This window comes from Schistocerca gregaria, chromosome X (assembly GCF_023897955.1).
Source record: "Schistocerca gregaria isolate iqSchGreg1 chromosome X, iqSchGreg1.2, whole genome shotgun sequence".
NCBI classification, from domain to species: domain Eukaryota; kingdom Metazoa; phylum Arthropoda; class Insecta; order Orthoptera; family Acrididae; genus Schistocerca; species Schistocerca gregaria.
In genome coordinates this window covers 699,301,527-699,445,705 of record NC_064931.1, presented here as the reverse complement: position 1 = coordinate 699,445,705, position 144,179 = coordinate 699,301,527, and the positions used below count along the sequence as shown (strand labels likewise).

The 144,179-nt window shown below is 40.7% G+C and overlaps 1 long non-coding RNA gene across 3 annotated transcripts; it reads right to left on the bottom strand.

Moving 5' to 3' along the window:
• Positions 1-78,208: 78,208 nt before the first annotated feature.
• Positions 78,209-143,900, bottom strand: LOC126299033 (uncharacterized). 3 transcript variants are annotated; one of them, XR_007552710.1, is made up of 4 exons: positions 143,834-143,900; positions 113,931-114,198; positions 104,161-104,384; positions 78,209-79,489 (listed from the first exon to the last, which is right to left on the bottom strand). It is a non-coding gene; the product is annotated as an uncharacterized LOC126299033 (long non-coding RNA). The 3 variants fall into 3 exon arrangements; XR_007552712.1 differs by lacking the exon at positions 143,834-143,900 and adding an exon at positions 143,720-143,797; XR_007552711.1 differs by lacking the exon at positions 143,834-143,900 and adding an exon at positions 143,290-143,697.
• Positions 143,901-144,179: the final 279 nt, after the last annotated feature.

The window sequence follows — 144,179 nt, the reverse complement described above, 5'->3', positions numbered from 1 at the left end:
GCTTCTACTGTTCGTAAATACTTGCATACTTCATAAATGGTTCTGAGGTCATCAGTCCACTAGAACTTAGAACTACTTAAACCTAACTAACCTAATGACATCAGACACATCCATGCCCGAGACAGGATTCGAACCTGCGACCGTAGCGGTCGCGCGGTTCCAGACTGTAGCGCCTAGAATACTTGTATACTGACCATTCGTTATTTGACTAAATATGAACTACAATATGATTCGCATATATATGACATGGGTTAGCGGCGGTACAAAGCAATGACTAAGGGTTGGATGGCGTTGAGGTCCCGTTACACTGATGGCAAGACAAATGTTCGCCAATCACCTCTATTCCCTCAAGAAACAATTGTATCTTAAATATCGAAGGACCGACGTCCACACTGTCACAGCGCGTTGAAATACAGCTAAGGCTGCAGATGAATATTTGTGACCGACTGGGCTTCGAACCTGGACCTCCTGCTTACTAGACAGACATGCTGATCACTGCACTATAATTTTTTTTTAAAGTTTGAGAAGACTTTCAGCACCAGGTAGGCGGAGGCAAAGAGGGCAGGGGTCGAAGATCCGAGGCCTGGCTTCAATGCCTCCCCATACCTGTCACTGAGCAGCTGCATTATTCCCATGTATTTCATGTTTGCACCTATATATACCTTTAAATTGTGGAAAAAAATTGAAGTACACACTGCTTAATCTAACTTAAACTAACTTACGCTATGGACAACACACACACTCATGCCGGACGGAGGGCTCGAACCTCCGACGGTGGGCACTGTCGGGACGCAGCAGCCAACCTCTTTTCAGCACATTCTACACACGCTCCTCGTCAGACACGAATTTCCATCTTTGCCGCATACCACTTGCACGGCTCTTTCGGGAATGTCCGAAAGGAAAGACACTACGAATCCGAGTTCGAACCTGATCAGGCACAAATTTTCATCTGACGCCGTTGTTCTATTTTAATGCGCTAGACAGCCTGGACATCTGTCCTTCAATCTTTAATTGATTAACAAGGCTGTCTATTTCGATTCGTAGTGTCTGTTCTTTCGGAACATACACACACACACACATTTTTATCTTAAGTGCTATTCGGAAAATGTTTGGCAACTCAGTGAGAGTGCAGGACTGGAGCTGCATCAACCTACTCATTTCACTAGACAGTGTCTCTCATCGTTTACTTTGTTGGAAACCCGCTTCTCTCTGCCTTAGCCTATACTATAGCAATGAGTGATTGCCCACGTTCTTGATACCTCACTGGACGTGCTACTGCTACTGTAGCCGAAGTTTCAAATCCCGCTGGAAACGTATGTTTCAAGTCAGATGGTTTTGCTCCTCCCGTACTGTCATTGAAAAATATTACAGCGAAACTAAGTATAGGTGTCCTATGAAACCCTTGAGTTCATAATGTGGTGCTGTGAAGATGAAAAAAGTAGTTTTTCACAATTATCAGATGACAGATGGAATTTGTCAGATTCCACTAATTATGACTGCATTATTAACTGTTGATTCACAGGCGCTTTTCTGCCGCTTATTGTAACTGTTATTTTAATGTTAGAGCTGGAAGAATAGAAACATCAAATTTTCGCCATATGGAATGTTCGAATTCACCCTAAGTCTTCACGTTTCGAACAAATGCGGAATATCCGTCAGGAAAGCTAACAACAATAAGCCAGGGCATGCCTGTCTTCTGGTGGATGTGCCAATGATAGTGATCTCAATAACAATATTGTACAACAAATATACATTGCTAACTCAACCACTGGAGAAGTTCCAAAACTGTGAATCGCGTCTGGTGAATACGCTTTCAAGGTTTCTGTCCGATGAAGTCAGTAAAACACAAATAATTGCCGCAGTTGTTAATTTATGACATTTAGTTTGCATTCAGTGCATCGATGTATTGCAAGTAATTGCACTCTAGCCCCTAAAGCTAGTTACAGAAATGCGAATAAGACTCATTGACATATAATGAGGATTTTGCAGCCCTTGCCAACCCCAACTTTGAAACGAAGCTATTGTCACTTCCGAGGTGTCTCACAGAACACATCAGCTGGTATCCTTCCTGGCGATATAACTGAAACTTGGCAACAGCGCAGAATATGTTTGGCAACTCTGTGACCGACGAGTTACTTCCTTGATGGCACAGAACTATCCTGCTAAATTCACTTGATACTATCGTGTCATTTCAATTTAATACTGAGTGATTTTCGCTTGAGACGTGACGTAAGGATATCAGTTAATCCTTTTGAGGCCACGATAGTCGTTCCACATGGGAAATACAACTACTGTCGCCTGCCATAGCGCTTACTGGGTCAGTAGGTAAGTGGAAGACACCGCGCCTATTCGCTAGCTCGTAGATAACGTGCTTGCCTGTCAGGTGCATGCTGCCTTTCGAGCCTCGCCGAAGGGTAGATTTTTAATTGTTTTGTAACAGAGCTACAAGCAGGCAGATACAAATTCAATGAGGGAATCGTAAGAGAACGCTCTAAAAAAATTCGTCTTGCTTCTTTTAGTAACCCTTAGTGTCAAAGCGAAAACTTTGAAGTACTGCTAAATTCATACTGTCACGTTTTTGTTTTGTGCCGACATGTTTTTTGTTGTTGTGAATACATAATTTTATCTATGAACTGCCACATTTTCATAATACTTGCGAAGCAAACCATGTGAAGTAACACTTCACCAACTTGTTGGGAAGGTGGAAAAAGCACTACCCTTTCTGTATGCTCTCTGTCTCTTCCTGGATGTCGAGTAATACGACCTTCGAGTAAGTGGTTAGAGATGAAGTACCTAGTGGCGAATGAACTCATAGATGAGCTGAATGCGAGGGACTACTCTTGAAAACAGAAAATTTGCTAGTACTGCTAAACCTATGTGCACTGAACATTGTGAAAAAGTATTTAAAGACGAGCCCCACGAAAATTGGTGTAGTATTATTTATGGGGAAGCAAGTCCAGCACACATCCTGAAAAATTATGTTTCTCGATGAAACTTTAGAGAGGGTTGTAGTGTATCTAGAGGTAGCCCTGGATGGAAAACTATTATGAACACCTCACATAAAGAATATTTTTCACTGCGAAAGATAATCTTACAAACACTAGAAGCTTCTGTAGGGTAAACTGGGGTCTAAACCCAGTACGTACTGGATATACATCCCTGCAAAAAGACCAATTATAATTTATTGGCCTATAATATGAACAAAGTCGAACAGAAGATGGCTGCTAGGGAGTCTGGCAAAGTACAGAGACTGGCCTGCTTTCACAAACAGATGGAATTAGCAGGATATCCACTCTTGCAATGGATATTATGCTAGACATGCCCGCCTTACACGTGTGGCTTAAAATCGAGGCAGCGGCAGGGACATAAAGGATAAAAATTGGAAATAACTGGATACAGTTAGAATTTACGGAATACCAAATCAGTAAGGCGATGGCTGGGGAAATGTCGACTAACTACACAATAACTTCTAGCTGTTTCAATAAACTTTGCCGTGTAACAGCTGGAAGCAGGGAGCAGTGGAAAAACGAACCACAACACCGTACAGGAGACATAATACAGTGGTTTACTGACAGGTCGAAAACAGATGAAAGTACCAGGTCTGGTGTACTGCCTAGAATCTCTTTAAGGAAGGTGGCCACAGCATTACACTTTTTTTCTGTCAGCATGTGCACGGAGGAAAATTAGAGTAGACCCTACAAAAATCGTAGCATCTACTTTTATTCAGACAGCCAAGCACCTCTGAAATCTGTATCAGCCCCTGCAATTAGATCGAAGGTCGTTGCAGAATGCCATGAAGCATTTTCTTTCGGACATGTCCGAAAGAACAGACACCACACATATATCCATACACAGGGTGTTTCAGGAGGAATAGTACATATTTTCGCAGGTGGTAGTATAGATGAAAAAAAATTCCATACAATTGCGTCCACTTTTTATTAAGCACAGAGATGCAGCTGTTAGTACGTAACGCTAACAAACTCAAAGCAAAGGCAAATGAGGACATTCAAAGTTGATTTTCAAAAATTCACCAACCACCTTCAATGCACATTTGACTTCTCTTGATAACACCACGTGTAGCCTTACTGAGGTCGTCTTTGCGTTCTTTTATGAGGGCTGCGCTATTCATAACCCGAACGATCAAATCGGCTCTTGGGTTTACTTTTTATTTGTTGACTTCGCCTTTAACCATCCCCGCAGGCAAAAATTCAAAGAGATAAGGTCCGAGGGCCTTGAAGGCCAAGAAAAGTGCCCATATCTAATGGTCCACCTTCCGGGAAATGTTAGGTTTGGATAATGTGTCACCTGACGACTAGAATGTGCAGGAGCCCCGTCATGCTGGAGGGACATACGCATTCTCGTAGCCAAATGAACCTGCATCTCGGTTCTTACAATAGTGCAACAGGTGCGCCCTGGTTAGATGTAACTGAAGACAGACTCCAACTCGGCTTGAGGTTAAGAGCGAATCCCAAGCGCATGGCCACGAACAATTGGGAGCGGAAACTTAATGTCATCGGAACCTTGTTGAAGGACCATGACATGCGATTGTTAGACCCACTGCAGAAAGTTCACTTTATAAATACATACATACTTAGCAAAATATATTATGTCGCAGCAGTCTTACCGATACTGCAGGTCACTGCACGTGAAATATTAGCTGTAGCCTCTTGGTATGTGGGGAAACAAAATATCTTCAAAGTATCCCTCCATACGGCGACTTTGCAAAGGCAAAATAGAGGACTTGGAATAAAAGACGTGCTTTTAAACTAATACATGCCACTAAGACAAGCATCACGAAATTCTGTCCCTCTCGTTGGATCCTGGGGATAGGAACGCTCCTGTTAATGTAGCATGCCAGCCTAGATTACGTCCGAAAGCACTATGGCGATTGGAGCTGTATAAGACTTCCACCAGCACAAACCAACAATAAAACCGTCTATGATTATATTACCACACATAGTCTTCACAAACCAATTCCGGTAAATTAATCTACAAAAAGCTGGAGGAACGTCTGGAAAAATATCAACAATAAAATTCTAGCAAATAGTCAGTGCCGTATGGTGCGACGTTGTAAACGAAACCGTACCCTCAGCGGAACGATTATGGAAAATCAAATTGAAACCGTCTCCATACTACGACAAATGCCGGCTTGTAGAAACTGTAGAGCACATCGTCTTATGTATAAATAGAATCAGAATTTGGAACTGGACTAGGAAGAAATTAGCACTATCAACTGAACCGCAGAATGTCATACACCGATAACTGAAGCTTTACAACGCGACTGGAAATGTAACCCGTCCGCAAAGAATAACAGTTATTCGTGGCTTCTGAGACAGTTTGTGTTTTACGTCGTAAGAAACAGAACTTAGAAGAGTACATGTTTTATATTGCAGAAGAACATTTTACGCTGAAGAAGAATGACAAATATAAGGAATGGTTTCAAATTTTTTATCTACTGCTTCATGTGGGCTACGAAGAGGTGGACAGTTTTTTTTTATTGGAAGCAGAATATTATCCCTTCACTTTTTTTCATTCCTGGAATGTTCTTTTACGTTGGTACTAAAATCAGAACTATTCTAATTTCGCAAAACCCCTCTGGCTCCGAAATTTTTTTCATTTGTGGAAAAATATAAGGCTTCCTTACAGACCTCATATGCATCCAGTGCAAAATAGCTTAAATTGTGAATATATTTCTGAATGAATATTTGTTATGTATTTTTCCGTGACCATTTTCACTGTTATAAGTTATGTTCTACAAGGAACGCACGCCACTGGTGGCGGCAATCTGTAATTTATTTTATCTTAATTACTACTTCAATTTTTTTCCACAATCCATAATCATGTTTGAAAAACATATATAGTTGACATGCAGTACCATTCTTGAGACTAACTATGTGCTGTTTGATGTAGGATGTTGCAATTATGTATCGATGAATTGTAGGGGATGTCCTACTGTGAAACACTATCACCACCTAAATACGTAAAAGCAATGTACTTGAGAGATGTAGTATTGCCAAGCATGTTAAACTGTGTGAAAAATATAAAGCTGTTACTATTATGGTCACTGAAACCTTTTGCGGATACAGTAGAACTCTTATTAGATTTCGTTACGTTTAGGAGAACTGGATGGAAGATGTATTTGTTGGAATGAGTCGCCGAAAATGCCATGTCCTGTAAAGGAAAATGGCACAGAAGATGTTACTGCAATCAATTCTAGAGGATTGTTTGGAGTGTGTGACAACAGATACTGAACGAAAACATAGACGTTGCCTGGATTATAAATGTTATGTATAGCTCAGGCAAAAGTGTAATACTATAGACCAGGTATAATGTGAAATTCACCTCTTTAGGCGCATATTTTATTCCAAATTTTACCAGGATTGTGCCCACTATAAACGTCACCTAACTGCCCTTCTTGAGGGAAGCACATTCAAATTCATGTGAAATTATTTAGAAATCCTGTGGCAGCATATGCTGTTTATACTGATACCAGCATTCGGCAAAAATATGTGTGGAACCCTAAGTTTCCTAGTTGTTGTGGTTTTATGTCTGTAGCGGAAATGAGAACATCTTAATGTGATACTTCAATGGATAGTACTGCCAGTTAAGAAACCATTTGCTAGCCGCAATGTGGTATTTTCAACGCAAAATTCAGTGTAGCCAGTACAATATTCATTGTAAAAAGCATAACAGTAAACCTTGAGAGAGACTTTACACCTCTATGATATGTATTCATCGTACTGTGTGCATATCCCACATTGCTAGCAAATAGATATATCACTCAACACCGATCAGCTGCGATCACAGAAAACTTGGACAAAATGTCTGACCGCGGTATCCTTCTGGCTACCAGCAGTTGCTGGCTACCTGGCTGATTTGCATTCTTGTCCTCAGCATCTGTTTATGTGTGGGCGCTACTGTGAACTGCAGGTATGTTCCAGACCACTGTATTCAACAGCTGCTCACTATACAGCTATGCACTCTGTTGCTGGTGAAAGAGGATTTTCGCTGTGAAATGCTAGACATGACTAATTTATGCACCAAAACTCTCGTAAAAATAACATTCTTTCCCATCACATGTATTTAATGGCTTTTTGATTGTTACAATTCACCTTGTCACTTCACATAAACGTGTTTAGCTCCAAAATATTTTTGATTTATATCTAGTGTATATATATCTATGCAACAGCTCTGTGGAAGCTGGCTAGGTTATAGCCTGTGCAATAGCTGTCATGCATTCTAGGCATGACTTTTTTGTGGCAAATACTACAAGTAGAGTACCTAAAATCTTTCTTCTGTCCGAGACACTTCACCAGGAGGACATAAGTGCACCCCCTGATTTTTCAATCACTGTGCGTAACATATTTGTGGGTTAAAGGTTATTTTCAACTTAGATGAATTGCCTGTCATTTTTCAATATAGGTTAAAATAAAAGTGTGCTTCCTGCGTTTTTCATGTTTCCTATAATTTTAACGTGGATTGCATGAATTGTGATGTTAGAGAGCTAGCACCATCGTCACAAGAGTAGACTAGTGATGGAGAATGGGAATCAGAACTTCTATCCTCCACTTCAGGTGTGGCATCTCTTTGTGTTTAGCTGTCACCAACTGATGGTAATGTGGCTCCAAACTACTTGGCTGGTATAGTGCAAGATTTGTATCGGTGGCTGTCTACCCTCAGTCTCTGGAGGTGGCACATGTGGACTTCATGACTACCTCCAGGCTCTTCGACCCAGCATAGCTGATGGTGAACTTCGCGACCGCAGAGGCCCATGATTCGCGGCAGCACAGAGTGCTGTTCCCCAATGAAGTGTTAAAGAAGTAATCCTTTCTAACATGGCAAAAGTGGAGAGATTCAAACTTAGGGAGTAATTATCTAGTGAAAGTTCTACATGCAAATAACTGTTAGTCAGTTTACGTAAAGAGGCAGTTCGACTAGTTATGTTCAAGGTCACACCCCACTCCCCTATACCCCAATGGAAACCCCATATACCTTAGGCAATTGGTCAAGTTATATTCCAGGTCACTCAGGGGAACCCCCACCCTACCCATACACCTGCAGCAATTGCACTAGGTATATTCAAAGTCATGATGTAACTAATACTGGCTATGAGGTCAGCAGGAACTTGTGTAAGTAAAAATTGGCAGGAAACACATATATCTGTTGATAATATTCTTCTCGGGTATGCAGCCGGATCATAACGTCTTCATGACACATTATTTCCGCGGTCCAACTGGCCGCCATCTTCAGGTGAGAGTGCTGGTGCACGATCTCGCCGGAACTGACTTCCCAGCGCAAGCGGCGGCCCATATATAGGCCGCAGAAGACCCACAACGCGTGCGCGAGAAGGTGCCGTAACCGCCCTCTAGCGCAGCAGACATACCCCGCCGCCAGTGATGGAAACAGGCGAAATCGAGATATCGCTGTCAAAAATTAAAAAATAAAAATAAATAAAAAAAATTTATTCCGACTATAGAACCACAGACCGTTGTTTTTTAATGTCAGATAACACTGGGTCCCAAGTCTTACTTAAAAGAAAACCCTTGTCTCTATTAATAAGATTGTGAGATAACCGAATCTCTATGGATTCTTTTAAAATACAGTCCCAATAGCGAGATGCAGGGGCAATCATTTGTGTCTCGTCATATAGTATTCTGTGTCCCTCGGTGAGACAGTGTTCCGCCACTGCAGACTTCTCAGGTTGAAGCAGCCTTGTGTGCCGCTGATGCTCAACACATCGCTCCCGAATGGTCCGGATTGTCTGACCAATATAATCCTTTCCACAGTGGCAAGGGATCTTGTAAACACCGGGCTTCCTCAAACCCAAGTCATCCTTAACAGAGCCAAGGAGCGCTCTAATCTTCGCTGGCGGACGAAAAATACTTTTGATGTGATATCTTTTCAGAATCCTTCCTATCTTCGAGGAAATGCTCCCAGCAAAAGGCAGAAAAGCTACCGATTTGCAGGTATCTTCTGGTGGTTCAGGCGAAGGTCCAAACTGGAAAGCACGACGGATCTGTTTATCTGTATACCCATTCTGCTTGAACACAATCTTAAGATGGTCCAATTCTTGTGTCAAGCTTTCTCCATCTGAAATGGCATAAGCTCTTCTCGCCAACGTCCGCAGGACCCCCGTACGCTGGAACGATGGATGACAGCTAGAAGCATGTAAATAACGATCCGTGTGCGTAGGCTTTCGATAAACGCTGTGTCCCAGTGTCCCATCATCCTTTCTGTACAGCAGAACATCCAGAAACGGAAGTTTTCCATCACTTTCCACCTCCATGGTAAATTTGATGCTAGGATGCAGGGAATTGAAATGATCTAGGAGGCGGTCCAGAGCTTCTCTCCCATGAGGCCACACCATAAACGTATCGTCAACGTACCTCCAAAAACAGGTTGGTTTTAAGGACGCCGTCTTCAGCGCCATGTCCTCAAAATCTTCCATAAAAAGATTGGCGACTATTGGGGACAAAGGGCTCCCCATAGCCACTCCGTCAGTCTGTTCAAAATATTTGTCATTGAATAAAATGTACGTCGACGTTAACACGTGGCGACAAAGCCTGGTTGTTTCCTCATCCAGTTTCTCACCAATTAATTGCAAGGATTCTTCCAGAGGAACCCGGGTAAAAAGCGACACGACATCAAAGCTCACAAGCAAATCCCAGGGACTAAGAGACAAGGACTTCAATCTCTGAATAAACACCATACAATTGGAAATGTGATGTTCGCATTTACCGACGTGATGGCCAAGAACAGATGCTAAATACTTGGCTAGATTGTAGGTAGGACCACCCAAATTATTCACGATCAGACGGAGCGGGACCCCTTTCTTATGAATCTTGGGTAGACCGTATGTATGTGAGACCTCTTGCCTAATCTCTTCAGGTTGATCCTGCAAAAACCTGGACACTGCTTGTTCGACTGCGCAGATGAATTCGGTGATAGGCACATTCCTCGGTGTAGGGGCAAAATTCAAGCCTCTCACATACATTGAGGCGGGCGCCGCCTCCACGGAGTAACATCTCCTCTCTCGAAAGGGCAGCCGTCCGGTCCATTAGAGAAGACGAAGATCTGATAATTCTACAAGCGGACAAAGGCAACGCAACTGTTCTTCTGTCACGTGATGACTATCTGGGAAAGATGGATCTCTTACTTGAAGACTCAGCATACAGAACATTGCAGGACGACCCAACTGAACGGATAAAACGGAAGACGCTTTCACTGTTGAAGAAGAGTTCTTTACCTGACGACGTTCTCAAAAAACTTCGTCCTGGTGCTGCCGTGCCACCGAGATTAAACGGTCTACCCAAGATTCATAAGAAAGGGGTCCCGCTCCGTCCGATCGTGAGTAATTTGGGTGCTCCTACCTACAATCTAGCCAAGTATTTAGCATCTGTTCTGGGCCCTCACGTCGGTAAATGCGAACATCACATTTCCAATTGTATGGTGTTTATTCAGAGATTGAAGTCCTTGTCTCTTAGTCCCTGGGATTTGCTTGTGAGCTTTGATGTCGTGTCGCTTTTTACCCGGGTTCCTCTGGAAGAATCCTTGCAATTAATTGGTAAGAAACTGGATGAGGAAACAACCAGGCTTTGTCGCCACGTGTTAACGTCGACGTACTTTTTATTCAATGACAAATATTTTGAACAGACTGACGGAGTGGCTATGGGGAGCCCTTTGTCCCCAATAGTCGCCAATCTTTTTATGGAAGATTTTGAGGACATGGCGCTGAAGACGGCGTCCTTAAAACCAACCTGTTTTTGGAGGTACGTTGACGATACGTTTATGGTGTGGCCTCATGGGAGAGAAGCTCTGGACCGCCTCCTAGATCATTTCAATTCCCTGCATCCTAGCATCAAATTTACCATGGAGGTGGAAAGTGATGGAAAACTTCCGTTTCTGGATGTTCTGCTGTACAGAAAGGATGATGGGACACTGGGACACAGCGTTTATCGAAAGCCTACGCACATGGACCGTTACTTACATGCTTCTAGCTGTCATCCATCGTTCCAGCGTACGGGGGTCCTGCGGACGTTGGCGAGAAGAGCTTATGCCATTTCAGATGGAGAAAGCTTGACACAAGAATTGGACCATCTTAAGATTGCGTTCAAGCAGAATGGGTATACAGATAAACAGATCCGTCGTGCTTTCCAGTTTGGACCTTCGCCTGAACCACGAGAAGATACCTGCAAATCGGTAGCTTTTCTGCCTTTAGAGCGCTCCTTGGCTCTGTTAAGGATGACTTGGGTTTGAGGAAGCCCGGTGTTTATAAGATCCCTTGCCACTGTGGAAAGGATTATATTGGTCAGACAATCCGGACCATTCAGGAGCGATGTGTTGAGCATCAGCGGCATACAAGGCTGCTTCAACCTGAGAAGTCTGCAGTGGCGGAACACTGTCTCACCGAGGGACACAGAATACTATATGACGAGGCACAAATGGTTGCCCCTGCATCTCGCTATTGGGACTGTATTTTAAAAGAATCCATAGAGATTCGGTTATCTGACAATCTTATTAATAGAGACAAGGGTTTTCTTTTAAGTAAGACTTGGGACCCAGTGTTATCTGACATTAAAAAACAACGGTCTGTGGTTCTATAGTCGGAATAATTTTTTTTATTTTTTTTTATTTTTTAATTTTTGACAGCGATATCTCGATTTCGCCTGTTTCCATCACTGGCGGCGGGGTATGTCTGCTGCGCTAGAGGGCGGTTACGGCACCTTCTCGCGCACGCGTTGTGGGTCTACTGCGGCCTATATAGGGGCCGCCGCTTGCGCTAGACTTCCTTGGAAAGGTTCTAGAAAAGCTCATTCAAACGGAACTGAAGAAATTCCTCAAGGATAACAACGTAATCATCCCAGAACAATTCGGATTTCGAGAAGAACACAGCACCATCCACCACGTGACCAGACTCGTCGAGCACATATGTCAGGCCAGAAACATTAGACACAGTACTGGAGCAGTCCTGCTTGACATTGAAAAAGCATTCGATAAGGTATGGCATCAAGGCCTTATCTACAAGCTCCACCAGTACAACTGCCCCAACCACATCATCCACATTATTGCTTCTTTTCTCCGCAACAGAGCGTTCTATGTCCATGTACCAGGAGCGGCAAGTAACACTAGATCCATAGAGGCTGGAGTCCCGCAAGGCTCAGTGCTGGGGCCCATTCTCTACTCGATTTACACAAATGATATCCCCAAACAGCTGGGAGGACACTTGTCACTATTTGCAGACGACACTGCAGTCTACCGCAGCAGTTCAAACCTGCAATATATAGTCACAAAAATAGAGCAACACCTACAATCCATCCAGAAATGGGCTAACCAATGGAAAATAACAATCAACGCGGAGAAAACCCAAGCCATACTATTCACATTCAAAAGAATACCTCCTAACCTACATATACGCTTCAGCAACAACAATCTTCCATGGTCAGACACAATAAAGTATCTAGGCATCAAGCTAGACAAGAGGTTGACATTTAGAGACCATGTTACACACATTTGTAACAAGGCTGCAGGAGCAATATTCAGACTGTACCCAATCATCAAAGGAAACAGAATAAATATGCGCGCCAAAAAGAAAATCTTCAAAACCATCATAGAACCAGTCATCACTTACGGTTCCGAAATCTGGTCAATGGCCGCAGACACGAACATAACGAAAGTACAAAGGGTACAGAACAAATACTTCAGAATTGCTGCTGATGCTAGCCGGTACCAGACAAACCGATACATATACACAAATCATAACATACACAAAATCCCGGAAATCATCCAAAGAAAATCCATAAAGTTTTTCCACCAAACCACGGATTCGAACCACCCACTCATCAGAAATCTGGGACAAAATCCACCCGACCCAAGAACGAGATTTCCCATCACGACAAACACCAGAAACTACAACATACCATGATAAACAGTATACAAAAAATAAAAACACCATAACACTCACTTAAACAACAAACATCTACACACACTCAAGACCCTATCATCCCATCATTTTGTTACCCAACATAATCAGACAGAAGGCAGGGATCAAGACAGATCCGGTCCTTCGAGCACAGGGGTTAAATACCCATCAGACCACCTCTCTCTCTAGGAAGTCAGTTCCGGCGAGATCGTGCACCAGCACTCTCACCTGAAGGTGGCGGCCAGTTGGACCGCGGCAATATTGTGTCATGAAGACGTTATGATCCGGCTGCATACCCGAGAAGAATATTGTCAATTATTACGCCGGGAAAGCCTTCGTAGTCACACATATATCTGTTAGCCAATGGGAAAACATTAAAATGGCAAGAAACACCTCAACCTTCCCCCCTTCCCCACCCCCTGTGCCAGAAGACCCAAGCTCCCACATCCCCTTCTCAGTTTTTATAATTAGTTCAACTGTGTAGCTCTCCTCATTTGAGGTTTGTGCACCATGGGGAAAAGTACAGATTTGTTCAGTATCAGGATCCTGGGTATTTCTTATAGCTAAATAATAACTGAGACGTGACTGAACCCTGAGATAGGAAGTTCTGAAATATTTAGTGAGGGTTGGAACGTGTATCGGAAAGACAGGTTAGACACCGTAGGATGTAGTGTCGTCATTGCAGTTGACAAAAATATTGTGTCTACTGTGGTTGAAGTAGAGTGTGATTGTGAACTTATCTGGAGACGTTTAACAGAGCTAGGGGAAATAAAGTTAATTGTTGGGTGTTATTACCGGCCACCAGGTTCCACCGTGACAGTTTTAGAATCATTCAAAGGGAGTCTACATTCTGTATCGCAGAAGTACCCAGATCATGCTATATTAGTCGGAGGCGACTTCAACCTACCTATTATAGACTAGGATGTGTATGGATTCATTACAGGTGGTACAGACAAGCCGTCATGTGAATTACTTTTGAACACATTATCCGAAAACTGTCATGAACAGGTAAATCGAAAGCCAACGCGTAATGGAAATATTTTAGATCTGGAAGCCACGAACAGACCAGACCTCATCAACTGTGTCAGTGTTGAGACAGGGATTAGTGATCATGATGTTGCCATTACGACTATGGTTACGAAAGTTAAAAAGTCGGTCGGAAAGGCTAGGAGAGTATTCTTACTAGAAAGAGCAGATAAGCAGTTGTTAGCATCCCACTTAGTAAATGAATCGACTTCATTTACTTCCGGTACCATGGACGTGGAAGAATTATGGGCAAATTTTAAACACATTGTAAATCAAGCATTGGACAAGAATGTACCGAAAAAGTGGGTTACGGACGGAAAAGACACACCGTGGTTTAACAGCGCAATTCGGAGAATGCTCAGGAAGTAAAGGCAGTTGCACTCGCTGTACAAGAAAGATCGGGAGAATGTGGACAGACAAAAGTTAGTAGAGATTCTTGCTGCTGTAAAAAGAGCGATGCGCGAAGCATTCAGCCACTACCACCGTCATACCTTAGCAAAAGATCTTGCTGAAAACCCAAGGAAATTCTGGTCTTACGTAAAATCGGTAAGCGGGTCGAAGGCTTCCATCCAGTCACTCACTGATTAGTCTGGCCTGGCAACGGAAGACAGCAAAAAGAAAGCTGAAATTTTAAATTTAGCATTTGAGAAATCTTTCACGCAGGAGGATCGTACAAACATACCGCCGTTTGAGTCTCGTACAGATTCCCGTATGGAGGAAATAGTGATAGACATCCCTGGGGTTGTGAAGCAGCTGAATGGGTTGAAAATAAATACATCGCCAGGTCGTGATGGGATTACAATTCGGTTTTACAGAGAGTACTCTACCGCATTGGTTCCTTACTTAGACTGCATTTATCGCGAATCTCTAGCCCAACGTAAAGTCCCGAGCGACGGGAAAGAAGCGCACGTGACGCCTGTATATAAGAAGGGTAGAAGGACGGATCCTCAAAATTACAGACCAATATCCTTAACATTGGTTTGTTGCAGGATTCTCGAACATATTCTCAGTTCTAAAATAGTGAATTTCCTTGAGACGGAGAAGTTACAGTCCATGCATCAGCACGGCTTTAGAAAGCATCGCTCCTGCGAAACGCAACTCGCCCTTTTTTCACGTGATATCTTGCGAACCATGGATGAAGGGTATCAGATGGATGCCATATTCCTTGACTTCCGTAAAGTGTTTGACTCGGTTCCCCACTGCAGACTCCTAACAAAGGTACGATCATATGGGATTGGTTCCCAAGTATGTGAGTGGCTCGAAGACTTCTTAAGTTAATAGAAACCAGTACGTTGTCCTCGATGGTGAGTGTTCATCGGAGGTGGGGGTATCACCTGGAGTGCCCCAGGGAAGTGTGGTAGGACCGCTGTTGTTTTCTATCTACGTAAATGATCTTTTGTATAGGGCGAATAGCAATGTGCGGCTGTTTGCTCATGATGCTGTGGTGTACGGGAAGGTGTCGTCGTTGAGTGACTGTAGGAGGATACAAGATGACTTGGACAGGATTTGTGATTGGTGTAAAGAATGACAGCTAACTCTAAATATAGATAAATGTAAATTAATGCAGATGAATAGGAAAAAGAATCCTGTAATGTTTGAATACTCCATTAGTAGTGTAGCGCTTGACATAGTCATGTCGATTAAATATTTGGGCGTAACATTGCAGAGCGATATGAGGTGGGACAAGCATGTAATGGCAGTTGTCGGGAAGGCGGATAGTCGTCTTCGGTTCATTGGTAGAATTTTGGGAAGATATGGTTCATCTGTAAAGGAGACCCCTTATAAAACACTAATACGACCTATTCTTGAGTACTGCTCGAGCGTTTGGGATCCCTATCGGGTCGGATTGAGGGAGGACATAGAAGCAATTCAGAGGCGAGCTGCTAGATTTGTTACTGATAGGTTTGACCATCACGCGAGTGTTACGGAAATGCTTCAAGAATTCAGGTGGGAGTCTCTAGAGGAAAGGAGGCGTTCTTTTCGTGAATCGCTACTGAGGGAATTTAGAGAACCAGCATTTGAGGCTGACTGCAGTACAATTTTGCTGCCGCCAACTTACATTTCGCGGAAAGACCACAAAGATAAGATAAGAGAGATTAGGGCTCGTACAGAGGCATAGAGGCAGTCATTTTTCCCTCTTCCTGTTTGGGAGTGGAACAGAGAGAGAAGATGCTAATTGTGGTACGAGGTACCCTCCGCCGTATGGTGGATTGCGGAGTATGTGTGTAGATGTAGATTTATTAAGTTAACAATATTATTACTCGTTTGTCATTTTAATTCTGAGCTCCATAGGGAGAGGACCAGGGTGTGGTTATTTGTTATAAACAATAAAAATTATTACTTACTGTTATTCTCATTATGCAAATTTCAGTATTCAAACTATGTGCTCTGTAGGGAGAAGACCAGGGTTTGCATATATGTTATAAATAATTAATTTTATTATTACTCCTATCATGCTAATTTCGTCATTCAAGGCGTCAGCAGAGGCCAGCCATCACCCACCCCACTCCCTCAGTGTAATATGATGACATGCAAGTAATCTCATAATTAATTGCTATTTTGATTTTATTTTTTGTAATTTTAACGATTTTTTTCCAAATACTAACATCTATGTCCTAAATGTGATGTTAGCAAATTGCAGCAGCTCGTTATTTAACGGTAAATACTGTCTTGTAAACACCTTAAATGTTAAAAGAAATACCACAGTGAAATTTAAACTGTTCAGTCACATCTGTTAAAAGCCTGACTAACCACCTTTTGCCACGTGGAGTGTTGTGACACATGCAGAAAGGGAGTCAGTGAAGATGTAGAACGTACCAGTGGAGATGTGGAGCCATCCCAACTCCAGTGCCATGCTTTCGCAGCTGAGGATCCATGGCACAACCAGCCTGATATAGGTTGTCCCACAGATTCTCAATTGGGTTTAAATCTGGAGAGTCTGATGTCCAGGAGAGTATGGTAAACACATCCTGGTGTTCTTCAAAATGGTTCAAATGGCTCTAAGCATTATGGGACATAACTTCTGAGGTCATCAGTCCACTAGACTTAGAACTACTTAAACCTAACCAACATAAGGACACACACCCATCCATGACCGAGGCAGGATTCGAACCTGCGACCGTAGCAGCCGCGTGGTTCCGGACTGAAGCGCCTAGAACCACTCGGCCACAGCGGCTGGTTGGTGTTCTTCAAACCACACACATACACTGCAAGCTGTGGGAGAAGTTGCATTGTCCTGCTGGTAGATGATATTTTGCTGAGGAGAAACAAACTGCATTTAGAGGTAAACATGGTCCCCAAGGATAGACGCATACGTTTGTTGATCCATTGTGCCTCTCAGAATGACGAGATCATCCAGGGAATGCCATGAAAACATTCCCCAGACCACAATGATGACAAGCAGATAGAAGAAGTGGACAGCGTTAAATTCTTGGGATTACAGCTTGATAATAAATTCATCTGGGAGGAGCACACCACAGAACTGCTGAAGCGTCTTAACAAATCTCTCTTTGCATTGCGAATTGTGTCAGACATAGGGGATATAAAAAGGAAAAAGCTGGCATACCATGCTTACTTTCATTCCATAATGTCATATGGGATTATTTTTTAGGGGTAATTCATCAAGTCAAGCTAAATTTTTCCGGGCACAATAACGTGCAGTAAGTGTTATATGTGGTGTGAACTCAAGAACATCCTGCAGAAGCCTGTTTAGGGAACTAGGGATACTAACTACTGCTTCCCAATATATTTATTCCTTAATGAAATTTGTCATGAAAAATATATCACTTTTTCAAACCAACAGCTCAATTCATGGGATCAACACTAGAAATAAGAATAATCTTCACAAGGATTTAAAGTCACTTAGTCTTGTACAGAGAGGTGTGCATTATTCAGGATCACACATTCTCAATAACTTGCCAGCAGCCACAAAAACCTTAACAACCAATGAATTAGAGGTTTTTTCTAAGGACCCTCGCATTTTGAGTGTGGTTTTGTGGTTACAAATTTGTTCTGTTTCTTTCTAAGGACTCTCGCATTTTGAGTATGGTTTTGTGGTTAAAAATTTGTTCTGCACATGACCTGTTCGGTCTGAATGCTGACTGATATTCTGCTGAGGTTCAAATTGGTTTTGTGTTCTATTCAAGAGACAAGCTGATAAGATTTTGTTAGTGGCCAGTAAGAAGGAGATCCCTCTTGGTTGCTTACATCTAATTTGTTGCCTTTTTTATGTAGTGCATAGATTAGAGCAATTTTTCAGTCGTTCTGGATTTCTTAAGTTTTCCAAGTGTTTCGGATTGTTTGTTTAATTTCTTTGAGTGAATTTCGGCCTACATTTTCAAGAGTGCAGCTACAATTCCGTCCTCCTCTGATACTTAGTTGTTTTCAAATTTCTTGATTGTGAATAAATTTCTTCTTGTGTTGGTGGTGACACATTTCTGTTGTAATTTCTGGATGTTTTTTGGGCATCTCTCTTCCAGTTCCGAACAAAAACAGCTGTGAAAAATATGTAGCTAGTTCGTGGCAACTTTATTTGCCAAGGCTACATTACCATCTCGTTTTCGAAAGCAGAGGTTCTGTCGTGAGCAACCTTTGATATGGTTCTCAATGGTCTCATAAAAATCGTGTGTGTTGTAATTTTTGAAGTTGACATATGTTCGTTTGTCTTAAAATTTTCGATGTTTCCTTCTGATTTGTTGCAATTGTAATTTTGATATGCCCAGTTCCTTTCTTATGTTGCATTCTCACATTCTTGATTCCTCCAAGAGTGTTTTGGTTTTTTGTGACTAGGAATCTCGTCTCTACCTGTTTTGATGATTTTAGTTTGAAAGTTCTCCCAGTCTCCTGCAGTTTGTTTCTTCCCATTTTTGTGTTATTTTAGCGTCTTTGATATTGCATAGTTCAAATTTTGGGATCACATATGTTTTACGGCCGGATTAAGTGGCCGAGAGGTTCTAGGCGCTACAGTCTGGAGCCGCGCGACCGCTACGGTCGCAGGTTCGAATCCTGCCTCGGGCATGGATGTGTGTGATGTCCTTAGGTTAGTTAGGTTTAAGTAGTTCTACATTCTAGGGGACTGATGACCACTGCAGTTAAGTCCCATAGCGCTCAGAGCTATTTGAACCCATGTTTTCATATTGTATTTTCTTTTGGTGTGAATTTAACTTTTGCTCTGGTTAAATAATGATCCGAGTCGGTGTTTGTACCTCTGTGTTCTTGTGCATCATCACACAATATTGTCACATAATCAATATGAAGTTCTCCTAAATGATGATTGGGTGACCGCCAGCTTTTTTTTTTGAGCTTTTTTCATAGTGAAATTGACATAATTTTTAGGTTGTTTTGTTGGCACAATTCAATAAGTCATGTGGCATTCTTCTTGGTGAACTAGCATGCAGACCAGTCCGTCCTATCCTCTTGTATTCGCGTTCCCTGCCAATTTGGGCATTAAAATGACCAAGTAGAAATTTCCCCATCATCTTTTGAAAATTTGGCCAAGTTCTTCCCAGAATCTTTCCGTTTTTGGCGCACTTTTTTTTATTGTCGACGTTTGTTGATGCATGTACGTTAATGAAGGTGTCGGTTTTGTTTGTGTGTTTGATTGTTAAGGTCATAAGCCGTCGTCGACAGGTTTCACTTCTTTTACTGAAGCCAAAACTTATTTGTCTGAAGTTAAGGCCATGCAAAATAGTGTTCCACCTGTGCCACTTTTCTTGTTTCTTCCACTCCTGAAGACAATGTATTTAGTGTGGTATATCGGTTTCACTTTTCTTGTAGGGCGAGAATTTGTATTTTCTGATTCGTGGGTTCTATTGTGAGACTGTGTAGTTTTCCTGCTTGAATGAATGTCTGAATGTTGAAAATGCCAATGTGTGAACGTGCTTTTCATGCAACTTTATGAGAGTACTCAGACTTCCTCTCTCATGTAAGTGTAAGCCCCCTAGAATCCAAATGCTTGGTTGCCACTTTGGTGTGGGTGCATTGTCCACCTGGGATAATTCTGTCTTTACTTGTATGAGTCACCGGCCTGTGTGGCCAAGCAGTTCTAGGTGCTTCAGTCTGGAACCGCGCGACTGCTATAGTCGCAGGTTCAAATCCTGCCTCGGGCATGGATGTGTGCGCTGTCCTTAGCTTAGTTAGGTTTAAGTAGTTCCAAGTCTAGGGGACTGATGACTTCAGCCATTTGAACCATTTGTATAAGTCACGATTGCTTTTTATCAATGTTCTAGCCTTGCTAACGATGTAGAAGCAAGGATTGAGAGTTTCTGGAGCATATTTACAACCACGCCTTCTAGTGAATAGATGCTGATTGTACTAACACTCGCTCCAATTAAGACATAGCGTGTATGTTGGTTTTCATTTTGGTCTGCAAGCGGTATTTTATTTCCTATTAGGCCTACATATCTGCCGGGCATTCCCCTATCCACGCTCTGGAAATGTGCCAGATGGGATTGACAAACCTTCATCGTTGTTGCTGCTGCTGTTATGGTTATTATTATGAGTGACATCATTGTGTGTGTTAAAAAATCGAGAACTGATATAATTTATGATGTGTCAACATTTTCTCAACACCCAACCAACGTCCCAAAACATGTACAAACTGCTTTAATGTTTAATAAATTATGTAATGCAATATTTAACAACAACAAATAGCCACTTGCCAAGCACCGAGACTACATTACTCCTGCACAATTAATATATGGTGTCACAAGACTAAACAATGGCATAAAAAAATGTATAGACACCCATGGCTATTTATATTATTTTGGTCGACTACATGGTGTTTTCTGTAACTGGATGACAAAAGTCAGTTACACTCTGAGCTGCCTTAAATTAAAAATATGTTAATGGATCTCATCGATTACACCAATGTGTTTAAAAGATATCACAGTTAACACAATAATGTGCCAACTATATTGTTTCAGAGTTGCCAACTTAATTTTAGCAATCACAAAAACAAAATGACTGCTAATTCACACAATCTAACCCCATAACATCGTAAAGAGAGCTGCTGTTGTCTGTCTAAAAAATGTATACACAGACAAGTCTCTTCCCACCATATTAGGTGATGTGAAGTCACGCAAATGAATTGTAAATATGCAATTCACAATAGAAATAAGCTTACTGGTGACAAGCAATATTAAATTTACAATATAAAAGAGATTGTCACTTGCAAATTAAATCTGTTTGAATCTATACAAAAGTGATAGTAATGATATTTGAGACATCTATTCCATCTACAAATTGTTCTTCCATCATAGCAAAATAAAATAAATGTAATTTATAAGAAATTTAAAATGACATTAAAATGTTGTGTTAAGTGCCTCGCAATAAATAATTTGTTGTGCTTGTTACAGAAACAAAATATTGAGATTAATATGCCTAAATATTTAGTTTATAAAGGATTAATTCACCTGATGTGTTGGTAGTACAGTTGTAGGTGTAAAACATTATCTTTTGTCCACGTGAAGGATAGAGGCAGAGAGAAAATTTCAAATACATCTTTCTAGTATTGCCATATTCTTTTACCATTAATTAAATAAGGTATTAAACAAAATACATCACATCTGTTGCTGTGATACCATAAAAAGAAAGTGTCATTTGTTACCTGCATTTGGGGCTGTCTTGACCTACTCTATAATTTCTTCATGAAAAAGTGGTAGTATAATGTTGGGACAAAGTATACTCAATGTCTCTAGAGTGCACATTCAGGAGCATGAGAAACAAAGAAAATACTGGTTTTTGGAGACAAGAACAGGAAATATTGAACTTTATTTAGAAAGTGACACACTAAATATACAAGGGTCTTGTATGTCATCAACTGCCTAATTAATTTTCATGTTACGTGTTACACTATGGTAACTGTAAGCAAAGATAATAAAGAATATGCTAAGAATACTGTCAAGTATGGATGAGCCATATTACACAAATTACTGAAGCTCTTGTACTTGAAAATAGCTATGCTTTGTTAGTCATGCTGGTTCGATAAGCCTTATCCAATCCTCCCTACTACAAAATAGTTTAAATTTTTGTCCTAGCCATTTACAGTAGGACTTGGTCTTTCCCGTATGGTACACTTCAGCAACCTCATTACTCACCTCATTATGAATTCAGGAATATACTTCATCATAATTACCCAATTGTCAATTTATTGTTCAACATTTTATGTTGCTTGGCATCGTCTTGGACATCAGATAAACTTCCAAAATCACCATCAGATTCTAGCATGACTTCATCCTCACTTTGGGGTTATCTTGGCCTGGACTAAAGCAACACTATATTTTGCAAAAGTGTGCACCTTTTTACGCAAGTGTTAAATGTATTATCTAAATTTAAAGTCACCCAAATGACAGTTTATCACCTTAATACCTAATACTGAGAGAATGCAAAATTACACTCACTGTATTTTTAGCTAACTAATGTGAACAATCCAGGCAGAAACTACTGAGTTGTAATAGCTGTTAAAATGTTTATGACCAACATTGAGTCCAGTGATGTGAACACAATATTGGTTCATGGACCTCACAAACCTCTGGTTTGTTATTCATACATTGTAAATGCGAACTGCCATGTTTACTACATGTTAAGGATGTAATTTTAATGAGAAAAAAATTTTAAACTTTTTCTTACCATTGGGTCAAAGTAACCCCTGCACATGTTAATTGGATTCTGATATTGCTCTGTGGAATCCTTTATCAATACATGACAGTTATATAATGCATCAGCAGACAGTCATCAATGTTGTGCTAATGTTAGAAACATGTCTTGTGTATACCAAAAATAGAATTTATGTGATATCAAGTGATGTTATAACCAAAGAATCTGCTGCAAGGTGTTGCAATCAGCTTTGCTTCCATAATCAGTAATCAATTCCTTAAATTTTATCTGAATAAACCTCAGAATTTTATACAAAGTGAAAAACTTCAGTGAAAACTTTGTTCGGCACATATAATTTCTTTTAACCAATTATATATTTCTTTATGCAGTTAGCTTCAGTAACTACAAAAGGCCATGGTATAAAACATTTTATAGATAAAACAAAAACAGTTGTATGTACAAAGAACATAAGTGCCGTTTAAATTGTTATGACATGCCTAAGATCACTTCTGCCTTTGTTTAACAGAATCTAGTTCAACGTTTTGTAGATTGATGACATGACTATAAAAACATCATTACAAACAAATGAACAAAATATCTATAATACACAGTAGCATGAAATAAAACGATGAAAAAAATTACACCTTCTTAGATGTTTCCAATTCACTCAAAATTTATTTTTGCAACAATGCATATGAAGTATATGAAATGATTACAGTTACAGATCAATAGCACAAGCAGTTCTGAGGTGTCAGGTATCGAGCTATGTTGAAACACCCATATTAGTACTGGGTGATCAAAAAGTCAGTATAAATTTGAAAACTGAATAAATCACGGAATAATGTAGATAGAGATGTACAAATTAACACACATGTTTGGAATGACATGAGGTTTTATTAGAACCAAAAAAATACAAAAGTTCCAAAAATGTCTGACAGATGGCACTTCATCTGATCAGAATAGCAATAATTAGCATAACAAAGTAAGACAAAGCAAAGATAATGTTCTTTACAGGAAATGCTCAATATGTCCACCATCATTCCACAACAATAGCTGTAGTCGAGCAATAATGTTGTGAACAGCACTGTGAAGCATTTCCGGAGTTATGGTGAGGCAATGGCATCGGATGTTGTCTTTCAGCGTCCCTAGAGATGTTGGTAGATCACAATACACTTGTGACGTCAGGTAACCCCAAAGCCAATAATCGCACGGACTGAGATCTGGGGACCTGGGACGCCAAGCATGACAAAAGTGGCGGCTGAGCACATGATCATCACCAAACGATGCGCACAAGAGATCTTTCACGTGTCTAGCAATACTTTGTGTGTTTTTTTTTTTTTCCTGATAAAACCCCATGTCACTCCAAGCATGTGTGTAAATTTTTACCTGACTATCTACATTATTTCGTGGTTTATTAAGTTTTCCAACTTATACCGACTTTTTGATCACCTGGTACATGGTGTAGCCTCCATGGACGGCAATAAAGGTGGTGACTCTGGCATCCAGAAAATCGTGCAGATGGCGAATATTGTTCTGAGATACATTATGCCACACCTACTTGACCTTTTCACGTAGTTCAATAACAGGTTTTGGTTGACAAGCCACATGAGTCACTTCCCATCTCATCTTATCCCACACATGCTCAATTGAAGACAAGTCCGGAGATCGTGCTGACCATGGAGGTTGCTGCATCTCTTGCAGAGCATGTTGAGTTTCACGGACAGTTTGTGGGCAAGCTTTACCTGTTGGAAGAACCCATCATCTTCCTGTTGCAATAAGGACAAAAGAATGGATCTAACAACATTCTGTATGTACCGAGCGTTGGTTAGTGTCACCTCCATAAATACCAAAGATAAACAAGGGCTGTAGCTTATTGCACCCCACAGCTGGTGTGAGGCCAGTGTGCCTTTGACACACATTCTACAAGATGGCATTTACCAAGTCTACGTCATATGCATGAAAGACCATCACTTGCATGCAGACACAGTCTGCTTTCATCATTGAGGACCATGGTGCACCACACCATCTTCCAAATGATTTTCTAAAAGCACTGGTCAAGCGGCATACATTGATGCTGTGATATGAGTAGGAAACAGGCTAGAGGTGTGTGTTCCTATAGTTCCACCACTAATAACTAGTTTGCAACCCACACTGAGTCTTCTGGCCATGAGTATTCCCTATGAAAGAGTAGACACAGATGGCACTCTTGTAGCTTTGCCACTATGCTGCAGGTGGACAATGTTGAAACCACTATCAGTACATCTACTATCCCCCAGTTGGCATGTCATCATTGGATCAAAATCACCATCGTCTTTTCAGGTGTAGTAATTTTTTATCTCCCAGCTGTGTAATTAAGTATATATCATAAAAATTCTAGAATATATTCACTTTTGTTCTTGTTCAACAGAAATCAGACTGTTCTTTTGTAAGTGGGTAACAAAACTAAAAACTTTATGATTAATACACAAACCAGGTAATATCTGCAATAAAGTCCTTAATTTTTTATGAATGTTTTACACACTTAATTTCTGGTGATTATTATGCAACTAGGATATGGCGTTGTTTTGACTTTTAAAAGCTCATTTTGCACACCTTTCCTCAAAATTTTACTGTGTGCTAGTGTTGTGCCATCTTGTCTTGTGGGCTAATTGTAATGCACATACCACTCCTTACTTGGACTACATTCAAGGCTGGTTTCCCCTACAAAACAAATGTAAATATTGCTACCACATCAGTGGTGGCATCAACATAGAGGTCAGCACGTAAGCCTTTGATTTAAGAGCACTACAGAGTGGCTGAAGCATGTACAGTTTTCAGTCTCTCTGATAGCTTCATATTTTAGCAGAATTTAGTGACTGTACTGCAGAGTTCATCTGCCATAAATGATGAACATAATTATAAGTAACATATAAATTCAAACATGTAACCCCATGTGTATCTGAGGTGGACTTAAAGTGTAGTTAAGAGTAAAACTGTAGTCAGTAGACAATTGAATTACTTATTGATGTAGTGTGCTGATTTTTCATTGAAAATAACTGCATTACATTATTCACACAGATGAAATCATCTACATTACGATTTTTTTTCCTTACTTGATCCATAATAATTCCAGCTGTAGACTGCAGAGAGAAGAATTATTATTCATGTCCACTCCAAATATCAGACATGTACAGCATGAAATATTATTCTTATTTGTATGCAAACAACACTGGAGCTTTGTCTGATTTTATCATCAGCAGATAAATAATTCTATCAGGTAAAATAATTTAAACATGTCAATCAAACTGTGTGAGGGAGTAAACCGAACATATTTAGATAATACAGGACAGAGTTTGAAATATCATCCTGCTTATATAATTTTAATTCTGTAATATTTTTAAGTCCAAAACGTTTCTTAGATTTTGGATATTCCTGTCTTAGGCATGAGGCTTTTCTATGATCACAAAAGGATCCACGTGCATGTCAAAGAATATTGAGTTCAGTCATCATTGGCATCACTTTTCTTGAGCTCTTACCAATACATTACCTCTGACTTTAAAATGAATAGCTCCAATTTTTGCATTATGTCTCCTTATCCTAATATCAGCTTCTTCATTGTCTGCTTGACCACTACTTTACTTTCATCAGCTAACATCGGAGTGCATGGAGGGAATTCTATCAGTTCTGAAATCAAATTTCTGGGCTATTTGTTGAACATTATTACAAACTGAGAGAAACAGGTGGAGGTGTGTTGTAAACTATCTCCTGAAAACTGGATATGTGAACTATCCACATGGCATACTTTTGTGAACCTTAGGTTCAGCATAAATGTTCACTTTCTTTCAAGTACCTCACTGCCGGGTTATTTGCAGGCTGGAACACAACGGTCAAAATATGTTTGATACTGAAACTTCCTGGCAGATTAAAACTGTGTGCCCGACCGAGACTCGAACTCAGGACCTTTGCCTTTCGCAGGCAAGTGCTCTACCAACTGAGCTACCGAAGCACGACTCACGCCCGGTACTCACAGCTCTACTTCTGCCAGTATCCGTCTCCTACCTTCCAAACTTTACAGAAGCTCTTCTGCGAAACATGCAGAACTAGCACTCCTGAAAGAAAGGATACTGTGGAGACATGGCTTAGCCACAGCCTGGGGGATGTTTCCAGAATGAGATTTTCACTCTGCAGCGGAGTGTGCGCTGATATGAAACTTCCTGGCAGATTAAAACTCTCAATGAAAGATTTGCAAGTTTTTGATACAAAATGAGATCCATTATCTAACATCACCACATCTGGTTTTCCTATTTGGATATTCGTATTTACAGTACATTTATTTAATGGTCAATGTGAGTCCATGCACCACTTATCAATCAGCAGCAGGCCTTCCTGCATTTTGCTATAGTTTTCCGGCATTCCAACCTTCCTATAGACAACAGAATTGTCCATGAACAGCTCAAAATTACATGAAAGTACAACTGATCCTCTGAACAATTTGTGATATTTATTTAATTTCACATGACCTTTTGCATGCATTATCTCTTTCACATGAATTCCAATTAGAATCTTCATTCTAATGTCTCTGGAATTTCTTATATAAGCCTGTTATGAATTTTTCATCCTTTACACTTCGTGTGAACATTAAATTAAATGCCCTATTATCATCCTCATACTGAGTTGCTTTATCTAAAGCCCTAGACAGGGCTTCAGCCACTAAATTTTCTGTTGTTGTTGTTGTTGTTGTGGTCTTCAGTCCTGAGACTGGTTTGATGCAGCTCTCAATGCTATTCTATCCTGAGCAAGCTTCATCATCTCCCAGTACCCACTGCAGCCTACATCCTTCTGAATCTGCTCAGTGTATTCATCTCTTGGTCTCCCTTTTCAATTTTTACCCTCCCCGCTGCCCTTCAATACTAAATTGGTCATCCCTCGATGTCTCAGAACATGTCCTACCAACCGATTCATTCTTCTAGTCACGTTGTGCCACAAGCCCCTCTTCTCCCCAAATCTATTCAATACTTCCTCATTCTTTATGTGATCTACCCATCTAATCTTCAGCATTCTTCTGTAGCACCACATTTCAAAAGCTTCTATTCTCTTCTTGTCTTAATTATTTATCGTCCATGTTTCACTTCCATAGATGGCTACACTCCATACAGATACTTTCAGAAACAACTTCCTGACATTTAAATCTATACTCGACATTAACAAATTTCTCTTCTTCAGAAACGCTTTCCTTGCCTTTGCCAGTCTACATTTTATATCCTCTCTACTTCGACCGTCATCAGTTATTTTGTTCCCCAAATAGCAAAACTCCTTTACTACTTTAACTGTCTCATTTCCTAATCTAATTACCTCAGCATCACCCAACTTAATTTGACTACATTCCATTATCTTCATTTTGCTTTTGTTGATGTTCATCTTATACCCTCCTTTCATACATAGTCCATGCCTTTCAACTGCTCTTCCAGGTCCTTTGCTGTCTCTGACAGAATTACAATGTCATCGGCGAAACTCAAAGTTTTTATTTCTTCTCCGTGGATTTTAATACCTACTCCGAATTTTTCTTTTGTTTCCTTTACTGCTTGCTCAATGTACAGATTGAATAACATTGGGGATAGGCCACAACCCTGTCTCACTCCTTTCCCAACCACTGCTTCCCTTTCATACCCCTCGACTCTTACTGCTGCCATCTGCTTTCTGTACAAATTGTAAATAGCCTTTCGCTCCCTGTATTTTACCCCTGCCACCTTCAGAACTTGGAAGAGTGTATTCCAATCAACATTGTCAAAAGCTTCCTCTAAGTCTACAAATACTAGAAATGTAGGTTTCCCTTTCCTTAATATTTCTTCTAAGGTAAGTCGTAGGGTCAGTATTGCCTCACGTGTTCCAACATTTCTACAGAATCCAAACTGATCTTCCCTGAGGTCGGCTTCTACCAGTTTTTCCATCCGCCTGTAAAGAATTCACGTTAGTATTTTGCAGCTGTGACTTATTAAACTGATAGTTCGGTAATTTTCACATCTGTCAACACCTCCTTTCTTTGGGATTGGAATTATTAAATTTTTCTTGAAGTCTGAGGGTATTTCGCCTGTCTCATACATCTTGCTCACCAAATGGTAGAGCTTTGTCCGGATTGGCTCTCCCAAGGCTGTCAGTAGTTCTAATGGAATGTTGTCTAGTCCAGGGGCATTGTTTCGACTCAGGTCCTTCAGTGCTCTGTCAAACTCTTCACGCAGTATCGTATCTCCCATTTCACCTTCATCTACATCCTCCTCCATTTCCATAATATTGTCTTCAAGTACATTGCCCTTGTATAGACCCTCTATATACTCCTTCCACCTTTCTGCTTTCCCTTCTTTGCTTAGAACTGGGTTTCCATCTGAGCTCCTGATATTCATACAAGTGGCTCTCTTTTCTCCAAAAGTCTCTTTAATTTTCCTGTAGCCAGTATCTATCTTTGCCCTAGTGAGATAAGCCTCTACATCCTTACATTTGTCCTCTAGCCATCCCTGCTTAGCCATTTTGCACTTCCTGTCGATCTCATTTTTGAGACATTTGTATTCCTTTTTGCCTGCTTCATTTACCGCATTTTTATATTTTCTCCTTTCATCAATTAAATTCAATATTTCTTCTGTTAGCCAATTATTTCTACTATTCCTCGTCCTTTTACCTACTTGATCCTCTGCTGCCTTCACTACTTCATCCCTCAGAGCTACTCATTCTTCTTCTACTGTATTTCTTTCCCCTATTCCTGTCAATTGTTCCCTTATGCTCTCTCTGAAACTCTGTACAACCTCTGGTTCTTTCAGTTTATCCAGGTCCCATCTCCTTAAATTCCCACCTTTTTGCAGTTTCTTCAGTTTTAATCTACAGTTCATAACCAATAGATTGTGGTCAGAGTCCACATCTGCCCCTGGAAATGTCTTACTATTTAAAACCTGATTCATAAATCTCTATCTTACCATTATATAAGCTATCTGATATCTTCTAGTATCTCCAGGGTTCTTCCATGTATACAACCTTCTTTTATGATTCTTGAACCAAGTGTTAGCTATGATTAAGTTATGCTCTGTGCAAAATTCTACCAGGCGGCTTACTCTTTCATTTCTTAGCCCCAATCCATATTCACCTACTATGTTTCCTTCTCTCCCTTTTCCTACTCTCGAATTCCAGTCACCCATGACTATTAAATTTTTGTCCCCATTCACTACCTGAATAATTTATTTTATCTCATCATAAATTTCATCAATTTCTTCATCATCAGCAGAGCTAGGTGGCATATAAACTTGTACTACAGTAGTAGGTGTGGGCTTTGTGTCTATCTTGACCACAATAATGCGTTCACTATGCTGTTTGTAGTAGCCTACCTGTACTCCTATTTTTTTTATTCATTATTAAACCTACTCTTACATTACCCCTATTTGATTTTGTATTTATAACCCTGTATTCACCTGACCAAAAGTCTTGCTCCTCCTGCCACCGAACTTCACTAATTCCCACTATATCTAACTATCTAAATTTTCTGTACCCTTAATATACTTCACTTCAAAGCCAAATTATTGCATACAAGAGCCCATCTAGCCTACTGGCTATGATGGAGTTGACATTCTTGCAGGTAACTTACGAGGAGATCATCACAGGTGCCTTCACATGATTTCCCAGAAACTTTGCTCAGTAGAAGAGGGGCCAAAATAAGCAAACACATGTCTCACGTTATCCATAGCTAATCAACCATTCCTGAGAAACTGACAACGTTTCCTCCATAATTTATAAGCTCTTTAGCAGGTGATAAGTTCAACTGCAGTGGTGGCACAGTGGCTAGCATTGCAGCTAGACCGTTTTGCACCCTGTGCTCAAAACCTGATAATTGTTTCCATTTCATTTTATTTTTTCCTTTGTCTACCCCTGTCCATAGAAGATTACTACATGAACTTTTTCCAGTGTATGCTGAAACAACTCTGCCCTTATTCATTTGCTAATTGTTTGTCAGGTGAATGAATTTAAAGATGTAACAAATGAATTGGAAAATTATTTGAAATTGTTGTCTGTGAAATTCCTGTGGTATATTTTGATTCAAATCCAGTTCCAAGTGTCAATTTTCAGAAAAATGATTCATTGTGCATGGTTTGCAATTTAGTTATTGCCAGTGCCTGGAATCCTCAGTGATGTTAAGGATGTTTCTTTTCCAGAGTGAGATTCATGTAAACAAATGTCACTGTGGCAAATGTACCTTCATGCGATGCTCATGGTTTTCGGAATTTGTATGTTTCCCATGTTTCTACTATTGGTATCCAAGGAAATGCACCAAATCTTCCTGAAGAATAAAATATACAAATTAATAGAACTGATATAAGATGATCTATATTAAGCAATCAGGCATTATCCAGCTGGGAACCAATAACATATGATGTCCCCTGTGGTTCCCACTTAGGGCCCTTACTTCTTGTGTATATCAATGATCTTTCATCAGTAACATTACCAGATGCCCAAGTTTGTTTTGTTTGAAAAACATTGCAATAAATAGTAAATGAAATATACCCTTAGAAAGGTCAGCCAATGAAATTTTTGTGTATGTTGATAAATGGTTCGTAGCCAGTTCTCTGTCACTAAACTTTGAAAGAACATACTATACGCAGTTCAGAACTTGCAGATTTCCTGCGCCAGTATATGCTTACAACATGACGAAAAGCAGCTAAAAGAAGCTAACAATGTTAAATTCTTAGGATTACAGCTTGATAAATTTAACTGGTAGAAGCATACCACAGATCTGCTGAGATGCTTAAACAAGTCTCTGCTTGCTATGCAAATGTTGTCACACATAGGTGATATAAAAATAAAAAAATCTAGCATACTATGCTTACTTTCTTTCCATAATGTCATACGGAAATATTTTCTAGGGTAGCTCATCAAGCAATGCTTAAGTTTTCCAAGTCAAAAAATGGGGAATATGAATTATTTATAGTGTGGACTCAAGAACATCCTGCGGAGGGCTATTTAAGCAACTGGGGATACTAACTACTACTTCCCAATACAATTATTCCTTACTGAAATTTGGCGTAAAATACATATTTTTTCCAAATCAACTTCTCAGGTCATGGAATCAATACTATAAATAAGAATAACTTTCACAAAGATTTAAAGTCATTTTGGTTCATGAAGGTGTACATTATTTAGCAATACACATTTTCAGTAACATGCCTGCAGCCATAAAGAAAGTAACTAATAATAAAATCTTAGAAGAGTCTAAGGGGTTTTCCTGGTGACCAACTCCTCCTGCTTCATTGATGAGTTTCTTAGCAGAACCAATTGCTGTGTGTATGATGATATTAATACTGCATAATGTGAATACCGCATACAATCTGACTTCTGTCCAAATTTTGTGCAGTTATGCAATCACTGTATATAATACTGTAAAATGTTTTTATATTAGCTTTTATTTGATGATGCATGGCTACAGTGGCCTAAGAATTATCATATACACCCAAGTATATGGAAGATTTAATATTACATGAAAAGTTCTGTATTGTTTTAAATGTGAATATGCTCAAGATTTTTTTTTACTGATTCCACATACACAAGGGCACTTTCATTTGGCTTCTGTGGAAGCAGATTAGCATATCTGTTCTTATTTTGTAAAAATTTATTGTGTATAAAGTTACTTGAATGCACATGCGCATACGAATACGAGAAAGTTTATACACGGGTCGGAGCTAAATAGCCCATATATTCCCAATCGTGGATTAAAGTATATCAAAAAATGAAATGGATAGAACAAGAGATGAGCTAAATAGGAGATGAAACCTAAAAATAACCGCATATGGTTGCTTATGCTGGTAAACAAACTTATATGAAGCTACCTATCACAACAAGAGCAACTCTTAAAAACTATACATAAAGCCAATAGTTAGCCTGGAGGGAGGGGAGGGGGGGGGGGGGGGTGATGGGTCGTAATCTGAAGACATCGTGTTAATTAAAGATATAGGGATAAAATGTGAGGCACCCTAGGGCATGTGTTAGATGACAAACAGGTGGCAACGATATCTATTCCTTACATAAGCAATATAATTTGCAAATTGGGGTGTTTACTCAGAGCTCATAATTTCATAGTCGCCTATTCTACTAATAATAGTTTACATAGGAATTTACTTCACTCCTTGCAGAGTAAGAGCGATAAACTTTCCCAATCAGGAGTATATAAAATTACTTGCGGGGATTGTCCAAAATTTTACATGGGGCAAACGGGGTGAGCTCTGGGTCTCAGGTAGAAAGAGCATATTCCTACTAGAAGTGGTGATGGTACTAAGGGCTCTACTTATGTGGAACACCTTGTGCAAAAGGCTCATGCGCCGAGCCCTCCAGATAATATCGAGTTACTTCATGCCAAGGTTAAGGGCTTAAAACTGATGTTTTGGAAAAAATGCAGATCTGCAACATGTTAAAGACAATATCCTCAATTACCAACTCCTACTAAGGAATAGAAAATTTTTTCAATGTTTTGCAGATCTACTTTGTTCTTCATACTTGTAAACCTGATGATCTGGGGATTATCACATGTGTGCGCTGATTGGCGGCGCGGTTGGTCAAGCTGTTCATCTTCTTTCTTTTTATCCTCATTTTCCTTTTACGATGACACACACACACACACACACACACACACACACACACACACACACACACACACACACACACACACACACACACCCCTTCCCTCCAGACTAACTATTGGCTTTAGGTATCGTTTTTAAGAGTTCCCCTTGTTGTCATAGGTAGCTTCATGTAAGTTTCTTTACTATCATAAGAAACCATGTGTGGTTATTTTTAGGTTTCATCTCTTATTTGGCTCGTCTCTTGCTCTATCCATTTCATTTTTTGATATACGTTAATCCACAGTTGGGAATATATGGGCTATTTAGCCCCAAGCCCATGTATAAACTTTCTCATATTCGCATGCGCATGCGCATTCAAGTAACTTCCTTTGTCTTGTGCCTGTGCATAGGTAGTTGGTCAGGCCTGTAAGTTAGCGACTGTTTGTACCTGCAGTTTATGGCGGGTCATGGCCCATCGAACATAGGCCGGTGTGAGGTGGAGCGTACACCATTAAGTTAGGTAGTGGTTTTCACTTTGTAAATATGTACTGTTTGTGTTTTCCTTTTCTTTTTCGTTTATAAATTTATAGCTATGGTGTTCTTTTAATCATTGACAAAGGTCTTCTTAGGCACTTGTGGGTTTTATTGTTGTTCTGAAGAAGTTGTAGTTATCTACTCCGTAACCTGCGTTAACACTTAACACTAGGTGCTTTTTTTGCAATCGAGGTGGTTTTTAGTTTTTTAATATACTTTCTAAATGCTAAATGGCTGCAAGGCTTGTTTATTTACTGGTTTTCTGCTATTCCCTGTGTCTCCCATAATTCCAACACCTATGGAAATTCTACATAATCCTTAAGATGTTTTACCACTTCAGATTTCAGACAGACTAGCAGACCAGACACCAAACTTCCAGTATCTAATAAGCACCTTATTTCAAAAATACCTGTTTTTACATTTATAAAAAAATCTTCCTGGTCCGTCTACTACCATAGCTTCTATCTGATCAGGTGAAAGATCATCGTCTGTGGCTTAAACTCTAGATTTGTTTTACTATTCCAAACATTCCTGTTGCTGCTCAGCGATTACTCTTCTTTTCATTTGGTTTGACATTACAGGGTGTTCATCCAGCTTTCATGAACAGCACCACTTTCTAAGCAGTTTACTCCATTTTTCCACTTAACTTTTCTAAAAGGTTGTCCCACCAAGTTTGGTAATTTCATTTGCTAAGTCCTCTTAACCTCTCCCAGTCTTCAACTGATTAAGCTGATCTATCATTACTTATCTGTATTTTAGAAAGTAACTTCACTGCCACTGTTGCCTGTAGTACAGCTGTCTGTTGTAAAAACTGTATGTCATCCAATACGTAATTACTTTCTTTAAATTTATTAATATTGCGGTTACATTTCATACTGTTACTACTACTCAGTATTGTCAAGGACTCCTTAACATTATTAGCATGTGCCGTTGCAAATGTATGATCATGAACCCCAAACAATTGTGAACATTCTTCTGTCACGTAATGAAAATAACTACATTTTCCATTTACCATGCACTCCTCTGCAGCACAGGTAGCACCATTTAAGGACATGTGACAACACTATAAACATTACCCATACAACAACTTGATTCAACCCGCTCAAGTTTATCAACACACCATAACAGCCGACAAATACCTAGATCATCATTTGTGGTCGATTCATTAGTTTCTACCTTGCCCTCTACACCACTACTATCAGTGCATATAAAAAATTCAGCTAGTGTAACTTCATCCAAAACATCGTTTTCACTAGACTTCTGAATATTCTGGTTCACAAAGCTATCTTCATAAACGTTTTCCCATTTTTTTTTTTTATTTACTGGAAGTTTGGAAAGTAGGAGACAAGGTACTGACAGAATTGAAGCTGTGAGGATGGGTCGTGAGTCGTGCTTGGTTAGCTCAGATGGTAGAGCACTTGCCCACCAAAGGCAAAGGTCCCCAAGTTCGAGTCTAGATCAGGCACACAGTTTTAATCTGCCAGGAAGTTTCATAAGTGCACACACTGCTGCAGAGTGAAAATCTCATTCCGAGGAGGCGTATGTGTTTGCATACACTAAATTGCAAAAATCTGCCTAAACATCAGAGAAAATGCACCTGATGACTGTTACGAGGGATATCCTGTATGTTGTTGTGTTATCTTCAGTCGGAAGACTAGCCTGATGCATCATGTCCATGGAATAAGTAATGGCTGTTGTTTCACCTCGTTTGCAGTACCAGCAGAGCAGTGCCATGCTGAATGATGATGTGAAGTCAGATCAGTTCATCATCCAGACTGTTGCCCCTGTATCTACTGGAAAGACTGCTGCCACCCCTCATCATCATCATCATCATCATCATCATCATCATCATCATACGTAATTCATGGTGAGAACACAGCATACATATATATCAAGTAACAATGCACAAATAAACTGCTCCCATTACTGAAACTACCTCAAGGTGATTTCTCGAAGTTTTTTCTTTTTGTTTTGTTTAAGTGTGTCCCAACAAGCACTGGTAGTGGATGGGCAGCTCCTTAACAGGTGCACAGTTTTTGTCTTCCGGCAGAATGTCTATAGTAAACTTGCATTCACTGCAACCTGCTTTATTTTTGTTACAGTCTTCACACCATATGAATGCAGTTCTAGGTCAAAAATTACTCGGAAGGTATGCTAATCAAAGGTTGATGAAGGGCACTAGAAAATGTTAAGGAACAGCATGGATGCATATGGCTAAGAACAAAACAACACAAAGGTAAGTCCGAACTGAGGACATACTGTAGTTTTCAATCCACAACAATCATTTTTTATGACTAGTGAATGCCACCTAACACAAATGCATTTGGTAACACATGACAAATGCACTGAATAGGGAGGATCAAGTCGTGTATACACAGTACATAAATAGTAACATTTAAGTACCTTAGGAAGGGGACTGTTGTTGTTACTAGTGAAACACTAAAAATTAGTCTTCTTCTCACACTAATAATGAAATTATTAGATACAGGACCCGTGGATGGAGAAGATAAAGACTGGGAATCTGAAAAACACAGTTCTTAAATGTGACATCTCATTTTTCTCAAAAATTTAAGGAGCCATTGAAAAAAACTAAATCTCTATGCTGGGACAGGAATTTGATCCATGCTACTCTTGTAATGCTCATCTAGTGCCTCCTCACTACTCCAACTCAGTTGGTTTTGCTAGAAGAGACTGGAAATTAAAGAAATAGTGACAAAGCTGTTGGAGGAAACACTGGCTCAACTTTCTTCATTTCAACATGTCATCATAGCATAAATCTTCAGTGAAATTGATTTTCAGTGCAAGATGCTTTTCACGAGAATTGTTTGCAAAAATTTTGCAGTAGGAAACAGGTCTACATAAATTTTTTATTGAATACCAATTGATGGCTACTGGTAAAATACCAGTGGTCACAGGTGTCAGAGGGATGCCTTTTTTAGGATAGGGAAGGGGGATAGAAAACAAGTTTTAAGAGAGACTGGCAGACACACTCAGTTTGAGAAAATAGATGAACAGGAGTCAGATTTTAGCATACAGCCTCCATTTAAACAATGTTTAACAGAAAGTAATCAGAAACTGCCAGTTCATCTTCACCAAAGCAGTTATAATCACATTACTATGCAGTATCAGTTATCTTTATTACACCAGAACATTCCAGGACTCAGAAACAAAGTTGATGAACTACTCATTTGTATCGATGAAATGAATTCATCTAACCAAATTGACATAATCTGCCTCTCTGAACATCAAGTGACCACTGGTATAGATATGTTAGACATTTCAGGATTTAAGCTAGCTTCCTACTTCTGCAGAGTAGATATGGAGGGACGAGGAGTTGCCACATTTATTAAAAACTGCCATAAATTCAAGAACATTGACATTAATAAATTCTGTTTAGAGCAGCATCTAGAAGCATGTGCAACAGAAGTAGAGTTCCATAACAGATCCTATATAATAGTAACTATTTACCGAGCACCTGCAGGAAATTATAATCTATTCATAAATCATCTAGAAGCTCTTTTGGGTTATTTAACAGTAAGAAACAAAGAAATTTTGATTGCTGGTGACTTTAATACAGATTTTCTAATTCACTCTTCCAGTAAACATTTACTGCAGTTAGTAATGTTGTCTTTCAATCTAACTCACACTGTAAACTCTCCAACTAGGATCACTAATTCCTCAAGGACAGCCATTGATAACATTTTTATAGACAAATTAAAGGAACAAAATCATATCATAAAACCTGTAATAAATGGACTATCAGATCATGACATGCAGCTCCTTGTTTTAGTTGTAAATTCTAAGCAGATTATCAAGACTGCTAAATCTGAGTACAGGAGAGTATTAAATCAACCAAAAATTGAGTGTTTTAGAAAACTGCTCAAAGATATGAACTGGAAAGATGTTTATAGTGCTCATGACATGAATGAAAAATATAACACATTCATGAACAATGTCAGTACCATGTTTGAAAACTGTTTTCCTCTAAAAGTTACTCAAATTAAATAGAAGCCTATAATAAAACCATGGATCACACAAGGAATAAAGATTTCCTGTAAGACAAAAAGGAAAATGTATCTGCCGACCAATAATAGCTCCAATGCTGATGATTTAGCTAAATACAAGGAATACTGTAAAATATTAAAAAAAGGAATTCAGACATCTAAACAAATACACTACGAGAAGAAGACAGCAATGTCAGGGAACAAAATAAAAACAATATGGTATATAGTGGAAGAGGAGACTGGTAGAACCAGAAAGGAACAGGAGCAAATAGCACTAAGGGTAGATGACACATTAGCAACCGATGGGCATAGTGTGGCAAATCTATTTAACAAGTACTTTATATCAGTTACTGATAGAATGGGATTGTCAGGAACAGTAAATAATGACCTTGAATATCTGAAACTAGCCTTTACAAATAGCTTCAGGTACATGAATATGTCACTCACTTCACCAAAAGAAATAACTTCCATAATAAAATCTTTAAAAACAAAGCATTCTAGTGGTTACGATGAAATATCAACAAAGTTAATTAAGGCACGTTCTTGTGAGTTTAGTACAATTCTAAGTTACTTGTGTAACCAGTCAATTATAACTGGGACATTTCCTGACTGGCTGAAATATGCAGATGTTAAGCATCTATTCAAGAAAGTGGATAAAGAGATGCCATCAAACTACAGACCAATTTCACTTTTGCCAGCATTCTCAAAAATTTTAGAAAAAGTAATGTACAGGCAGCTTCTCAACCATCTGACCACAAATAACATATTATCAAGAACACAGTTTGGATTTCTGAAACAAGTTACAAGCAGCAGGTATTTTCTGTGATTTGTCAAAGGCATTTGATTGTGTAAACCACAACATCCTTTTAAATAAATTAGAATTCTATGGTGTCACGGTCAGTGCTGCAAAATGGTTCAAGTCACACCTTGCTAACAGGAAACAAAGGGTGTCAGTGCAAGGGACTAGTGAATTAAGTCATCAGTCATCATCAGAATGGGAAGAAATTAGATGTGGTGTCCCATAAGGATCCATCTTAGGGCCATTGCTTTTTCTTGTGTACATTAATGATCTCTCATCAGTTACATTGCCAGAAGCAGAGTTCATTTTGTTTGCCGATGACACAAGTATTGCAATAAATAGTATGTCGAGTGTAGTTCTAGAAAGATCTGCTAATGATATTTTCATGGATATTAATAAATGGTTTAAATCCAATTCACTGACATTAAACTTCGAAAAGACTCACTATATGCAATTCAGAACCTGTAAGAGGTTTCCACCCAGCATATGCATAAAGTACGAAGAAGAGTAGATAGAAGAGACTGACAGTCTTAAATTCCTGGGATTAAAACTTGATAATAAATTCAGTTGGGAGGAGCACACCACAGAACTGCAGAAACGCCTTAACAAAGCTGTATTTGCAATTTGAGTGTTAGCAGACATAGGCGACATAAAAGTGAAAAAGCTTGCGTACTTTGCCTACTTTCATCCCATAATGTCATATGGTATAATATTTTGGGGTAACTCTTCAAGTCAAACAAAAGTTTTCAGAGTCCAAAAGCATGTAATATGTATTATTTGTGGAGTAAACTCACGGACATCTTGTAGAAACCTCTTCAAAGAACTGGGTATACTAACTACTGCCTCTCAGTATATTTACTCCTTAATGAAATAATATATCTCTTTTTCCAACAAACAGCTCAGTTCATACATACAATACCAGGAACAAAAATGATCTGCACAAGGACTTAAAAGCACTTACTTTAGTTCAAAAAGGGGTCCACTACTCAGGAACACTCATCTTCAATAATTTGCCAGCAGACATAAAAAATTTAGTTACAAATAAAGATCAGTTTAAAAGGAGCCTGAAAGGCTTACTAGTGGCCAACTCCTTCTACTCCATTGATGAATTTTTTAATAGAAACAAATGATGTGTTGTATATTTTCATACTATTAGTATTGTTATTTCAGCTTAAAAAAAAAAAAGTGACATGTTCCACATCCACGAGGATCCCCTCAACACGGTTCTATGGAATGAAAAACTAATCTAATCATCTAATCTAAGGATGAGATTAGGGTTCTTTATGTTCCAAAAAATAACCATTGTTGCAGCAACCTTAAATTTATTCATCATTTCAAATAAAATTAATAGTAATATACACTGAAGTGCCAAATAAATTGGTATAGCCATGCATACTCAAATACAGAGCTATGTAAACAAGCAGAACATGGCACTGTGGTCGGCAATGCCTACATAGAAGACAACAGGTGTCTGGTGCTGTTCTTATGTCAGTTACTGCTGCTACAATGACAGGTCATCAATATGTGAGCAAGATGAATGTGGTGTTATAGTCGGCACATGAGCAATGGGACACAATATACCTGAGGTAGCAATGAAGAGGGGATTTTCCCGTACAACCATTTCATGTGTGTACTGTGAATATCAAGAACCTGATAAAACATCAAATCTCTGACATCACTGCAACCAACAATGACTGACGAGAATCATTCAACAGGACAGACGTGCAATCCTTTCACATATGCTGCAAGTTTCAATGCTGGGCCATCAAAAAGTGTCAGCAAGTGAACCATCCAATGAAACACAATCGATATGGGCTATCGAAGCCAAAGGCCCACTCATGTACCCTTGATGACTCCACAAGACAAAGCTTTGTGCCTTGCCTGGACCCGTCAATACTGACACCAAACTGTTGACTGGAAACATGTTGCCTGGTCAGACAAGTCTCGTTTTAAAATTGATCAAGCAGATGGATGTGTACTGGTATTCAGACAATCTGACAAATCCATGGACCCTGCATATCAGCAAGGCACTGTTCAAGCTTGTGGAGGCTCTGTAATGGTGTGGGGCATGTGCAGTTGAGTGATATGGGGCCCCTGGTGTGTCTAGATACAACTGACAGGTGATACATTAGCAAGCAACCCCTCTAATCACCTGCATCCATGTATGTCCATTCTGAACTCCGCCGGACTTGGGCAATTCCCCCATGTCCAGAGTTGCTACAGAGCGACTCCCATAACACACTTCTGAGTTTAAATACTTCTGCTGGCCACCAAACTCCCCAGACATGAACATTATTGGGCATATCTGGGATGCCTTGCAACACCTGTTCAGATGAGATCTCCACCCCCACATACTTTTTGGACAGCCCTGCAGGATTCATGGTGTCAATTTCCTCCAACACTACTTCAGATAGCCTAGTCCATGCCACGTCATGTTGCGGCACTTCTGCATGCTCACGGGGGGCCTACACGATATTATGCAGGTGTACCAGTTTCTTTGGCTCTTCAGTCTAGATATCTTAATTCTCAACTGTTGATAGTATAGCTATAGGCTGTGGCAGCGATGTATTATTCTACTGTGTCCAGAATCAAAAGTTGTTCTTTAAGTTTTCACCTACCTCTAATTATTTGGTACTTAAACCAATATCGTGAACAATTATTCAGGCAGAGAACATCAGCAACTCCTATCTGTAGATTACAATCTCTGAGAGACACTAAGACGTATTGCTTCTATGGGTATTAGAGGAGCTATACGTAAGTAATTAACTGTTGTTACTTGGTAAAATATAAATTTACTCCCTAAATTACAATACACTGCCGTTAAGTCCATACTGTATGTTACATTTATTCCTTAGAGGACTAAATACAGTTCAAAATAAATTGATTTATTTTAAAAAGAATATCTGTTCATTCACAAAATGCACTCATACCAGCAATAATTACGTGTCTGTTGTTTCAAATCAACAAACAATATTTTATTCAACATAATCTCCACTGCTATTTATACATTTTTTCCACCTCTCCGGCAGGCTATGAATGCCATGCCAAAAACTGTCGTTTTCTTTAAAGTGAACCAATCAGCGAGCCATTTACGTACATTTTCATATGCATTGAAGCATTGTTCAGTGGCAGCATGTCCCAATCATGCAAACAGATGATAACTGGAGTGAGCTGAATTTGGAGAAGAAGCTGCATGCCTAGTATTTCCCAGCTGAACATCTCAATTGTTTCCCTGACCCATTTTGCTGTGTGTGATGGGGCATTATAGAGCAATGTGACTGTTGCCTTTTCTCATATTCCAGTCATTTTTCCACATAATGCTAGATTTAAATCTATCATTTGTTCTTGGTAGTGATCAGATTTTAGCAGCTCATACTAGATGACACCCTTCTGATCCCACCAAACACAGAGCATTGTCTTCTTTCCACAGCAATTTGGTGTTGCAGTAGATATCAATGGTTTGCCTGGATTCACTCACGATTTATGACACTTATGATTCTCAAAATAGATCTATTTTTTATCACCTGTCACTATTCGATGGAGAAACAACACTCTTTTGTCTCTGACGAGCAGCATTCGGCAAGTGGTCTTTCGATTTGCTTGCTGTCTTTCATTTATTTTATGCAGAACCCATTTTCCCCACTTTCTGCACCTTTCACGTATCTTTCATCCAAAGAGAAACAGTTTTCTGCGTAACACTCAAACTCTACAGCAACTCATGGAACAACTGAATATCATCATCATCCAATAAGCCCTGCAATTCATCATCTTTGAACTTCTTCAGTGGTTTCCAGCACTCATTTCTCACATAAAAGTCACCACTTTTGAGTGTTTTGAAGAACCTGAAACACTGTTTTCCCCAAGAGCATGTTCACCAAAAGCTCTGATGAGCATTCAATTCAATTCTGCAGCAGTTTTCTTCAAATCATAACAGAATACCAATTCTGTCTGCAAATCTTAGTTTGTAGGCACAAAACTCGACATGCTTATGGGTCTGAAATAGACACAGGACAGGACACAGATGGCACTGCAGATGTGTTCTCACTGGCCCTACACCAATGGCTAGCGCCATCTATAAGGAAATTCCTGTTTCATACTTCTACACCTTGTATACTGATTAATCAAAGTCCCTAACAAAGGTAAAGAAATATGATTTCATGCTCTAAAAAGTTCACGCAATGTTCAGTAATTTAAATTTGCCACGTTAACTGCTACATAAAAGAGAGAGAGAGAGAGAGAGAGAGAGAGAGAGAGAGAGAGAGAGAGAGATGCAAATTCTGAGACCAATAATACACTACTCCATGGACCAAAATCACTTCTGCTGTCCCTAAAATACAAGATTCTTTGACTACTTAACTACTGTGCTGTAAATCATAGCTTAGCTACCACTCACTGAGCTCTCTGACTAAATACATCTTTGTGGCACTACAGAGCACAGAATAATTCTCTATTCCAGTGGTCATCCAAATGCAGGCCATGGGTGCATGCAGTCCGAAGTTCTCAGTCTTATTTTATAATATGGCTAGCAACTATTGGCATAATCCAGAAACATCAGCTAACATTAAGAGCTTCTTGACAATGTATTCTTGCTCAGCAATAAACAAAAATACTTAGGGAGGCAGTAATATTTTAGTGTGCTTAATTTCAATTGACTTTCTTGTGGGGGGGGGGGCAAAAACAACTGAGATGGAATGCATGTCATTCACTAAAACGGCTGATAATTCAGGTGGAAAACATACACTATTACATAAATGGTTAAAAAGAAGGGCATTCGGTCAGGAAACGGTGAACCATCAAAAGCTGATGACAATGAGCAGAAAGTGGTGGGGGCTCAGCACTTAAATGGCAATGGCTAAAAAGAAAGTGCCCAGTACATAACCTAGCTAAAATAATGATCAAGGCGATGGGGATGAGAAGAGGTGGCCAAGCTGCTGGGAGAGGTTTAATTCCCCAGAGCTTGTTGCCATCAAAACAACACCCGAGGTGATACCAAAGTGACACCATCTGCCATCAGACAGCAACACGGACATTATCTGAAGGAATGGAGGAGCTACTAGGCTGAAAAAGGAAGACTGCAGCCCTGGCAGCAGCATCAGCAGCCACATTCCCCATCAAACCAACATGACCAGGAACCCACTTGAACATTACAGTGGCTTCCTCAACAGCAAGCAGAAGCTTTCTTGGACCTGTTGCACTAAGGGATGGACTGTGAACAGCACTCAGTTTCTGAAGGGCGCAGAAAATCTGAGTGTATGATAATTAAAAAGGCTGTGTCACCAGATGTACAGGGTGGCCTGATAGTGAGTGATGGGCTCTGCTGAAGAAAAAAAAAAAAGCTGTGTTCTGGAAGTCAATACTCAAAATGGATGGTGCCAATGAAGAAGGCACACCCGACACCACATCAGTCTTAGAGCCATCAGTGTATACAAAGGTGCTATCATGAAGTTGGGGCGTGAAAGTCGAGACACTTACAGTGATAGATCGAATGATGAGTAGTGTCCTTACAAAGGGAATGAAGTCCAAGATTAACATGGACTGCCACACAAAGCCAAGGCAGTGGTTCACATCCATCAGAAACATGGCAGCTAGCATTAAGTTAAGCTGCTGGAGCTGTTGCTGAAAGCTAACTCTGGGAGGTAACAGAAGGATGCGACCCATACTAGCAGTAGTCAGGGGTCTCACTGAAAAAGAGGGCCTAGTATGGGTGGACAGGCATGGCTGACAAACAGCATGGGTATCCACTGAGGAGGACATCATGCTGGTATGACAGTTTTAGTTTGGCAGCTTCTGCATAGTCTCTCCAATGGGCTAGTGTATAAGGCGCCAGTTGCCAAACATATTCCACAATGATGGACTTTGTTAAAACCGCGTAAGATGGATGGATGTGCAGAAGAATAAAAAAAACCACAATGATTTTGAACGGACAAGGGATCAATATAAATGGGGGAAGATGGTCTAATCGGTCAATTGATGGTTGTGAATTCAGCCACGAGCCAAGTAAAGTTTGGCACTTACATCAGGGGAATAGCAGTCCGTAAGAATGGCATTGCAGGATTAATGGAAGAGAGAGGTGGAATATTTTGCCTTCCAATGCTGACAACTCTTGATCATATCCAACTAGAAGGTAGCTACTTAATTAAAATTATATTATTTAAAAATGTCTTTGTTCTGTTATATTTGGTCAAATTAAAAAATCGGAGAATGGTCTGCTGCAGCCACTTTGTATTCTTTCAGACAGAAAGGCATGAAGACACCTCGAAAATGTGCCTGAGCACAAAAAATACAAGGGGTTCTGTTTGGAAGGCACTGGCCACAGTAGCAGCTTAGGTATGAAAAACTGGACACTATGTAAGCATTCAGAGAAATGCACATAGTTTTTGTACTTCAATTTATATGGCATAAAATTATTATTATTATTATTATTATTATTATTATTATTCGTCGTAAAGCTCCCATGTGGAAGACGCTAAGTAAAGCTGGTTCACTTTCCGTTCTTCTTGGTCTTCTGGTTCTTTTTATTTGCCCACCAGTTTTTCATTGTTTGTGAAAATTTAGTTGTTCTTTCTTCGCTCCATTTTGTTCCGGTTCTCGGTGCTTTTGTCTCTGGTTTAACCTCCCACTTTTCAACTTTTATTCTAAAATTGTTCCTTGCAGCTATTTCTTCTTTAGTAATTTTTGCTAATTCCAAATCTTTTTTAACTTTTTGGATCCATTCTCCTCCATTAACAAGAGAATCTACGTATTTTACAATTCTTTTTGTTAATCTGTGTTCAGGAAGTCTCATTATGTGGCCATAGAATTTAAGGCGTCTTTTCCTCATGTCTATCTCTATGTTAGAATATTCTTCAATTTTTGATGTTTTCTGTAATCTATATCCATTCTCAGTCCATCTTGGTCCCAAAATTTTTCTAATTATTTTTCTTTCTTCTTTCTTTAGATTTTCTAGATCAGTTTTCCTGTTTAGTGCCAAGGTTTCGCTGGCATATAACATTGATGGTTTAATGACTGTATTGTAATGCCTAATTTTTGCATTTAAAGATAAACATTTTTTATTATAGAGGTTTTGCACTAATCCTAAACCTTTATGAGCTTTTTGTATTCTTTCTTGTTGTGCAAATTTTTCCAAGATAATTTCTCCAAGATATTTGAAGTATGGTACTCTGTTGATTTCTCCGTATTTTGTTTATAGTTTGGAAATTTATAAATTTGTTGTTGTAAACACTGTCTTTTCAAATGATATCTGTAGGCCGACTTTTTCTGCACATTCTTTTAGAATTTGTACCTGTTTTATAGCCATCTCACTAGAATCTGCCATTATTGTGAGATCGTCTGCAAAGGCTAAGTAGGGGATTCTTAGGTTATGTTTCTTGGTTCCTAATGAAATTGGTTTCCAGCACTTTTCTTCTTCAAGTTTCTTCTCCCATTCTTCCATGACTCTATCCAGAACTAAATTGAACAACAAAGGCGACAACCCATCACCCTGTCTAACCCCAGTTTTTATTTCAAATGGTCTTGAAAGTTTTCCCATAAATTTCACTTTGGATTTTGTATTTGTTAACGTCTGTTGAATGATTTTCTGTATTTTCCGATCCAATCCTTTTTCCTCAAGAATCCTAAATAGTGTGGGTCTGTGGATTGAGTCATATGCCTTCTTGAAGTCGACAAAGACATACAGTGTAGGCTTGCCTCGCATCTTCCTTATCCTTGTGATTAATTTTAGGTTTAAAATTTGCTCTGGGTAGATTATTATTATTATTATTATTATTATTATTATTATTATTATTATTACACAGGTTGAAAACTTGTAAATAGGTGTTGTTGTTGTTGTTGTTGTTGTTGTTGTTTTTGTGGTCTTCAGTCCTGAGACTGCTTTGATGCAGCTCTCCATGCTATTCTATCCTGTGCAAGCTTCTTCATCTCCCAGTACTTACAGCAACCTACATCCTTCTGAATCTGCTTAGTGTATTCATCTCTTGGTCTCCCTCTACGATTTGTACCCTCCACGCAGCCCTCCAATGCTAAATTTGTGATACCTTGATGCCTCAGAACATGTCCTACTAACCGGTCCCTTCTTTTTGTCAAGTTGTGCCACAAACTCCTCTCCTCCCCAATTCTATTCAATACTTCATCATTAGTCATGTGATCTACCCATCTAATCTTCAGCATTCTTCTGTAGCACCACATTTCAAAAGCTTCTATTCTCTTCTTGTCCAAACTATTTATCGTCCATGTTTGACTTGCATACATGGTTACACTCCATACAAATACTTTCAGAAACGACTTCCTGACACTTAAATCTATACTTGATGTTAACAAATTTCTGTTCTTCAGTAACGTTTTCCTTGACATTGCCAGTCTACATTTTATATCCTCTCTACTTCGACCATCATCAGTTATTTTGTTCCCCAAATAGCAAAACTCCTTTACTACTTTAAGTGTCTCATCTCCTAATCTAATTCCCTCTGCATCACCTGACTTAATTCAACTACATTCCGTTATACTCGTTTTGCTTTTGTTTAAGTTCATCTTATATCCTCCTTTCAAGACACTGTCCATTCCTTTCAACTGCTCTTCCAAGTCCTTTGCTGTCTCTGACAGAATTACAATGTCATCGGTGAACCTCCAAGTTTTTATTTCTTCTCCATGGATTTTAATACCTACTCCAAATTTTTCTTTTGTTTCCTTTACTGCTTGCTCAATATAGAGATTGAATAACATCGGGGAGAGGCTACAACCCTGTCTCACTCCCTTACCAACCACTGCTTCCCTTTTGTGCCCCTCAACCCCCCGCCACCTTTAGAATTTGAAAGAGTATTCCAGTCAACATTGTCAAAAGCTTTCTCTAAGTCCAAAAATGCTAGAAACGTAGGTTTGCCTTTCTTAATCTAACTTCTAAGATAAGTCGTAAGGTCAGTATTGCCTCACGTGTTCCAACATTTCTACGGAATCCAAACTGTTCTTCCCCAAGGTTGGCTTCTACCAGTTTTTCCATTCGTCTGTAAAGAATTGGCGTTAGTATTTTGCAACTGTGACTTATTAAACTGATAGTTCGATAATTTTCACATCTGTCAACACCTGCTTTCTTTGGGATTGGAATTATTTATATTCTTCTTGAAGTCTGACGGTATTTCGCCTGTCTCATACATCTTGCTCACCAGATGGTAGAGTTTTCTCAGGACTGGTTCTCTCAAGGCTGTCAGTAGTTCTAATGGAATGTTGTCTACTCCCAGGGCCTTGATTTGACTCAGATCATTCAGTGCTCTGTCAAACTCTTCACGCAGTATCGTATCTCCCATTTCAACTTCATCTACATCCTCTTCCATTTCCATAATATTATCGTCAAGTACATCACCTGTTGTGTACATAGTTCCGCATAGTAAGTGAGTACACAACTTTCCCACTAGAGCGTGCCCCGCTAAGCACAACAGCGCAGGCGCAGCCCTCGTCCATCTCCACACTACGAGATGGCACGGCCATAGAGACAAGCTAAATTCTGCTTCTGCCGATCTGCATATTAATATGTAATGAGAGCCAATGAGACTGCTGCTAACGTAGAAACTTTTCTCCTCGTGGATCACACTTGCGCAGTGAAACATGAAGGCGCGAGGTATTATAACAAGTGTACAGACCTCCGATTAGTCAGTCTGTATTTGCCTGCACCAGTCTGAATTTGTGCACACCAGTCTGTGCAAGTCTGCATTAGTCTGTATGAGTTCTACATTTGTCTGTACCAGTCTATAGTCAAGTTTCAGTCTGCGCCTAATAAGATTATAATATTCCTGTACATAGCCATCAAGATAAATGTATAGACACTTTTGTTAAGTATCAGAGGTATCTGTGGGAATGAGATTAACGTACCGATAGCAAAGGAACTTCAGATTGTCAATTGTAAATAGCATCCAGCACCAAGTTAAGTAATTTTTATGCTTGTTATTATTTTAATAAATTTGTGTGAAAATTAATCAAGCTCTGTTTAAAGTTGGTCACCATCAATCTGCTACTCTAAGCGTGCAAGTGGCATTTGTATCGTCTGACCTAACAGCTGAAGATAAACACGCCACGATAAGACCACGAGACATATTTCTGACACTTGCCTACTTCATTAGAGTGACAAGTCAAATAATCTGATGGTGTGTGTACCGAAGGTCTTACAGTACGCACACCAGATCACCCTTGTATAGGCCCTCTATATACTCCCTCCACCTTTCTGCTTTCCCTTCTTTGCTTAGAACTGGGTTTCCATCTGAGCTCCTGATATTCATACAAGTGGCTCTCTTTTCTCCAAACGTCTCTTTAATTTTCCTGTAGGCAGTATCTATCTTGCCCCTAGTGAGATAAGCCTCTCCATCCTTACATTTGTCCTCTAGCCATCCCTGCTTAGCCATTTTGCACTTCCTGTCGATCTAATTTTTGAGACATTTATATTCCTTTTTGCCTGCTTCATTTACTGCATTTTTATATTTTCTCCTTTCATCAATTTAATTCAATATTTCTTCTGTTACCCAATGATTTCTACTAATCCTCATCTTTTTACCTACTTGATCCTCTGCTACCTTCACTACTTCATCCCTCAGAGCTACTCATTCTTCTTCTACTGTATTTCTTTCCCCCATCCCTGTCAATTGTTCCCTTATGCTCTCTCTGAAACTCTGTACAACCTCTAGTTCAGTCACTTTATTCAGGGCCCATCTCTTTAAATTCCCATCTTTTTGCAGTTTCTTCAGTTTTAATCTACAGTTCATAACCAATAGATTGTGGTCATAGTCCACATCTGCCCCTGGAAATGTCTTACAATTTAAAACCTGGTTCCTAAATCTCTATCTTACCATTATATAATCTATCTGATACCTTCTAGTATCTCCAGGATTGTTCCATGATTAAGTTATGCTCTGTCCAAAATTCTACCAGGCGGCTTCCTCTTTCATTTCTCACCCCCAATCCATGTTCACCTACTATGTTTCCTTCTCTCCCTTTTCCTACTCTTGAATTCCAGGCACTCATGTCTATTAAATTTTCATCTCCCTTCACTACCTGAATAATTTCTTTTATCTCATCATAAATTTCATCAATATCTTCATCATTTGCAGAGCTAGTTGGCAAATAAACTTGCTCTACTGTAGTAGGCATGGACTTCGTGTCTATCTTGACCACAATAATGCGTTCACTATGGTGTTTGTAGTAGCTTACCCGCACTCCTATTTTTTTATTCATTATTAAACCTACTGCTGCATTACCCCTATTTGATTTTGTATTTATAACCCTGTATTCACATGACCAAATGTCTTGTTCCTCCTGCCACCGAACTTCACTAATTCCCACTACATCTAACTTTAACCTATCCATTTCCCTTTTTAAATTTTCTAACCTACCTGCCCAATTAAGGGATCTGACATTCCATGCTCCAATCCGTAGAATGCCAGTTTTCTTTCTCCTGATAACGACGTCCTCTTGAGTAGTCCCCACCCAGAGGTCCGAATGGGGGACTATTTTACCTCTGGAATATTTTACCCAAGAGGACGCCATCATCATTTAATCATACAGTAAAGCTGCATGTCGTCGGGAAAAATTACGGCTGTAGTTTCCCCTTGCTTTCAGCCGTTCGCAGTACCAGCACAGCAAGGCCTCTTTGGTTAGTATTGCAAGGCCAGATCAGTCAATCATTCAGACTGTTGCCCCTGCAGCTACTGAAAAGGCTGCTGCCCTTCTCCAGGAACCACATGTTTGTCTGGTCTCTCAACAGATACCCCTCCATTGTGGTTGCACCTACGGTACGGCCATCTGTATCGCTGAGGCACGCAAGCCTCCCCACCAATGGCAAGGCCCATGGTTCATGGGGGGGGGGGTTGATGTCTCATCCCCCCTCTCCCCCCAATTCTGATGTGGTCCAAAGTATCACCCTACAAAACTGAACTATACCTAATGAGCTGAAGTCCATGTCTATTCAGATGTTTCAAGTGTGACTGATTAATGGTGTACTTCGAGTTACAAAGCCTAGTCCGTTTTTGCATTATGTTTCTATGAGTGGCTTAGTCTTCCTCAGCTGCTGCAAGTTTTGCTGTTGTATGCTGACTGCCTGAACACCAGCTACACTTAACTATCATTGGTCCCACAATGCTGTTAACAGAGGAGTCCAACTCTTCAAACCCATTAGACCCCTTGGTGCTCCATTTTTGGGGCCCATATTGATATTCCCTGAAACACACATTCTCTTAGCGTTTCCTGACTGGTGGATGTCATGACTGACACAGTCTTAACAAAATGAGTGTCAGACCCTCAAGCCTTGTATAAATTGAGACCTCCATCTGTGTTTATTACATTTTCATACAGCTTTATTTTGAGACTTAGCCATGCTGTGCCAGAAACATGACATTTGCACCATGACACTTGTCATTCCACATTCCATTTCATGATTAGTTGCTTTTTTGGGTTGTTGCTGACATTCCTTGCATCTCCTCTGAACTGTTATAACAGTCTAATCCACAGAAGACATGCCCACAGAGGCCCATATCATCCTTAACATTAAAGATTTTCATTTTTGACAGCTGAAAAATACACAACAAAACCCAAAGTACCTAAACAAGACAACTGGGTCTGTTGGAAATACTGTGGAAAGATTGAAATAACTCTACTATGTACCAAGAGACACCACTAGTCTATGTTTAGTTAGAATGACTGTCTTTCCCTGCTTCTTTAATACACTTTCAGAGTTGCCAGAAGTTTCCCCAATGTAAATTCCCCGATTTAGCATTTTTTCCTGATTAATTTTGAGCTCTCAAGGGTCAGTAAAGACAAAAGTTGATAAAAAATGTAATGACTTCAGTATTTCTCACCCATTTTGTTTTGTTTTGTTTTGTTTTAGGGCGAAAAAACAGCTTGGGTCATGTGTGTCAGAACTGTGAAACATGGAGACAAAGAGAGAAGTTAAAAACGACTTCATGTCAATCCAAAATGATGGTAGAGGAGACAGGTAGAACAGGGATGTGGGGAAAGGTTTATAGAATGTGCAATAGAGAAATGGAGACCCAGAACTAAAAATTAAATGGTCTTTGTCATATTGCTACAACAGATAAAAAGTAAAACGCAGTTGACAGCCCATGCATCATTTGCTAAAATGGCCAATAACTCAGGTGGCAAACCCAAACAGGAATGTAAACAGTCAAAAACGGGCATTCTGTCTGGAAATGGTGGACCATTAAAAGTTCGGCACAATGTGCACCAAGTCGTGAGGGAGCACCACTTAAACGGCAATGGCTAAAAAGGCAGTGCCCAATGCACAGCCTAGTTAAAATTACCTCCTCGTGGCAGGAGGACCGAGAGGAGATCATCCAAGCCTCTGGGAGAGGCTTAATAACCCAGAGCTTATTCCCACGAAGGGAGGACCAGCAGTGATGGCATAATGATATCATCTCCTGACAAATGACAACACAGAGATCAGAGAGAATGTAAGAACCAATGGGCTGAGGTATGAGGACTGCAGCCTTGGCAGCAGTGTCAACAGTCTCATTTCCTGTCAGATTAAAATGACCAGGAACCCACATAAACATCACAGTGGCTCCATCAACAGTAGGCAATTGAAAGCTTTCTTGGACTCACTGCATTAAGGGATGGACAGTGCACAGAGGCTTTGAAGGGCGCTGAGAGGGTCTGAGCAGATGACACAATTGAAAAGGCTGTGTTGCCAGATGTACTTTGTGGCTTTATACAAGGTGAAGAACCCTGCTGTAAATACTGAGCAGTGTGCCGGAAGCCAATACCAAAAAACATCAGCCCAACAATGAAGGGACACCTGACGCCATGGTCAGTCAGAGCCATCAGTGTACACAAAGTTACTATCGTGCAATTCTATGTTAAGGTCATGAAACTGAAGCCGATACAGCAAGACTGGTATAGTGTCGAAGCAAATGATGGCCCAGGTGAACATGGGGCGCTACATGAAGCCAAGGTGATGAAGGGTTCATACCAAATGGGAAAGTTGCAGGGAGCATGAAGTTAATCTGCTGGAGGAAGAGCCCACAGCAAACTCTAGTAGGTAACACAGAAGGGGGACGCACCCCATATTGTCGATCAAAGCAGTCACCGATGATGGAAGCATAGGGCAGGTGGCCACACATGGAAGACAAATGGCATACATATCTGCTGAGGAGAAAGTCACGGCAGTGGGACAGCAATACTTAGGCAGATTCTGCATAGAGACACTCAACCGGGGTAGTGTAAAAGGCACCAGTGGCAATACAGATCGATCGTGGGTAGTACTGAGACAGCATAAGAGGGGCAGATGTGCAAATACATAAAAAAAAAGCACCCATACTCTAGTTACAAACGGACAGGGGCTGGTACAAATGAAGGACAGTGGTTAGGTCTGCACCTCAGGAAGTACCATTGACGACATGTAGGACATTGAGGGACTACATATATCAGGCTGCCGGGTACAACATGTTGGAGTACCAACAGAATTTCCTGTCGAGCAAGAGCACTTGGAATTTCGTAGTTTATATGAATGGAAGAGCAAGAGGCCCAAGATGTCAAGATGGTGGGAGAAACCAAATGGACTACTGGAAATTCACAAAAACAGTTTCGTCAGTGAAGAGACGAAAGCCATTGCCACGCTTCATGAGTAAAGATGATTGAGACATTGCTGAAGACACCACTCAATGAGACAGGTCCGTGAAGAATTGCAGTAGAAGGCAAAATCGTCAACAAAAAGAGAACCTAAGACTACAGGTGGGAGACAGACCATTATAGGGTTAGTGGCAATAGCAAAAAGGATTATGCTCAGGATGGGACCCTGAGCTACACCGTTTTCCTGGATAAAGGTGTCCAACAAGAAAGAACCCACACATACCATTTTAAAATTCCTCGAGGAAACTGAGCAGGCAGCCACAGAAGCCCCCAGTGTAGACAGTACGGAGGATAACAGTCCTCCAGCAGGTGTAGTAGGCTCTCTCCAAATCGAAAAACAAGGCCACAATCTGAGATTTCTGCAGAAAACCACTCATGACATGGGTGGACAAGGTGAGAAGGTGGTGAACTGCAGAACGGCGCACTGTAAATCCACATGGTGCAGTGGCACCATACCAGCAAGGCATGAATTGTATGTTCAATCACGTTGCAAAAACGGCTGGTGAGAGAGATGGGGCTATAGCTACAAGGATGATGTTTGTCCTTACTGGGCTTAGGTAAGGGTGTAACAGAGGCTTCACACCAGCATCCGGCAAACATGCCCTCTGCCCAGATGCTGTTGAACGTATGAAGGAGAAAGTGCTTGCCCACAAGAGAAAAGTGCTGCAACATCTTAATGTCAACAACATCTAGCCCTGGGACAGAGAATCAGAATGAAGTGGGAGCATGATCTAGCTCCCTTATAGTAAAGGTGGCCTCGTAACACTTGTGATTCAAAGAAGGGAAGGGTACCGCCCTAGCATCTTCCAGTGGAGGAAGGCACGGTGATAGTAGGAGGGGCTCTAAATTTCAACAAAATGGTGGTCCAGAATGTTGGAGATAGCGACAGGCTCCACGATAACATCGTCTACTACTGTCAGGCCGTAAATTGGGGTGTGGATCTTGGTCCCAGAGAGCCGTTGGAGGTTGGCCAACATGACAAAAGACGGGGTAGAACTGTTAAAAGTAGTAATGAGTGAGATACAGCTAGCTTTTTTGTTATTCCGAAGAAATTAACGACACAGCACACGCATCTGTTTATAATGAATGCGGTTTGCCATTGTAGGATGACGGTTAAAAATGCAGAGATCACATCTCTGCACACGAATTGTGTCGTAGCACACCCCAGTCCACCAAGGGAACAGGACCGGGGCACGGCATGGTAAAAAGCAAGTGCAAGGAATGGAACAATCTGCGGTGGTAACGATAACATTTGTAAGATATTGCACCAGGATATTACAACTAGGGAAATCGTGTTCATCAGGGAGGAGTAAAGCCTCCAGTCGGACTTAGTAAACTGCCATTTTGGTGTGCATGTACGCGTAGTAGGAGTAAGCAAACAGATAGCACACATGAAATGGCCACTTGAGTCAGTGTCGGAAACAATGGACCACTTGAGACGATGGGCAGTGCAGACGGATAAGTCCAAATGGGACGAGGTGTGCAAGCAGTCTGAAAGGCACATGTGTGCTCCTGTGTTAAGGCAGAACAGGTTAAGTTGATTCAGAAGGTCAGCCAGAAGGGCACCTCTTGGATAAGTTCTGGGAGAACCCCAAATGGGATGGTGTGTATTAAAGTCACCAAGCAGCAGGGCTTATCTGCCCAATAAGCTGGAGGAAGTCTGCCCTGATGACATCGAATGACAGAGGGATGTAAATGGTACAAAGGGAAAAGGTAAACTGCAACAGCTTGAAGACTGGTAGTCAGGGTGGTGAGTTGACTATGAACATCATCTCGTATGTGCAGCATGACTGCCCCACGAGATGGAATGATGACCTCTGAGACGCTCAAAATGGACCAGGAAAAAATGTGAAAGCGCAAAGCGGTCATTAGGCCGCAATTTAGTTTCCTGAAGGCAGAGTATAAATGGACACTGAGATTCTAAAAGCAGCTATAAATCCTCTGTTGGATCAAAGGCCATGAACATTTCATTGCAGGAGAGTCATGATGAGGAAAAAATGAAGTGGTGCCACCTCGGTGGCTGCCAAGTGCCAGCCTGCGAAGACTCGCTGTACAGGACACAGAGGCAGGAGTATCCTGCTCCACGAGGTCCACAGAAGCATTGGCTTCCTTCTGCCGTCGGCCTGCAGAGTCCAACACAGAAAAACGGTTGGTAGTGCACACCGGCGACACTGAGGATGGTCAGACAAAGGTATCACATGGTGACACCATCAAAGAGGATCTTCTAGTTGGCGAAGGAGAGGACTGTTTGCCCTTGTTGGACTACTTGGAGTCTTTCCAGTTAACAGGGGAAGACTCAAGTGTTGGTTGGCTGTAGGGACGTAGGAAGTCTTAACAGGAGTATTCCTTCTGTCCTTTCCGGCCTGCAGGTTGTGTAGGTGGTGACTTCACCCTGCGAGGTGAGAGTTTGACAGCTTGCTCACAGCTGGATGAGGGAACTGCAATGCTACCATGACACTGGGCTATTTCACAATCTCGGAGATGAATTTGAGGTCAAATGTCTGCATGGTCACGTATTTCATGGAGCGAGATTTAGCAAGAACAGTATTGTAAGTGCCAGACGGTAGAATCCAGGGTTTGCAACTAGCCAATAGCTTGCGAGCGACCAGGTAAGGAACCTTTTCCTTTACCCAGATCTCCTAGACAGCACACTTATCGAGATACATTGGACAATCTCAAGATGTGGCATGGTCGCCATTTCAGCCAGTACAGCAGGGAGAAGGAGGCAGACAATCACCCTCATGCACATCCATACAACAGGTTATACATTCGGCCAGGTGTCGACAAGACGTTGTGTGGTTGAAACAAATACACTGCTAGCAGTGCATTAGGTTCAGAATGTACAGACGGACTGTGGGAACCTCATTGTCTGCTTCGATTTTGTATGCAAGCACCACTCTATCAAAGTTGATAACGATTGTGGGCACTAAGGAGGCATATACCTTTTTTGTCACCCAGTGGATGGCAATGACACCCTGGTCAGAGAGGTATGTTCGGATTTTGGCCTCAGACAGTCATGCAGCCTAGTGTAAATAACACCACTGGAAGAATTCAGAGTTCTACGGGCCTCAGCACGAACAGGATAGCTGTGGAGAAGCAAAGCAGCAAGCAGCTGTTGTGCTTGAGAATCAGAAGTAGCTTCCAAAATCAAGGTGCCATTACATAAACGAGAGCAGGATTTCACAGGCCCGACAGTTGCATCAACTCCTTTCTGAATAATAAATGGATTTAACACTGTGAAGGACTTACTGTCTTCAGTATGTGAAACCATGAGGAATTGTGGTGCAGCTGGGAGGGTCTTTGAATTGTTAGCCTCATACCGTTCACATTCTGTAGACATTGATTGTGAAGATTATTGGCTCATTGTGAGAAAATTCTCCCACGATTGCCGGCATCTCCGATGGTGCCTCCTTCAGAATGGGGTCTCCTTCACAAGGGGGCACACCCACCTTAGGTAATTGTCCATACCTCCCAAATAGTTGACAGAGGGACCAATGGGCAACTTGGGAAGGTAGCAGCTCAGGCGATCACCCCACCCTGGTCCTGGCCTGTACCAGAGGTACGTGCGAACCCTACCTGTAGACCCAGGGCTGGGAATTAAGTGTTATCCAGTCACCTGTTACGTATCAGATGCATGGGCCAGCCTACATGAGCACACAGGAAGGAAGAACAAAAAAAGAGGAGCCTGAAACACTGAAGCAGAGGGAGGATAGGAGAAGGTAAACAAAGAAAGGAAAAATGAACAAGAAACAGTGGTGACATTGTTCTTTTGTCAGCTACAGACAATGCAGAACATTCCCAAAAACACCCCAGGCATGTTACCCAATGGAGAGGAAAAGGAATAGCAAGAGGATAGACATGCAGCACGGAAGGGGAAAAAAAATGCTTCAAAGGCTGGGTCTCCGTGGCAGATTTCTCCCCAGTGTGAGCAAAAATCTTAAGTACTAACATCAACATCATACGTAATGAATTACTTTTAGATGGACAAAGCAAGGCAGATGGGATGTATGTTTGATCGAATCACTTTTATTTTAGTTCAATAAAGCGAAACACATTCATGACAAAAACAAGCATTTCCTTGGCGTTACAAGACAGGTTTAAAATACTGTCACCAATTTCAGTAATGACCTCAGAAAGAAGTAGGTCTCTTGAAAGAAGTGTATAAGGCAGAGAAGAGTTCTGTAGACCAACAACACTATAGGCGACCACCAATAAAATGTTGGTTCTACTATGTCATTATTGTCGGTTATTAGTCACTGTGTTATGTTTATTATTCCGGGTGTATACATGGTCAAGGAAAAAATTCCCGGATTTTTCCTGGTTAAAAGTACACTTTCTCCTGGGTGTAAACACGCTTTTTCCGTGTTAATTGACTGTTTATTTTCCCTTATATATCCTTTGAATGGTTATGGTTTTATAGACGGGCATAGAATTTCCCGGCACACAGGGAAAAAAAAGACACGTTTTGGAAATATCTTTGATGTGCAGCAACATGTACGCTGCGTATTTTCATATTGCGAAAATATACACTGGAATTCCACCAAACACAGCATGTTACTTTCCGAATCATTGAAACCGAGTTTGCGATGCGCTTTTGTAAGCCAGTCATAGCTCATGTCACGTTATCTCGCTAGCCGATGACAGTGGATATTCAGAGCATAGGACACGTGATGTAGTCAGCTAACATCGTCACTGATAAGTAGCACAAACACACAAACAGGGAAAGTTAATAGTTTAAATTAGTATACATAGTGTTGCTACAAAAAAAAGCTTTCACATATAGTATTGGTCTCTAAGGTTAATAAGCTGCAAGAGAAGCTAAGCTTTCGCACATCATGTTGATCATTTTTTGCACGTGTTACACTTAATATATATCACACAAATGTGCCAGTAAAATTTTTAATAATGACATAAATGTCTGATCTTCAGGTTTCGAAATTCTTTTAAATGGCTCGTCATCAAATAGTTGATTTTTAAATGAGTCAAACGCTCTGTGAATTAATAAATTAATGGTACATTCTTGCACATGGTTCAACTCACGTAAAAACATATTTACTTCGAACGTAACTCTTTTCAGACCACCATTTGCAATGTTTTCCCTTGACCTGTTAAAGTCATGGACTGTGCGACTGGTCTCGGCAGAGGTTCGAATCCTCCCTCGGGCATAGGTATGTGTGTTTGTCCTTAGGATAATTTAGGTTAAGTAGTGTGTAAGCTTAGGGACTGATGACCTTGGCAGTTAAGTCCCATAAGATTTCACACACACATGAACATTTTGAACCTGTTAAAAATAGGTTCGTTTCAGCACTTGCCAGAGGGTGCAGATAACAGGCGACACCGCACTTGTGCAGCTACTATGACTTAGGCCCGTCCACACGCAATGATCTGTCTGCGCAAATGTCTGCGCACAACACATCTGCGCAGACAGATCGTTGCGTGTGGACAGAAGATTTGCACCAACCTGAGGTGTGTGCAAACCTGGAAGTTGGAGTTGGAGGTTTGAGCGAAACCTCTCAAATCTGTGGGTTCAAACCACATCTGCGCAGACAAGTTGGAGTGTGTGGACAGGAGATCGCCGCAAATCTGGCGCTGAACAGCTGTTTGCTCAGTCTAGTGTTTGTATTTGTGCGCATAGGGCATTAAAATGACTGATACTCGTCAGTGTTCTCGATAGTTTGTAAGTGAATTCATTGAAATACATAGAAACCACCCTTGTTTGTGGAAGATTAAAAGTAAGGAATATAGTGAGCCGAGACAAAAAGACAGCAGTATACACTCCTGGAAATGGAAAAAAGAAAACATTGACACCGGTGTGTCAGACCTACCATACTTGCTCCGGACACTGCGAGAGGGCTGTACAAGCAATGATCACACACGCCGCACAGCGGACACACCAGGAGCCGCGGTGTTGGCCATCGAATGGCGCTAGCTGCGCAGCATTTGTGCACTGCCGCCGTCAGTGTCAGCCAGTTTGCCGTGGCATACGGAGCTCAATCGCAGTCTTTAACACTGGTAGCATGCCGCGACAGCGTGGACATGAACCGTATGTGCAGTTGACGGACTTTGAGCGAGGGCGTATAGTGGGCATGCGGGAAGCCGGGTGGACGTACCGCCGAATTGCTCAACACGTGGGGCGTGAGGTCTCCACAGTACATCGATGTTGTCGCCAGTGGTCGGCGGAAGGTGCACGTGCCCGTCGACTTGAGACCGGACCGCAGCGACGCACGGATGCACGCCAAGACCGTAGGATCCTACGCAGTGCCGTAGGGGACCGCACTGCCACTTCCCAGCAAATTAGGGACACTGTTGCTCCTGGGGTATCGGCGAGGACCATTCGCAACCGTCTCCATGAAGCTGGGCTACGGTCCCGCACACCGTTAGGCCGTCTTCCGCTCACGCCCCAACATCGTGCAGCCCGCCTCCAGTGGTGTCGCGACAGGCGTGAATGGAGGGACGAATGGAGACGTGTCGTCTTCAGCGATGAGAGTCGCTTCTGCCTTGGTGCCAATGATGGTCATATGCGTGTTTGGCGCCGTGCAGGTGAGCGCCACAATCAGGACTGCATACGACCGAGGCATACAGGGCCAACACCCAGCATCATGGTGTGGGGAGCGATCTCCTACACTGGCCGTACACCTCTGGTGATCGTCGAGGGGACACTGAATAGTGCACGGTACATCCAAACCATCATCGAACCCATCGTTCTACCATTCCTAGACCGGCAAGGGAACTTGCTGTTCCAACAGGACAATGCACATCGCATGTATCCCGTGCCACCCAACGTGCTCTACAAGGTGTAAGTCAACTACCCTGGCCAGCAAGATCTCCGGATCTGTCCCCCATTGAGCATGTTTGGGACTGGATGAAGCGTCGTCTCACGCGGTCTGCATGTCCAGCACGAAAGCTGGTCCAACTGAGGCGCCAGGTGGAAATGGCATGGCAAGCCGTTCCACAGGACTACATCCAGCATCTCTACGATCGTCTCCATGGGAGAATAGCAGCCTGCATTGCTGCGAAAGGTGGATATACAGTGTACTAGTGCCGACATTGTGCATGCTCTGTTGCCTGTGTCTATGTGCCTGTGGTTCTGTGAGTGTGATCATGTGATGTATCTGACCCCAGGAATGTGTCAATAAAGTTTCCCCTTCCTGGGACAATGAATTCACGGTGTTCTTATTTCAATTTCCAGGAGTGTATAATGCTCTAATTGAAAAAATTGCGGGCAGTTGACGCCTTGGTAAACAGAGAAACGGCAATTATTAAAAAGAAAATCGTTGCGAATTGGCGAAATTATTTGCAGATGGATGTCTAAACTTATAATTACCTCTTAAAGCTAGTAACCCCTCATATTATGAGAAAAAAATACTTGTATGAGAAGGGCAATTTATCCTCATAAGCGGCTGGGGTAACATTAAGATTCCTAGCAACAGGAAGGAGCTACAAGGATTTGGATTTTTCAACTACAATATCGAAACAAGCGTTGAGTAAAATAATACCCAACACATGTGAAGCTATTTACGCTGTCCTGTAGGATGAGTTCATGAAGGCAAGTCAAGTAAAGTAAAGTAAATCAAGTCTGTCAGCGAACTGTTTACCTAAAAGTGTTATCCAAAGTTCAGAAATCTAGAATATCTGGTGTAAGAGTAGACCAAGTATACCAGCCAACGTTATGGTATTTTGATCTGCTGGGTTTACTTAGTGATCAAGAAACGCCAAGACCAAGCAGGAGTACAATTGAAGATGAAATTGGAGTGTGAATGTGCCAGGAAATGGAACACGAGGTAATATAAAAACAAAACAGGTTCGCCCTGCAGCTCTCGCAGTAAATGTAAGTGAGAAAACTGCTTTCGCTTTAGCAGCCACTGTCTACACCATTTTGACCGCCTTCTCTGTTTCCTGCGGTTGGTCTGAATGTTTTTTTGCAACACAAGTTGCGAACACAGACCGCAACAGAACTTCCTCCATTTCTATATTTAAAAATAACTGAATTATGTTTTTGACGTTTACGGGGAGCGTAGTCGCTTGCCACTGATATTTCTTTTCTGAACCGACAGATGGCGGGCGAGTAGTAGATTGGGGTTTGTGTCGTGTGAACACACCACATTTGCAGCTATCTTTTGCATGTACACACATCTGCGCCAATGTCTGCGCAGACAGATCGTTGCGTGTGGACCGGGCTTTAGTATGCATGTATGTGTAAAACATTAAATCATCATACATTACGTCATAAAAGAAATAAGGCATCAGAGGATACTTCAAGTGCATCGTAATTTCGTGAACTATATTAAAATATGCACATTTAAAGTTCATACTTAAAGTGCACATTCGTATGTCCAGATTCCAAATGAAGTAGACCTCGACCGGATATTAAGCTTTACAGTGTGGTTTTTCGGGATGTAAATTTTCTTTGAGCACCAGTACTGTATTATATCATGTTTGGTTGTTTATTAGGGCATAACGCCTTACGTGCTAGAAAATGAAAACGTGCACTTGAAATGCAGTGAACAGTTGAAACTAACCAGTACTGTGGAATTAAACATTTCGTTTCAAATACATTGACTGCCTCTGCGGAAAAGGTTGCGGAAAGTCAAATTTAGCAAACAGACAATAACTTCATTGTTTCGCAAGGCGATTAATGCTCGACTTTCAGAAAGGTGGAAATCAAATAAAATCAAACTAACGACATATTTTAGCCTTCCGTAATTGTGTGAATGTATTTTAATTCACTTGATAGCTCCTGGCCACAGATATCCGTTTTGTTGTCATTTGACGTGACAGTTAACTAATGGCAAACTGCAAAATCACAAAATGTAAAAACGGGTCCCATGTAGAATACCCACTATGACACAGACAGCTCTGCGCATCAGCCTCGGATCTACGATATTTGCGAACTGGGTCAATAATTTTAAAAAATTAAAAAATCGAATTTTCAAAAATATGTTCATCTTGTAGCGCACATATTTCGGAAAAGTCAAAGCAAGCATGTGTGTTCATGGAAATTTAAGACATATTATTTGGTGTGAAGTATGCCGAAGTGCACTGCCACGCCTTTTCATAAAGCATTCTTCTACCACACGTCTCTGTATTTCGCTCTGTGGAACTGAAACGTATATTTTGTAATGGATGCCATCAACCCATATTCAGGACAGTGGAAACTGAAATGTCCTGCGGTGCCTCTCCTGCTCCCAGTCTGCCGGTTCGACAGCCTGCACATATATATATATATATCGCAATTAGTAGCGGATGGGATTATCTGTAATCAGGAGAACAAGAACTCTTCAAAAAATGTGAACTCTTTATTCCCTACTAGCTAATAACTTGCTGTTTTGTGTGACATAGAATTAAATATAGGATACATAAAACCAATAAAGACTAGGCTTAAGCAACAAATTACCCATTTCTTCAATCCTTAGCTCACAGCATTTTATTTTCCTTTCTCTAATCTTACTACAGCTTTACATGGCGTGCTTTCCTTTCTGCAAAAGAACCTATTACCTTATCAAAGTCAGTCAAACGTTCTGCTACATGAAAAATCGAAACGTCGTTATCAAATACTGGAAAAGTTGTTAACTCAAATAATACCCTAGACTGGTGTGGTTTCTCGATCTGATTACGTCTATTTTGTCACTGATAGATAAAAAAAATAGACCATTCTAATATGGCAACAATTTTGTAACACACACCAAATAAACGAGATTTTGGTACATATAGCCATTTTTATAACACAATAGAATATAATTCACGAAATACAAATATCAAGTGCCTATCAGGCCTACTACAAGCAAAAAGCTTTGCTAGGAAATAGTTTCACATTCCATTCATACGCACCAGTTTCCACTGGCCATTAAAATTGCTACACCACGAAGATGACGTGCTACAGACGCGAAATTGAATCGACAAGAACAAGATGCTGTGATAGGCAAATGATTAGCTTTTCAGAGCATTCACACAAGGTTGGCGCCCGTGGCGACACCTACAACGTGCTGACATGAGGAAAGTTTCCAACCGATTTCTCATACACAAACAGCAGTTGACCGGAGTTGCCTGGTGAAACGTTGCTGTGATGCCTCGTGTAAGGAGGAGAAATGCGTACCATCGCGTTTCCGACTTTGATAAAGGTCGCATTGTAGCCTGTCGCGATTGCGGTTTATCATATCGCGACATTTCTGCTCCCGTTGGTCGAGATCCAATGACTGTTAGCAGAATATTGAATCAGTGGGTTCAGAAGGGTAATACAGAACGCCATGCTGGATCCCAACGGCCATGTATCAGTAGCTGTCAAGTTGACAGGCATCTTAACCACATGGCTGTAACGGATCATGCAGCCACGTCTCGATCCCTGAGTCAACAGATGGGGACATTTGCAAGACGACAACCATATGCACAAACAGTTCGACGACGTTTGCAGCAGGATGGTCTATCACCTCTGAGACCATGGCTGCAGTTACCCTTGACGCTGCATCACAGACAGGAGCACCTGCAATGGTGTACTCAATGGAGAACCTGGGTCCACGAATTGCAAAAGTCATTTTTTGATGAATTCAGGTTCTGTTTACAGCATCACAATGGTTGCATCTGTTTCGCGACATCGCGGTGAACGCATATTGGAAGTGTGTATTCGTCATCGCCATACTGGCGTATCATCCGGCGTGATGGTATGGGGTGCCATTGGTTACACATCTGTCACCTCTTGTTCGCACTGATGGCACTTTGAACAGTGGACATTACATTTCAGATGTGTTATGACCCGTGGCTCTACCCTTCATTCGATCCCTGCGAAACCCTACATTTCAGCAGGATAATGCACGACCGCATGTTGCAGGTTCTGTACGGGCCTTTCTGGTACAGAAAATGTTCGACTGCTGCCCAGGCCAGCACATTCTCCAGATCTCTCACCAATTGGAAATGTCTGGTCAATGGTGGCCGAGCAACTGGTTCGTCACAATACACCAGTCACTACTCTTGATGAACTGTGGTATCCTGTTGAAGCTGCATGGGCAGCTGTACCTCTACACGCCATCCAAGCTCTGTTTGACTCAATGCCCAGGAGTATCAAGGCCGTTATTAAGGCCAGAGGTGGTTGTTCTGGGTACTGCTTTCTCAGGACCTATGCACCCAAATTGTGTGAAAATGTTATCACATGTCAGTTCTAGTATAATATATTTGTCCAATGAATACCCGTTTATCTGCATTTCTTCTTGGTGTAGCAATTTTAATGGCCAGTAATGTAAATTTGGAATTGTCTTATTCCTCCATAATTTGTGCGATGTCCCAATTTCTTCTCCTTCCTTGTTGTGGCAAACAATCTAGTCATCAATTCTGTGGCTATTCCTGCCGTTGTCAAAATTTGTTCGCCGATTAACTTCACTAACCCTGCCAAAACCACAGGTTTAGTTATCCCGTGATTATTTGCCGGTTAGGTGTTATTACGTGTTCATACAATAAGTTTTCCACATTAATTCCTGAACGGAACTTAAGCAGCTGCTAATTGGTCCTCACTAGTGTACCGATCTGGCCAAAAATTTGTCAAAATTTTATTTTCTTGGATACACCGAGAAGATAATACGTAATCTTCCTCACCTGTTATTCCTGTCAGTCGTTTATTTCCATTCTGGTAGTCTGAATCTATGGATTTCGCTATTAATAATAACAACGCCGATCATTCGCAAACCGAATCAACCACATAAACGGACAGCGATTGGCATTCATCCGTTCGGCTTTACTCTGCTCAGCTCTTATAGCTCCATTCCGTTTTGTCTGCAGAAAGTTTATTTCTAGCTGCAACGAGGATTCTCCTGACAGATACATCATGTACACTATGCGTGCATTTAAAAATCAACTTATGATTCGTTCGGAAATCAACTTAAAATGTGTTCAAAGTTGGTCATAAACCAACAGAGAAGCGTTTCAAAATCATATGAATAATCGATACACTAACGAGCGCTGGATGCTAGATGCTTTGCGAAATAGGTTTTTTTCCTGAAGAACATGAATTTGGAGCCTCTATTCCCGGTAGCATCTAGTTGCTTGCTGCGACTGCTTGCACAGCCAACAGCCACATTCCTGTAGTCAGAAACTACTACTACTACTACTACTACTACTACTAAAACGCGACTGAACTGCGCATGCGCCCGATCGAAACTGCTAAAGCAAATCTAATATAAACAGTTGTGACTTCACGCTGATCGGAGGCAATTTGTTGTTATGAAGCATTGCATAGTCTTCCTAAAGCCTTTGACACATTTTGCAGTTGGCAGACGCTCACGAGCACTGACTCGTCGGCGTATATCCATTGCAATTTAAGTTTTTTCGTTCTTTCTATCGTTTACGTTTTATTGTTGAAGTATTATTCTGCAGCAACAGGATACAGTAATATCCTGAGTATCGGTTCTTACCAGCCAAAATCACAAAAATTTAACTGAAAACTAAATTTTAAAAATCCCGGGTTTTTTCCGGTTCATATACACCTTGTTATTTTACAGGTACTGTGTGATATTTTTTCCCAAGAAATGCGTAAGTACATACATAGCATACAAACTGCTAGAGATTGGCACAATGTTCTTACGTTTTGTTTTGTTTTGCTTTGCTTTGCATTAGGGCGCAAAAAGCAACTGGGGTCACACATGCCCAAGTCAAAACTTTATAACACAAACACAGAGAGGAGTTAAATGACTATGTCAGTCCTATTGGAAAGAATAGGAGACAATTAAAAACAGGGATGTGAAAAAGGCCAAAAAACCACCACACAGAAATGGAGGTCCAAAACTAAAAGTTAAATGGTCTCCAACATATTGCTTCGGCAGATAAAAAGTAAAACGCAGTCGACAACCCGCGTGTCATTCACTAAAACAAACCCAAGTTGGAACATAAATGGGTAAAAAAAGGCATTCCAGCAGGAAGTGGTTAACAGTTGAAATTTGGGCACAATGTGTACAAAGTGGTGGGGTAGCGCCAGTTAGCAAATGACAATAACTAAAAAGGCAGTGCCCAGTATGCTGCTGAGTTAAAATAACCTCCTCCCAGTGGGAGGGCAGGGAGGACGTCATCTGAGGCGCCGGGAGATGTCAAAGGGACACCACCTCCTGACAGATGGCAACACAGACATCGGAGGGAACAGGTAATCGTGGGCTGAGGTACTAGGACTGAAGCCTTGGCAGCAGCGTCAGCAGCCTCATTTCCTGGTAGACCAAATTGACCAGGGACCCACAGAAACATCACACAGGGTCCACCGAGAGTGAGCACTTGACAGTTTTCCTGAACCCAATTCACTAAGGGATGAGCAGTGTTCAATGCACAGACTTTGGAGAGCTCCGAGTGAGTCTGAACTGAGGACACAATAGAGAACACTGTGTCGCCAGATGTACTCTGTAGACTGATAGAGGGTGAAGAGCTGTGATGTATATATTCTGATGAGTGTGCCATAAGCCGATATCTGAAGACATGGGTGATGATGAAGGCATACCTAACCCCACAGTCAGTCTGAGAGCCATCACTGTATACGAAGGTACTATCATGAAGTTCCACGAGAAGGTCATGAAACTGAAGGTGATAGACTGAGGCTGGAGTACTGTCCTTAGGAAGTGAATGAAAGCCAAGGTTAACATGTGCCGTTTCCCAAACCCAAGGTGGTGAAGGGTTCACACCCACCGCGAAAGGTGCAGGTAGCGCATAGTTAAGCCACTGTAGTGAGTGGCGAAAGTGGACTCCAGGAGGTGACAGAGAAGGGGGACGAGCCCCCATACTGACAACCAAAGGTAGCATCAAAGAATGAGGCATAGGAGGAGTGGCCACACATGGCAGACAAATGGCATGCATACCTGCTGAGGAGAAAGACACGGCGTTAGGACAGTGGTAGTTCAGCAGCTACAGCATACAGACTCTCAACCGGGCTTGTGTAAAAGTCGCCTGTGGCTGAACAGATGACATGATAGTGGACTGTGTTGAGACAGCATAAGAGGGATGGAGGTGCAGACACATGAACAAAGCACCCATAGTCAAATTTCGATCAGACAAGGGAGTGGTACAAATTGAATAGTGTGGTTCAATTGGCAGCCCAAATAGTACCATTGAGGACACATAGGAGATTGAGGGACTGTGTACAGTGGGCTACCAGGTAAGACACATGGGATGACCAAGAGTGTTTCCTATCGAGTGTGAGCCCCAGAAATTTTGTAGTTTCAACGAATGGGAGGGCAAAAGGCCCAAGATGAGACGGTGGCAGAAACCACTTGCGTCAGCAGAAATTCATATAGACTGTTCTGTCAGTGAGACAGGTCTATTGAAAACTGCAATAGGTAGCAAAATCATCAACAAAAAAAGCCGGAGATGCCCGGCAGGAGACAGGCCATTATATGGTTAACGGCAATAGCAAGTACGGCGACACTCAGGATGGAATCCGGAGAAGTGTGCCCAACAAGGCAGAACTCACATGCACCACGAAATCTTTCAAAAATGGCTGAAGGAAACAGGTTAAGAAGCCACGGAAGCCCCACGTGTAAAGAGTATGGAAGATAACAGTTCTCTAGCAGTGTTGTAGGCCTCATCCAAATCGAAACGCACAGCCACAGTCTGGGATTTCCACAGAAAACCATTCATGAAGCACAAAGTAATGAGGAAAATGACGGAACACCGCACTCTAAATCCACATTATGCATTCATGAGTAAATGGCGAGACTAGTCACCTCACTAGCTGAACATGAATCATACGTTCCATCACCATGCAAACACAGCTGGTAAGAGAGATGAGGTAGTAGCTAGAAGGAAGGGTTTTGTCCTTACCGGGCTTAGGTATGGGTACGACAGTGGCTTCACACTAGCTTCCAGGAAATGTGCCCTCTGCCCAGATGTGGTTGTACATGCTAAGCACAAACTGCTCGCCCACAAGAGAAAGGTGCTGCAACATCTGAATGTGGATGGCGTCTGGTCCTGGGGAGGAGGATCAGGATGAACTGAAAGCATGATCTAGTTCCCTCATAGTAAAGGCGGCATTGTAGCACTCACGATTTGGAGAAGAGAATGGTATCATCCGAGCCTCCTACACTCATTTCCGATGGAGGAAAGCAGGGTGATAGTGGGAAGAGCTCAAAACTTCCGCAAAATGGCTGCCCAAGGTGTTGGAGATAGCAATAGGGTCCACAATGACAGTCTGCTACTGTCAGGCCAAAATTGGGGAATGGATATTTGTTCCAGAGAGCCGTCTGATATTGGCTCACACAACAGAGGAAGGGCTGGAACTGTTAAAAGATCTAGTAAATGAAATCCAGCTAGCTCTCCTGCTATCCAAAAGAACGCGACAGCACTTTGCATGCATCTGTTTATAATGAATGCAGTTTGCCAACATAGCGTGGTGGTTAAAAATGTGGAGAGTATGCCTACGTGTGCAAATTGTGTCACAGCATTCCTCAGTCCACCAAGGGACTGGAACATGACAGGGTAGAAAGGAACTGCAGGGGATGGATTGTTCTGCGGAGGTTTGGATAACTTTGTTGACATATGCCACCTCGTCATCACAGCTGGGGAAATATGTTTCTTTGACGGTCGCCAGGGAGGAGTAAAGCTGCCAGTCAGCCTTCGTTAGCTGCCATTTGGGTGTGCATGCAGATGGGGTATGAGTTAGCAAACAGAGCACACAGGAAATGGTCGCTTGAGTAGGTGTCAGAAAGAACGGACCACTCAAGACTAGGAGCAAGATGGGCAGTGCAGAAGGATAGGTCCAAATGGGAATTGGTGTGCAAGGAGTCGGAAAGGAAAGTGGGTGCTCCAGTGTTAAGCAGAAGAGGTTAAGTTGGATAAGGTCAGACAAGAGGGCACCTCTCTGACAGGCCCTGGGAGAACCCCAAAGGGGATGATGCACATTAAAGTCACTGAGTAGCAAAAATGGGGGAGGTACATGCCTAATAAGCTGAATGAAGTCTGCCCTGGTGACATCGAATGACGGAGGTACATAAATGGTACAGAGGGAAAGTCAGGCGGGGAAGGAAAACATGAAAAACAGCTTGAAAATGGGTAGTCAGGGAGATAGATTGACAGTGTCATCCTGTATGAGCAGCTTGACACCCCCATCAGATAGAATGCTAACTTCAGGGGGAATGTCAAAACGAATCAGTAAGAAATGTGAAAGCTCAAAGCGGTCGAGAGGGTGCAATTTTGTTTCCTGAAGGCATAGTACAAGGGGATGCTGTGATGCTGAAAGCAGTCACAAATCCTCTTTGTGGGACTGAAAGCCGCAAACATTCCATTGGAGGAGAGTTATGATGATGAAGAGATGTAGAGGTGTCATTCGGCAGCTGCCGAGTGACAACTGGGGAACAAAAGCTTCTACAGGGCAAAGAAGCCGGAGGATCCTGCTCCATGGAGTCCACAGAAGCATCAGCTTGCTTGTGCAGTTGGTCTGTAGAGTCCAACGCTGAAAAACGGTTGTTAGTGTGCACCAGCAATATGGTGGCTGGCTGGCCTAAGGTATCACATGCCGACACAATTGAAGATGATCTTTGTGGTGGTGAATGAGAAGACCGTTTGCCTTTGGTAGACTTCTTTGAGCCTTTCCAGTTAGATGAAGACTCAGGTGTTGTTTGGTTGGAGCGACAGACAAAATCTTCACAGGAGTACTACTACTGTCCTTTCCAGCCTATCGGTTGTGTAGCTGGTGGTTTCGTCCCTTGAGGCGAGAGTGATGGCTTGCTGCACAGCTACACAGAGGTATGGCGATGCTACCTTGACACTGGGCGATTTCACAACCTCAGAGCTGAACTGAAGGTTGCACGTTTGTGTGGCCATGGCCTTCATGCAGTGAGGGGTAAGAAGAACCGAACTATAGGTACCATATGGAAGAACACAGGTTTTAGACTAGCCAGTAACTTGCAAGCAACTGTATAAGGTACCATTTCCTTTACCTTGATATCTTTAACAGCCCTCTCATCAAGTTATCATGGGACACTCCTGAGAGCAAGCGCCATGGCCAACTACTGCAGTTGATACAGCGGGGAGGAGGAAGGGGAAAATCGCCCTTGTGTGCATCCTTACAACAGGTGACATTTGGTTGTGTCGACAAGATGTTCTAGTGTGGTTGAAACAATGACACTAGTACCAGCACATCAGGTTTGGAAGGTAAGGTCAGACAGTAATAATTTAATAGCCTTCTTTGAGCTTAGATGGAAGCACCACTCTATCAAAGGTGAGAAAGCGACTGCAGGTGGGTACTAAGGAGGAATCTACCTTTTTCATTATACGATGAACCCCAATGACATTCTGGTCAAAGGGGTAAGATTCTATTTCAGCCTTAGACTGTCGACCAGCCTGGTGTAAATTACAGGACGGAAAGAATTCAAAGTTCTATGGACCTCGACACAAACAGGATAACCGTGGAGAAGTGAGGCAGCAAGCAGTTGCTGTGCTTGAGAATCAGAAGTGGTCTCCAAAAGCAAAGTGCCATTCTGTAAATGAGAACAGGATTTCACAGGGCCAGCAAATGCATCTACACCTTTGTGAATAATAAACGAATTTACTGTGGTGAAGGACTGACCGTCTTCAGTACGTAACACCACGAGAAACCGTGGTGCAGCAGGAAGGGTCTTTGAATCATTACCCCCTTGCGTTTACGTTTTCTGAATGATTGCCAGAGTCTTCAATGGCGCACTCCTTCAAACTGGGGGCCCCCTTCACAAGTGGGTGGCGCACCCACTTTAAGTGATTGTTCATGCATCAGGTCACACCTCCTGAACCATCCCTGGGCCTGGTCTGTACCAGTGGGTATGTGCGAACCCTACCTGTCGACCCAGGGCTGGAAAATACACGTTACTTAGTCACCTGTTATGCGTCAGACACGTGGGCCGGCCTTCAGGGGCACACGGGGGGGGGGGAGAAAAAGAAAAAAAAAAAAAAAAAAGATCCTCGAATGCTGAAGCAGAGGAACGAGTGGAGAAGGAAAACCAAGAAAGTAAAAGCGAGCGAAAAACAAAGGTGACACTGTTCACACATCAGTGACAGAATGCAGAACATTCCCAATATTTTCCCCGACTTGTTCCCGAAGGGAAGGGAAAAAGAAGAGGAGGGAGGCATGCAACATGAAAGGGAAAAAATGCTGGAAAGGGTGGGGCTCTGTGGTAGCCAAGCACGAACCCGCCAAAGAGTGGCGAGCCCTGTGCGGGGCAATGTTCTCATTGTGCATACTTTCTAATATATAAATTACTCTCCGAGTGCCAAAATGTATTAGAATAAATAAAATCTCTATAAAATGCTGCACTGTAATCCCAAAAGCAACGTCTCCTATTATTTGTTCTCCTATTATTTGTAAGTACATAGACCTGTTTATTTATGCAATAGTTTACATCAGTTTACAGCTTGAACATTTAGCTATTTTTCGACATTATCGCCATTTCTGTCGACGCATTTTTGTAGACATTGTGACAGTTTTTGTATGCCCATACAGGCTTGCCACCATGCTGTTAAAGCATCCCACACCAGACATTAACTCTCCACTGCTGCTGATATTCCACCTTGCTAAGCCATCGTGGGTTGTCGCTGGACCAATAATGCATGATCCTTGTATTGATCTGTCCTTTGAGAAGAAACTTTCATCAGTAAATAGAACATTGCAGAAGTAGTTCGGGTTGGTGAGGATTTGCTGCATTTCACCTACCTTTAACACCAACAATAAAAGAAACGTTATGTTGATGCAGTTTGTAGGAAGGACAGCTTTTACTGTATGCCTACTGTACACAACAGCATTTAAAATGACTAAACTACTGTACTAAATGTACCCGTACATAAGAAAACAGTAATGCAATTACTGTTCTGCTAACTTACATTCCACAGAGATGAGTAGCATTTCTACCTTCTCTTCATTGGTGCACATTCTGCTCACACAACTCTTGAACTGATGATGTTTGATGGAATGACAGGTGTGCATTCTACTTATGTTTACATTTCTCCCCCGTCAACATCAGCATGTGGATGTAGTAAATTATCCTGAATACCTGCACTATGCACTGGGAGTGTCAACGTCAATGTTGTTTTATGTAATAAATAATGTTGTTTTATGTAATAAATAATGTTGTTTTATGTAATAAATAATGTTGTTTTATGTAATAAATAATGTTGTTTTATGTAATAAATAATGTTGTGTTTCAGTGAATGGTACATTGTGATACATTTATGAATAGGTCTTTAGGAGAGGAAATGAATTACCGAATAAAAAATACAGAGCGTCATTTTAAAAAGTCATACCGCTGTTCAATCTTTGTAAAAAACAAAGCTACAATGAAGGCAATCATGCTGATTGATGTCCCCCTGATGGCTAAAAAACATTTGCTTGAAACATTTTCTAATTTGCATGTGGACAAACAGTTATTTAGGGTGGTCAAGGTAAATTGGACACCCTGTAGATAGTTAGTTCTTGTGTATGCCCTAAGTCCCTTCCTGGAAATTTACAATCCCAAATTTTCCTTGCTTTTGCTTTTCATGCCTTTAATAAAAATATTAATAAATACAATATACTGAGTATTATTCCAGTTTATTTGCAGTATAAGTAATGTAAAAATTGAAAATGGAAGAAAGTAAGTTTTTGCGTAGGGACTCCACTACCACAACCATCATATTATTGTTCTGAAGTCTTCTCATGGAGCCAACTGCTGGCTGGAAAGTAAGCTAACACCTCATCGGCCCAGTGTGAAAAATGCTATTTCTTCAAAATGCTTGGCCATCTGCAGCTCTCACTTCTGTCCCTTTCAATTCTGGCCAAGCCCTGCAGGTGCAACAAATTTAGATGAAATCGGTAATGATGGAAAGGTGTCCCTTTTCATACACACGTTCCACTCACTCTGCCAAAAAAGAGTGTTATTAACTAAAGTAACTATACACACAAAGTTAACTATTATTGTTATCACTAGACACATAGATGAACTATTACAATGAAGATTTATTTCTGAGTCGTGTTGATACAATGATAAGCTCACAAACTTCAATGAGTTGTCCACATGATTATATTAAAGTCCCAAAACTGTCTGGCACACAAAACTGATAAACAGGTACTTCATGTAAACAATACTATTTTATTTATCATTGAAGGTACAAACTTCAGATTTTTATCTAAGTTTACTAATGTTACTGCCAACCTTAAGGTGAAATTTCATGACAATCTGAACAATATATGAAAACAATGAAAATGTACACAATACAGCAACCTGACAAATGGCACATTAGCTTGTTACAGGCATCCAGCCTGACCATATGTCACTTTTCACTGCAGCAGAACAAATTATTCTCTCTAATGTGACACTGCAGGACACTCCGTAACACATCTAGGCGAACAGTAATAATTAAAATTTACAGCCTTCTTTAGCAACTACATTGTCATATACACCAGGCTTACAGAATAAAGAGAACACACAATGATACTGAAAAAAGTACACACTACACTTTTTCCCAGGGCCAGCTAAATTGGGATTGGCTCTATGCCAGTTTCCTTACAATCTCTCAGAACTGGTTGGGTGTGCAACAGATTGAACAGTCACCATTGTCAAGCTAAGAAACTAATCTCTCAATACTGTCATTAATAGATTAATGAGACTCATTAAAGCAAAGTAGCTTGTTTGTTTTACAAGTTATTTCCCTCACAACATGAAGTATGTGACAGATTCACAGTAATTACCCATAATAAAATATACTGAAATTTTTGTGCGTGTTTAATAATTTTTCAAAAATTATTTCATGTAGTATCAAGGTCAAGTGTATTTGCAGTAACAGTAATGCGAAGAGCTAAGTTCAAGAGAATGATAATGTGGAATTTCACGAAGTCTTATCAGGATCAATATCAATAGTGTGTACCTCTGAAGTGGGGAAGTACAGATGGAACAGATAAACTGAAATAGGTGGTCAATGGAGTAAGCCAAGGTGAGTGTGGTTGCTCTGCAGAGTCCCAACTTCAAGTATACCAGGAGTGTCTCCTAAGAATTTTCAGATTTCATCTAGTGTTTTGGCACACATTTGAAAATTTGGTTCTGGAATGTGTAGCTGAAGTCAGCACAAACAAATATTGCTCACGGCCAATGTCAACAGAAAGCACCCATTTGTTTCCCCCATTACAATCATTTTTAAAGCAGAACTTAATGTGCCCATAGGACAGAGCAGAGCAACATTATTGTACTGCAGTATTCATTTTCGTGATCTTTAGTAAAACAGGCAATAAAACAGAAATAGTAATTAGTACTCCACAGAGAGTTATGTACCACCCTGCCACACGCTATCTGCTTCTGCCTTACTGTAGTGCGTCACGGGCACTGCTGGAGTGCTCTGCATTCTTCATGTTTCATTATACCTTTCAATAAATATCAGTAAAATGAATATCGCACTAGAGCAGTGGTTCCCAGCCTTCCTGAGACCATTACCTGCGAGTGTAACCCAATATTATCTATTATCCACCCCCCCTCCTCCCTCTACTAAATCAATATCAGCTGATTAATCCATTTTTTCCATGGTAAATTTATTTGAACATTGATTTTTAGAATGATAAAGATATTTAGTTCTTGTAGGTCTTTTATTGAAACACAAACTAAGTCAATGAGGCGACTGGCACTTTATATTTCGAACAACCCCTTTTTATCAATGTTCAAGTGTGTGTGGAATCTTATGGGACTTAACTGCTAAGGTCATCAGTCCCTAAGCTTACACACTACTTAACCTAAACTGCCCCAAGGACAAACACACACACCCATGCCCGAGGGAGGACTCGAACCTCCGCCACCCTTTTTATAGAATGAATCAATTCTCAGTACAACCCAAGTGTTACCCGCAACTCCTCAGTAAACAAAGCTATCTACATTTAGGGTAGACACTTTACTGAATATTTGTATGCATCACTGCTCTTCCTAACAACACTCATTTCAAGCCTATACTGCAAACCTATTTAAAATCAATGAAGTTAAAATGTGAGTACTATCTATACTATTAGTAGATTACTTCTATACTGACAAATTGGAAGATTTAAGACTGCCAGTGTTGTGCCTGTCCACTGCCACTAACAACAAGAACAACATTGTTTAAGCCCTACAGCACTGTAGCGGCCATCTTATGTGGTTATTGATGTGTCACTATCATTTAGTTCATTATCTATTGTGAAGTGAATGATGGAACTAATTCTGGTCCTTTGCAGAAACTAACGAACTCTGAGGAGACATTTCCATGAGATATTTATTTCACAAACTGTAACCTTCAGTGCATTGTGTCAGATTTTTCTGAAGTATTTTTGTTTCATGACGAACACAGAATCAAACACTTTTGTTTTTACCCCTCAGAAAATTTCATTTTATCTCTCAATGGGTAATTACCACCATGATGGGAACCACTGCGCTTGACTACTTTGGCATCACTCTATAGAGGTACAAAGTAAAGACTGAACTGAGCTCTGAAATGATTATTTTGTGTGTTAAGTCAATTTGTGATACCATGAGTGCAATGCTTTTCAGTGCCATGACATGTGGTGCCTTAAGGGTGCAGCTAATAGATAACGTGAGGGAAACGCCTCAGAGTGAATCTATTACAGAGGCTTTCTGCTCTAAATACCAATAACCAGCCTCTGCATGTAATGATAGTTCAAGAGGCTGTGCCCTGTAACTGTGTGCTATGTATTATTTGGAGCCATATCTTACAGGAACGAAAATGATCTGCACAAGGACTTAAAAGCACTTTAGTTCAAAAAGGGATCCACTACTCAGGAACACTCATCTTCAATAATTTGCCAGCAAACATAAAAAATTTATGTTACAAATAAAGATCAGTTTAAAAGGAGGCTGAAACACTTACTAGTGGCCAACTCCTTCTACTCCATTGATAAATATTTTAATAGAAACAAATGATGTATATATTCATTCTATTAGTATTGTTATTTCAGCTAAAAAATATAAAAAAAGTATTTGACATGTTCCACACCCAAGAGGATCTCCTCAGCACGGAACTATGGAATGAAAAACTAATCTAATCTAATCTAAATCTAACGCAGCTGTAAATTTAGAACTATTTGTAAACCACAATCACTAAAACCGGAAGACAAACAATGTATATATTTCTGCAACAGTGTGCAGATGAATGATTTTTGTTAGTTTTGAGAAACACACATCAAGGAAATTAGGTGTTCATTAATGACTAAAAACTACATTGTTAAGTCTTTCACTTTATCTAACTACGTGTGATTACAAGGAACTCTTAAGTATTTGCTTACATAACAAAACAATCTTTAGTATTTCTTCACAGTAACTGAGATAGTCCACTTTTTCTAACTGATTACCTTCATATATTTTGTATATACTGAGTTAGATATCAAATGCCTTCAGTCATGTAGCATGTCAATACTTTTGCACAGCATTATTAAAACAAGATTTTTTTTACACAATTTCTATATCAAGACAGAAAGTACAGTAATTAATACCTTATTTAGAATACTTGAAAGAAATAGCGTTCCTGAATTGCATTTCTTCAGTACCAGTAAAAGTGGTTACTTCACTGCTTACTGAAGCTCATGAAGGTGGTAGCAGTTGCATACATCATTTGTTAACTGATAATATAACTCCTGTTGGTTTTACCATCTTAAAGTATATGCTAAAGAAGTGACTACAGTATTACAGTGTAAATAAATGAAATATTGTTTGTAATTGTGACATCTTAAAGTCTTAAACGTGACTGCAAATTCAACAACTCTTTGGCATGAACTTTTGAGACTTTGTACTATAGCCACCCAGCTGCAAATAAAGGCTTATTGGAACCCCTGACCTAGGTTCTGACAATTTTGAAGTTGTCTTCTTCAGAACATATAATGCCCTGAAAGTTACATTGGTGGTTACAGAAGTATTTTAAACAAACAGTAACAGTTACAGTTACAGACAAATATTTTAAGATAAGTGCACTCACTTGTTACATCACATGTTGATAATGTAAACAGAATATAATCAAATGGCTCATCATATGGGACACTCATTTTATGAACACAAATAATCACAGTCTTGATGTAGACTCTGGCAACATGGTACTTCAGGTATGTAGATTAAATCCCAAGTATAATGGCCCTGTAATGTAAGAGTCTTGCTGACATGTAAGTTGACTTACATTTATTAAAACACAATCTGGCATCTGTGTTAAAACAGTATGCATATGGCAATTAGTAAAAGCTGGCTACCCAAATTTATGAGTCCTAGCACTGAGGAAAGCTATGTGCAGAGGGCACTAACTGTGTGTGCATATGAAATGTGCACAGACTGCATTGAGTACACTATGTAAATTAAAATGGAGATGAGAACTGTGTATTGCATAATCCCACTGTTAATCTAAAATGATAAAACTGTACAGATATAAAAACATGTGTAAAAATGGAACCATAAAGCCACCTTGTGAAAGTAAGAATGCATAGAAATTTTAACATGAATCTAGTAAAAAGTATTAAATTGTAAAAACTGAAAAGAAGGGGGGAGGGGGGGGGGGGGTAAGGAGGAAGGTTAAATATGATCTAAAATTTGAAACTTCCATTTAGTATCAACTAAGTTTGCAAACAGTAGCTTATGAAATGAAGTGTGAGGAATGGGGTTGGGACCCCCGAAATAGAATCTGTTAATAGCCAATTCCCAAAATGAGAAATTCCATTTACCATTCAAGAAGTTTACAGCAGATGGAACAAGACATACAACAAATTCCAAAATTCACATTAGGCTCAAAACAGTACAACAGTGTATCTAAAGGCTGAAAATAATGCTACATACATGTAAAAATCTTCATACAAATTAAAAAATGTCGTTTTCCTCAATACATATTCTCTCTACATTAATTCAATAACAACATGTTTGCAAAGCTAGTGAGACCAGTAAATGTGGTAAATGGCCGTGAGCTGCTCACAGTAGTGACAATTTGTTTCACCATGCTCAAGTCTTGTTAACAATTAGTTTTCAACCAAATAAGGTGCTAGGTAACTGCATGCAGGTCATGCACAGAGGCTCTTATTGAAATGGTTAAAGAATATAGAGGGGGGGAGGGAGAGGGAGAGGGCGAGGGGGAGGGGGGGGAGAGAGAGAGAGAGAGAGAGAGAGAGAGAGAGAGAGAGAGAGAGAGAGAGAGAGAGAGAGTACTGCAGTTGCATTATATGGTAAATACTTTCCATGAAAGGCCCACATCTGAGCAATTACCACCATTTTATTGCCATTCATGATGCAGAGCACTTTAAGGCTGAATACAGAAATAATACTGTGACACTAACCACTGATCAGTAGTCAGAACACAAATACTTCAAGAAATCCAGAAAAACCAGAAGTTGACTTTCCTTCACTTACAAGTGTCACCTGAGCACACACTCATAACCAAAGGACCTCCCAAGACTGAACTCTTATTTGCAGTCTGTGGGAAATCCTTCGGATACCAAGGTATGCTGTACAAAAAATCCTCTTCACAAGTGCACTTTCACTGTCTCTAAACAGTTGTCATCCTGTATGCCACTTGGTTCAAACAAATATGAAGAAACAAAAACCAGTCTGTCAACTACTTTTAAATGTCCTCACAATTAATACTACATACTACTTAACAGATATTACATTCAAAATTAAAAGACAAATATTTAATATTTTGACACACAAAATGCACTTCATGTTGACTGTTCTGGAAGTAGAAACAAACATTGCTTCACAAGCCACTACAGGTATGTGGAATGCATTACATTGAAACCTGGCTTCAACTTCCTTGTTGTTTCTCTGCCTTTTAAGTTGTGTGTACTAGGTCAGCCTGGATACTGTGTGTGTGTGTGAGACGAAGGGAGGGACTCAACTGCAGCTCCTCCCAGACACTTGGAGGATGCTTTATGTATATACGTATAAATTTTGCAGCTCTTTTCATTACTATGAAACAAACTATATCAGTTAAGTATGTTAAAAATACAATGTATTATTTACATACAACTTGCAACTTCTATTCCAAGTAGTTACAGTTCATTTAACTAAAATCACATCACTCTTCTTCATTTTGATATAAACGCAACTTTAGCACCTCCCAACACGTAAAGGATTTGCCCAAACTGGTCAATTAACTACAGTTTGTGGCAAGTCTTTTACATGACAGAAGGCGCTGTAATAATTTTCAACCAGTTCAACAAAATGTCTAAGAAGCAGGGAGGTTGACTGCCTGTATCAATTTCTTAGAATGTGGTGAAGACCTTGCCTGCTAATTACCATTTGCAACTGGCCAAGGCTCAATATTGGACCATTGGTTTTCACAGGCAATGTTGCCTCCAGACAAACATGTCTGATTTACCCAATAAAAAGATTTAACCTCAATCTTGACAATGGCTGTTTCCTATACCACACTGAACAAGACGGGCATATTCACAAGTTCTCTCTCAGTTCACAATATCTGGGCTGTGGCTAAGGTAGCCTCCATTACACCATTTCTCCCACAAATGCTGGGCCTGCAACAGAAGAGACTGGGTAATTTGAAAAACTAAGTGTTTTGGGTGGTTACGATTTCAAACTGGACCACAACAAGATGTATTAGGGCAATGTACACAGAACAGAAAGGTACACACTCATGAGAATGTAACGATTTAATCTAAATTTTGTATATAAAGGAGTTTCATGAGCATTGTGGCAATGCCGTTCAGGAGGAACTACTAATGATCTCCAATCCTGATAAATGTTTACCAAGTTTCCCCACATTTCAGGCTCAGATGTAATTCAACCCTTTCTAATAACTGTCAATGGTTGGTTGAAATACCTAATGAGACAATGTGGCACTATTCCAGTAAGAAACTCACCAATGCAACATGGTGGTCCCAATGGAATGGCATGCTGTTGTCACGAGATGAAAAACAAATTGGTGCAAGAATGTTACCAATGCCCAAGCCTGAAGAACTGCGAGCAGTGCAGTTCACTGATAAGAGCACAGTGAACCCTTCTGTTCAATAAGAACCACTAGCACCGAGGTTCAACACTACCAGACTTCCCACCAGTGAAGCCTTCACCTAGCTGTGCTACAAACAGTTGCTCTGGCCTGCAAGTGACCCACTAGCTTTAGGGGGCACTACTCAGTGCTGTGTGAAGCAGCGTCGCGTCCCAAGCGTGGGTTTTGCGAGGGATTGAGCGACACGGTTCGTAAACGGGAATTATCCGGTTGACCTAATTGAGAGGGAGACTTTTGATCTGGCTAAGATGTTAAATTCCCTGGTGTGAAGGTACAAGGCTAGGATGTTGGTAGAAGTAAACTCGTATGGACGTTATAAAAGTTCTAATTTATTCATAAAGAATACAGATCACCCTAACTGCGTAGTGATTGTACCTACAGAATAGCCAAGCCCATTACAGAGACGGTGACTGACTTCCACCGTTCTGGCTGCCTGATAGAACTTTCCAGCACTTTGCTGCCCACACTAGCACCCTACGTCAGAGTCCCGCGGTCGCTGCCTAACGCTCATCGGCGACTATCTCCAACTGTCTGCCTGCAGCCCGCCCTCAGCCCAAGTCGGCTGCTACTCACGCTGACTACCGTCGCTGCCTAAACCCGAGAGAGAGAGAGAGAGATCCCCGGAGCGGCGTGCCTCCGAGTTTTGTTAGCTCTTCCCCTTCGACCCCGCCAGCGCTTGGCATGACGTAGCGTCGAGTGCAACTTTTCCTTATTAGGGATTGTTTTAGTATTAACTCCAGTACTTTTCTTCAGAAGCTGGGTGGAGGGGTAGAGGGGCCTCTCCCTATATGGTCACGCACTGCGTCCTGAGCCCTTCATTGGCTCCTCATGACGTAGTGCGGTCCCCACCTAGGGCCCTCTTTCTTTCTCTCTCCGCTCCCAGACTTCTCCCTCTAGCCAAGAGTGTTGATACTGCAAGTTATTGCTTATTTAAGGAACCTGCCCAGAGCGCCCTGTTTATCTTAATAGCTGAGTCTGCTTCCTTGCTTATCACACGCAGCTGCCTGGCCGCTTGGACCGCCGCCTCGGCTATCTGGCTGCGTCGTTATCTTTTGTGACCCCTCTGACACGCCTGGCGTCCCCTGTTAACTCTATCTCCCCGTATGATTTCTGGTGTATCGTCTGAGAACAACTGCATTTAGACTTGGATTTTCTGCGGTTACAACAGCAGGATACCTACCAGCATGGCACAAGAAGTGATGTTATGTGTGCAGTGTGGCAGTGGCATGGCACACATCTGACTTTAAACCCAATACTAGTAAGGTGGCACAATGTCTTTTTCAAAAGATTATGGCGTTCTGGATTCAGTCAACTTAATTGTTTTATGTGAATGAAAAATCTAAATATGTTTCTGCAGTTTCTCAGTAAAACTTACTTTTCATGTAGAAAATTGAAAACAATTTCACACGTTTTATCTGCAATGCAATGTGTCACATTCAATTTTGATTAAAAAATAGATTCTTTAGCACTTTTTAGTCTGACACTTCAGATTGCTAACTTAATGTCTCCATTATTGCTTATAGTTGTCATGATACTTCAAAATAAACTAACTACTGTGTATATTTTGAAAAATTTATACTGAGAAATAAAGTCCCTGGTCAGTTTATGTTTGGTACATTTTAGGTCATACATTGCTGTGAACTGAACTTAGTTAACATAACCAAATTTTTTTTTTCCTTCCACTGGAAGGAGAGCCACACTTATCTCCAGTCACAAGTAAACAGGTTATATATTTTGACATTTGGGAGTGATGTGTTACAATGTGCCACTCAACTCCGGCTATACACTATGCTGAGTTGTTGCTCGTTTTTCTCTATCATAAGGGATTTACGAAGTCAGTCACATTACCATTTTAAGTTAACACCGCATTAAAGTTACTTTAAGTTTAAAACTAGAGATAGACAAAGTTAGCTATATACTGTATTCTCCGGTTTTTCTTTTCTCTGCTAACAGTTTCATTAATGAAACATTCAGTAACTATTACTGTTCATGTACTATCGGACAGAAATGGTGTGGCCCCGAGACCAGTGGAAATTAAACTGTATTTTCCTAATGATATACAGAACACAATATGTTTAAGTTATGTCACCAACATCGAGACATTTGCTGTGAAGGGATTTGAGTCTGCCATGAACTTTGTTGACAGAAGAAGAAATGTTTCAGCAATAAGAAACCATTTAATTTTATCCATATTTCGCAGCTTGAAACACGACTGTATTCAATACACTGGATGTATGAATTAAAGAATGCCTTCAGTTGCAACTTTTTGTGTTTATTAATTACATGCTGCATTTCGGACCCTGTGGGTCCATCATCAGGTGCAATTCGTTTTAATACATGCTATATTTCTTCTCTTGAATGAGGTGAAATGCATATTCATATCACGAAAAGGTTTAATGTTAGGTTATGAACGTCTCAAGTCAAATGCGGAAAATATGTATGTATGTAGTCGTCTTCAGTCCTGAGACTGGTTTGATGCAACTCTCCATGCTACTCTATCCGGTGCAAGCTTCTTCCAGTACCTACTGCAACCTACACCTTTCTAAATCTGCTGAGTATATTCGTCTCTTGGTCTCTATGATTTTTACCCTCCACACTGCCCTCCAATACTAACTTGGTGATCCCTTGATTCCTCAGACCATGTCCTACCAACTGATCCCTTCTTCTAGTCAAGTTGCGCCACTAACTCCTCTTCTCTCCAATTCTATTCAATACTTCCTCATTAGTTATGTGATCCAAACTATTTATTGTCCATGTTTCACTTCCATACATGGCTACACACCATACAAATACTTCCAGAAACGACTTCCTGACACTTAAATCAATACTCTATGCTAACAAATTTCTGTTCTTCAGAAACGCTTTCCTTGCCATTGCCAGTCTACATTTTATATCCTCTCTACTTCAACCACCATCAGGTACTTTGCTCTCCAAATAGCAAAACTCCTTTACTACTTTAAGTGTCTCATTTCCTAATCTAACTCCCGCAGCATCACCCGGTTTAATTCGACTACATTCCATTATCCTCGTTTTGCTTTTGTTGATGTTCACCTTATATCCTCCTTTCAAGACACTCCATTCCGTTCAACTGCTCTTCCAAGTCCTTTGCTGTTTCTGACAGAATTACAATGTCATCGGTGAACCTCCAAGTTTTTATTTCTTCTCCATGGATTTTAATACCTACTCCGAATTTTTCTCTTGTTTCCTTTACTCCTTGCTCAATATACAGATTGAATAACATTGGGGAGAGGTTACAATGCTGTCTTACTCCCTTCCCCACCACTGCTTCCCTTTCATCCCCCTTGACTCTCATAACTGCCATCTGGTTTCTGTACAAATTGTAAATAGCCTTTTGCTCTCTGTATTTTACCCCTGCCACCTTCAGAATTTGAGAAAGTATTCCAGTAAACATTGTCAAAAGCTTTCTCTACGTCTACAAATGCTGTTTGCCTTTCCTTAATCTTTCTTCTAATATAAGTCATACAGTCAGTATTGCCTCACGTGTTCCAATATTTCTACGGAATCCAAACTGACCTTCCCAAGTTCGGCTTCTAGCAGTTTTTCCATTCGTCTAAAGCATTCGCGTATGTATGAAACAGTGGAAAAGGTGAACAGTGTGAACTTACCATATAATTCAAGAAAAGCGTTTTTAGTTTTAGCACCAGCAAACTTTCTTTTCTACATCGTTTTCGTACATGTCATTTCATTCAAGAGGCACATTTGCACATATGTTTGTAAACATTTCACAGATGTTTTTGTACATGGTATTGTCAAAGATGAATTTATTCTTAGTGCTGAAGATATAACTAGTAAACAAGTGCCATATGCAGGACATAAATTTAGGATATGTCTTTAAAATTACTTTAGTAACTATAGCTTGCGAAATCTGTTTTTTCATTTAACATAGAACATAGATTCTTTTTTTTTTGTGAAGGTATATATCCAGTTGTTCTAACACTTTTAGGGTCTTACCACTGGATTCGTTATGTAGTACTACCGAACTGTTTCTCTACTGTTTATGACATGTTTCGTTTCCAACATATGTTTTGTAATTACTGATTTTTCGAAATGGTTTAGCCTGAAAGCATTTCAGTGTTCCTGAAAATGGGTTTTGAAGTTTCTGCCTGTTTTCCTTTGATAGTAGGCAGGATAACTGGGAAAATATTACTTTGTACACACTGCCACTGTTGTATGCTTGTGAATTTGATTTTATGTTATGGACAAATAAGTTCCCAAACTTATTATTCGTTGCGAATGGTATTGTTACATTTGTTTTTCTGAAAAGGTTAGCGATGTTTCTGTGATATGGGGCAAAGGTATTGGATACCGGCGAATATTCTCTCTTCTTTCACAGTGTGGCCATTCGTTCTTACTTTTGTGTACGTGTGTTTAAATTTCCAATTGTTTTGGTTGTGTAGCCATTACTTATGACAATGCTCTGTATTGTGTCTGTCATTTTGAGGGTGTTTTCTTCTAAATCAAGGGGGTTCACTCTGTGTAGCATGGACCTAAATGCAGCATGTTTCAGTGTTGTGGGGTGGCGTAATGAGTTGTCAAGTGTTATGTCTGTATATTTCCACAAAAACATAAAAGTCTGTATAGAACATGAGGACAATTACTGAATCTTAAAATCACCACCAAAAAGTAAGTTCTACATACACAGAAAATGCACAAACACAGACATAACACTGGACAACTCATCATGCCATCCCACCACACAAACATGCTTTTAGGTCCATGCTACACAAAGACACTACCTTGATTTAGAAGGGAACACACTCAAAAATGATAAGTTGTGACTAAAGGCTTTTTTTTGTCATACCTCCTATGAATAAGAAAAATTCAGTGGCTAACTGTTCTGTAACAGAGACAGGTAAAGTGCCTTGACAAGACAGCAAAATCTGAGGTCTTACATTAAGACAGAATATGAACTGTCATAACCATTTCCCTTCTCATGTAGGTTTTCTTTAATTTTATTGTTCATCCTGATTGTTATTTTTATAGTTTATCTGCTAATTCTTCTGAAACATAATAAAATTAATCTGCTACTGAACTTGTCCTCTCACTATGGAGTAACTTTAAAGAGCAGAGCCTAGAGCAGAGATTTGTTTAATATTCTGTTTTTATTGATGTATCAGTTTCTCCTATAAAATTATTGTCTGAGGTGATAATGTGGCTTAATTCATGTAATCCTCAGGACTGCCACTTCCTTAGGAAACAACTATCTGAACAGTATTCTTTGACACACCTTTTAAGAAATTATAATGCATGCTGTCACCAATGCTTCATTATTATCAGTCGTTCCATGACTATATTACATATGTTTACCAGTATTAAACCACTGATCAGTCACACCAGGAGTACTTCAGATAACATTTCAAATTTTCATTGTTATCTAACCTGTTTTGTTCTTCGTTACATGTTAAAGAAACTCGTTACCACATTCCATCATCACAATCCAACATATCAACAATAAGACAAATGCAAGAGGTTTTCAAAACTGTCAGCATTCGACTTTCCAGAAATGTTCTGCTCTGGCGAACTTAGCCTCCAGGTTTGCGTTTAGTATGTATCCCTCTTTCCCCTAATTTTTGTGACTCAAATGTCTAAGTCAATATAACAAGATCTGCAGCCTTTATATATACCAAGACCAATGGAATTCTGAAAGAAAACAGTTGACTGTACTGGTGACTATGGAATGTACCAAGCTTTTTAAAATTCAGGTGGAATATTTTGATAGTTTACACAGGGGAGCATGACTGCAGAGTGATGGTGGCGTATTAAAAGAAAGTTTGAGTGTAGCTTTCTTTGGAGGTGCACTCTCACTTCCAGAGTCTAAACCTTAGCAGGAAGACCACAAATTTCATGACTGTTTAGGATTGGATGAAGTTTTTCCTCTTAAAAGTGCATGACACTATACCCTCAGACAAATAACCAATGGAAAGTTGTTATAAATTATCCAGGGGAAGTACGCCTGTAGGATGTCCTTTCGGTAAGGTAGTGGAGAAAAATCTAGGTGCTTGATGCTTCAGTAACTTTTCACACAAATAGAATTGGCACGACTAAGCTATTTGTATGTTTCATAGCTTTGTATGGATTTATGATTATGTTCTATGTCATATGTCACCTCTTTACAAGGCAGATGGTCCTATTGAGATTTCACATGAAATGCCAGAAATCCAAAGGTGACCTCTGAACAATACTATGAAATTGAGCAATACACTTCTTAGTTTCTTTCTTAATCCTAGTGGAGCACTGTCTTTTCAGAACCAAGTGTGGATGCAGTTATATACCAAAAGAATCTGATATTACATTACATACAGCAAATTGTTAAAGATTTGCGGAGGTTTTATAGAAAGCCATCGAACGTAATTCTATTTAATTTCATGTCTCCATTAACTTTCACAAATAAATTAAATGAATTACAATTATTAAGTTTATCTATTTTTTACAAGCAATCCTTTCCCATGCTTTGAGTGTTTCTGTTCTATTTCACACTGCTGTGGTTGTAGATACATGGATTTTCTTCCAATATACTAACAAAGAAAGAATATTTAACTATTATGTCTCATTTTCCTTTTCCTGGGTGGAGAGCATCGCACAATCAGGGCAGTAATGTCCTAAACAGTTAGTAGCGCAGACTTAGTGGGTGGCTATATGGCTGCCTTTTGACACGTCACTCCACTTGCCACATTCATCTGGTAGGCATCCTGCCTACGTGCACTGCCTCCCAGAAACACGCGTGTGCTTCAGGAGTGACTGCCTCTACTGCACCAGTACGAAGGTGCCACGATCAACGTCAGGCTGTACCCACCACGCTTGGGCATGCACCTATATCTGCACTAGCTTGATGAAAAAGTAACTAGTTTTCATGAACTTGCTACCTTTGCTGTGGCCATTCTTAACACCAATGGATTTCTCTCTCCCTTGCTAGCCCATCAGACTCGCATTGTGCAAAAGGAAGAGCACCTACACAATCCTGACTGACCTAAGAAACAGTCCCTTTAGCTCTTACAGTTTCATATTACTCCAGTTCCACAAATTAAAATAACAAGTAATCGCAACCTGCCACAACCGTGGGGATATATCCATGTTTTTCTTAGTAGTTTTAATTAACACTAAGGTTTTATTTTGACATTACATGCCTTCCATCAATGTTTTTGTGGGCAGAAAATGATGCCCTCTAAGTCTGGTAGGGAGCCACCACTTTTATGAATTCTTTTCTTTTACTCTGAACAGTCCAGTAACTAATCCAGTCACTGCTACATTCTTTCTAGCCGTGCTCCTAGTCCAACAGTGATCCCTGAAAATATTTTGAATCTGAAAAATAACTCCATTTGAGAGAATGGATGTTTGGGTCATTTCAAAACTGAATCAGCACGGCCGAATGGAACATCAAACTTTTTTCCTTGCAAATCTGATTTTAGTGTTATTACTGCATTTCTTGATTTGATGAAGGACATCAGAAATTGCCAGACAAAAAGTTTCAAATTACAGCTGTGCATAACTAAGTTTTACTAGTTATGTAAGTTGGATTCTAACAATTCAAATAATTTAAAACCATACAAAAGCCAAGATCACACGAACTATTTCCTTATTCCAAAAAACCTGTTTCACCAGCCTTCAGGTCGCAATATTTTTTGAAGTAAAACATGTTCATTTTATGTTAACCTCACACACAAGGTGTCAAGCGGATAAAACTCAGCACATTATGGACATTTGTCATTGCTACATTATTTAAAAACACACAGTGATGACAAACTTCTAGAACACGCCGAGTTTTATCCACTTGACACTGAAGTCAAACGTAAAATGAACATGTTTTACTACATAACATGTTTCAGACCTAAAGATGACAGCAAAAACTGTTGAAACTGACTGTATTGATTAAAAATATTTTGTTCAATCTTGGCTTTTGTATGGTTTTTGACAAACAGATCACCCATCAATATTCTCATAAGGAAATTCATTTAAATAATGTAATAATAAATGTATAAACCTGCCCTCCATACTTTAAACAAAAAACAGAAGTTAAAGATCCACAACATAATAAATGTGGCCAACTCACATACCTCAACACCAGTTCCAGCTTCTCTTGTTCCTTTGAAGTGGAAGCTACTTGTGCACCTCCCAGCACGTAAAAGATTCGCCAAAACTGGTACATTACTTACAGTTTGTGACAAATCTTTTACATGTCAGAAGAAGCTCTGATGACTGCCACAGACATGTTTAACTAAAGTTCTCATCAAATTCATACAGTTTTACTCATTTAGGTACGTGACCTAAAATTCTGAAGATAAGTGACACAGAACTGCAACAATGTAATTCAGGCTAAGCTCATAAAGGAAGCATTTCACAGTTTTGTAACACTCAACAAAACATCCGGATGGTATGCACTGTGAAAAAGTTTCGCCATTTTGTGCAATTTCTTTAAAGCTCTTATGATTAAAGCACTGAACTGAAATAGTATAAATATGATAAATAAGATGAAGCCTGCAAGTAGAAAAAGAAACCGATACATTGCAAGGAGAAATGAATAATGTAGAAATAAGAACCAGCGCTTACGAGAATACATGGTATAAGGAATGTCAAATTATTATATCAATATTCACTCCACGTTTTTCTTGGGAAAGAAGGAAGGAAGGAAGGAAGGAAGGAAGGAAGGAAGGAAGGAAGGAAGGAAGCCAGCTGGAAACAATGTTGATCTCAACATGACAGCATATGACACTAGATGGACAGTAGATGTACTGATAATGGTTTCAGTACCATTTGCCAAGAGATAGCATTGTAGCATAGCTACTACAGCACAATCTGTCTCTAACCTTTAATAGAAATGGCGGCACCTAGAAGGCTCACTATGGCGCAAACGTGTGAACGAAGCAGGCAACCATGACACAGACATGCATTCTTGCTTCCTACAGCCAACTGAGCAAGTTTTAAAGGGGTCAAATTGTGGCCTTCCTAGTGACAAGATGACTCTAAGAACTGCCATGCAAGTTGGATATGCCGGACTCACTTGTGCAATAATGCTGGTATCAGTGGTCATGTGAGCATTCTCGCATCTGTAGATGAGGTTCTGGATGTCCACACAGTACAGACACTAGTGAGGAGTCTTGTGTTGTAAGGGTAGTAGTGGTAGATTGTACAGCTACCACAGCACAGATAAGTGTGCTTGTAAGCCCAGACACGTCAACACGAGCTGTTGCAAATGGCTGTTAGCAGGGTGACTGCAAGCATGTGCACATCTAGCTTGTCTTCCACTCATGCCACAGCATTGACTTGCATGGCTTGACTGGTAATGTCAAAGGATCACTTGGGAAATGGAATGGCATGCCATGGTATTCAGCAATGAAAACAGATCTGCCTGAATGCAAGTGATGATCACTTGCGTTTGCGACAGATCTGCTTAGTACTGTCTCAAAGTGAGCATTTGTCCTAGACACACTGACCGCATCCCAGGCTTTACAGCCTAGGGTGTGATAAGCTGCATCTCTCACCTTTGGTGTTCCTGGAGGGGACACTAGTGCTTGGTACATGAAGAATGTGGTTAGAAGAGTTCTTTTACCATTCTTGGTAGGCCTGCATGATTTCAAGATGTCTCCAATCGAGCATGTGTGGAATATGATGAGACGACAAGGACTTGTCTTTCAGAACTAAGTGAACAGGTCGAGTAGACATGGCACAACATAACTGAGGGCAGTATTCACCATCTGTGTGATTGACTGGATGTTGAAGCGCCTGCATTGCCAACTTTGGAGGCTACACCACTTAGTAATACGGGTGTTTCAACATGGACCAATATCTGGTAACTTAGAACTGCCTGTGGTACTGATCCGTGAATGTAATCATTTCATTTACTCCATGTTCAGCGATTTTGTCACTGTCCACAAAATTATGTTCTTGTTTTAAAATTTTCTCCGATCTCTTTAACAACAATGTCAGCAAGAACATCCATCCCAATGCTGGGTTACTGGACTAGTATGTTCAGTAGTTAGGTTCCTTTGGGTCTCTTCCAATCAAATTATTTGCTATGAAGCAATGAATTTCACTTAATGAGAGAGAGAAATTGCATTCAGCATTTAAAACGGCATACCATGTGTCTGTCACGTCTAGTACTTCATGAGTGAACATATTATTATGACAACGATGAACGAAGTCATCGCCAATGTTGACTGGCGGCGAATGCTAAACAAACACACAAATCACAACAGGTTTGTCATTAATATCGAAAAGGTGCTGGCTGCACGGTCTGGATCTGCAATGACTAAAATAATTAAGAGTCATTGGTAAAAAATAATATATATATTGTACTTAACTGGTTGTACAGGATTCTTCTTGGCTGCATACATATGATTATGAACAGAAAGCTATTGAGGCCTCACTTATGCCATACATTACTGAGCACCTTGTTAGAGGTTGCTTCCTATCAGCTGAAAGCTATGCTACTTTACGTTCCGAGCAGGAGCACCACTAGTGGCACTGGTCGCAACTCAAGGGTCCAATGATACCAATAATGACTGCAGCCAATAACTGCAACCCCTAACAAGTTTGGTATCGAACGTCGATATCACACATATAGCAGTAGTAGAAATATGGTGTATTTTCTACTGAAGGATGAATATTATTTTTGTGAACAACACAGGATGCAGGAACGCTACTGAGTCACTGTCCTTGTTTGGATACCATACAACACATGGAGGCGATGTAGAATTTGAAACTATGAAATTTGTACATGTAGTTTCACTATTGTTGACTGAATTGCATTATAAACAGATAAAACTTAACAACACTGTTAGCACCACTATCGTTGGTATAATTATCATGAACATCACTGTCTTTGTCGCTTGCAATCAAGTACAAAGCTGAACAACTGGCAACATCAAATGAATCTAAAATGTGTGAAATCTCCCCTGGGCATAAGGTTTTCCTTAAATTTATTTTTAATTATGTTGCTAGAGCAACTGTGAAATAAATAAAAGTGACAAAATAATGGAAACTGTAGAACAGTATTTCACAACTGAGACACGAGTGGTTACATAATATTTCAGGTTACATTACCTTTTGCATTGAACCCACAAAATTTGTGTGTGTGTGTGTGTGTGTGTGTGTGTGTGTGTGTGTGTGTGTGTGTGTGTGATGGTGCCTAGCTATCACATAATAGTAACATTACGATAATAAACATTCAAGACACACAAAACATTATTGATGTAAAATTTGCCTGTAAGGAAACAAATTATGATTTGACAATGTAGAAAAAGACAAGAGTGCTACTTACCATAAAGAAGACACATCAAGTTGCAGACAGGCACAATTAAAAGACACATACAGGTTTTGGCCACAGACACATGCTATTCACACACAGAAGCAAGCACACCTCATGCGCACATGACCATCAACTCCTGCATCTCAGGACAGAATGTATCATCAAATAGGATGCAAGCAACAATCTGGGGAGGGGAGGGGAGGGATGGTGTAAGGTGGGGGGAGAGACTAATGCTGTCTGGTGGTGTGTGCAGGGACTATAATATCAACAGGCACAGCATTAGGAGGTTTGGGGCAAGGAGATGGGGAAAAAATGAGCAAAAAATGAGAGAAGCAGGGAAAGATGCGTGGATGTATTGGCAGAGGTCTGCAAATAAACAGGGTGGGAGATGAGAATGGGGATAGATGGGGTGGAAACTGCTGTGAGGAAGGTGTGGGGACAGTATGTTACCATAGGTTGAGGCCATGGTAAGTATGGGAGTGAAGAATGTGTTTTAAGGGTAACTCCCATCTGCACAGTTCAGAAAAGCTGGTGATGGAGGGAAAGATCCAGATGGCTCTGGTAGTGAAGCAGCCATTGAAATCAAGTGTTATGTTCAGATGTATGGTGTGCCACTACTGTGCTCTTGACCACAGTTTGGCAGTAGCCATTCATTCTAGTGGACAGTTGGTTGGTAGTCACACCAATATAAAAAGCTGTGAAATGATAGCAGCAGAGCTGGTAAATGACATGGCTGTTTCCACAGGTGGCAAGGCCCCTGATGGGGTAGAATAAACCTGTGACAGGACTGGAAAATCAAGTGCTCGATGGGTGTATTGGACAGGTTTTGCACTTAGGTCTTCCAAAAGGATATGATACTTGTGGCAAGGGGTTGGAACTGGGAGTGGCATATGATGGACTAGGATGTAGTGGAGGCTGACTGGGCAATGGAACACCACTTTAGGAGGGGTGGGAACTATTTCAAGTAGGATGCCCCTCAGTTTTCCTTTTCCTATATTGTTGATATTCCTAGCTGAAGTTTCCATTGTTTGAATTGACACACACACACACACACACACACACACACACACACACACACAAAGTTAGCCACAGGCAGTCACTGACTACCATCAGACATCAGAACCTCCCCCTCCACAGCAGTTTAAGACTGACAACTGGGAACAGAGCAGCCAACTTCTGAGAACAAAAGAGCAACAAATGTTAACACTACCCATTGCAGTATTTCATATTCTCCAACATATATTCAACATCAGATTTATGGCCACACATTTGTCAATATTCCTGAAGATGTTAAACTCTTCTTCACTTTGATGTGAGCGCTACTTGGCCATCTCACAGCACATGAAGGATTTGTCAAAACTGATCCATTACTTACAGTTTGTGGCAAATACTTCACATGTTGGAAGAAAATAAACTGTGACAAAAGCGTAAAGTGAAGTTCACATAAAATCCGGCAACTTGTAGTGAGTAGATGATATTGTCGCAGAAGAAGCCAAGTAGCGCAGTCGCTGTAGTGTTGCGCTTATGATACTAGATTGTTGCATTGTGCGTTCAAAACTCACCTGAACTGAAAAATTTTAATTTCTACATTCGGTTCGAGTACATTCTAGAAGTATCCACAAATGGCAAGAATCATTGTACTGGAATGTTCTGAGATTATATATGGACAGAAGCAGTTCGCCCCACCCTCTTGTATGTGCAAGTGCTGAATAAGCCTTCGTTAAGTGAAGTTAGTTTTTGTCATTCATCTACTTACACCTTCCTCTAAGTGACATTATTCTGGTGGAGACGCTGGGTATTGGAACTTGTGATAGTACACATTGTCGACGACACAGTGGCTCCCATCAGGCTACAACGGAGCCACCGTTTACGTGGCAAGAAACCCGAGTTTGAGTCATATTCAACAAATCACAATCTATCTGAGACAGAAGAGGAGGTCACGATGACAGCAACTGTGTGCCACCACATGAGACCACCATCCGGGTTCCATGGTGACGATGGCCAAGATTCAACCAAGTAGCTGAAGGTACACAAGCATATAGCCAAATTTAACAAATGGGATGACTAATGGCTCTGAGCACTATGGACTTAACTTCTGAGGTCATCAGTCACCTAGAACTTTGAACTACTTAAACCTAACTAACCTAAGGACATCACACACATCCATGCCCGAGGCAGGATTCGAACCTGCGACCGTAGCGCTCGCTCTGTTCCAGACTGTAGCGCCTAGAAGCGCACGGCCATTCCGGCCGGCTCAAATGGGATGACACCGTGTATTTGGCTAACGTATTTTTCTAGTTGGAGGGCACTGCCAAACAATGGTATGAAAACAGTGAGAAGTTCACAAGCTAGATAATATTCCAGGCACAACTATGCAAGTATTTCGGCAACACACGACAACGGAATTGCAAGGCTGAAGATTAATTAAACTGCAGGGCACAGAGTCCAAGAGAAATGTCAGCATCCTCGAATGAGGGAGAAAGATAGGGTTGCACATCTAATGAAGGGTGTTGCTGAGGACATGTATGAAGCCCGACTAATGAAGATTGTTTCACAGCAGATGACTTCATAAAATGGTGCCATTATATCGAGACACTGTATCAAAAAAGAATTACATGTAAGAAGTTTGAACGGCTTCCAAACATCGTATCGATGTCTGTGATGGAGGAAGAAACTGATTTCACAAGTGTTTGTCGTCAGATAGTGAGAGAGGAAGTTCAGAAGGCACTTTGATTGCACGGTGAGCAGAAAACAGACGCTTCAAGATGTCACAAGGGAGGAAGGAGAACACACACTGAACCTAGTTTCTCATCCTTCATTTCCCTTTGAAACGTTAAGAAAGTCGAGACCCAGGCGAAGTTACATTTCTACATTGCTGCATGAGGAACCTGTTTGGGCACCAAGGAAGACTGATGTCTTGAGGACCCAGAATAACCAACCAGTAGGTTTCCACTGCAGACAACCGGGACATGTGGTGCACTATTGCCGAGAAAAGCAGAGGATATTTGATTATGCCTGCACCGGAAGAGAGCAGACCGATTTTAGCCAACGCCAACTCCAGGACGACTAAGATCAAGAAGAAGATGTGGGTGCAGGATGACGTAGGTCACCATTGCCACAAGCTAGCCGCTGGAGAGGACACTCCCCAAAACACCGATCAAGGTCTCCATCGCTGTTTAGAAGCTCCAGCCAGTCACCTAGCTGCCCCAACCTAGAAAAAGAAAGGGTGCGCCCTTCCTTGGAGGTGAGGCTGCCGAAGACAAAAATCCTCCGCCATCAACCAATACAAAAATGACAGGAAACTATGTCGATATCCTCATGGATGGCAGCCAGCACAAGCCCTTGTGGACTCTGGAGCATCATATTCAGTCCTTTCGGAGAAGTACTGTCACCAATTGCAGAAAACTATTCGTCAACAGCAAAAACATCTCTACTGAAGGTGGCTAATGAGAAATATGTAAAACCTACAGGAAGATGTGTCATTCATGTGGGTATAAGTGGCCATACACAGCCCTTAGAATTCACTGTCTTACAAGAGTGTAGTCATGACGTAATTCTCGGATGGGACTTTTTGAAAGCTTCTCAAGCAATTATAGATTGTGGTTGCTCGAAGATTATGCTAGACGAGGTGAGATACTGTGGACAGGAAGATGCGCATCCGAGTGTGTGAAGACTATGTGTGATGGATGAAGTGATCATTCCTGCAGTCAGCACTAGAAGGGTAACTGCCATGTGTCATGCCATGCATCAACCCATGGATCTTTTAGTGGAATGCGAAAGAAGCGTACCATTAAATAATAACTTGGTCATCCCAGCCTCTGTAGTCTCTTAAGAACGGGTTCAGTGAATTGTGGATAGTTAACTGTCGCCGAGAACTGCAGATCCTTCCAAGGCACATGTGCGAAGCAAATGCTGAGCCACTAATTGCAGACCAGCTGAGCATCACAGAAACCTCCTATGCAGAATCTGTGGACGAAATTAGCACTATCACTACGAGACAAGATCTTAGAGTTTGACACAATCACCAAATCTCACTAAGGAACAACAGAAGAAGCTACTTGCCATTCTTCAAGAGTTCTCTAAATGCTTCAATCCACAGGTGAAGAGCAAATTAGACAAACTGATGGTGAAGCACCAGATCAGCACTGGAGACCATCAACCAATAAGCCAGAGAGGATACCGTGTGCCTGCAACAGAATGTCGAATATTCGCAACGAGGTAGAGAAAATGACGAAGAATGACATTATTCAGCCTTTACAGAGCCCATGGTCATCACCAGTGGTTCTCGTTAGTAAGAAGGATGGCAGTTGGTGCTTTTGTATTGATTACAGGAAGCTTAAGAAGGTAACTAAAAAGGATGTTTACCCTCTTCCACAAATTGACAATACACTAGAGTGACTGAAGGGGGCTAAGTTTTTCTCAACCATGGACATGAACTCTGGCTACTGGCAAATCGAAGTAGATGGGGCTGATCATGAGAAAAATGCATTCATCACCCTGCAAGGGCCTGTACGAGTTTAAGATAATGCTGTTTCGTTTGTGTAATTCAGCAGCAACTTTTGAACGAATGATGGACAATCTTCTAAGGCACCTGAAGTGGACGATGTGTCTCTGTTATTTAGATGACATTATAGTGTTCTCAGACATTTGATGGACTCATAACAAGCCTGAGGGCCATTCTTAAGTGTCTCCAACAAGCCCGACAAACTTAATCCAAGAAAGTATCTCTTTGGAGCAAAAGAAATCAAAATACTTGGGCACCTTGTGTCAAACAAAGGTGTGCAGCCAGACCCAGAAAAGGTGAGAGCTGTAACAGAATTCCTATTCCTAAAAGTATTAGAGATGTTAGAAGCTTCCTCGGATTATGTTCTTATTATCATCGTTTTATCAAAGTCTTGTTTCAAAGCCAGGCCATTCCAAGAGTTGTTAAAAGCCGATGCTAAATTTATCTGGGGTGATGCTCAACAAGATTCTTTTGATTTGTTGCGAAAAGCTCTGATGACTGACCCTGTACTTGGTCTGTATGATAAGAGTGCACCTACAAAACTACACACAGATGACAGTGGGTATAGGATCGGTACTGTTCTGGTACAGATTTTGGCTGGAAAAGAGAAAGTTATAGCCTATGCTTCTAGGACACACTGCTTCTAGTTTTCTCAGAAACCACCTGGCCAATTCATACCAATTCCACCAGCCGAAACGCCTTTCCAGCATGTTGGGATTGACTTCCTCGGATGACTTCCAACGTTTGCTAGTGGCAATAGATGGATTATTGTTTGCACTGATTATCTGACACGCTATGTCATTACAAAAGCTGTGAAAACAGCCGAAGCATTCCAGGTATCCAAATTCATCGTAGAAGACATTGTATTAAAACACAGTGCTTCAAAGTCATTAATTACAGATGGAAGGAAAGTTTTTCAATTCAATCTTGTGACAGAGAAGTCGTCGGTGCAACATTACTCATCACATGACGACTGCCTACCATCCGCAAACTAAAGGTCTTACTGAATACCTTAATAAGATATTGACATGCTATCAGTGTTCGTCAGTGTTCAGCAGAGCAATTGGGATGAGGTGCTACCTTTTGTGACGTCTGCCTACAACACCGCAAAACAAGACACCACAGGATTTACACTATTTTTACTGGTGCACGGTCGTGAGGCGATAAAGACGACTATGGACACTGTTTCCATTACATCCTGATGACGTGGACCATGACTACATCAGCCAGGTGCTAACCAGAGCTGAGGAAGCTCGGCAGTTAGCTTGACACCACACACTGCAGGCTCAAGAAAACAATCGCCGAAGGTATGACGTGAGCCACCACCCTGTTGTCTACCAGCCTGGTGATCTCGTCTCTATCTTCACTCCTGTTTGGAAGGTTGGTCCTCAGGCGCTACTTTGTACCTTATAATGTTGTGAAACAGTTGTCTGATGCTACTTGTGAAGTTGAAGATTTCGATCCAGACAAGACAAAAGATCAGAGATATGGCCCATGTCCTTCAAATGAAGCCCTATAAGGATCCTGCAACCCATTGTAAATTCGAAGCTCCAGCGACAGGCAACAAACAGAAAGGCAACAAACAGAAAGGCAACAAACAGAAAGGCAACAAACAGAAAGGCAACAAACAGAAAGGCAACAAACAGAAAGGCAACAAACAGAAAGGAAACAAAGAACAAAGCGGCAAAGGAAGTTCTAAGAAGATCACCGCCAGGGCAAACATCAGTCATCAGTAGTCTGAGTATGCACGACTAATGACTCATTCCCGGACTAGGGGGGCATAACACAGAGATGATGTTCTCTTAAGGAGGGAGCAATGTTGCAGAAGAAGCTGAGTAGTGCAGTCGCCATAGTGTAATGATTATGATACTAGATTGTTGCATGGATGGTAGTGTGTTCAAAACTCACCTGAACTGAAAAATTGTAATTTCTATATTAGGTTCGAGTACATTCTAGAAGTATCCACAAATGGCAAGACTCATTGTACTGGAATGTTCTGTGGCTGTATATATACCGTATGTGTTCTGGCCGGAGGCTGTTCGCTCTTGTACGTGCAAGTGCTGAATAAACCTTTGTTAAGTGAAGTTAGTGTTCGTCATTCATCTACTTACACCCTCCTCTACGTGACATTATAATATGCTTAATTGTTACTTATGACTGGCATTTTACTGTAACAGAAGGTCCTACCATGATAGGGATCTCACAAAGCACTAAAAACTTCAATGAATCAATTTGTACAGGACTTTCTTTCCACAACTTGTTTGCAATGACTACTGGACTTCTGGATAAGTTTTATGTTGTAATTGCTGCTTAGTACGATGACAGTGAGGCCATTAAGCACCAAGCACTGCCTTAGTTTCAGAATTACAAGGAAAGAACGGACTGTCAGATTGAAAGGACAACCCCCAAAAATTTAAATGATTTAAGAGTCAACAAAATTTGTATGCTGGATGGATGATAGAAAATTAACAATGTAACATATAAAGATCAAATGCACGATTTAATACAAATCATGGCATTGTACTTTTGAAGTACCCAATGGTTCATCTAAGCCACTAAAGGCAGATTTGACTTTCCTTTTCACTGAAATGAAAATATTTGGGCTCCTCCAAGCACCTGTAGGAGATGTTAAGACTGTTATACACAAAAAAAACCTGGTATAGGCATGTGTATTCAAATACAGAGATACATAAATAGGCATATCACAGTGCTGCAGTCAACACCGCTTACACAAGACAACAAGTGTCTGGCACAATTGTCAGATTGCTACAATGGCAGCTTATTGACATTTAAGACAATGGCAGCTTGACAACATGTAAGCAAGTTTGAATGCAGTGTTATAGTCGGCGTATGAGCAATCTCTGAGGTAGCAATAAAGTGGGGATTTTCCCGTATGACCATTTCAGGAGTGTTGAGGAGTGTACCGTATAAGGAATCCGGTGAAACATCAAATCCCTGATATCGCTGCAGCCAGCAAAATATCCTACAAGAACAGGACCAACAACAATTGAAATTAATCGTTCAATGTGACCAAAGTGCAACCGTTCCACAAATTGCTGCAGATTTCAATGCTGGGTCAACAACATGTGTCAGTAAGTGAATCATTCAACCCAACAGCGTTATGGGCTTTTGGAGCCGAAGGCACACTCATGTACCCTGGATGACTGCACGACACAAAGCTTTACACCTCACCTGGACTCACCAATGCCGACATTGGACTGTTGACTGGAAACATGTTGCCTGGTAGGACTAGTCTTGTTTCAAATTGTATTGAGTGGATGGACATGTACAGGTATGGAGACAACCTCACGAATCCATGGACCCTGCATGACAGCAGCGGACTGTTCAAGCTGATGGAGACTGTCATGATGTGGGGCATGGGCAGTTGGAGTGATGAATGTCTAGGTAAAACTCTGACAGGTGACACATACATAAGCATCCTGCCTGATTACCTGCATCCACTCGTGTCATTGTGCATTCTGATGGACTTGGGCAATTCCAGAAGGACAATGCAACACCCCACATCACTACTGAGTGGCTCCAGGAACACACTTGGAGTTTAAACACTTCTGCTGGCCACCAAACTCCCCAGACATGAACATTATTGAGCATATCTGGGATGCTTTGCAACTTGCTGTTCAGAAGAGATCTCCGCCCTTACAGGATTATGGACAGCCCTGCAGGATTGATAGGGTCAATTCAATCCAGCACTAGTTCAAACATTAGTCGAGTCCATTCCACATTGTGTTGCAGCACTTCTGTGCACTGGTGGGAGCCCTATACGATATTAGGCAGGCGTACCAGATTGTTTGGCTCTTCAGTGTATTACTGGCAGTCGACAGCAAATCCCGCAGATGACAGAAGTTGTGGCAACAACCATGGACCCAATTAATGAAAGCTCTTGCAGAAACTTTCAAACTTTACTGTGAAATGAGAATGTCTTAGAATGCTGAATATGTAGGGAAGCAGTGAAGCTTCCCAACATCTAAAAACTATACCCAACTCAAGACCTGACCTTTTGCATTTCACAGGTTTTTGCAGGAAAACTTCTGTCTTGTAGTACCCCTATTCTACAATCCAAGCACAACAAAGGTTTCCCTCTACACGTCGGACTAGTATTTATGGAAGACACATTCTCTTACTCTTAGTCCATTCTTTACCCTTCCACTCATCGTATGGAGGACAGCTGCTGTGGATTTTTGAAAGTAGTAAAAATCTGATTTCAGGAGGTTTGAGTTGTGTCACAAGTTGTGCTCATCTAGCTCCAGTACAGCACTGATTGTGGTAAGTAAGAGTCCTAGTTCAATGCGGTCAAACATTCATTTGTACAAAAATTTATTTTAAAATAAACATTTTTATATGCACAGTATAAATTGGTGTAATCCTTCAAAAAAATCAATAATGGCCTGAAAACAATGACACGTTGACAATTTATCACATTTTTCTCTAATGCCCCAGATGAAACTGCAAGATTTACCAGTATTTATTAAAAACTGGGGGCAATGCCCACTCGACCTAATGGTTTTCTCAGTCCACTAACGTGACAGCCAACTTAAGTCTTCTCTACTTTGATAGATAAGCTGTGACAGCATCTCCTTGCACCTTTTTTTTTTCTTTTCAAATAGTCTACCACTATCATCACTGCACTACTACTATGGAAAAAGAATCATGATCCAGAATGAAAAGGAGAACTGTCACGGGAAAAATTTGGGTTCCACATTAAATTACATATTTATACATAATCACAATATTGCTTACTGGATATGATTAACATTTTAAAAAACTTCCACATTTTTGAATATCAATATGGGTGCCATATGATCATATTATGAAGTGGAAATTACTTGTGAGGAACGAAAAATGTTTGTGTATCCAATATTTCTACATTAAGCAGACATGTGGCTATTCACAGAAGTAGCAACTCCTGTTTAATTCTACTAAATGTTTCAGGATGTATTATTTTGTGAAACATGGAGAAAAAGGCCATGGAGGTAGATATCAGGAATGAGCTACATATACTCAGTTTAAACTTATCACCATGTGCTCTTAGACTCAACTCAGAAGTTTCCACTGCAACCCACTCATCACCTGTCTGTTTCTGACTGCAAGTGGACTCTACTTGCTTAGAAACGAGACTGAGTAGACAGAATCTCAAGTATAATCAGTGACTCAGTATTCCTCCTATATACACACATCTGTTTAGAAAGGATTTTTGCCATTTAACTGTATTTACTGTTCTTGTATTTCACACAACTGTGATTTTGGCTTTATAGCCATTATTAAGTTCAAGTTGAATGATCACAGAATGTCCAACATAACTAAATGAAAGAAGCAAGCTATATACCAATGTAATGGTGGACTGATTAACAGTCAATATTGCTCTGTTTATACCATCATTTATACAGATAAAACTTTTTCTAAGACTGCTGTAATATTTTAATGTTTAATATATATTTAGAGAATGTTTAACAATTACGATGACCTATACACACATTTTCGAGGCATTACTGATGCGTTACCAAGCCTAGAATGACAGAACCATGTAACTTGAGGATCAAGTGCAATCTCTAAATAGTGATTAATTACGAAAATTACAGAAATGAATGATAAGCTACACAACTTGCTGTTAGCTGTGCACCTCAGAGTGGTCTGCAGAGTATAGATGTAGGTGATCCATCATTCCCAACCTATGTCCTTCCCACTGACACGTGACTATCTGAGAGTGTTGACAGAATGCAAAGTGATTGTACACTGAGCTGTGGAACTATCATTACACAATTCCTAGGTTACCACGTCTGCTAAGTCATTTGCGTGAGTACTCATGCACAGTAGTACTCAGCAGAATTATACGAATAAATTTATATTTATAATAAATGTATTTTGAACTTTATCTGCTGCGAATGTGTATTGTGAAGACTGAAGAGAACTCCAGGAGCAGGAGCAGGAGCAGATTATGATTTCTGTATCTAGAACCACACCCTGCAAACCACTACTAAGTGCATGGCGGAGGCACTTCCCACTGAGCCAGTTATTCAGGCTTTCCTCTCACTCCAGTTGTGCATGGAATGTAGGCTGAATGAGTGCTTGAATGCCTGTGTGTGCACTGAAAATACATTTAACCCCTATGAGAACCATATGTAGTGAGTTTTTGTAGAGTATTAATCTTATCATTAAAAGTTGGTTCTTTAAAATTGCTACATAAACTTTCAAATTTTAGTAGCAACTAATTTGAAGTTAGTTTAGTTTTTAATATCTCCATGACTCTCTCCCATTGGTCAAACAAATGGGAATGGTCCCTCGAGTTCTTGAAAGTACTCAGGGTATGGACTTCTAGTAGGTCCCTATTGTTGTATCAATGAATCGAAGTCTACCATCTGCTTTACGTATGACTGAACCTCCGTGATTGCTCCAATTCATATCCTTATAAGTTGTTACACCCAGGTATTTGTACAGGTTGAGTGATTCCAGCTATGACACACTGATATTTTAATTGTTGGATACATTAACGAACATTAGTTGGGATCACACAAATAAGAACCCACTTTGTTCACTGCTATTTTTGATGCCCATTTTACTTGTTAAACATTGGCTAGTTTGGGAATGGGCAGAGTCTGAAACCGGTCACTGACTAAAGGAACATACATTTTAGTTGCAACTCTGGCTGTCCCATTTTACATCACAATCTAAAAATGAGTTACTGTTCCACTATACCCAGCACACTGAAGTTATGTAGGTTTCTTTCATTTTGTGAAATGCAAAATTTTATTAATATAAAATATGAACAGCAAGGGCTCCAACACACTTCCCTGGAGCACACCTGAAGTTCCTTCTGTGCTTATCAATGACTCTCCATTCAAGGCAGTATGCTGTGTTCTCTGTAACAAGAAATCCTCAATCTACTCACTAATTCCGTTCGATACTCCATATGCCTGTGCTTTTGTTAGTAAGCCTTAGTGTGATACCGAGTCAAATGCTTTGGAAGTCTGGAAACACTGACTACCTCAATCCACAAATTTCAGGATGTTTTCGAAATCCATGCTGGTTGTCGTGGAGGTGATATTGATCAAGGAACATCATATACTCTAAGATTCTACAAGAAATGGGTGTCAAGGACATTGGATGGTAGTTTTGTGGATCACTTCTGTTACCCTTCTCATAGCTGAGTGTCACCTGGTTGCTCCTGACTTTTTTTAAGGAGTCTATGGTAGATTGAAGTTGAGGTGGTGTGTGTGTGTGTGTGTGTGTGTGTGTGTGTGTGTGTGTGTGTGTGTGGAAGGGGGGGGGGGGGGAGGTGGCTAACTCAGCCACATATTCTATATAGGATCTAATAAGGATTATATCAGGCCCCACAGATTCAGTCAATTTTGATGATTTCAACTGTTTCTCAACACCAATGTCACCAATATCTACCACTTATCTTTGTAATGACGGAGTTAAACTGGGGAAACACCTCTGCATTTTCTGTTGTAAAGGAACATTTTAAAACAGAGTTTAGTGTTCCTGCTTTTGCTTTCCTTCCTTTAATCTCAGTTCCTGTTTCCTCCACGAGTTTCTGGACACTAACTTTGGTACTCTTACAAACCTTTATATACAATTGGAATATATATTTGAGTTTTGCGAGAGATCTTTCCATAATATTTTGCTATGCTAGTTCTTGGAAGCTTAACACATTATCCTCTTAGACAGCCAAACATGTTTAATTCAGAACCTCCCTCTCTTGAGCATTATGCTTTGTTTTACACCTATTATACAGTAGTAACTTTCTTTGCAGTGAGTTTATACCCATCCTCCCCCCCTCCCCCGCTCCCCCAAAGAGGCCCCTCCCACCATGAACTGTTCTACTAGGGAAATATCTGTTAAGCACACGGTAACCTTTCTTCTCAACTTTAGTCACAGTAGTTCTACAAAATCCTTTCCAGAAGTAAAGGTTTGGAGTTCCTTACTAAGATATGACAACTGCCTCTATCTGTTTTACTGAAAATATAAATCCTATTTGCTTTAGTTGCCCTATGTCCGATACCAGTTTCTATGTGGACATTGCCAAAGAGATGAGGTCAGATTTGTTTATTGCTATTAGGCACAATATATTTCTATCATGAGTGGGCTTCCAAAAATTCTGGTCTAGGTAGTTCCCAGAAATACATTTAGTAATGTTTCGCATGATGCCCTGTCATACCCACCACTTACAAAAATGTAATTCTCATCTTACTGATTGTTGGGAGAATTAAGTATTCTCCTACTATTAAATTATGATTGGCAAACTTGCATAATAGCAAATTGAGGTTCTATCTTAAGTTTTTAGTTACGCCTGGGTGGCAAGGCTGGTGGTTAAGTCAATATTGAAGACACATTCAAGTGAAACTAGTGTCAAGAAGATAGGGAACTATCTTAAGCAATCTGCAAAAATAAATACCTTACAGTTTTCCACAGCTAGTTGTCAGCATTGCTGCCTCTACATGGTGAAGTTCCGGGCTCGATTCCTGGCCAGTTCACATATTTTCTTCACTCAGGGACGAGATGTTTGTGCTGTTCTAACAATTTCATCTAATCCTCATCCCAGAGATGTGCAAGTCATTGGAGTGGCATTTAACAAACTTGCGTCAGGTGGATGAACATCCCCAGACAGCATCTCCTGCCCTATAAGAGAGTATGATCATTTTATTTCGCCTTATAGAAGTGGCGCCCATTTAAAATATCATAAAATGTCTACCATCTATCCAAAGTATCTTCACCCACTTACCCCAAATCTAAAAAATTTTGAGCCTCTTCAGTAACCTGTAAACAACTGTAGGTTACAGTTACATGTTATTGCAGCAGCATACAAAATGATCAATAAAAACAAGGTAATTAATTTTTATGTTTTTACCAACAATGTCCTATAAAATAGAATATTACATCACATTTGGAATAAGTGGAGTACCCACAAGGTTAGCAGAAAGCACTAATACGCTGCTTCCTGGACTCTGGTAGATGCGCCAGCCCCGGCTTGAATCGGCCAAGTGGATTAACGATGAGGGCCACTGTGCCGACCAGCCTGGATGTGGTTTTAGGCGATTTTCCACATCCCACTAGACGAAGAGGAAGAGGAAGAAGAAGAAGATGATGATGATTATGATTTGGAATAAGTGGCGTACTGAAGAAAAGAAGGATAGAATTTCAGAGTAACTTCTGATCCATTAGTGTTATGAGCAGTGCATTACCTCATGTATCACTTTTACCTTGATGTGAAATTGGCCATATCCTTTAACAAAACTTCTATATCAATTACAAGCCAATAGAGGCAGACTGCCTGAGTAGTTTTTCAGTCAGACTAATTGTGTATGATTTAATTGCAATGCGAAACACAGAAATCACACAAATCTTTTACAGAACTTTTGAAGACATTCCGAACAGTATGGGAACCAGAGAATTATGCACTTGTGGCTTTCGTGGACTAGGCTGTTGTCTTCTGTTAGTCATCAGTTCTATGACTGGCCTGCCACAAATTCATCTAATTCCATATGTTTAGCCCCACAACAGCATTTGCACCTTGTGTTTTCAATACAATCACACAGCTTTAAATGCGTAATGAATGCCTTGCTGGAATTTGGGCTGGTTTGGTCCGACCAATATAATTTTCCGTATCATCCGAGTTTCTGAATTAACTTCAAAGTTGTTTTACCAGGTTACAAGAACTGAACATAGAGTAGTAGTGAAGTTGCACAACAAACTTAATGCAGAATTCCAGTGGGGAAATATGCCAACCATACCGCATCCATAGAGCTAATTAGCCAATAGGGCTCAAATGTTCAACAGGAGTTGCTTTGAAGTTGTGAAATCGAAGAATTTCTTGTGCATCCACAAAGATGGAAGAAAACAGCTTGACAAGACCAGCATATGGAATATTATCCACAGTGTCAGAGTTTCATATATCAAAATTATGCTGTATGAATAGCTGTTCAGCACTTGTGACATGCCGCGTTGAGGGTACAGGTCAATCACTTAAGACTGAAGTCATAGTTCAAAAGAGAGTATCAAAGTTACAACCAGAAATATGAAAATGGACAAAGATATTTTGATCAGCATAGAAATGAAACCAATCTAAAATCATGATACATATTTATACACTCACAGTGACAAAAATCGGAAAAAGCCAAGTTTAAATTAATGCGAAATCTCCGACTGTCAATCTTTTACAGAAGCTGCAAGGTTAGCACAGACATCAATGTGGGATGCTTATAATAGTTTCACAATGAAACTTTATCTCTAAACTTGGCAGAAAATCCAAAGAGTCTGATCGAATGTAAAGTATGCTAACGGCAAGACAAAGTCAAAGCCTTTCCTGCACAATAGCTATCTAAATACTATCAATGACAGTGCTGTGAAAGCAGAGTTATGAAACACAGTCTTTCAAAATGCCTTCAACACAGAAGACTAAAAAAATATTCCAGAATTCAAATCAAGAACAGCTGCCAACATAAGGAACTTAGAAGTAGATATGCTCAGAGTAGTGAAGCAACTTAAATCACTTAATAAAAGAAAGTTTTCTGCTCCAGACTATACCAATTAGGTTCCTTTCAGAGCATGTTTAAGAAATAGCTCCATACTTAATCATATACAACTGCTTGCTTGACGACAGACTGGAAAGCTGAACTGATCACACCATTATTCAAGAAAGGTAGGAGTAATCCACTGAATTACAGTCATATCATTAATGCTGATATGCAACAGGACACTCACACTCACAATCTCTCTATCTCTCCCTTCTTGATTTCCGAAAGGCTTCTGACAATATTACGCGAACGACTTAATAAAACTGTGTGCTTATGGAATATCGTCTCAGTTATGTGACTGGACTTGTCATTCCTGTCAGAGGGGTCACAGTTTGTATTAACTACGGAAAATCAAACAGAAGTGATTTCTGGTATTCCTCAAGGTAGTGTTACAGGCCCTCTGCTCTTTGTTGAACAATTTACGAGAAAATTTGATAAGCTGTCTTGGGTTGTTTGCAGATGATGCTGTCATTTGTCATCTAGTAAAGTCCTCAAGAGATGAAAAATTGCAGAACGATTCAAGAAAGATATCTGTATGGTGCAAAAAACTGGCAATTGATCCAAAATAACAAAAAGTGAGAGTTCGTTCACATGAGTGCTAAAAGGAATCCATTAAACTTCGGTTACATGATAAATCAGTCGAATCTAAATGTCACAACTTCTACTAAATACCCAAGAATTACAACTATGAACAACTTCAACTGTAATGAACACTGAAAATGTTGTGGGAAGGCAAATCAAGAACTGATTACTGATTTATTGGAAGAATACTTAGAAGATGCAACTGCCACTAAAGAGACTGCCTACACTATGCTTGTCCATCCTGTTAGGGAATACTGGTGTGCAGCGTGGTACCCTTGCCAGATAGATTTAAAGGAATACACCAAGAAAGTTCAAAGAGCAGAAGCACACATTGTATTACTGACAAACGGGGGAGACAGTGTCATGGACATGATACTAGATTTGTGATGAACACCATTAAAACATAGGTGTTTTTCATTGCGGCAGAATCTGCCCACAAAATCTGAATCACCAACTTTCTTGTCATAACACGAAAATATTTTGTTGACACTGACCTACATAGGGAGAAACAATCATCATAAAATAAGGGAAATCAGAGCTCACACAAAGAGATACAGGTGTTCTTTTTTTTTTCTGTGCGCTGTTTGAGAGTGGAATAATAGACTATTATTGTGAATGTGGTTTGATGAACCCTTTGCCAGGCACTTACGTGTTATTTGCAGAGTATCCACATGGATCCAGATGTAGATGTAGATGTAGATGTAGATGAGAAAATTAAGGCAATGCCGTTACATGTAAACAGAAATGGGACTTTGTTCAAACCTACAAAGAGACTAGTATACAATAAAAAGTAAAGTCAGTGACTTTGATTATGATACTGACAAGGACAATATGATCATGTGATTCACTGACAGGGGACAAAGTGGGAAGAAATGCTCTGGAACTTCATGAAACCTTTCTATTAATTACAGAATGCACATTTTTGAACTAAGGCAGAAGTAAAATACCTTCTCAGTGGCCAAAACTGACAGGAAAACGTCAACTACAGCAAATTTTATTACTGATATTTAACAGTTGGGCTTGCACTGCAACATCTGTAAGATGATGGTTTGATGAGATACTTTCACCTGAAATTATTTAAAGTCAAAAATAAAAGGAGAGGGAAAATTAACAACTCACAACTGCAATCACTTTAATGAAGAACATTGAGATAAGTGGTGTCACAGCTTTTGGCAAACAAAAATAAAAATTCTTAGTTTGCATTAACATTTCAGTTTGTAAAACCTGAATTTAATGATGAAAGCCTAAAAAGAATATAGAACTTTTTATAAACGGCCACCAGTCAGGACAGTTATTGACAACAAATGTACTTGGCTCTGAGCACTATGCGACTTAACATCTGAGGTCATCAGTCGCCTAGAACTTTCAACTAATTAAACCGAACTAACCTAAGGACACCACACACATCCATGCCCGAGGCAGGATTCGAACCTGAGACCGTAGTGGTTGCTCGGTTCCAGACTGTAGCGCCTAGAACCGCACAGCCACTCCGGCCGGCAACAAAGGTACTAAAATTAAGGCCGGCCGCGGTGGTCTCGCGGTTCTAGGCGCGCAGTCCGGAACCGTGCGACTGCTACGGTCGCAGGTTCGAATCCTGCCTCGGGCATGGATGTGTGTGATGTCCTTAGGTTAGTTAGGTTTAAGTAGTTCTAAGTTCTAGGGGACTAATGACCACAGCAGTTGAGTCCCATAGTGCTCAGAGCCATTTGAACCATTTGAACTAAAATTAATTGAAGGAATAAGATCACATCAGTTCCTCCATCCAGTTTCACACATAAGACAAAAATTGTTACAAAGATAAACTTTAAATAGTAATTAGTCCAGAGCATGTTACCAAGTCAAAGCAGTAGACAAATATCCCATGTGATTAACAGGGTTTAGAATCAGTGCAGTGAAACCCGAAGTACCTTCAGAACTGTGTCACTGATAACAGTCCACTGTGGAGAAGAATAGTTCTGTTCTCTAATGAGAGCTATTATACTGAAACTCTTATTCATTCCTGAAATAATGCATTCCTCTTCATGCAGCCTCCAGAAGGGAACTGTTTAAAATCAAAGGAAGCAATATGATTGGAGTTTAACATTCCACCAGTGACATGAACATTATAATCTGAGCAAGGCTGGAAAAGTAAATAGCACCATTCCTTCCTCAGAGGAACCATCCTAGCCTTCATCTCAATCATTTCCAGTAAAATCCCAACCTGAGCCTCATTTCTCCCAGACTTAAGTCTAGTGCCTTAGTCATTACAGTACTTCATTTTGCGTTCAGAACTGTACAAATGCACTTTAAGTACGACCCCCCCCCCCCCCACTCTCTCGATCTCTCTATGGAGAGAGGGGGGAGGGGACATTTTTATTTGTATTTCTGCTGGTGTTATGAAGGCATGAAGGAAGAAACATGAGAGAAAGAACGCAATGGACAACAGAGGGCAGCTACATAAAGGAGATAGTGACGAAGGCCGGACAACACTAGGTTTAAACAGAAAGGAGCCACTAGGCGGTATAATAATTCATGGAAAGTTCTGCCTTCTGGCTCTCTCCCCATCCCTCACTCCACCCCAACACTCACTCACCATTGGCCAATAAGGAGCTGGGAGTCGAATGAGCACCATGTAGGGAGACAGGCCCACGCTCATTTCATTCCAAAAGCTAGCAAACCAAAGCTTTGTACCTTTTGTTTGTGTATCTGTCTATGGCAAAGCACTTCTGTCATTATTATTATTATTATTATTATTATTATTATTATTGGCATATTTACCATAAGGTTTAACAACAATCTTAAGCTGTATAAAGAGTCTCAGTTGCAAAGTCATTTTTATTACAAGTAACATATTTTGCCCAGTTCAGGCAGCATCAAATTTTATGGAACGCTATCAAGAGAATTTCATCAGCTTGAAAAGCAGTTGGTCAGAAACTGAAGGTGAAGAGACCACCAAAAAGACATTTCCACTAGACTAGATAGACTTTCAAATCATGAACACTGAGTGAAGCTCAGCTTGGAGCTACACATACAGGTACATTACATAAATCTGAAATACAGGGTGTCCGAAAAGACTTTCCCCAATTACATAAATTTAAAACTCGGGCTAGAAGTAAGATACAAATATGAAACTTGTGTCGAATTGTTTACAACTATCAAAGTTTTTTTTCTGTTTTACGTTCGCAGTACGTAAGTAGTGGATGAGGTGCAGTGTCCAAGAAGCCATATTAACCAATCAGGAGAAGGCACAGTGTGTCCTGTGGTACCATGAGACACGATCACCAACCACAGTGCAGACAATTCCAGACAAAATTCGGAAGGAATCCACCTGATTTCAAGAGCATTATAGCCTGGTATGAGAAGGTCAAGAACACAGGATCGGTTGCTGACCTTCCGAGGTCTAGTCGACCAAGAACCTCAGCAGACAGGGTGGAAGCCTTAAGGCAGTCTTTTCAGTGAAGTCCAAAGAAATCTGTGCGCAGGGACTCACGTGAATTACACATGCCAAAAAGCTCTCTCCATGACATTTTACACAAACGTTTATTGTTTAGTGCATACAAAGTGCAAATCGTTCAGGCCTTGTTGCCCAATGACAGTGCATGTCAATATGACTTCGCGGTCGAAATGCTATCGCGTATTGAGGACGATGATGGTTATCTCAGACAAATTGCCTTTTCCGACGAAGTGACCTTTTTTTGTCAGTGGAGTAGTGAATCGCCATAATGTGCACATCTGGGGTTCACAACCCCCTGGCGAGGTCATGGAGTGCACCAGAGGCAGTCCAAAGGTGAATGTTTCGTGCGCGCTACTGCATGATCGAATTATTGGGCCATTCTTCTTCGCTGAGGCTACCATCACATCTGCAGTGTATCTGAACATGTTGCAACTGTATGCTGTTCCTCAGCTGCTTCAGTATCACCCCGATGTCTTGTTTCAGCAAGATGGTGCACCGCCTCATTGGGGTTTGGACGTACGTGCCTATCTCAATATGACCTTTCCTGGGCAATGGATTGGTCGTGATGGGCCAACAGTTTGGCCTCCACGCTCTCCTGACATAACCCCATTAGACTTCTTTTTATGGGGTTATGTCAAGGACAAGTTCTACTGAACATGTGTACCAGATCTTCAAAAACCCTACGGCAACGGATAACCACAATCGTTGAATCGATCCCTCCAGTGATGTTGGCTAATGTGTGGACAGAAATTTAGTATCGCCTACACTTGCTACGTGCTACCAAGGGTGCTCATGTGAAAGTTGACTGATGTGTGAAAAAACTTTGATAGTTTGTATCTTACTTCTAGCCTGAGTTATCAATTTATGTAATCAGGTAAAGACTTTTTGGACGCCCTGTATCAGCTAAGTGAGTAAACAGTTTACTTAGTAAACTGGATCTTTTAGGTGATTCATTCACCATTAGTTCCCGGCCAACCACCTTTCCAGTCAGCAATATGAAATGTTATTCAAAGCTTTTCATATACTATGGTGAACCATTAACCCATTGAAACATTATTTGTAAGAAAAATAATTTTTCAAGAGACTGTTTATGTAGTCATGAGAAACAGTTGCTGCAGCAATCAGCCTATCACAGAATGGAAGAGTCTTTACAATTATAAGGTAGGATCACACGAGGCTTTCCTGTAGCCACTGACAGCCACACAGCAATAAACATATGAGGCATTGTTTACTTCAAGAAACCTCAGAGGCTCAGTGTTAAAGAGAGAATGGCAGGTGGTCAGTCAACAAATGGGAACAAATGCAGTCGTACAGAACAGCAGGTAACCAACTGAAGATTTTCCCAGGTCAAAGCTAAGGCAGTGCCTTGTTTAATCACTGTAATATGTGATGCCAAACTAGGTCATGAGATGAATTATAGGTGAAGTAGTCGATTTCTAGGTCCTTAAATATGAACAGAAAAATACAGGAAGAATGTACTAGGCCTTCATATTTTATGCTGAAGAATCCTCTGCAAGCATCTAGAAACTTTGCTGATGCCATGATCATAGATATTCATGTCATTCTGAACAGGGGAGGCCTCATCCAGGGACTGGACAAAAATATGGAAACACTGAAAAACGCATGCTTCAACATAAATGCAGCTGCTAACCAATCCAACACGTTGTGTTGTTTTATTTGTATGTCCTCAACACATTGTAAGTGTCCGTGGTCAGAACAGTCATGTGTGTTGTTGCGAGTGCATCGTCCGTGCTGAGTGAATTCTAAACTGGGAAACACTTATGGGGGGGGGGGGGGGGGGTGCTTCTTTAATCAAGAGAAGCTAGGTGTTTGGGATTTCAAGAGGCACCATATTTCAAGAGGCACCATATTTCAAGATTTATACTGCACAGAGAGGAAACAGAAAAATATCATCTGCTAGGTAACAAAATGGATGAAACTGAGTGATTGTACCCACTGAAAAGGATAGTGACAAAAATTATGAGATTGACACTGCAAAAGTCATTGCAGAACTGAATGTTGCACTTGTTAACCCCGTCAGAGTGGAGACGTGAAAGGAGCTCCACAAGCAGGGAGTTGCAGGATGAGCTAGAATTCAATCAGTGATGCTAATGTCTGTAAAAAAACTCATGTCAAAGCCATAAAACCTAGACTATGGTGCAAATGAAGAGTCATTTTGTCAGATGAACCTTGTTTCACAGTTTAAAATTTCTGGTCAAGTTTTTGTTTCCAATGATAGTGACATGCCTCAAGATGAGACAGCCCACATTCATTCACACAGCTCCCATCAACCAGGGCTGGTTTTGTGAGCACCAAGGATGAAATGTCTTATCTCCTTTGGCCATGACAATCACCAGATTTTAACATTACTGAGCATTTGTAGCCTACTTTGGAGAGGAGGGAGCAAGATCGCTCTCCACCTGAATCATCATTACCTGAACTTCTCACTATTTTGCAGTAAGAATGGTATACAATGCTGCCAAAATAGGACCTGTATTTATCCATTCCAAGTTAACTATAAGCTGTTTTGAATGCCAGTTTTTTCTTACACCATATTAGAGATGGTGAGCATCGTCCTGTGGATATGAAAATAGGACCTACATCAAATTAAGGTATCTGATAGTTACAGGACCAAAGTTCCAGCTTGTTAGAGTACTTTAGTTTATGTAGCTAGCTATAAGAGATACTAGCCTATATTTTTCTGATCTGAAGTAGTTACACAGCAAATGAGTTACAGACAACCACTGTCCAGTGATGGTCAACAGAAATGATGGGGCACTGCAGTAAGCTGACTGGGCTTTAACTGTCTCCAAAATACCTATCTTAGAGAGCGTGTGCAATGACACCTAATAGTATTTCAGTACTGTAGCTGAAATTAACCACTACTTGGCACTTTTATTTCAGATTGTTTTACCAGATACCTATTAGCTCATTGGAAGTTCTTACTGAATATACATGGTGATCAAAAACAGTCTGAAAAGTTTTTGAACACATTTCAGGGTAGTTTGCACTGTGAAACAACTGATAAGAAAAAAATGTTACACTGTGCCATCTCCAAGTTAATTAGCATTGAAGTTATACAACCAGGCAACTGCACCTGCAAATTCAACCCAAGATCAATACAAAAATTGAACATGTGACAATAGGAAGGATTGAATCTGAGCCAAAGGCTCAGCAGACTTGTGTGCTATCATCTACGCAATAAGGGCAACAAACAATCTTATATGGTGAGCTGCTTGAATTTTCATGCACTTTGGCCTGATTGATCAACTTCAATGTTAATTAACTTGGAAACAGCATGATTTATCTAATTTCTTCTTAAAATTACTTCTCAGCAAAACCTACCCTGCAACACCCATACAAGCTTTTCAGACTATTTCCGACCACCTTGTACATGTGTTGCACATTTTTAACTTTTAATCAAGATAAATTTATATACTGCGTATAAAATATCTGAAGTATCACTCCCTCCTCTGGTGATGGCAGAAATGATGCTAACCACTATCTGGTGCTGAAAAATAAGGTATGTCGCCTTTAAATTGTTAATTGGATCATATCTAAGGATGAGATTCTGTACCCATTCTGTAAAAATCCACCAAAATTTTAAATCTTGTGTGCTATTTAATTTCCACTCACCTGAATATTTTCTCAACAACGTTATATTAGGTTTTGTGACATGGCCAAGTTCACAAATTAAATTCATCACTACTGCTTATTTGACGATTCTGAGAAGATTCAGCTCTTTCAGTAGTTTCATCACACTTGTCACCAAAATCCAATACATGATGAACATCAACAAGCACTGAATTCCCAGTAAGGTAAATCACTATCAATTCTAGGTCACCCACCATCAAAAATCCAAACAGCAGGATATACGGAGACAGCTTTGATCACAATCTGGTATCTGTAAGGCAACATTCAACTCATTTATATGAATGTCTTCAAATTAACACACAAAATGAAATTTACAATTATTATTGTTTTCAAGGAACATCATGCTTTGCCCTATGTAGAAATTAATAGGTAAGTATAATGTATAAGCAACTTTTATCAGAATTCCCACTGAAAATGAAAATTATTTCATTTTAAAATTAAGCATAAAACTCCAACATATTGGCAGGATACTGCAAAAAGGTGAGAATTTAAGGAGATGGGACCTGGACAAACTGAAAGAACCATAGGTTGTACAGAGTTTCAGGAAGAGCATAAGGGAACAATTGACAGGAATGGGGGAATGAAATATAGTAGAAGAAGAATGGGTAGCTCTGAGGGATGAAGTAGTGAAAGCAGCAGAGGATCAAGTAGGTAAAAAGACGAGGATTAGTAGAAATCATTGGGTAACAGAAGAAATATTGGATTAATTTGATGAAAGGAGAAAATATAAAAATGCACTACATGAAGCAGGCAAAAAGGTATACAAACGTTTCAAAAATGAGATCAACAGGATGTGCAAAATGGCTAAGCAGGGACGGCTAGAGGACAAATGTAAGGATGTAGAGGCTTATCTCACGAGGGGCAAGATAGATACTGCCTACAGGAAAATTAAAGAGACGTTTGGAGAAAGGAGAATGACTTGCATGAATATCAAGAGCTTTGATGGAAACCCAGTTCTGAGCAAAGAAGGGAAAGCAGAAAGAACGAAGGAGTATATAGAGGGTCTATACAGGGGCGATGTTCTTGAGGACAATATTATGAAAATGGAAGAGGAGGTAGATGAAGATGAAATGGGAGATATTGCATGAAGAGTTCGACAAAGCACTGAAAGACCCAAGTCAAAACAAGGCCTCAGGAGTAGACAACATTCCATTAGAACTACTGACAGCCTTGGGAGAGCCAGTCCTGACAAAACTCTACCATTTGGTGAGCAAGATGTATGAGACAGGCTAAATACTCTCAGACTTCAAGAAAAATATAATAATTCCAATCCCAAAAAAAGCAGGTGTTGACAGATGTGAAAATTATCTTACTATCAGTTTAATAAGTCACAGCTGCAAAATACAAACGCGAATTCTTTACAGACGAATGGAAAAAGTTGTAGAAGCCAACCTCAGGGAAGATCAGTTTGGATTCCATAGAATTGTCTAAACACGTGAGGCAATACTGACCTTACGACTTATCTTAGAAGCTAGATTAAGAAAGGCAAACCTACATTCTAGCATTTGTGGACTTAGAGAAAGCTTTTGACAATGTTGACTGGAATACTTTCTTTCAAATTCTAAAGGTGGCGGGAGGTCAAGCGGCACGAAAGGGAAGTAGTGGTTGGTAAGGGAGTGAGACAGGGTTGTAGCCTCTCCCCGATGTTATTCAATCTCTATATTGAGCAAGCAGTAAAGGAAACAATAGAAAAATTCAGAGTAGGTATTAAAATGCATGGAAAAGAAATAAAAACTCTGAGGTTCGCTGATGACATTTAAATTCTGTCAGAGACAGCAAAGGACTTGGAAGAGCAGTTGAACGGAATGGACAGGGTCTTGAAAGAAGGATATAAGATGAAAATCAACAAAAGCGAAACAAGGACAATAGAACGAATAGAACATAGTCAAATTAAGTCGGGTGATGCTCAGGGAATTAGATTAGGAAATGAGACACTTAAAGTAGTAAAGGAGTTTTGCTATTTTGGGAGCAGAATAACTGATGATGGTCGAAGTAGAGAGGATATAAAATGTAGACTGGCAATGGCAAGGAAAGCGTTTCTGAAGAAGAGAAATTTGTTAACATCGAGTACTGATTTAAGTGTCGGGAAGTCTTTTCTGGAAGTATTTGTATGGAGTGTAGTCATGTATGGAAGTGAAACATGAATGATAGATAGTTTGGACAAGAAGAGACTAGAACCTTGCTACAGAAGAATGCTGAAGATAAGATGGGTAGATCACATAACTAATGAGGAGCTATTGAATAGAATTGGGGAGAAGAGGAGTTTGTGGCACAACTTGACTAGAAGAAGGGATCGGTTGGTAGGACATGTTCTGAGGCATCAAGGGATCACCAACTTAGTACTGGAGAGCAGCGTGGAGGGTAAAAATCGAAGAGGGAGACCAAGAGATGAATACACTAAGCAGATACAGAAGGATGTAGGCTGCAGTAGGTACTGGGAGATGAAGAAGCTTGCACAGGATAGAATAGCATGGAGAGCTGCATCAAACCAGTCTCAGGACTGAAAACAACAACATTGGCAGGATCTTCTCCATTATTGGTTTCCTCCTCCTCCTCATAAGTTGCTGCCTACCGACAATAATAGTTAAAAGTTGCACATGCAATTAAGTAAAGAAGGGTTGAAATTTGATTTATGTTAAATATACTAATACCCTTTCCTGAACACAATGCTGGGCTGGTAATTTTTTTAAGTATTTAATGATGAAACCAACTTTCAGAAACAAGTTACATAGGAGTACGAAAATTTAATTCTTATGAAGCTGTGAGTCCAACTGAATGGTTTTGGTCAGTTATATAACAAATTACTTTATTTGATCACTGATGCTAATCTACGTATTGAAAACTTGATTGTGAGAAAAATTCAAGGTGCTTAATGTACATTATCTTAATGTCCTAACCACACTCAAATGACCAGCATCAACTCAGTTTTACAATAATCAAAACTTTTGAGGAGAAGTAATTAACTTTATATATAATGTCCAACCAGTGGAATTTATTTTACACGTGTCACATCTTAATCAAATGGAATAACTTAGTTTTCAGTATCACACGGAATGCACTCTTTTACAAATTTAACGTATTTTCCCAATGAGTAAAATGGCAATGTGGATATACAGTCATTATATAAATATCAAAAATACTTCTATGGCATAAGAGGTGCCGCTGAACAGGGCTTCACTGTGTGTCTGAATTTAATTTCTTATATATCCAACCCACTTCTTTCTGTGCCAAGCTAAGGCTGAGTGATTTCTTGTGCAAGTGATTTCTCCTAGTATTATATTTACGAGCATTACTATTGTTTTTGAACTTCAATTATTAACAGCAAACATACTATACCCAACTTTTTAAATTGTTGAGTGCATGCCTATCCTGACTGGATAACATATATCCTTACAAAACACTTCTGTGCAACAATACTTACTTCCTCAATTAAGAGTTACCCACAACATGTCTTAAGACACTAGTAAGTTAAAATATGAAAATTAGACTGCTATTACCCATAATGCAAAAATTGCAGACAGAGAAAACAATTTATACCAAAAGTTGCACTTAGGAAATATTCACATTGGGAGGGCTGAAGAGAGACTTTGAATTGCACAGTGGACAACAAACATTCTGGAAACTACAGGAAGGGAAAGTCTGTGCTCTCCAGGCACAGTTTGAGGAAGCAAGGGACAATCTGATCAGGTTAACACCATACAGGGGAGCTGATGCTCGGCAACTGGCAATGGTAGAAAGGCAGGGGAAAAGTTTTATGATAAATACTAAGAATAGCTGTCAAACAATGGAAAATCCATTATGGAATGTGGCAATTTAATGAAAAGGATAGATGCTACTCACACAATTAGCTTTCAGCCAACAAGGCCTTTGTCAAAATTAGACAACATATCCACACGCATGCACTTATGCGAACAACTCCAGTTCTCTGTCCGTTTAAAATCTTCTGCAGCAAGCACTCAGAAACTGACACACCCAAGGGCCGTTTACAAAATGCCAAGAAGAGGAAGAAATGACTGGGACAAGCAACATTGCATATTGTTCAAAACATGCAACTTTAAGTTGAGCTACAGTCTTTGAACTACACAATAGTTTCTGTCACTAGGCACAGGTGTACACATACCCAGAAACCACACACATTCTCATTCTAAGAAAGGACAAGACATGACATTAGTACAGTTAATGAAGAGAACATTTTCAAATGCTGCTGAGTGAGCTTAGAAGATCCGTAACCAGTCATTTCATTGGGGTACTTTACAAAGCAGTGTCGTTACTGAGAGCCCATTTCCCTGCTATAATTCTCAAAAATAATATTTATCAAAGGCACATTAATGAATTACTAGTGTAAATACAACCTACGTGGATCACACTGTTCTGAAATGGCCGAAGTAGAGAATTGGTCATATTGGAATTTACGGAAGTGGTACCTAATGCTTTTTAAGATGAGTGGCATACATTTTCTTAGATCTGTATATGTTTCTGGTACTTTGTCCATAAGATTCTACTTATTACATTAGAATCATTAGGATTAAAAGATTTAACTAACAATTGTTTCGAATCATCCCCTTCAAATAGGGTACAGATAATGTGAACTTCAACCTCACAGAAGGCCAAGCTTTTCATTTAACACTTTCCAAACTAAAATGTTAATTTAAGAGTTCCTCAGTATAGCAAATTGAGATCAATATTGTTCCTGATAAGCATCAATGATTTTTCCAACCATTTTTGTCATGGGGAAGAAGTTACCTTCCGTGATAGCAAACATTACATTCACTGCAAAAGTTACAGAAATTCTCATGGAGAATAAAAATTAAACTCTCAAAAAGTTAACAGTTTTCACTTTTTCAATAATGTTATATTGCATACAAAGAAAATAAATGCCACAAATTTCAGTTTGAAGAGGGATAGCAAATTTATGTAGTCAGTACGTCTACGTACTGCACAAAAAACAAAATTTTTAGGAATGAATACCGATTCTCAGTGTAGTTGTTTGAATACTCAATGCCAGATGCCAAAAGAATGCAATACATAAATGATCATCATATAGCCAAGTAGCAGAAATTTTTCTCCTTGTTGATCCAAGTATTTTAATCAAGCATAGTGCATTAACCTCAATGTCTGAAAATGTAAACATTTTCTTGAAAATGCAAATGCACCGACACTGAATTAGTAATGAAAGTGCCAGGTGGTAGAATGCAGGGTTTTAGGCTTGCCAACATCTTGCAAGTGACTGGGTAAGGCACTTTTTCCTTCACCCGGATCTCCTGGACAGCTTGCTCATCAAGAGACACAGGACAATCTCGAGAGAAGCAGACAATTGCCCCTGTGAGCATCCTTAAAACATGTTACATATTTGGCCAGGTGTTGACGGGACATGCGAGTGTGGTTGTAACGATGACACTGGTAGCAGCACATTGGGTTCAGAATGTACAGCCTGACTGTGATGATTTCATAAGCAGCTTTGATCTTTGACAGAAGCAACACACTATCAAAAGTGAGAAAGAGGGTACGTGTGGGCACTAAGGATGCATCTACCTTTTTCATCACATGATGGACTGCAATGACACCCTTATCAGAGGGGTACGTTTGGATTTCTGCCTCTGCGAGACCATTTAGCACCATAGTGTAAATAATATGACAGGAAGAATTCAGCATTTGATGGAGCTCGACACGATCAGGATAGCCAAGGAGGAGTGAACCTGCAAGCAGTAGTTGTGTTTGAAAATCAGAAGTAGTCTCCACAAGCAAAGTGCCATTGCGTGGATGACAGCAGGATTTCACAACGTCGGCAATTGCATCAGTGCCCTTCTGAAAAATAAGTGGATTTACCGTAGCAAAGAACTGACCGTCTTCGGTATGTGAAACCACGAGAAACTGTGGTACAACTGGGTGGGTCTTTGAATCGTTAGCCCCATTTCGTTTATGTTCAGTACACACTGACTGGGAAGTAGAAGACTGACTCATTGCGAGAAAATCCCCATGATTGCCAGCATCTCCAACAGTACACTCCTTCCATCTGCCCCTCCCCCTTCTCAGAAGATGGCACACCTGCCTTGGGTGACTTCACACCTCAGGTTACACTTCCCAAAAACATGACAGAGGGACCTATCAGAAATTTGGGAAGGTAGCAGCTGAGGCAATCACCCTTCCCTGGGCCTGGCCTGTATCAGGGGTTAATGCGAGCCCTACTTATCAACCTGGGGTTGGGAATTGTTCATTACCCAGCCACCTGTTATGCAGCAGACATGACGGCTGGCCTTCAGGAGTGCACAGCGAGGATAAGGGAAAAGAGGAACCTCAAATGCTGAGGCAGAGAAGGATAAGATAAGGGGAATGAAGAAAGAAAAAAAGGAATGAAAAACAGTGGAGATTGTTCTGATCCTGGCTACTGAAAATGCAGAACACCTTTCCAAAAATATCCCAGGCATGTTCCCCAAGGGAGGGGAAAAGAGTACCAAGAGGACAGACATGCAGCACAGAAGGGAGAAGATGCTGCAAAGGGTGGGACCCCATAGTAGCCAAGCACAAACCCGCCAAAGAGCGGTGAGCCCTCTGGGGTGTATCCATCTTTGGCACGGGTAACAGCAGTGACATGTCATGGCATGGCATGGCAGCAGTGATGCCTTGGTAGGTTGCTGGAGGGAGTTGGCACCACTCTGCACACACAAGTCATGTAATTCCCTAAATTACAGGGAGGGGAGGGAGGGGGGGGGGGGGCAGTGGTAGTGAGCTCTGACGTTGCATTCAATCACATCCCAGATGTGTTCGATGGGGGTTTAGATCTGGCAAGTTGTGGGGCCAGCACATCACATGGAACTCACAACTGTATTTCCTGAACCATTCAATCACACTTCTGGCATTGCGACATGGACCATTAATCTTACTGAAAAATGAAACTGCCATCAGGAAACATGATAGTCAGGAAGGGCGTATGCGGTCTGTAACCAGTGTGCGATACTTCTTGGCCGTCATGGTGCCTTGCACAAGCTCCACTGGACCCATGGATTCCCATGTGAATGTTCCCCCTGAGCATAATGGAGCCATCACCAGATTGTCTCCATCTTGCAGTGCAGGTGTTAAGGAGCTGTTCCCCTGGAAGACAATGGATTCGAGCTCTCCCATCGACATGATGAAGGTATCACGATTCATCAGGTCCTGTGCCCCAATGTCCAGTGCCAATGGTCGCACGCCCATTTCAGTTGTTTACAATGTTGTGGTAATAACATTGGCACATGTTTGGGTCATCAACTGTGGAGGCCCATCATTAGGAGTTTTCAGTGCACTGTGTGTCGAGACACACTTTTACTCTGCTCAGCATTGCAGTCTGATGTTAGTTCCATAACAGTTCGCCACCTGTCCTGTTTTATCAATGTGCCCAGCCTACAACATCTGACAGGAGAAGTGGCCACCCAACCCTGCAACATCTGGACATTGTTTCACAACATGTTGATGACAGACACCACAGCGCTCCTAGAAGACCCAACAAGTCATGCAGTTTCTGAAATGCTCATATCGAGCCTCCAGACCATGACAATCTGCCCTCTGCCAAACTTAGACCATGTGTCTTCCTAATTCTGCACATGACCACCACACTCACTAACTACCTACATGCACTGTGCTTGTGTTCAACTACCTGTTGTACCTCACCAGGTGATGCTGGTATTGCCTTGATGGGTTTGTACCTATTGCAGGCCAGTAGTCAATGTTATGGCTGATCAGTGTACGAGGTATTTTCTTTTTAACCATTGTCCTGTTTTTGCATTTCTATTTTTTTTTAGAAATGCTGCTTTTTTTTACATAAAAAATCTGGTCCCTCTAACCTAATGACAATGACAATCTTCCAAGATTAGATTAGATTTGATTAATACTTGTTCCATAGATCACGAATACGACACTTCGTAATGATGTGGAACGTATCAGGTTAAGAGAGGATGTCTGTACAAGATATTACATTACACAAAATATTGCACGACACTAATGTTTAAGTTGTTTTTTTCCCTTAATTTATATCTAAAAATTCAGCCAATGAGGAGAAGTTGTCTAGAAATCCTTTTAATTTATTTTTAAATGTTAGTTGGCTATCTGTTAGGCTTTTGATGCTGTTTGGTAGGTGACCAAAGACTTTTGTGGCAGCATAATTTACCCCTTTCTGTGCCAAAGTCAGATTTAACCCTGCGTAGTGAAGATCATCCTTTCTCCTGGTGTTATAGCTATGCACACTGCTATTACTTTTGAACAGGGTTGCATTATTAACATCAAATTTCAGAAGTGAATATACATACTGTGAGGATCCCTAGATCCTTAAATAGATGTCTGCAGGATGACCGTGGGTGGGGCTCCAGCAATTATTCTGATTACACGTTTTTGAGCAATGAATACTCTTCTACTCAATGATGAATTACCCCAGAATATGATGCCATACAAAAGCAGTGAATGAAAGTAGGCATAGTAAGCTAATTTACTGAGATAGTAATGGGAGGAAAGGAAGTGGGCCACATATGTGTAAATGGCATGTACAGAAGATGAGAAATTATAATGAAATACAACAACTGTAGTGTTTGGGAGTTTGTGCCTAAACATTGTGCAAGTTAAACTAATTAATGTATTTTTGAGATTTAATGAAGTTTTACTTCTTCAGATATCACAAAATACAATTTTGATGAAAAATGAGTAGTGCTCTCGTTACATAAGAAAGTGTTATTTAATGTTTCTCTTAATCCTTTCATCAATTGCACTCGCACCAAAAATTTACTCAAGGGTATGATGAAGGTATTAGATGGGAAATAAGTGCACAAAATGCAACTGTAACATTTTGAACTGGAACATGTTACGTTAATTGTTTCACTAAAAAGAAATTTGTGCTGAATCATTTCATTAAGAGGATGCAAAGCTGTGATAATGCATGAAGTGAACTAACAATTTAAAAATTATTTTGCAAATATTACATAGTGAAATATTTAATGTGAGTAAAATAAAATTGTTCTTTGTTACATAAGGAAATGTAAAGCTATTTCCCTTCTTCCACCTTTCACATCAATTTTCACTGGTTTTGGCTTAAAACATCTAGCACAGTCTCTGTAGCTCTGTGTTCAATAAATTTTTGGTTTTCCCCATCTCCATGGTCACTGTCATCTTGTAGCCAAAACAGATGAAAAAGCAGCTATTGTCACTTCAGGACCCAGTCTATATCAGGAGGGTCTTCAATTGCAGTTGGCAACACTTACAAAAATGACTGCACATCAAAGTACCTGGCAACTACCCTCTGGAGAAAGCAAATGATCTTTATGCCCCTGCTACAAAAGCTCCTGAGACTAAAAATTAAAAACCACCAGTAAACGTAGTATGTCTCATGACTATTTTTAAGTGAGTATATTTAGCAAGCATGATTATCCAATAACTTGCGAGGGATCTGTCCAATTTTACGCACACTCCACTGTACTAGGTTTACCAAACAATAAACCACTTTTACCTAACACTATTTCATTTTTGCATAATAAAAATAAATATTTTGCTAACTCTTAACTGTTAAGAGTTAATCACATAACAGAAACATGGAGAAAGGGGGATATGCCAGGTATATATATATAAAATAGAAAGAAGCTTCCACATGGGAAAAATATATTAAAAACAAAGATTCCAAGACTTACCAAGCGGGAAAGCGCCGGCAGACAGGCACACAAAAACACACACACACACACACACACACACACACACACACACACACAAGCAGACATATTTAAAGGCAAAGAGTAAGGGCAGAGATGTCAGTCGAGGCGGAAGTGTAGAGGCAAAGAAGTTGTTGAAAGACAGGTGAGGTATGAGCGGCGGCAACTTGAAATTAGCGGAGGTTGAGGCCTGGCGGAAATCGAGAAGAGAGGATATACTGAAGGGCGAGTTCCCATCTCCGGAGTTCGGATAGGTTGGTGTTGGTGGTAAGTATCCAGATAACTCGGACGGTGTAACACTGTGCCAAGATGTGCTGGCCGTGCATCAAGGCATGTTTAGCCACAGGGTGATCCTCATTACCAACAAACACTGTCTGCCTGTGTCCATTCATGCGAATGGACAGTTTGTTGCTGGTCATTCCCACATAGAAAGTGTCACAGTGCAGGCAGGTCAGTTGGTAAATCACGTGGGTGCTTTCACACGTGGCTCTCCCTTTGATCGTGTACACCTTCCGGGTTACAGGACTGGAGTAGGTGGGGGTGGGAGGGTGCATAGGACAGGTTTTACACCGGGGGCGGTTGCAAGGGTAGGAGCCAGAGGGTAGGGAAGGTGGTTTGGGGATTTCATAGGGATGAACCAAGAGGTTCCGAAGGTTAGGTGGATGGCGGAAAGACACTCTTGGTGGAGTGGGAAGGATTTCATGAAGGATGGATCTCATTTCGGGGCACGATTTTAGGAAGTCGTATCCCTGCTGGAGAGCCACATTCAAGGTCTGATCCAGTCCCGGGAAGTATTCTGTCACAAATGGGGCACTTTCGGGGTTCTTCTGTGAGAGGTTCTGGGTTTGAGGGGATAAGGAAGTGGCTCTGGTTATCTGCTTCTGTACCAGGTTGGGAGGGTAGTTGCGGGATGCGAAAGCTGTTTTCAGGTTGTTGGTGTAATGGTCGAGGGATTCAGGACTGGAGCAGATTCGTTTGCCACGAAACCCTAGGCTGTAGGGAAGGGACCGTTTGATATGGAATGGGTGGCAGCTGTCATAATGGAGGTACTGTTGCTTGTTGGTGGGTTTGATGTGGACGGATGTGTGCAGCTGGCCATTGGACAGATGGAGGTCAACGTCTAGGAAAGTGGCATGGGATTTGGAGTAGGACCAGGTGAATCTGATGGAACCAAAGGAGTTGAGGTTGGTGAGGAAATTCTGGAGTTGTTCTTCACTGTGAGTCCAGATCATGAAGATGTCATCAAGTTTGGTACAGATTTATTGATGACATCTTCATGATCTGGACTCACAGTGAAGAACAACTCCAGAATTTCCTCACCAACCTCAACTCCTTTGGTTCCATCAGATTCACCTGGTCCTACTCCAAATCCCATGCCACTTTCCTAGACGTTTACCTCCATCTGTCCAATGGCCAGCTGCACACATCCGTCCACATCAAACCCACCAACAAGCAACAGTACCTCCATTATGACAGCTGCCACCCATTCCATATCAAACGGTCCCTTCCCTACAGCCTAGGCTTTCGTGGCAAACGAATCTGCTCCAGTCCTGAATCCCTCTACCATTACACCAACAACCTGAAAACAGCTTTCGCATCCCGCAACTACCCTCCCAACCTGGTACAGAAGCAGATAACCACAGCCACTTCCTCATCCCCTCAAACCCAGAACCTCTCACAGAAGAACCCCGAAAGTGCCCCACTTGTGACAGAATACTTCCCGGGACTGGATCAGACCTTGAATGTGGCTCTCCAGCAGGGATACGACTTCCTAAAATCGTGCCCCGAAATGAGATCCATCCTTCATGAAATCCTTCCCACTCCACCAAGAGTGTCTTTCCGCCATCCACCTAACCTTCGGAACCTCTTGGTTCATCCCTATGAAATCCCCAAACCACCTTCCCTACCCTCTGGCTCCTACCCTTGCAACCGCCCCCGGTGTAAAACCTGTCCTATGCACCCTCCCACCCCCACCTACTCCAGTCCTGTAACCCGGAAGGTGTACACGATCAAAGGGAGAGCCACGTGTGAAAGCACCCACGTGATTTACCAACTGACCTGCCTGCACTGTGACGCTTTCTATGTGGGAATGACCAGCAACAAACTGTCCATTCGCATGAATGGACACAGGCAGACAGTGTTTGTTGGTAATGAGGATCACCCTGTGGCTAAACATGCCTTGATGCACGGCCAGCACATCTTGGCACAGTGTTACACCGTCCGAGTTATCTGGATACTTCCCACCAACACCAACCTATCCGAACTCCGGAGATGGGAACTCGCCCTTCAGTATATCCTCTCTTCTCGATTTCCGCCAAGCATCAACCTCCGCTAATTTCAAGTTGCCACCGCTCATACCTCACCTGTCTTTGAACAACTTATTTGCCTCTACACTTCCGCCTCGACTGACATCTCTGCCCTTACTCTTTGCCTTTAAATATGTCTGCTTGTGTCTGTGTATGTGCGAATGGGTGTGTGTGTGTGTGTGTGTGTGTGTGTGTGTGTGTGTGTGTGTTCTTATATATAGTGGAGTGTTTCAGGGAGCGACTGACAAGAACACAGGGGGAAGAAGTGCAGCAGAAGAACAATAGGTAACTTAGAGATCAAATAGTGAAGGCAGCAGAGGGTCAAGTAGGTAAAAAGTCAAGGGCTAATGGAAATCCTCGGGTAACAAGTGATTGAATTTAATCAATGAAAGGATAAAATATAAAAATGCAATGACTGAAGCAGGAGAAGAGCAATACAAACTTCTAAAAAATGGGATTGACAGGAAGAGCAAAATGGCTAAGCAGGAATGGCTGGAGAACAAATGTAAGGATGTAGAAGCATATACTGCCTACAGGAAAACTGAAGAGACCTTCGGAGATAAAAGGTCACCTGTAGGAATATGAAGAGCTCAGATAGAAAACCAGTCCTAAGCAGAAAGGAAGAAGTAGTGTATAGAGGGTGTATACAAGGCAGATTTACTTGAGGCCAATATTACAAAATTGGAAAAGGATGAAGACTAGGAGAAAGATACGATACTGCATGAAGAATTTGACATAGCACTGAAAGACTTGAGTTTAAACAAGGCCTCAGGAGAAGACAACATTTCGTTAGAGCAACTGAAAGCCTTGGGAGAGCCAGCTATGACCAAAGTTTTCTATGTGGTGAGCAAGATATATGTGACAGGTGAAATACCCTCAGACTTCAAGAAGAATATAACTATTCCAGTTCCAAAAAAAAGCAGGTGCTGACAGGTGTGAAAAATCACCAAATTATCAGTTTAATAAGTCACAGTTGCAAAATACTAACACAAATCCCTTACGGAAGTAGGATGGAAAAACTGGTAGAAGCCAGCCTCTGGGAAGATCAGTTTGGATTCCAGAGAAACATAGGAATATGTGAGGCAATACTGACCCTACAACTCCTCATCAAAGATAGGTTAAGGAAAGGTAAACCTACATTTCTAGCATTTGTAGAGTTAGAGAAAAAAATGGTTCAAATGGCTCAAAGCACTATGGGACTTAACATCTGAGGTCATCGGTTGCCTAAACTTACAACTACTTAAACCTAACTAACCTAAGGACATCACACACATCTGTGCCCGAGGAAGAATCTGAACCTGCGACCACAGCAGCATTGCGGATCGGGGCTGAGCACCTAGAACGGCTCGGCCACAGTAGCTGGCTAGTTAGAGAATGCGTTTTGACAATGTTGACTGGAATACTCTCAAATTCTACAGGTGGCAGGGGTAAAACACTGGGAGCAAAAACTAGAGGGCAGTTAAGAGAGTCGAGGGGCACAATAGCGGAGCAGTGTTTGACAAGGAAGTTAGACAAGGTTGTAGCCTATCACTGTTATTGGTCTACTGAGCAAGCAGTAAAGCAAACAAAAATTTGGAGTAGGAATTTAGGTCCAAGGAGAAGCATTAAGAACTCTTGAGGTTTGCCAATGACATGTATTTTATTAGAGACAGCAGAGAACTCTGAAGATCAGTTGAACGGAATGGACAGTGCCTTGAAGAGAGTATACAGGGTGTTACATAAAGGTATGGCCAAACTTTCAGGAAACACTTCTCACACACAAAGAAAGAAAATATGGTATGTGGACATGTGTCTGGAAATGCTTACTTTCCATTTTAAACCTCATTTTATTACTTCTCTTCAAATCACATTAATCATGGAATGGAAACACACAGCAACAGAACGTACCAGCGTGACTTCAAACACTTTGTTACAGGAAATGTTCAAAATGTCCTCCATTAGCGAGGATATGTGCATCCGCCCTCCGTCGCATGGAATCCCTGATGCGCTGGTGCAGTGCTGGAGAATGGTGTATTGTATCACAGCCTTCCACAATACGAGCAGAAAGAGTCTACATTTGGTACCGGGGTTGCGTAGACAAGAGCTTTCAAATGCCCCCACATAAATGAAAGTCAAGAGGGTTCAGGTCAGGAGAGCGTGGAGGCCATGGAATTGGTCCGCCTCTACCAATCCATCGGTCACCGAATCTGTTGTTGAGAAGCGTACGAACACTTTGACTGAAATGTGGAAGAGTGCCATCATCCATGAACCACATGTTGTGTCATACTTGTAAAGGCACATGTTCTCGCAGCACAGGTAGAGTATCCCGTATGAAATCATGACAACGTGCTCCATTGAGCGTAGGTGGAAGAACATGGGACCTAATCAAGACATGAACAATGCCTGCCCAAACATTCACAGAAAAACTGTGTTGATGCTGTGATTGCACAATTGCATGCGGATTCTCGTCAGCCCACCCAACTGGCGGTGAAGCGAGGATGTACAGTACATACTGACAAAACTAAAATGAGCTCTAACATGGAAAGTAAGCATTTCTGGACACATGTCCACATAACATCTTTTCTTTATTTGTGTGTGAGGAATGTTTCCTGAAAGTTTGGCCGTGCCTTTTTGTAGCACCCTGTATAAGATGAACATTAAAAGCAGAACGAGGATAATGTTAAATCAGGTGATGCTGAGGGAATTAGATTAGGCAACAAGACACTTAAAAGTGTCAACGAGTTTTCCAATTTGGGAATCAAAATAACTGATGATAGTCAAACTAGGGAGGATAAAAAATGTAGACCAGCAATGGCAAGAAAAGCATTTCTGAAGAGAAATTTGTTAACATCGATTACAAATTTAAGTGTCAGGAAGACCTTTCTGAAAGGATTTGTATGCAGTGTAGCCATTTATGGAAGGGAAACATGGAAAATAAACAGTTTCGACAAGGAGAGGAATAGAAGGTTTTGAATTGTGGTCTACAGAAGAATGTTTAAGATTAAATGGTAGACTACTTAACTAATGAGGAGATACTGAACAGAACTGGGGAGAAGAGAAATTTGTGGTAAAACCTGACTAGAAGAACCGATTGGTTGGTAAGACACGTTCCATGCCATCAAGGGATCACCAATTTAGTAGTGGAGGGAAGCATGGGATGTAAAAACTGCAGAGGGAGACCAAGATATGAATACAGTAAGTAGATTAAGGAGGATGTAGGTTGCAGTAGTTACTAGGAGATGAAGAGGCTTGCACAGGATGGAGTACCCTGGGGAACTGCATCAAACAAGTCTGGACTGAAGATGAGAACAACAATCCAGACTACTTTGTCAACGAGTATCTGCAATGAACAGCTCAACATCTTTCATATACCGTAATAACAAAATTGCACTCTAAAATGTATGAAAAAAGCAAATTAGGTATCTGAACAGGGTGATGCCACTGGTGCATTTGAGATTCCCAAACAGCCCACTTTGCTCAATGGTTGTCCGACAAATACAACTATAATCAAAGCTTTTACTTTTACAAGTTTCATATTATCACTAAGCATATTTTAATAAAAATCAGCATAATTCAGTGGTCCCCAGTAAAATAGCTTACAAAATTCAGTAAAAAATTAGAGCTGCCTTCCATATTGTAACTTTTAAGTATATGTTGGTAATGCCTGTTGCAAGTAGTCATTGAAAGCTGTGATAGTAGAACACCCATTATGTACAGCCAATGATGTAATGAATATTTTAGTTTCCATGGCACGAAAAATATTAGGCATTTAATGTAACTGTAATCTTACACTACGTGCTCGAGAGCAATCAAACAATGCTCTAAAAAAAAATTTGTTTGCAGGGATAAATACACATGCATATATAATGTAATTAATACAGAGTTTCCATTTTCTGTCTTTGCCATTATCTTTGTGTTTGTTATCAATATACCAATATGTACTGCACGATTCTGGATGCAACTAAACAGAAAATGAAACTATCAGTTTCCACACTGACTGACTTCCAGCTAAGCTACAGACCTGTGTCATCAGAATCTAGAGTGAGTATTCACATTTGTTGACTTCATCAATTTGTGACCAAACTCAACTTTCCACCAAACCCAGACCTCTGGCTACTGTATGGATCAGTCTGCCACCACAAACTAGACATACGCCTTTGAGATCAAACAATGTATTATAATATGTTAGCACAGATAGCGTGTAAGTACCCTGTATCAGCAACAGAAATGCTGGTAAGCAGCAAAAGAAGAAAGTGAAGTCTACACAATGTTAAGAATTTGTGTAATTTCCTCACCACAACCAAGAGCTGTATTTCAGAAAAATCAGTAATAATGTTTCAATATAAACAGTCATTTACACACTATATATTAAAGTCAATATGCAGTGAACCCAGAATATCATTGGCTGCCTCCAACTTGACACAGAGAAGCACTGCCAACATCTGCACACATAATGAACAAGCGCAGAGTAAGATGGTCCTTTGTGAAGTTTAGCCAACAATTCAGACATTCCACTCTCCAACAAGGATTCCAGAATACAACTTTCACACCACCATAATCTTCTTCAAAAGCACAAGACAGTAATGCTTATCAGATTATAGCCCAAAATGTGAAGATAATTTATCCTAATATCACAATATGTCATTAACAATAATGGTAATGCAGTAATTGATATTAGAGCACTTACCATCTTTAACGAAAGTTTCTCTTACAAGTCAGGCGTCGGCAGAACGATGTTTAGGGTGTAACTTCTAAGCACAGAATTTCCTTAGCTGCTTTGAACTGATAGCCAGAAAGCTGCATCAAGTACTTTCCACTAGGGGCCATATACCAAACAGTCACCCCATGAACCATGGACCTTGCCGTTGGTGGGGAGGCTTGCGTGCCTCAGTGATACAGCTAGCCGTACCGTAGGTGCAATCACAACGGAGGGGTATCTGTTGAGAGGCCAGACAAACGTGTGGTCCCTGAAGACGGGCAGCAGACATTTCAGTAGTTGCAGGGGCAACAGTATGGATGATTGACTGATCTGGCCTTGTAACAATAACCAAAACAGCCTTGCTGTGCTGGTACTGCGAACGGCTGAAAGCAAGGGGAAACTACAGCCGTAATTTTTCCCGAGGACATGCAGCTTTACTGTATGATTAAATGATGATGGCGTCCTCTTGGGTAAAATATTCCAGAGGTAAAATAGTCCCCCATTCGGATCTCCGGGCGGGGACTACTCAAGAGGATGTCGTTATCAGGAGAAAGAAAACTGGCGTTCTACAGATCGGAGCGTGGAATGTCAGATTGCTTAATCGTGCAGGTAGGTTAGAAAATTTAAAAAGGGAAATGGGTAGGTTAAAGTTAGATATAGTGGGAATTAGTGAAGTTCGGTGGCAGGAGGAACAAGACTTCTAGTCAGGTGACTACAGGGTTATAAACACAAAATCAAATAGGGGTAATGCAGGAGTAGGTTTAATAATGAATAGGAAAATAGGAATGCGGGTAAGCTACTACAAACAACATAGTGAACGCATTATTGTGGCCAAGATAGATATGAAGCCCACACCTACTACAGTAGTACAAGTTTATATGCCAACTAGCTCTGCAGATGACGAACAAATTTAAGAAATGTATGATCAAATAAAAGAAATTATTCAGATAGTGAAGGGTGATGAAAATTTAATAGTCATGGGTGACTGGAATTCGGTAGTAGGAAAAGGGAGAGAAGGAAACGTAGTAGGTGAATACGGACTGGGGCAAAGAAATGAAAGAGGAAGCCACCTGGTAGAATTTTGCACAGAGCACAACTTAATCATAACTAACACTTGGTTCAAGAATCATAAAAGAAGACTGTATACATGGAAGAAGCCTGGAGATACTGACAGGTTTCAGATAGATTATATAATGGTATGACAGAGATTTAGGAACCAGGTTTTAAATTGTAAGACATTTCCAGGGGCAGATGCGGACTCTGCCCACAATCTATTGGTTATGACCTGTAGATTAAAACTGAAGAAACTGCAAAAAGGTGGGAATTTAAGGAGATGGGACCTGGATAAACTAAAAGAACCAGAGGTTGTACAGAGTTTCAAGGAGAGCATAAGGGAGCAATTGACAGGAATGGGGAAAGAAATACAATAGAAGAAGAATGGGTAGCTTTGAGGAATGAAGTAGTGAAGGCAGCAGAGGATCAAGTAGGTAAAAAGATAAGGGCTAGTAGAAATCCTTGGGTAACAGAAGAAATATTGAATTTAATTGATGAAAGGAGAAAATATAAAAATGCAGTAAATGAAGCAGGCAAAAAGGAATACAAACGTCTCAAAAATGAGATCGACAAGAAGTGCAAAATGGCTAAGCAGGGATGGCTAGAGGACAAATGTAACGATGTAGAGGCTTATCTCACTAGGGGGAAGATAGATACTGCCTACAGGAAAATTAAAGAGACCTTTGGAGAAAAGAGGACCTCTTGTACGAATATTAAGAGCTCAGATGGAAACCCAGTTCTAAGCAAAGAAGGGAAAGCAGAAAGGTGGAAGGAGTATATAGAGGGTCTATACAAGGGCGATGTTCTTGACGACATTATTATAGAAATGGAACAGAATGTAGATGAAGATGAAATAGGAGATATGATACTGCGTGAAGAATTTGACAGAGCACTGAAAGATCTGAGTCGAAACAAGGCCCCCGGAGTAGACAACATTCCATTGGAACTACTGACGGCCTTGGGAGAGCCAGTCCTGACAAAAGTCTACTGTCTGGTGAGCAAGATGTACGAGACAGGCGAAATACCCTCAGACTTACAGAAGAATATAATAATTCCAATCCCAAAGAAAGCAGGTGTGGACAGATGTGAAAATTACCGAACTATCAGTTTAATAAGTCACAGCTGCAAAATACTAACGCGAATTATTTACAGACGGATGGAAAAACTAGTAGAAGCCGACCTCGGGGAAGATCAGTTTGGATTCTGTAAAAATGTTGGAACACGTGAGGCAATACTGACCCTACGACTTATCTTATAAGCTAGATTAAGGAAGGGCAAACCTACGTTTCTAGCATTTGTGGACTTAGAGAAAGCTTTTGACAATGTTGACTGGAATACTCTCTTTCAAATTCTGAAGGTGGCAGGGGTAAAATACAGGGAGCGAAAGGCTATTTACAATTTGTACAGAAACCAGATGGCAGTTATAAGAGTCGAGGGGCATGAAAGGAAAGCAGTGGTTGGGGAGGGAGTGAGACAGGGTTGTAGCCTCTCCCCGATGTTATTCAATCTGTATATTGAGCAAGCAGTAAAGGAAACAAAAGAAAAATTCGTAGTAGGTATTGAAGTCCATAGAGAAGAAATAAAAACTTTGAGATTCGCCGATGACATTGTAATTCTGTCAGAGACAGCAAAGGACTTGGAAGAGCAGTTGAACGGAATGGACTGTGTCTTGAAAGGAGGATATAAGATGAACATCAACAAAAGCAAAACGAGGATAATGGAATGTAGTCGAATTAAGTCGGGTGATGCTGAGGGAATTAGATTAGGAAATCTAGACACTTAAAATAGTAAAGGAGTTTTGCTATTTGGGGAGCAAAATAACTGATGATGGTTGAAGTAGAGAGGATATAAAATGTAGACTGGCAATGGCAAGGAAAGCGTTTCTGAAGAAGAGAAGTTTGTTAACATCAAGTATCGATTTAAGTGTCAGGAAGTCATTTCTGAAAGTTTTTGTATGGAGTGTGGCTATGTATGGAAGTGAATCATGGACGATAAATAGTTTGGACAAGAAGAGAATAGAAGCTTTTGAAATGTGGTGCTACAGAAGAATGCGGAAGATTAGATGGGTAGATCATGTAACTAACGAGGAAGTATTGAATCGGATTGGAGAGAAGAGAAGTTTGTGGCACAACTTGACCAGAAGAAGGCAGAAGAAGGGATCGGTTGGTAGGACATGTTCTGAGGCATCAAGGGATCACCAATTTTGTATTGGAGGGCAGTGTGGAGGGTAAAAATCATAGAGGGAGACCAAGAGATAACTACAGTAAGCAGATTCAGAAGGATGTAGGTTGCAGTAGGTACTGGGAGATGAAGAAGCTTGCACAGGATAGAGTAGCACGGAGAGCTGCATCAAACCTGTCTCTGGACTGAAGACCACAACAACAAACATACCAAACAGCCCAGCCTTTCTAGCAAATACAGTAATCCTGCAACTAATTTACATGTAGAAGCATATGTACTCACACTGAGCACCCAGAAGCTCTACTTCCACACACATTCATTGGATTGCAGTTTCGGGCATCTAATTAAACAATTTTTCCACACCCTGATTAAAACACATTAGTTATACCATTGGTGGGCTAGCATTATCTGCACCTACCCCATGTAGCTAGCATTATTTCACTATTGTATGAACCATACTGAGTTATTTATAAAATCATTCTACTAGTAGTGGCATTAATTCTGGACATTTTACTGAAAAGTTCGTTTTAACATCTTAAAACTAACCTAATTTGTGGTACACTAAATTAATGAATAATGTTTCTATTTTTTGCTTACAATACTTATCCTAAGTAGTTATTTGTTATAGTAAACAGGCTCTCTTTGTTTGTTGGTTGGTCAATTTGGAGGAAGAGACCAGACAGTGAGAGCATCGGTGTCATCAGAGTAGCTAAAGATGGGGTAGGAAGCTGGCTGTGCCCTTCCAAATGAACCATTCTGGCAACTCACAAAACACTAAGTCCAGATAAGGATTTGAGCCACCATCCCCTTGAATCGAGTCCAATGTGCTCATCACTGCACCACCTCACTTGATATATTTTTGAAACTTTCTGCCAGATTAAAACCATGTGCTGGGCCAAGACTAACTCTGGTCTGCAGGAGAACTTCTGGTACTGGCAGAATTGAAACTGAGGATGGGTCTTGAGTCATGCTTGGGTAGCTCAGATGGAAGAGAACTGACCATGAAAGGCGAAGGTCCTGAGTTCAAGTCTCAGTCCAGCACATCGTTTCACTCTGCCATGAAGTTTCATATCAGCGCACACTCCACTGCAGAGTGAAAATTTCATTCAATATATTTTTATTAACAATGAATACACTTAACTGTAATTTAAAAACTTGATTTTACACGTTTGTGCAGCTGAACTCTTCAAAAACTCTAATAAAGGTTGCACACTTGCATATGTGAGCTTTAGCACACAGCTGCCACGAATCAGTTTCACTGTAATGATAAAAGAAGGGCTAGTGGGTGTCCTCACCATCCTCACCATTAACATGTCCAGCACTTTGTGGAACGCAAGGCAGAGGCTCACAAAGTCAGGTTTGCTCTCTAGCACAAAGCACAGCACTTGGTGCAAATACAGAGGAGTAGGAAGAAGAGTATTTGTGTGAGGAAATGTGGTCGAGAGTAGTTATGACTGAAAAAAGTTTACCTTTGCGTTAAAGAGTGAAAAGTAGTGTATTTTACAGCTCAGGGTTTGTTTTACTTTGTTTTGCCTGAGGGCACAAAAACAACTGGGGTCATATGCACCCAAGTCAAAACTATAGGACACAAAGACAAAGAGAAGTTAAAAAACAACTATATGACAGTGCCAACTGACATAATAGGAGACAGCTAAAAACAGGATTGTGGAAAAACAGCTAAAAAAATACACCATACAGAAACAGAGGTCCCAAACTAAAAATTAAACAGCCATTGCCATTGGCTTTCGTGGATAAAAAGTGAGATGCGGTCAACAGCCGGTGCATCATTTGCTAAACGGGTGATAACTCAGAAGGCAAATCCAAATGGGAACTTAAAAGGTTGAAAAATGGACATTCCATCAGTGTCAGGCAGTTAAAACTTGGACGCAATGTCAACAATTTGGTGGGATAGCACCACTTAGCAAATTACAATGGCTAAAAAGCCATTGCCCAATATGAAGCTGAATTAAAATAACCTCTTCCCGGCAGGTGAGCTGACAGGAGGTCCTCCAAGTCACTGGGAGAGGCTTAATAAGCCAGAGCTTATTCCGGTGGAGGGAGGACCATTGTCAATGCCAAAGGGACCCCATCTCCTGACAGACAGCAACACAGACATCAGAGGGAACATAGGTAATCGCGGGCTGAGGTACTAGGACAGCAGCTTTGGCAGCAGCGTCAGCATGCTCATTTCCTGGCAGACCGACATGAGCAGGAGCCCACAGAAAATCACACTGTCTCTACCAATAGTGAGCAGTTGACAGTTTTCGTGGGCCCCTGCACTAAGGGATGGGTGCTGAGTGAGTGAACAGAGGACACAATTGAAATGTCTATGTCACCGGACACTTTTCCATGGGCCTGATACAAGGTGAAAGAGCTCAGCTGTAAATACCGAGGAGTGTGCCAGAAGCCCATATCAAAAGTCATGGGTGCCACTGACAAAGGCACACCCCACCTCACAGTCAGTCCGAGAGCCCTCAGTGTATACAAAGGTACTATCGCAAAGTTCCTTGTGAAGATCGTGAAACTGAAGGCGGTAGGCTGAGGCTGGAGTAGGTCCTTGGTAAGCGAATGAAGGCCAAGGTTAACATGGGCCACTTCACAAAGCCAAGGCGGTGAAGAGTTCACACGAACCAGGAAAGGTGCAGGTAGCGTGTAGTTAAGCTGCCATAGTAACTGGCGAAAGCAGACTCCAGGAGGTAACAGATAAGAAGGACGAGCCCCATACTAACACAATGGTCCATAGTGTTGTGACTGCATATGAGGGATGGGCATGCAGACACAAACAACGCACCCATAGTCAAGTTTTGAACTGACAAGGGACTGGTACAAACAGAGGAGGGTTGTTCGATAGGCACCCCAAAAAGTACCATTGATGACACATAGGATATTGAAGAACTGCGTACAGCAGGCTTCCGCATAAGATACACTGGAGGACCAAAAGAGTTCTCTATCGAGCAAGGGCCCAAGGAATTTCACAGTTTCAATGAACAGAAGGGCAACACGCCCAAGATGTAAAGATGGTAGGGGAAACCACTTGCATCACGAGAAATTAATACAGATGGTTTTGTCAGTGAAAAAGTGAAAGCCATTGTCAATGCTCTAGGAGTAAAGACGTTTGAGACACCACTGCAGATGCCGCTCAGTGAGACTGGTCCATGGAGAACTGCAATAGGTGGCAAAATCAACAAAAGGGAGCTGTAGATGCCTGCTGAGAGATAGGCCATGGTAGGGTTAATGGCAATAGCAAAGAGGACGACACTCAGGACGGAAACCTGAGGCACACCGTTTTCCTGGATAAATGTGTCCAGCAAGGCAGAACCGACACGCACCATGAAAACTATCTTTTAAAAATGCCTGAAGGAAACAGGACAGGCGGCCACAGAAGCCTCACGTGTAAAGAATATGGAGGATATCAGTTATGTGGCAGGTGCCGTATGCCTTCTCCAAATCTAAAAACATGGCCACAATCTGTGATTCCCACAGAAAACCATTCATGACATGGGCTGACAAAGTAACAAGATGGTCAACCGCAAACCGCCACGGTCAAAATCCACACTGTGCATTAATCAGTAAACTTTGAGAATCGAGCCACCACACCAGCAAGGCATGAATCATGTTTCATCATCTCGCAAATGCAGCTGGTAAGAGAGATGGGGCAGTAGCTAGAAGGAAGGTTTATGTCCTTACTGGGTTTAGGTGTGGGTATGACAATGGCTTCATGCCAACATCCAGGAAATGTGCCATCTGCTCAGATGCAAGAGAAAGGTGCTGCAGCATTTGAATGCAGATGGCGTCTGACCCTGGGGCGGAGGATTGTGATTAACTGAAAGCATGATCTAGCTCTCTAACAGTAAAGGCGGCACTGTAGCACTCCTGTCCTTTCCAGACTACCGGTCATGTGGCTGGTGGCTTTTCCCCTTGAGGTGAAAGTTTGAATGCTTGTTGCACAGCTGCACAAGGGGAGGTGGGGGTGAGGGGGGGGGGGGGGGGGGGCAATTTCTCAACCTCAAATCCAAATTGGAGGTCACACTAAGGAGAAATCAACCTCTTTCATTACACAATGGATGACAGTGACACCCTGATCAGAGAGGTAATATTGGATTTTAGCCTCAGTTGGACTGTCAAGCACTCTGATCTAAATTACAACACAGGAAGAATTCAAAGTTCTATGGGCCTCGATATGAACAGGGTAACTGTGGAGAAGCGAGGCAGCAAGCAGTTGTTGTGCTTGAGAATCAGAAGGGGTCTCCAAAAGCGAAGTGCCATTCTGTAAATGAGAGTAGGATTTCACAAGACCAGCAACTGCATCGACACCTTTCTGAATAATGGACAGATTTACCGTGGCAAAGGACTGACCGTCTTCAGTACATGAGGCCTCAAAGAACCGTGGTAGAGTGGGAAGGGTCTGTCTATCATTAGCCTCGTAACGTTTATGTTCAGTAGATTTTGAGTGGGAAGATGATCAACTCATCATGAGGAAATCGCCATGATTGCTAGTGTCTCCAATGGTGCGCTCCTTCCAACTGGGGGCCCCCTTCACAAGGGGGTGCACCCACCTTAGGTGATTGTTCACAACTCAGGTCACACCTCTAACACCTAACAGAGGAACCAATTGCCAGGTTGCAGCTCCGGAAATCACCCCTCCCTGGGGTTGGCCTGTATCAGAGGGAAACGCACTAACGCTATCTGTCAACCAGGGCCTGGGAATTGTGTGTTACCCAGTCAACTGTTACAAGGCAGACACGTGGGCTGGTCTTCAGGAGCACACAAGGAGAAAGAAGAAAAAGAGGAACCTCAAACGCCGAAGCGGAGGAACGAGAGGAGGGGGTAATGAAGGAAGGAAATGGTAGCGACAAACAAAGATGAGACTGTTCTTATGTCAGCGACAGGCAATGCAGAACAGTCTCTAAAACATCCTAGAAATGTTCCTCAAGGGAGAGAAAAAGACTAGCAAGACGATAGACATGCAGCACAGAAGGAGAAAAATGCTGCAATGACTGGGGCCTTATGGTAGCCAAGCACGAACCCGTCAAAGAGTTGCGAGCCCCTGCCGTCAGACAAAAGTGTGTTTAATAAATACAAGATAAAACACAGAGATAATATAGAATTTACTAAAATAAAACTGATTGTGATTTTGTTCTTTGCAGTCAGTGTAATTTGCTGCACTCCAACTTGTTTTAAGGTAAAAGCAATCAAAGCACCTTTCAGCAACACAGTGGGCCATATTACAGCAGTAGAATTTATAAGAAATGATTAACTCTTGCAGTAATGTACTGAACAAATGTGGCAACAGTCCCAACATCAACCCAATTTATAACTTTTAATCCAAGATGAAAATTTCAGAAACAAGAGGGCACTGCTGAGGGCCATTGATATTTCAAGGGTCCAAGTGATCAAACCAGATTATCTTCTACATTTCGAATACTCATAGCCATACAGAATAGAGCCAGTGATTAAATCTAAAGGATATCCCACAAAACATTTGATAAACGCTGCAATTACTTTCACACCAAACAATTTTTATCATTCTAACACATTAGGTTCTAAGTATTCTGTTCAATTCTTTTATTAAACAGCAGAGTTGATATGTTTCCTGAAAACTGTAATAAATTGTATTGCAATTCAATTAAAATAACTCCCCGAATGGATTATTCAAAAATCTCTACAAGTGTCCAGATTAATACTGCATCTGTATAGTCGAGCAGAGCACTGCTCTCATCTTTGAGTTAAATTTGGGGGAGGGGAGACACGAATCAACAGATAAAAATTATTGTCTGCCATACAATTTACCGTTTTCTTGGTCGGAAACCTGTCAAACGGGCCTCGCCCCCACTCCCACCGCCCCCCGCCCCTAAAATCTGACTTACAAACGCGAAAACTGATTAATGTAGCAGCTTAAATTGTGTCTGCAAGAGATGTGAAGACTACCCCTATACACATACTTTATGTCATAAGTACAATGCCACCAGAACAACATTTCTCACAAGAATATCATTACACTAAGCAAATTTTTTTACTGCCATAAAATCAGTAAGATACACATACGATTTGTTTAGCTTCAATGCTAGCACCCATCCCAATGCAAGAGAGATCCACAGGCTTGTTAACTGGACATTAATCATTCTTGTATAGACATAATCCAGATCACTTCAGGCAGTCTCTTATGTTACTGAATTTAGCATACGTTAAAATTCAGGAATAAGAAAGAAACAGTATTTTTTTGTTTTCTCCAAGAAAATTCCTGCCACGAGATACAGGCCTCCAAAGATGACACTGCGAACACCATTTTTAAAATGCAAATTTCTGAAAATTTTTAAAAATGTAACTCTGTAGTAGTCCAAGATATTTTGTTAGAGGTTTTTTTTATTTGAAAGATTACAATGGTATCCTCTGTTTGGACATATCTGTTACAGTTCTTTTACTGTCACCTTTTAAATATTTTTTATAATTTACAGAAAAAAATTGTTTTTTAAAAAACACCAATCCAGAAAATTTAGATTTTTGCTGTTGATTGGTACCATGTAGTACTATATTCTTTGTAAACTTTGTAAAGGAGAGCTTCCATTTTTATGTTGGACAAGTTTTACATTTAAAAAATCTGTTTTTTCTGAAGTTGTCTCTTACTAATTTCTTTGTTGCAATGTTGATTTCTATTGTCTCTGTTACAGTTATTTCTTTTCACTGTCTTTGTTGTAGTTTGTCAGTTTCTTTGTCGTGGTTGCTCATTGCAGGTTTCTGTACTGAGACCATCGAGTGAGTTCTGTGTTTTTGTGAGGAATCGACCGGCTGATCCATGCAATATATGTAACTCCCTGAATAGATTATTCAAAAATCTCCACAAAGTGTCCAGATTAGTGCTGCATCTGTATAGTCGAGCACTAACTAGCTCTCATCTTTGAATTATATATCATTTGAAGACTCTGTTTCAAAGTGAAAATGTTTCGAGTGATGACTTATGTTCTAAATGTTTTGACAGAATGACAACAATGATAGTATCTGAACAAGGTGAAGCCTTCCATGGTGTAGATGATGCAGATTTTGCATTAATAGAGGAAGAATTTAATACTCTGAATTAGTAAACTACAGAGAGAGGTGTTGGTCCTGTTAAGAAACCACAGTCAGTAAAGTTGAGTCAAAAGCTCTATGCATCAAGAAAGCTGCGGATGAATACACTACAGCAAAACGTATAACACTCTTCAAAGTAGAAATTCCATCTTAGAAGAAAATGAATCAAAGTACTCTTGCAAGGATTTTACAATAAATAAAAATTCAGCTATTGAATATTGTGCATCCTACAGTGAAAAGGTGTATGTTTTAACTATTACTCCAGAGACATTTTCAAAGAAACCAGTTTTGAACCATGTTCCACCAGTATCAAAGTACGTGGTACACAAATCAAGAAATGTAAAGTCTAATAGGAGTCTTTGCATGACCAGATCCCTATTACAGTCATCCTATAGAAGCATCTCAAGTTCAAATAGTGCAGTCATTTTATGTGGAAGATAAATGGGACTGTTCTCACCAAAGTGCCAACAAAAAAAGGCACTATAACAGTTGAAGGTTAAAAAGTTGTGAAGGTGAAGAGGTACACGACTTGCAGTATTAAAGAAGCTTTTGCAATTTATAGGAGCAACTATACAACTTCACATATTGGAAGATCAAAATTTTACACACTATGACCTAAGTGGGTAGTTCCACACCCACCAAGAGAAGTCTGTTTATACATTTACTGCGTGAATTTTGAACTGTGTGTGGTAATTTTGAAGAACTTGCTGGAGCACAATTCATGTGACACCTTGGTTGGGTACGTAAAGTCATTAGTAGTCTGTGACAAAGCGAGAGACTTGTTTCAAGAATATGGTGACTGCCCTGTAGGGAGAGGACTGTCTAGACACTTGGCCTGGAGGACATAGAAGATAACTCTGCAGGAATTACATATATGACAAGGCAGAAAAATAAACTAATTAAGAAAACTGTTGTGTTTGACAGTTTCAATGATGAACTTGGTAAAAGGTCAGTAAAAGCAGTAACACACCTGCATCTGAAGAAATTGCAACAACACACTGCAGAAGTGAAAGGGTGTGCACAAGCTGAAGAATTATGTTTAGTGCTTCACTGTGATTTTGTTGAGAACTGGTCTAATTCTCCCATGAGAAGTACAAGGGTATCATCGGAGTAATGGCCTGGTTTCAATGTTTACAGGAGTGACATTTTCAAAACAAGATCACAAGTGTTACAGTGACAAGTGATGGCACATGATGTGACAGCACATGCTTTGTGAGCAATTCAACAAGTTCTTGAACTGCAAACAGCCTGAGAAGATCATTATTTCTGACGACTGCTCACTGGAAGGGGTCTTGTGATGGTGTAGGAGGCCTGCTGAAGCAGCATGCTACAAATCAATCTTTCAAGACCAAATACAGCTGTGATTCAGAATGCCGAGGATTTTAAGGAAGGCATCACTCCATATCAAAGGAAGATACTGAAACAGTGGAACACATTCTTTGTTCATTGACTGGCTAATTTTGGGTCAACAGAAGCGTCCGATCCCACGCATCGGCTTCGACCCGCGACATAAGGGTGTTGTCGTGAGTGATGTCATGACAGCGCAGAGTTTGGTTTGTGAGAAGTTCTATAAACCGAAACCTTTAAGTCTTTGGACTTTCCACATGGATTTTGGAACCATTTAAAATGCTTGGAAAAAAAAAGTCTCTTACTCATCTTTCAAAACTAAAATTATGTAAAATAAAGCTAGGTTTTGATTTTTACGGGTGTTATGTGATAATAAAACAGGTTTTATGTAAAGCAACAATTTCAATTGTTTATAAATCCTGTTCAACCTAAAAGTCGAAGCTCTCCTTTTCAGGGAATGTAGAACTATGTCTTACTAATCAACAGCGGAAAAAAACCAATACTTTATGGATTGAAACTTTTGAAAAATCCAATAAATTATATAAAAATGTTGAGAATGCTGTAGTGAAAGAACTTTGACAAGTCCAAATGGAGAATTTCTTTATAATCATAAAGCAATTATCTTTCAAATAAAAACCCAACAAAATATACAACTGATCCATAGATACAGCACATCAATGTTTTTTCCAAAATTCGGATCTTCAAAATGTTATGCGCAGTGTGATCTTTTGAGCACTGTATCTCTGAGTAGAAATTTATATGGAGAAAACAAAAAACATACATGTTCCTTAATTAGTCCATTTTAACATATGCTACATAAAATAACATCTGAGACTATGAAGGTAAGATTTTTTTTTTCTAGCCTGCCTGAATTGATATGGGCTATGGTTATACGGAAACTAGAGATCTGTATTTACCACCTACAACTTAGTTACACATGGAAAGTTCAATCCATAAATTTTGGAATATTATCGAGTTTTTACTGAAAAAGGACAAACGTCTACAAAATGTGTCAACAAAAAGTTTGAGAACATTACTAAACTTTTAACCTGTACGCTATGGATGCAGATTTCAATATCTCTTTCGATGAATGTCTACACTGTGACTGTACAAATCGTAACGAAAGCTGACAGACTGATCCGTAGCGCAGCCTGAGGTGTATGTTAGATTGGTAGGTGACAATCTGGTTGAAGGTTGGCGAAGCCAACAAACGTGAACGCAGAATATCTTGTAGCGGTAGGAAATTAAGCAGTAGCGAAACTTAATGTTTACCTCTGCATCGTATTAAAAAATGCAAGGAGGAAAAAAAAGAGGGGGAGCGGTCCCGTTACGTTTAACTTTTGCCAAAAAGTATGCTAAGTATGCTGTTCAACACTTAGATTTGGAAAAAAAAAAAAAAAAATAGTCCGAATCACTAGCCCACGGACCGGCGTGCCTAACCTCAACTCATGACACCGACAGTGCTGAAATAAGACTTACAGTGACACGCTACATAACCAACAAAGAGACATGACAACACAACGTATTTTCAAGTTCAGCTACATGACATACAAGAACCACCATCCATGCAATACTGAGTTCAGAAAAACTCACTTTACTAATCTCATGATCCCATTCAATAGCTTCATTGATTGCAAGGATCTCCATACGAACACCTCTCTTGCGTACTGCAGTTTGAAAACACATGTCAGAGATGCGGCTATGGCGCCAGTAGCGTGCAGTAGACCCATGGTGGTCGAACATTAAAATCTAGTCAGAACGGAGTAAATAGCGTGCTTTATTGTCGCTTCTCCGTCTAGATTTGCAAGAACACACACACACACACACACACACACACACACACACATGTGCATATCTTGCACACTTGACACGTTCCATATCATAACGGCTAACGTACCGTGCGACTGATCAATGGAACACGCAACCAACCAACTAACTC